The 127,511-nt window shown below is 40.4% G+C and overlaps 6 protein-coding genes across 9 annotated transcripts; 2 read left to right on the top strand and 4 right to left on the bottom strand.

The window, feature by feature from the left end:
• Window positions 1-1,847: 1,847 nt before the first annotated feature.
• tbx16 (T-box transcription factor 16) lies at window positions 1,848-5,577 on the bottom strand. Its single transcript, XM_088423023.1, has 9 exons — window positions 5,428-5,577; window positions 5,179-5,332; window positions 4,990-5,092; window positions 4,324-4,488; window positions 4,105-4,251; window positions 3,947-4,017; window positions 3,564-3,649; window positions 3,006-3,219; window positions 1,848-2,463 (listed from the first exon to the last, which is right to left on the bottom strand). Exons 1-9 carry the CDS (start codon window positions 5,441-5,443, stop codon window positions 2,028-2,030), a joined length of 1,392 nt encoding a protein of 463 aa, XP_088279149.1. The 5' UTR covers window positions 5,444-5,577; the 3' UTR covers window positions 1,848-2,027.
• Window positions 5,578-10,689: 5,112 nt separating this feature from the next.
• Window positions 10,690-46,633, bottom strand: cabin1 (calcineurin binding protein 1). Of its 4 annotated transcripts, none has more exons than XM_088422662.1 (39): window positions 46,479-46,633; window positions 45,935-46,013; window positions 45,661-45,753; window positions 45,478-45,591; window positions 44,491-44,625; window positions 44,209-44,389; window positions 43,991-44,120; window positions 43,751-43,900; window positions 43,187-43,482; window positions 42,917-43,094; window positions 42,500-42,633; window positions 42,198-42,415; window positions 41,958-42,030; window positions 41,265-41,449; window positions 41,045-41,182; window positions 40,747-40,935; window positions 40,425-40,664; window positions 40,170-40,323; window positions 39,974-40,089; window positions 39,692-39,859; window positions 38,764-38,970; window positions 38,478-38,623; window positions 38,014-38,275; window positions 37,692-37,862; window positions 36,094-36,183; window positions 35,795-35,955; window positions 35,611-35,708; window positions 32,516-32,581; window positions 31,787-31,966; window positions 31,213-31,607; window positions 30,368-30,481; window positions 24,779-24,942; window positions 24,580-24,676; window positions 23,829-24,503; window positions 22,085-22,159; window positions 18,360-18,621; window positions 16,993-17,169; window positions 14,488-14,690; window positions 10,690-14,405 (listed from the first exon to the last, which is right to left on the bottom strand). In XM_088422662.1, the coding sequence occupies exons 2-39, from the start codon at window positions 45,935-45,937 to the stop codon at window positions 14,262-14,264; spliced, it is 6,582 nt and encodes a 2,193-aa protein (XP_088278788.1). In that variant the 5' UTR covers window positions 45,938-46,013; window positions 46,479-46,633; the 3' UTR covers window positions 10,690-14,261. The 4 variants fall into 4 exon arrangements, with proteins under 4 accessions (XP_088278788.1, XP_088278769.1, XP_088278798.1 ...); XM_088422643.1 differs by having other exon boundaries at window positions 35,497-35,708; XM_088422672.1 differs by lacking the exon at window positions 32,516-32,581.
• Window positions 46,634-47,839: 1,206 nt separating this feature from the next.
• neflb (neurofilament light chain b) lies at window positions 47,840-50,353 on the top strand. The gene is made up of 4 exons (XM_088421874.1): window positions 47,840-48,939; window positions 49,136-49,260; window positions 49,344-49,720; window positions 49,949-50,353. The coding sequence occupies exons 1-4, from the start codon at window positions 47,875-47,877 to the stop codon at window positions 50,062-50,064; spliced, it is 1,683 nt and encodes a 560-aa protein (XP_088278000.1). The 5' UTR covers window positions 47,840-47,874; the 3' UTR covers window positions 50,065-50,353.
• A 13,891-nt stretch (window positions 50,354-64,244) lies between these two features.
• dock5 (dedicator of cytokinesis 5) lies at window positions 64,245-102,128 on the top strand. Its single transcript, XM_088424293.1, has 51 exons — window positions 64,245-64,411; window positions 68,750-68,833; window positions 69,063-69,103; window positions 71,879-71,934; window positions 72,196-72,292; window positions 72,436-72,584; window positions 72,687-72,822; window positions 72,922-73,079; window positions 76,792-76,873; window positions 78,391-78,520; window positions 82,051-82,123; window positions 83,074-83,216; window positions 83,386-83,511; window positions 83,638-83,762; window positions 84,770-84,868; window positions 85,078-85,150; window positions 85,257-85,360; window positions 85,572-85,752; window positions 85,873-85,970; window positions 86,095-86,184; window positions 86,298-86,398; window positions 86,508-86,642; window positions 86,721-86,832; window positions 87,279-87,349; window positions 88,092-88,198; window positions 88,373-88,509; window positions 90,463-90,558; window positions 90,781-90,879; window positions 91,132-91,302; window positions 91,411-91,511; window positions 92,928-92,986; window positions 93,254-93,408; window positions 93,610-93,695; window positions 94,064-94,220; window positions 94,321-94,361; window positions 94,432-94,522; window positions 94,593-94,712; window positions 95,132-95,221; window positions 96,408-96,512; window positions 96,833-96,974; window positions 97,440-97,521; window positions 97,597-97,681; window positions 97,834-97,920; window positions 98,004-98,180; window positions 98,780-98,863; window positions 98,953-99,090; window positions 99,302-99,474; window positions 99,599-99,743; window positions 99,958-100,117; window positions 100,330-100,448; window positions 100,555-102,128. The coding sequence occupies exons 1-51, from the start codon at window positions 64,369-64,371 to the stop codon at window positions 100,654-100,656; spliced, it is 5,616 nt and encodes a 1,871-aa protein (XP_088280419.1). The 5' UTR covers window positions 64,245-64,368; the 3' UTR covers window positions 100,657-102,128.
• Window positions 102,129-105,808: 3,680 nt separating this feature from the next.
• On the bottom strand, window positions 105,809-106,789 carry tas2r202 (taste receptor, type 2, member 202). The gene has a single exon (XM_088430231.1). It carries the CDS (start codon window positions 106,787-106,789, stop codon window positions 105,809-105,811), a length of 981 nt encoding a protein of 326 aa, XP_088286357.1.
• A 2,343-nt stretch (window positions 106,790-109,132) lies between these two features.
• Window positions 109,133-117,038, bottom strand: vsig8b (V-set and immunoglobulin domain containing 8b). Its single transcript, XM_088412203.1, has 8 exons — window positions 116,943-117,038; window positions 116,521-116,591; window positions 114,408-114,577; window positions 114,101-114,299; window positions 113,804-113,959; window positions 113,595-113,717; window positions 109,775-109,913; window positions 109,133-109,696 (listed from the first exon to the last, which is right to left on the bottom strand). The coding sequence occupies exons 2-8, from the start codon at window positions 116,582-116,584 to the stop codon at window positions 109,456-109,458; spliced, it is 1,092 nt and encodes a 363-aa protein (XP_088268329.1). The 5' UTR covers window positions 116,585-116,591; window positions 116,943-117,038; the 3' UTR covers window positions 109,133-109,455.
• Window positions 117,039-127,511: the final 10,473 nt, after the last annotated feature.

A 127,511-nucleotide genomic window follows, 5' to 3' on the forward strand; every position in this document is an offset into this window, starting at 1 on the left:
GCCCAATGGCTAAAAATCTTACATGAAATCTACTTGAAAATCCGTACAGTTTGAACAGAAATGTAAAAATTAGCCCTGCAAGTTGGCAAGCTAATACCCGTAGGCATCAAAATGAAATCATGTTTTTGTATTGGAAAACGTGGCTGCAGAGTAATCATCTGGATTGATGGCCCAAAGCCTTGGTACGTCAAATTGCATCATGAAGAAAATTTTGCTGCAGTGCAGCCAGAGTCAGACTTAAATCAAATTTAACATTGTACTTTTTAAAAATTACTCATTAATGTTCAATACTTGTCGTTTATTCTCAGGCGAATCTCACGATATTCTTATTTTCCACAATCATGATATGCATAAACTAGCCAGCAGAAAGTTGAATCTCCTTAAGTGTAGTAACAGTTTACTGATCTTTAATAAAAAACAAAAAACAAAACATATTTTACAAAGATAAAATGATGGCACAACAGGGCAAGACTAACCAAGGAGCTGAACATTTTGGTTTCAGCAGTCCCCCCCGCCCACCCCGATTTACAACAGTCATTAGTGGCTCATATCCATCCCGGGTGGAGGCGCAGTCCCCAGCCAGTGTTTTCCAGTTGTGAAAGGGTGGCCTCCAACCCCCCCCATTGTCATGCTTTTCCCAGCCAGTCACATGAAGAACAAGAGTCGTGCTTTGCTTTATGATGCTAGTGGGTAAACCTCAGCAGGTGAGCTGCAGTGGCACTCACACACAGTCTTTAATGCATGCTGGGCCTGTCGAAACTACCGAGAGGGGCTCATTAGAGCTACAATGGAGAAATACAAATAAACATCATTCAAGGATGCGCTGCTTATTAAACATTGCATTGCCGCGGAGATTAGTTTGGAGTTATAAACAAAAATATGGGTTTTTGACATGTCAATTTTGGATATCCTAGCAGCCAAAAGTTTCAAATTGTTATCAAAGTGTATGAAAATAATGGATTCGCAGATGATGTTGAAAGATGAATGCGGCAAAACTTTAAACAGGTTTTTCTCAAAGCAAGAGATTTCGACTTGGCAGCATTCAAGTTGTTGTAACATCATCAATTCATGAGCTACAGTACCTCCATGTTTTGTATATCATTTTAAAAGGAATTAAATGTAGAGTCACATCAATACCTCAATTTTCATTTTCGAGCATATGAGCCTAATTTTGCAGAAATGCATCACATAATAATGATAGTTCAATTGTTTCAAGAGACTAAACAGATTGCTTGTAATATCTGTTCAAAGTGAGGCCAAAAATTGCTTGATTGTCTTTTTTTCTAAAATTGTAGACTTTTGCTTTACGTTGTAAAGACATTATTTGCAAAACCAAAACTTGTCAATCTAAGCTGAATGTTTTATTATTTAAATTGTTCAAAACACCTTTTTGCCCAGATATCAGCTTTCAAAAACAGTATATCTTGGTATTTTTTTTCTTGGTAAGTCAATCTTATGATGTGGGCAATGCTTTACAACATGGAATGACATTAAGAGTTAAGAGTTGTTTTATGTTACATCTTAATGTATTGAATTTGAAGTTGTTGCCAATCTCCTGACATTTAATTTGTGCTTCTAAAATATGCAATTGTCGCTTTGTATTTGTGGGAAATGTAATGACAAAGAAATAGAGTCAACTTTTCAACCTATTTTGTGTCCAAGTAAGATGGAAAGAGACCGCCAATAGGCATTTCAGCGTTTATTTTCAGATCACATCAACACAGGGAGACAAAACCTATTTTTGTGTTTCTTTACAAAAATAATATATTCACTAGAAGATGGAAAGAAATACAAAATAAATAGACACCTCAACAATGAATCAACTCAGATGTATGGCATTGCACACTTTCGTAGGCGTAGCAAGTCTCAGGCCAGCCAGTCTGAGCGGCAGACGGCTGGTTGCTCGATATCACCGTTTAATTGTATTGTCACGACGGGCCTCCACCGACAACCGCGCGTAAACGCGTGCGCGGGAGCAATGCCGCGTCGGCATGGAGAAAGTCACTCAGTCTCCAGTGGAGAAGCGCTCACCAGCAAGAATACGAGAACAGCGGGTACTGGCTCCACTCTGTCACGTTGCCATGGGGATAGCCGTGATGCACGGCTTGCGCGGTGTAATCGGCGGTCAGGTGGTGGGGAGGCGGGTACTGAGCCGGACCCGAGCCACCCCACTGACCCAGGGGCTGCTCGGCGCCGTAGGGGCCGTAGATGTGGGGGCCGAGGACGCCCGGCTTGCTTGCTTGGGGAACTGTCATGTTGAGCATTCCCGGGTAGTCTTGGGAGCTAGGCAGATGCTGGGGGGCGCAAGGGGAGGGGGCCACCTCATGCGCCCGGGGCTTTGACGAGTCGCGGTCCGGGACGGACGCGTCGGGGACGCGCGACTCGAAGCTGCTGCGACCGGAACCGCTGGCGCTGCTGCCGACGCTGGAGGACGGGGAAGGAGACTTTCCGTATTCGTGGATTCTGGCAAAGGAAACAAAGAAAGAAACGCCATCAATACTGTGCTGCCAAAGGATTTTTCCAAATATCTTTACTCCGCCTGAGTAGCTTCATACGATCAAGATTTCGTAGCCCGTCACCGACCAGGAGTTATTATTTTAAACAACTTCTTTATATTTTGTATAGTCAGCCCCCGTCATCACTGGGATCGGGACAGGCCCGGCCAACAAATAGCCGAAATTTCCTAACAATTGACGCCCAGTGAAATTTGTTGGGGGAAAAAATTAATTACACCGAAAACTACTGACCACTACATACATTGTCAGACATTCTCATCAATGGCCTCGTTCATGAGAAATCTTTGACGAAGTAGCTCTACGCTTCAAAAAGATTGGTGACCACTGTTGAGAATAACTGTCGCACTAAAAATTCAACTTTTATACTTAAATACATTTCAGAGTCAGTGATGAAAGGAGGCCTCGGTCTTCCTCTGAACAATTTGTTTCCGTACTTCTGCGGGGTAGAGCGCGAGCATTTCGGCGCCTCGGATCTTTGCGAGCGGTCACCTGTAAGGCTGGTAGGATGCCGGAGCAGGAACCAGCTGCTCTGAGTTGTAAACGTCCCGCGCTTCTGCAGCAGCAGGAGAGCCGTTCCTGGCGCTGTGCTCCCTGTCTGCCGACCAAGGCGAGTAGCGCTCCTCCTTGATCTCGTCCGCCTCCTTCCTCTTTTGCAGCTCTGCTTCGTCTGCCTCGTAGCCCTCAAAAGAGGACCTGCAGAAGTCTGCCACAGCATAATCAGTTCCAATTTCAATAACCATTTGGCTTCAAGTAACTATTTTTACAGAATTGCCAGTTTTGCTTTTTTTGTAGAGAGTGCCAGTTGTTCGTTAAGGCCAATAATAAAACAGAAGAAAACAAGTTCCAGATTCACCAATAGGTCCGGAACTTTTTTAATTTTTTTGTAATGCCTTTAAAAAAAAGTGTGTGCTCTAACATAATGATATATGGAAGACAAAGTATCCAATGAAATGAATGATTTGAAAAGTGTTTGTGGTAAATCACAAAGTGTTTCAATCCTGGTGGACATGGACGATTTAGGCATCTGAAGTTAAGGCGATCCACTACCTGATGGACTGTCCTCCTCCGATTCCCTGTTCATTTCAGAGAGTTTGACTTTCTTGTCGAGGTCACCCAAGTTCTTGTTTGCGCGCCTGCAGAGGAGCACACAGTCCAAAGCAGAATTTTCCGAAAATCAAATCAAAACTCTTGTCATCTTTTTCTTCGTTATATCAGTACACTGTCAATAAAATGAAATCCTATAAAAACTTTGGGTGAAATAAGACATTTTTACAGAACTCGTTGTCCTTTGTCTCGTCTCCCAGTTTGAAGATACAAGGCAGCAAACTGTTTTGGAGCAAACAACTTGCCTGCTTTGTCGTGCCAATGAACCTATTTGCCACAATCGTCAATAATTTTGCAAGTTGTTCCAAGTTGTGTTTTTAGTTCACCTTTTCTTAGTTGTGCCCTCGTCACGAAAACCTTTGGCGAACGGGTTATGGTCGATCTTGAGTTTGGTGATCTGCGGGCGAAGACATCAAAAGTAGATTAGAATCTCCGTCCGCTGTCGCCGTTTCAATAAATGGAAGGGCCTCGGAGGGAATATGACCTTTGTGTTCTGGTAGGCGGTGACGGCTGTGAAGGACGTCTCCGGGAAGGTGAAAGTCTGGAAAACGCTCCAGCGGACGCTGAACAGGTCGTCGGCTTGAACGATGTGGAAGCGCGGGTGGTAGCGATGCATGGAGTGCAAGATAATCTGCAGACGGGCACAAAGCAGCAGGTCAACTTCCTACTTGGGTCAGCAGGAATGCATCAGTTTTGAATTTACGTGTCCGTGTTGGTCGAGAGTGTTATTGGTGAGCTTGAGCTTGAGGAAGGAGATGGACTGCTTCATCCAGTGGCTCCCCGAGGCGGGAGAGTCGGGGTGCAGGTACGTCCTGCAGGGGGGCTGAGGCTCCGCTTTTCCCGCCACCTCCCATTTCTCTTTATTCCACTGTAGGACGGAGACGGAATGTCATTAAAGGCTAATCTGTCATACGGAGCGAGGCGAGCGTCAGAGAGGGAAGTTCATCTGCACTTCCCACAGCGAGAAGAGGAAGGGAGAGGGGAGAGCGGCGACTGGCTGTACCACCCACAGAGATAGGGGGGTAGTACAGTGGGCTCTCGGCAGGGGATAGAAAAACAGGAAGAGATAGCGCTCTTTGATGTTCAATGTTAGCAAAGGGGGGTAGTGGCTGGGGGTGACAAACTTGTCTGGGGAGCCTGAGAGAAATCAACGGGCGAAGCGATACAAATACTGTGAGAAGGATGAATGCCTTGGTTCAGGGGGTCCTTCCCCTTCCTGTTAGATTGAAAGCAGCTTTTCAGCGTGTCGCTTGGATCGATTGATCAAATTTGCAAGTATGGTTATCAATGGGATTAGAACAATGTTTATTAGGGAGAGATGCTCTTGTTAAGAAGCAACACAAGAAGAGAAGATTTGTTTTTTTTTTACCTTATATCTGAAGCCATCCTCCGGCACCATATCAACCAGTAAAATGTACTTGGCACAAGGAATTAGACCGGACAGATTGACTTTGCAGTGTGGAAACATTCTCCTGGAAAAGACATGAGCATGTGGGACTGCAAGAACCAGACAAAAAGCGCTTTTGAGCATTCGCGCTCAGGTTTCGGTGCATCTCACCTGCCCGGTTTTGTGATGATCATCTCTGTTCCGATCTCATGAAAAGTCCTCCAGAGTTCGGGGTCTTCCAGAGTCATGCGGATGTTGCCCTGGAGATAAGCATCTCCTGCAGCCATGGCAGACGGAGGAGGCCCGCTGAAGTTGGCCTTCAAGTCTGTAAGGCCCAGTAAGGAGCATCAGGCTACATTGAAGGGTTTTTTTTTTTTTTAGAACCGATATCCTTATTAATGTGCAAAAATGTCTACTTACCCCTGATGGACTGCATTCTCAAAATCCAATAGCGTAATGCGTATTTAAATAAATCGTCCTGTGCAAAGGGTCGGTAAGGATCCAAGTAAGGAAATCCACTCTTCTTTTTCTCTGCCGTGAAATTGAAATCCTGTCATTCAGTCAAGTTGCATTGGTGATGTGAGCATCCCTCAGTCCTGGGCTTTGGGATGACCGTGACTTTTAAAGAGGCTCCTGCAGTGGGTGGGGTCAGGACGGCCATTCCCAGGCTTTGAAGTGGCACAATGATGAGTCAGTGTCCGTCTGTGATTGGAGGTGGCAGAAATCAAAGAAACTTAACAGAGCCTTGATACCGTCCCCACAGGAAGAGGGTCGGAGGAAATGCATCTTTATTAACTGCTAAGAGACTTTTAAACCAATATGGACATACTTCCCTGCCTGTAGATTGGGGATGGAGGCACAGCGGCACCAAAACCCATGTAAAGGTCATTCGCACACGAAAAAACACACAAAAGAAGTGTGTTTGAAATGTGATAAATGGCTTCTTCACTTAACCCTGCAAAAGGGATAGACATTATGTTAAAATAGGAAGAGGTTGTTCATATCGCACCGTTCCAGAATAAAAAAAGAAGAAAAAGAAACATTATTATTTGACAGAAGCGGGAATAAGTTCGCACACGTGCAAGTCGTAAGTTCCCAAAAAGTCCGATGCTACTGTTACATATCTGTCACATACTTTTTTTTTGGAATGGCCTCCAAAAAGTCACCATATTTGTCAAATAGTTTACTGTCTTTTCAACTAAACCTTTAACTGGCATGAGGCTTAGTTCATGTTTGGTCCTGATGGATAGTTAGGTGTTGAAGTTTTGTGTCTTTTATCTTTGTGTTTTAATCACGATGATGTTGCTGTTCTGTTTATCCAGATGTTATCAAAAACCTTCTCTTAAATCTCAATGCAATAATCTTTGGCTCTCCTAAGTTACTAGGTTCTCTCAGTCAAACCAAAACCTTTCTTTCAAAAACAAAACCTTTTTCTTACAAATCTTCAAATGTTGGCAGGCAAGAGACTTTTTGAGTCACGTAGTCCAAATCAAGCCGAATCTGACAAAAATCAATGCGTTCCATTTGTTTTAGCCAAACGAGGCCCAAGCACTAAAATTGACGAGTCAAGGCATGCGTCTCGAGTTCCCCACCTCTGTCATTGGCCGGATCTCCATAAAAGAAATAACGCTGGGAGGGAAAGTCAGTGTAAAGCCATAATGGCGTGATGATAACACCGTAGCACACTTTCCACGGGTACAGGGAAAACCCTGAGGGCACCCTCATGCCTCCGCGCCTGTGTATTGGGGCTGTCTAGACAAGGCCCACCCTCCGACAGATAATCTCATTAGGCTAGTTTCCCTGCAAGGTGGCTAGTTTCTACCTGTGGTAAGAGCCCATGTACAGGCTGCCAATTAACAACAAGTTAGCAAAGTCAGCCCTGAATGGGGCCTGCTGCAAGAATCCATGCAGGCAAAATCTCGGTGTTTCCTGCTTGTCATACAATGTTAATGGATGCCACACACAAAGAAGATTTGAATTGAAGTGCGTTTTTACGTCCCAGCCGACCTATCTTTCTTGCATAGTCACATCGCTTCCTCTGAACTTTCTCTTTGTTTTCCTGTGCTTCATACATACAGAGCCTTCTCTTAACACCTTTGCACAAGAGCCGTTTCAGTAACTGTATGGAAAGGGATACATGTAATACACTTGAAACGGCTGCGCTTGAGAGGACATCCTGCCACTATGCAATCAGATGTTTCAGAGTGCATAGAAATTCCCTGCGAAAGTATTGATGGCATTGTTTTACACTCCCGCGCTGGGTCGATGAGGAACGAAAAGGAAAATAACACGCAGCTCGTAATGATGCACTTAAAGATGCAGAGAGCTCTGTGAAATCATTTTATGACCAAGTGCTGTTAAATGCCACCCCCAGGCCTGACACCATCTTCTTTGCCGTGGTGGCACAACATTGGCCTTGAAGAAGTACGGTGTGTTTTTATTCTCCTTATGTGAAACCAGTTGTTGCCGGGGAGTTATTAATCACAGGTTGCGTGTGGATCTCCTCACTTAGCATTTAGCACTCAGCACAAGGCTAAGGCATCATCTTCAACCCAGTCAGGGGTCATTGGTCGAGCTCAATGTTTAGGGGTTGAAGGTAAATAGACTTTCACCTTAATTCGTCTACACACCTCTTTACACTGCTTAACGTCTAATAATTGCCGTTTATTTAGTGCTCCTCACACCCGCCTTAAGGCCTGAGGGGGATCACTCTGGAAGGCCAGTTCACTTCTCCCACCCACCCACCCACACACACACGCACACACACGCAGGCTAATTTTCAAATATATGGTAATTTTCATCATAGCAATGAGATGAAATGTCATGCCAGCGGTTCATTAACCAGCAAGCTACAGATTTTAGTGATGTTTAGCAACTTTTCTATACAGAACAAGCCAGCCACTGTCAACAAGATAGCCTGCGTTATACAATTAACCATCTCGTACTGCGGAAATATATTGATAATATGTGCTGTATATGTGTGTTACTATTGATTACTATGTGTTGTAGCTGTTTGGTGTTAATTTTCACTTCTCTGGCGCGTTTATATTACCGGTATTATTATTATTATTATTATTATTATTATTATTATTATTATTATTTTAAAATACCAAAGGGACAAAAACATCCCAGGCCCTCTAACCTAATCTATGTAAGTGGGATTTTTTTTTAAACTAATTTGTAGTATTCTAAGTATTCTAAACTTATAAATAAGAAAGTTTTATCCCCCCCCCAAAAAAAAAGAATCTGTAGTGAAATGTTAAGATGCAAAGGCAATAAATGGCATTATTGATAAATATAATTAAATCAGTGCAATCCAGGTTTTACAGAAAAAAAATAAAAACATTGATTGTGGTGTAACACAGGCCTGACAGATCACATATCGCAGCAGAAAACTTTACCCTTTCATGCAAAAACAATGTTTTTGTCTTGCTTTCCAGTTTTTAGACATGAGTTTTGGGGAAGTGACATGATAGGTGACACACCAAATATAATATAGTACTTGGTGAGCCATAAGCCTTAAGTCACATTTCAAGTCCTCATTTGGACTGAATTATGATGAAACTAGTACAGTTTAAAACTAAATAATTTTTTGTTTGTAATCCTGTAATAGCATAGCATAGTGTATATAAAGTCTCAAATAATGGATGCCTTGTTCTTATGTGTAAATCCATTCTTTAAAAAAAAAAAAAAATGTAATCTGCAGCTGTCTCTCCATCATTGCTTGCCGCATTTTAAGATGATGTAGGCGGCTTTTGTCCTAGTGCTATTCTTTTCATCTGTATATAATAAAATATTGTTTAAAAATCCCAGATCTCATCAGATGATATTAAGGAAAAGAAGATATGTTAAAAAAAAAAACTAAGCCGGAATAGGTGAGGAGTTGGTTAGAGGATTTGATCAGTGATCACGTGTACTGTATATTTTGCGTTTGCTGTGCTGCCAAAGAATGAAAGATTGGGGGAGCCTCTGCTCTCTGAGCAAGCGCCAATTGGCAAAACCGATTCAACGACATAGCGTGGCCTACAGAAGGGACTGACAAGGCCTCGCCTGGTGCAGAAGAGCAAGAAAACCGAACGCAGAGAAAGGAGGACGCCTGAAGAAGGCCCTCAACTACGAGCCAAGTCGAGATGGACATCCAGGGCAGCGACGGCCTTCGGCCGCCGATGTTCCACCTCCCTCGCGGCAGCCTTTCGGCCATTTGCTTTAACTGCATGGATCCCCCGTGCTCCACTGTTAACAGCTGCCAATATACAGCCCGGGCCGAGGATCAGACGGCTCTCTAGCGGCCCAATAAAGAGCCCTCAGAGTGGACTGACGAGAAATCTCACACCTTTGGCTGGCATTAGCGATGCGGCATGCCCTTTTGATGCCTAAGTGGCCACTTTTGAGGGGTTTGTCGAGATGGGAGCTTCGCGCTTGGACGCGGCGCCACCATGGAACCAGAGTCAGCGTGTGGCGCGCCTTTAAATGGAATCATTGCTTAATTTGGCACAATAACTGCGGCCTTAGGTGCAATGTCGCGGTTTATAATGAAGTCAAACCTCCCAAAAGCGAGTGTCTCATATAGCAAGAAGGGGCCGGCCACACTCACATTTGGTCCCCCACATAAGAAAACAAAGCCCCCCGTCTCACTGGGACGAAGGGGCAAATGACAACTTCACAGCACTTCATAAGAAACTGCTGGAAGTTGCTAATGAAGACTAATGACTTCCCTCATGTCGCAGACTTCACACCCGAGTGTACGAGCCCTTTGAGCACCAAAGCGGTGCGCGGGGTGGTCTGTTCAGGAAAAACACCAGCTCGCTTCAAATGCGCTGTGTATTGCTTTCTTTTTTCAGAAAGATGTCGCATCTTAAAGGACGTAAGAGGGGGACAGGATTTGGAGAGGCAACCGTGTTTCGTTATTGCTGCAGAGAAAAGTTTGCTAATTCCAATTGTGATTTTAGAAATGTATAAACCTGTAATAATCAGGGATATTCAATATTGTGATTTCTTACAAAATCGATATCAATAGTCAGCCCTTTTTTGCCAATTCATTGCCACCAGTTTACATTTTCAAATGATCTCATACACAAATATACAATAAACAAATATCATAGGCAATCACAATGCCCCATCACTGATGAGCTATTTTTTGAACAGGTATGTGGTGCTACTTTCACGACTCCTGGTTTAGGCCATTGTATTAATAACATATTTATTCTGATTGTTCATATTGTGACTCGAGCTTGTCCGCATTGGTATTTTACTGAAAAGGAGAAAAAAAAATATCTGCTGTTTAATTTTAAACGGTTAAAAGGTCAGCCATAACGGCAGCGTTTTTTGGAGTGGCCTTATATCGTGAACAACCTATGGCTTTTTTGTGCAAACCTCTTGCCGTCTAACCAGCATCTTGATATGCCACATCTGTGACATAGCAGATGTGCTCAGTGACACAGATTTATGAGCAATATTAACAGCCTAAAATGACTGTCATTTACAGTTACTGTAATACCAACCGGAGAATACCAATTCAACAAATATCCAATTGATTTGAATTCACTTCAGCAGTTTAAATGTGAAACATTCATTTTACTGCATGGATGTACCCAAGTAAGAAAACAGAGCGATTGTGTCTTGTGTTCCGATTACACAATATGACCACTTGTATTTGTATGAAAACAGCTGTGAACTGCTTACTTGAGGCTTTATCTTTTATTGAGCATGCCTTCAAAAAAAAGTTAAAGCTTGATTCATTATTCCAGGATTTAAATAATGCATCCAAGTGTAAACATGTCCCAATGAAGATTTGGCCAAGTACAAGAATTAGGAATTAAGGAAGATCTAAACAGTACCAATTATTTTAATCCTGCGGAATGGAAGATTTGTTTTTACACAAGAAAATTTTGAGATACAAACGAAGTGCTTAGGCATGCGGGAAGATGTCGTTCAGTTGGTTTATGACAGATCATTAGTTGACAAAGATGTCACGTTGGCATGCATTGTGGTGTCCCTGCCGCTCAGCACTGGTCTCTCCAACACTCCCACTGGACTCAAACTCACCACACGTATAAACATTGTTTTATCTGCTGCATTGCTCTATGTAATGTCACATGTGGATTCATTTGAAATAGCAAAACAAAATCTATACTGCAAATATTTTTGGTTCAACATCCACAGTAGACCTAGGCTAGACAGTTCAATTCTTAGCTGTGGTACATTTTTAAAATCCCAGCAGGACAAATAGAAACTTCAAAATATCGTGAACTTCAATGCAACAACAATGTAAAGAAAAAAAAGTTTTTTTTTTTTTAATGTCACACTCATTTACAGTTTTTCATTTACAATTTCATTTGCCTAAAAAACCTCAGTAAATACCATTATTTCTGATAGAAAACAGTTAAAAAAAACAAAACAAAACATTCTCTTGTCTTCCACTGAGTAACGCCAGGGTTATGACAAATTGACCAGTGAAAACACGTGGGAATTTAGACATCACTTCAGCATGCATGTTGTTGAACTCTAGTAAATTTAGTTAGAGATTTGTCTCAACTTTCAGTAAACACACACGCACATGCCTACGCAAGCACGGACGCGCGCGCGCACACACGTACGCACACACACACGCACACCGCAGTGGTGCTGATATTTGGATTTTGATATGTACAAAAGGTCCTCTTTCAACATCATTCACATCAGTGCTGGTGACGGGTGAGAACCTCACAGCTACAGATGCACCCCCGAGAAAGAACCAATAGCCTTGCAGGAACGCGGCGAGTACAAAAGCAACACACTTAGGTGTTCTACTGACCCAAATGTTGAGTGTAAACATTTCCCATGTGCTACAGATTACGGCCTTGTGCGGTGACTTATCCTTTTTGTTGGCCACTGAAATATATTCCAACCAAATATGTGCCAGGTTCCAAGAAAAGGACGATGGTACAGCTTGTTGATGCCTAACTGATGATGCATACACAGGTGACGGGCTGTTGGGCGTGCCGCCATGATATGCATAAATGGCACGGTGCAGACACGCGAGTCGAAAGTTATGCCGAGTCGCACAAACTGGCTAAGAATACCGGAATGCGGTCTCTTCGGTTGCACCAGTAAAGACTAAAGACGCAGTGACGTTTTCTCCAGCACCAAGAGCATCCAGTGACTGGCGAAAGGTTTGATAGTCACGCTAGTTAGTGTGCGGTCTGCTGGCACACGAGTATGGACAGTGGTTTGAGCATTTATTCGATACCGTCGCAATTCAATTTACTTATATTTCCGTCCTCACTTGCGAGACATTCAGTGTACAAGTAGAGTGACTGTTGTGCACTTTAACATTCCTTGTCAAGTACCTGTACTGCGTTACATTACTAGGCTCAACTAGTAGGTATGTGACACAGGCTCATTATAAATGGGAGTTTAGTCTAAAAATTATTCACATAAATACGTTTGAGATTCTCACGTGTATTGAGGTCCGCAAATATTTTTGTGATTGACACGGGATTCATGAAAATATCCACAATTTGACGTTTGTTGATCTTACGTATGCATTTATCACGACTTACCATTTGTAAATGGTCAGCTGTTTGCGGGTTATTAAATGTGCATTCATGGATGAGTGGGCACGCGCATTTATTTTTTAGACAAGCATCACGCTCTGTTGCCAGATAATCATAATCTCAAACACACGCGCAAATCCTCAACTAATCATGTAGTGTTCTTCTTCCGTCCACCAGGAGGCAGTGTTGCTGTCGCCATTGAAGGAGAACATGAGCCGTCGTTTAAATTGGACATTGAGAAACGGAAACAAACTTTTATCTGACCACTAATGCGTGTTTAACAGAAATTGTGGGGGAAATTACGACTCTACTTTGTTTCCCTTAGATTTATGCTGCCTTGGCAAGAACGACGTTCTTCATCTCCACTTATTTTTTCTTCTAAACTGCTTGAAGCGGCACATGGCCAAGGGAATAAGACTGTTTTCCAGGTGAAGGCAGTGGAGATGAAAACAAGTTATAGGAAAATCAATTAGGATTATATTTTGTTTCACTTGTGTTAAAACATTTAAGAAGATCAGATAAAGGCTGGTTTCCCATCCTTCAATTTACAATTTGAAACGAGAAACAGGAGGCAGCTTGTTCGCTTTCAATGGAAAGATAAACACTGCCTCCTCGTGGGAGGAGGAGGAACGGGCCTTCGTGAATGTGAATAGTTGAGGAGTTGTATGTGCGCGCGTTCTGTATGAATATCTTGCCAAACAGTGGTTTGTCTCAAATTAAACGCACAGTCAACAACTCACAAGCAGAACACGCACAAATGGTCATTCGTGATAAATGCTTCCAGTGACAACATTAACCAACCCGTGAAAATTTCACATTAGTTAATGAATTAAAAAATCTGACAATAGCAAATATGTTTCTAAATCTGACAACATATTAGTGTAACTCAAAAACGTAAACATCATAAATGCATTGTGTGAGTAATTCACAACTCCCCTTACTTAACAAGATATCCTTAGCATCAGGTATAATATAGTATGCTTTTTGTTCACACTGGTAGGTATATTTCACTAGTGAGGCAAAGTTGGACTGGTTCAGTGACTCAAAGTGTGGTATTGGTACATCTATTGGTCGACAGGGTCACTCTAGTGTTATTTGAAATAACAAACAAAGTACAATTCCGTTGTATTGAACATTTTAGTACACATTTTCTATAGGTGCAGTGCTAATGTTAGTTAGCTGTCAATATCTGTAAGTTAGTCCCATGTCAACTGGAAATAACCTCTGCTGTTAAATGTGTGATGTAATAACAATATTCGATATTTAGGTGCTTCTTTTTTTTTTCCAAAACCAAAATGGTATGAAACCTTTTTTTACTTTTAAAGACACGGTGTGAGGCACAAGCCACTCACGCCATATATTTGTTTTTGAGTTGCTAACCTTAAACTGAACTGCTAGAGTATGAGTAGTAAGTCCATTGTCTGACTAGTGAGAACAAAGAGCATACTAGTACAATGAGCAAAGCCGCATATCCAATAAATGCTCAAACGGAAGGCCGTTTGAACAATACCGGCTATCCTCGATGAGCCAGCTACTGGTTTGCGACAGATGTCTACGAGTTGAGCCAATAGTGTTGCCAGTGCAGCAAAGTCATTATAATTGCGGGATATGACTTGCTCTGAATTGTCTCCGTAGTGAGGACACCGAGAGTGCGAAGACACAGGGCTAAGGCCTTCAATTTGAAGGCTATAGAAGACTTGCTTTCCGCATAGGAGAGGCTTAGACGTCCATGTAATCGTCCTCCTCGTCCGACTCGCTCTCCAATGACGACTCCTGGCTGGACGTCTCCTGCACCTCCAGGGACGGCTGGCTCAGAGTGTCTTTCTTGACCGTAGCGGCAGATTGCGAAGACAGGATGACGTTCTGCGCGGGCAGCAGACAGCGAGGGTCATCGATGCGCGGCGCTGGATGCGCACCCAATCAAAAGTGCCGTTTGGAATCCTACCTTGAGCCTTTGTTTGGTTTCCTCCGAGATGCTGCCTTTGGGAGAGAGGAGTGTGGGCGTGGGGGGAGTCACTGTAATTTCCGGGGGGAACTTGGTGACAGTGGAGGGGATGAAGAGCTTTGGCATGTTTGGCGGCACGCGAGAGCGTATTCGACTGGGGTCTGGAATCTTTGACAGATCGCTGCTGGCATAGTGCTGCTGGTCTGCAGAGAAACACGCACGTACACAATTTGTCATTGTTATACTTAACGGCCTCCTAGGAACATCTCCCCAGATGGAGCTTTTGGGGCCAAATTGCTTTGAATTTTAGATTGTTCACGCTTTCGTGAAAATAAAAGTGTATAAAATGAGTTAAAACATATATGCAATTTTGGTAGATTTGTCGCTCGCCCCAGAAAAGATGAAAAGAACAAATCCAAATAAGCAAGAAGCAACAAAGCAAGATTCACTTTTTTTTCCCTTGAGTACAACAAACTAGAAGAATGTGGTCAGCTGAATCTGGCCCTCAGCAAAGAGTTTGAGAATCGATTATTTTGAATCGATTATTTAAGTTGCAGAGATGTTAACTCTTTCAGTGCCATGGAGGAGAATCCCCATCATGTAAATTACTTGGGTTGTGTGCCAGTGACGAGAATTCTCGTCAACTACGTTTTTCCCTTGTATGACTGCATAGATGACACTCTTGGCAAGTGAAGCGCTCCCCTTCATATTAAGCCAATTGAGCACTTTAGTGATTAACTATGACCATTTGATGGCCAAGAAATATGTGACCCGCCAAGAACAAGAACATTGTGAGCCGTGCAATTGGGAGGGACAGAGAGAGAAAGGCAAAAATGCAAACTGTCCGGTTTAAATCCGCTCACGAGCTACCGAGCAAAGCATGTCTCACGATTGGCCAAATGATGAAGACAAAGAAATAGAGTTGAGTCTGGGAAATGGATGAAGCCAGACGCGTCATCGACAGCCAGGGCATGGTTTGCGCTGTAGTTTATAAGATTCGACGCCATCAAACGAAGAGTCTGTTGGCAAATTCAGTCACGCCAAGCCGGATTGGTCAGACGAGCGGATTTCGATACGGATCCACTGATAACAGCAGAGATCCATCCCCAGAACCTTCTGGAAATTGCTGAGGGCAGAGCTAACTTCCTCTAAATTTCTCTCAAGCCCATCAAAATGCCCGCTTGCATCCAGCAGATTGTGCCACACATCATCACACAAAAATAAAATACTGGGTTTAACTGGGTAAAACACATATGCATGTACAGATTTTTTTGTAAAAACTAAAACATTTGAAAACATGTGCATTTGTGACCAATACACTACCTCCATTTATGACGTTAATTTGTTCCAGAAGTATTTTTGTAATGTGAATCTTTCATAAGAATATCCGCTTTTTACATGTAAATAGCCTAATCTCTTTTGCTTCTAAACCATATAAAAATGAATATTTATAATTATAAAAATGCATCAAAAACAGGAAGAAATACATATTAAAATTAGTACATCACAATCAAAATATATTAGGTAAAGAATAATACAAAAATGCTCGAATATATCCTATTAACTGTAGCAGTTGACAATATGGATGCGGTTCACTTGTTTACCTTGAGAGGGTGCTGGTATGTTGGTGATGAGTGCAGAGAGAGACACCTTTTAGGGTTGTTTAATTTGTACATTTCTAATCTTACATTAAAGGTGATACAGGAATCATTTACAAGTCCACAGGAGCAATAATAGTTATTTTTTGTATTATTTTTGAGCATATAAGTTTATTGTAGTTCAGGGTCATGCAAAGTGCTTCCTGCATGATGTCATTGCTTGAGTGCCAACGAAGAATGTCAGATGCGACATTTCAAAGAGGTATGTTACATATGTGTTTTGATGTGGTATCTCATATTATTAGGCAACAATGTCGCCTTTTATAGCTTGAATTTTCTAGTTACGAGAAACATTGTATTTCCGCCAAGGCATTTTGTAAGCTGAATTTTTCATAACAAGAGGCGATCATAAGTAGAGCTACCACTGTATGTATATAAATTGTTTATTTTGCCATCAAAAACACAGTTTCATTCTTTTTGATCATGTTTTATAGAAGAGAGGAACTGATGAGGTTTTAAAGACGCCACTAAACCAAAAAAATTGTCAGTGTCAGTTTCTGTTGTGCGGAAAATGCGCATTTTTAAATTACGAAACAACGGAATATGGTAGAATCGTACTTTCTTTTTCTATTCAAAGAATGGAAAACATTCTTTCATATGGTGTCACCCATGTTTACATACACATAGCAGGCATTATTCCTTAAGTCTAGAAAAATGAGTAAAAATGTTCAAAATTGGCCGGCACCCTTTTCGGATAGCGCTTGGCACCGAAAGGGTTAAGAACAGTCAAGAACATGCATCAAGTCCAAAAACCGTATCATTCAAAAGCAGCCTAAGAGGATTAACAACAAAAAAACCCAAAACAAAACAAAAGTATCAAAAGTAAAACACTATCAGACTAACTAACCTGGACACTGCTGCGTAATGACACTGCCGCTGCTACATGTGGCCGCCTCCTCCCGGTACCAGCCAGCTGCCGCTGCCGCCTCCCGTGCTTGGGACACAGTGGCCAGTTTCATCTGTTGACAGAGGTGCGATTCCTGCTGTCGGTACATGAGTCCCTCCGTGGGCTCGTCACGCGCCTCTGGGTCGGGAAGTGAGCGACAACAAACACTTATGATTCACAGCCAAATCAAACAGATCATTTCTGTTTATTTGTAAGAAATCATCAAAAAAAACAAACATGATAAGTTGTCACACCGGCCGCAGCTTTTAATTTAGCATCCATTTTGTTTTTTGTTCAGACATCCTTGACATTAAGTCTGATGATTGTTTGATTAGATGCAACAAACACAGATGGACAGTGCCATTTTTTTTTGGCCATAGCAGCGATGTCAGGATTATGACAATTTTAAAACTCGATTTGACACCTGATGACAGTTTTTAAGAAAAAAAAAATCCCTTGATGGATGAACTGAATGGATATATTTTCAAGCTTCTGCAATACCAGTGTCTAGATGGAGGAAGAAAAAATGTTTGTGGATGTGAATTTATTGTATCCCTGTGCAGGGTTGTCCACCTTTTAATTTGTGCAAAAGTTTTTAACAACTTGCCACAATTTCTTTATGTGACTATAGCCAGGCTGCTTATAAGCTTTCAAAGTGACAAATTTGTCAAAAGTTTGTTTCACCGCCGTTTTTATTTCTCTATTTTCATTTGGTAGCGTGATGGACCAGCACGTTTTCACGATTGCTTCACAGTTCTGAGGCTTGGGGTTTGAATCTCTCCGCCAAAGTATACATTTACTGCAACCATCAATGACACATGACTGGCCACGATTGAATTCAACTCTCATCATGAAAATAGGACGAGCGCACAAGTAACTAATTGACTTATAGGTATCATCTGTATACCCTTAATGAAATATTGAAACCATTGTGTCACAGTCTAAAATGAACAAAAATGACAGACGGACGATGACGGAAAGGGGGTGGAGCTCCGACGAATGTCGGACCAGCAAAAATAATGTAAGTTGCTCATCTCTGGTAATAGAAGAATTATAATTTTAGAAAAATTAGGTATGGAAAGATTTTCCTTTGCTTATTATGAATATGGAAACCAAAATATCTTTCCATACCTAATTTTCCACTTTGCATATTTTTTAATACATGGGAATTATTTGCCTACTATCCATACTTGCTAGGACCCCTGTGTAATCGAGCTACCGAAGACAATGACGTCTTCTGCTGTTCCAGCCAAGCTCCATCCTAGAAGCTCCTACAAATCGACAGGGGACAATTTCACATGATTTTGAGGAAGTGGATCTCAATCTACCTGAATGTTGGAGGAAGGACAAAGCTGCTGCCGCTGCAGGATGGCAAGCCATTCTTCTCTGCGGTTGCTGATCATGGAAGCCCGACGTTTGAGGTCTGGGTAATTTGCTCAGGGGCTCAAACGTGACTTTGGCTTGGCCGTCTTGGTTGGACAATGGGTGGCAGGTAGCGTGGCTGAGAAGAACCGGCGTCGGCAGAGAGCCGGGGAAGAAGAGCTCTCTGTGATCCTTGTATTTCGGCGTGGTGGGGGCGTCGCATAGAGACTGCAGGAGACAGAGCGGTCGTTACCAGCTGCTCTTATTGACATACGTCTTCTGGCCCTAAGTGAGAACCTGATTCGAACCTCTCATGTAAAGAACCCAAATGCCGAAGTTCTAAGTATTTCCAGCGAGACTCGTCACTTCCCCTAAACTACCGAAAGTCTACTAGAAGAGCACTTACGAAACATGAACGTTGCACAAACAACCTGTGACAACAGTGGGCTGGCTCCCACAGCTGCTGCCATGGCAACAGTGGAGCACAGTTAGCAGAAATGAATACTTTCCCTCATCTCTCTCCTTTTAAAATGGTTGCGAAAGAAGGAAAGAGAATGGAAGGACCTGAGGAAGCCCAATTCTTTCTGGGCGACTTCATTTGTTTAGCTTCTGGAACACAATTTTTGGAGACCACTCCACAAACCCTGTCAACATGCATTTTTACAAACGGATTATAAAAGCACAAAATATTTCGCAATGTTGAAGCTCTCGTGCAAATGTCGTTCAAATCTCTACTGGCGTGTAAAGTTGGAGCCAATGGGATCATATTGAAGAAATGAAGGCGCATTGAATGAAGAGCAGCAACCTTTCCGAACGACAGACACCAAATAGGCAGTGTAGTGTCAGGAGCTTCATCTTGCTCCAGCTTTGATGCGTCACTCATCAATTAAACATCATCATAATTGACACCATTCAAATATCTCATATTTTGTATAACCCTCAATTCCAATAAAGTTAAGACATTGTGTAAGCAGTTACAATGGAAACTGGTATAAAATGAGCCCCCCTCGAAAGGCTCAGGTGTTCACAAGCAAGGTTGGCATAAGGTTCAACACGTCGTGAACAGCTGTGTGACTAAATAGTCCAGAATGTTTCTCAATAGACAATTGTAAGGAATGCCAAAATACAATCAAAATATTCAGATAATCTGGAGAAATCAGTCAATGTTAATGGCAGTCAAAAACCAACACTGAATATCTGTGAGCTATATTAAAAAAAGCATTATTCTGTCAAATGATTTTTTTAAAACATGAAAAAAAGCATAAGACTGACCAGTTTGACATGATAAAATCTTGAATTTGTAGTGTACAGATGCTCCGCTACATTTGGAGATAAGAACGGTTGCGTGTAAGTCAGATCTTCTTTCCGCCGCTGATACCAATGCCGGCACCGCTATCGTAAACAAACCTTCTGTTCAGTACGGATTTGCGCCACTGTTTATTGCGTATTTGTATTTGAGCTAATGGGACACCGGTAAATTGGGGGATCCGGATGTCGTAATCACATAATGTGAGGGTGGAGGAGAGGGTTGTGTGGGATCCCGCTCGGGGATACACTGTAAATGTACTCTAGGTCTGGTCCTCCATGTCAAATTTGATTTACAATCTAAGACATACGCTACAGATACTTTCAGTCCAGCATGACTCTCTTCTGCCGTGTTTTACCAGAGTATTCAGACGTTGTTTTATACTTTACACATATTAACAACTTACAAATTCAGTTCATGAACGACCGTCCGGAACATAACTTGTTCACAAGTTTTGAAACGTCTGTATTCAATTGAATATACGCATGTTGGAATGCATTTGCACATCATTGCACTCTGTCCTGACAGGTCCCAAATGAGGCACGCCCCACATGCAGCCAGTCTGTTCTGACAGACCAGGGATGGTTATAGAGTTTTAATCAATTGTTGATCACCTTCAAATTGTGTCAATTGAGGCTTAAGATATTTCCTAGTGGGTGGGGTAGGAAGGCTGGGGTTACTTAAAATGGTTTCACAGTATATACAAATTGGATGAATAGGTAGTTTTAAAATGTTTTACCCTCAACTGTATGCTGTTTAAAGGATACATGTAATGTTTATCAGTGAAAGCAAGTGCTGAAAAGCTATTTATTCAATGGTTATTCATTTTATGGGATTTTAAAAAGTATCCCAATAACTAAATGACTTTCCTAATTGTTGGTACAGTGGGGTTCATTCTTGGCTACCCCTGAACAACGTTCTTTGCAGACCTCAAACCTTGCCGAGATCAAATTGGAGCAGATATGGATGCAGTTCTTACAGAGGAAAAAAGTAATGTTCACCCTCAGTGCTTCACAGGCACCTTGTGTGTACTTGTGTGGGCTTGAAAGAATGCGTGGACGTGTAAAATAAGCAGGCACACAATTTTCACTTTGGGGCCTGGAGCGCAGAGGTGTCTCCTCATATTTACTACTGCACGACGTGAGCAGGCGGTCAAATGATTCCACACAGCCAGCTGTTAGATGAGGCTGCAGAAATTGGAGGCAGCCAGATGCACTCTACTCTTTTTTTTTAGGACGTGATGAAGAAGAATCAAAGGTAAGGAATAGAATAAATAAGGCCCTGATTATAAAGTGGTGGTGATCTTTTTTATGATTATTATAGAATTTAGGAGTGTGCCCTTGAGTAAAGCAATGAGAAACCTTCGTTTTCTTTAATATTTGCACATAAAGCACTCAGGTACCGGTGCTTAATTTCCATATTTGATGATGATGATGTTTGAATAGCGGCAGTGCTCATGTGCAGGCGAGTGACAGGCAAAATGCTGCTGCGATCTATGACATAATGGGAACCAGCGAGTAAGACAGGAGTTCCAATAGGGAACTTCACTGGGTTATATTTAGTGCTGGCATCTACTTGAGTAAGTCTGGGGATTACCAAATTATTAATCAGTTCGGCACCAGTTACCTCATGAGCCGCAAGATGAAATACTCACATGATGAATACTGGGAAATATTGCCGGCAATAAGATACCTCACCATTATAGCAAAAAAGAAAATAGAAGAACATTGGTGTTTACTCTTGGGAAAACTTTTGTCAAGATTTAGAAGTGGGCTTGCAGAAATTTTCATTGATTGATGATGGGGTTTTTTTTTTTTGTTTTTTTTTGACACTGGTGCCTCAAAAGCTGTATTCCACATCCCAATAACACAAACATACCTTCATGGACCTTGGGAAAACATTTTCCAATCATTTCCATTACCTTTGTCATATATATATATATATATATATATATATATATATATATATATAAATCGTTTCTATTTAGATAGATAGATAGAGAGAGAGAGAGAGAGAGAGAGAGAGAGAGAGAGAGAGAGAGAGAGAGAGAGAGAAGGTATATGGTAAATCGTTTCTTGGGGGCGAGGGGTAACAGTGTATTAACTGGAAATTGAGCGTTTTTTCTGTAATATAAATAGCATCAATCTCTTAAGAGCTACAGCTATGGTATTATTTGTTGTTAGAAGTCTGTGTTCCTTCAGGGAGTAAAATACAATAACTGTAGCTCTTTAAAAGTCCAACGTCATTCGTCATAACAGGGTATGATAACTTTTTGGTGTGAATTCAAGTCGGACAGAAACGACCGTGTGACTCTGAATGAATGTTCGCCCTGCGGGACTGCAAAGACAGAGTGAGTAAAGGATGAGGTGGTAGCTGAGGTGGTACCTGTCGTTGGGCAGAAGTAGCCAACTGTATCTGGCAGAATTTTACTGCCTGGTCTAGAGCTACATCCTCATCAACCTGAAGTAAAAAGAGAAACAATAAACATATTAGGACAATGACATTCATTTAGCATCCCTCTTCACAAATCTCTTTTAAGGTACCGTATTTTCCGCACTATAAGGCGCACCGGAATATAAGGCACACCCCCAATTAATGACATATTTCGAAACTTTTTCCATATATAAGGCGCACCGGACTATAAGGCGCACCCTCAGTTACACAAAAGAAAGAGGTAAAGCTTACTTTATCACTTCATTCCCCATCTACCAACCCCAAACTCAATATTGATCCATATATAAGGCGCACCTGATTACGAGGCGCACCATCGGCTTTTTAAATAAAAATTAAGGCATTTAGGTGCGCCTTATAGTGTGGAAAATACGGTACTCTTTGCATTTGTCAAATGGACTAGATGCAAAATCATTGTGGCTTCCCAGCTCAGTGTTCACCTTCCAATGGTGAATTGATCAACAAATCAGTGAAGTTAGGCAGTGTTTCCAGCGGTTGCCATGCGTGTGCCTTTTCTATTATGGCGATAATGTCAGATTTCTTTAACATAAGCTTTTCTTTAGGTTTCTTTAACACTCAAAAGCAGAAGCAGAAAAAGCTTATTTTTAGCTTCTACAGATACATGTTAGTACAACAACGTGACATGGAGAATGAGCGAAGATGGTTTGTCAAAATACAAAATCAAAATTGGCCAGTCTACGGTGTAAAACATGAACTTGTACAACAACTGTTTGTTGCTGCTTGTTAGGGAGTGAGGAAGGGAGGGAGGAGAGAGAAAGACAGAAAGAGAAGAGAAAGATTTTTTTTGCTCAAGTTAGTTGTTTTCATCATAGTCTCTCTCTCTCTCTCTCTCTCTCTCTCTCTCTCTCGCTCTCCCTTCTGGCTATTGGCTTCCCACTCCTTGCTGTGGCAATGATGTAATAACCTTTGTGGGGCTAACATTGATTTGCAGCTCAATAAGCGTGTTTGGACTGTTCTGCAGGCAGAGTATTGTACAGTCAGGCGACTCTAACATTCATTCACGTGATACATCCACAGCAGACGGATTCAGTTGGGATTAGGCAGAATTAAAATTAATTTATTAATTTAAATGATTTTTTTTTTCGTGAATACCCCAGATATTTGGACGCTCCCACTTTCAACCACCAACTGTCTATACAGCTTGTCTTCTTGGGCCGCAGATGAGCAAGAGCCTATCCCAATTGCCTATTGTATGGTCTACAAACAATCAGCCATTCACACTGATAAACTGTCTTGAATTAACTCAACATGTACTTTTTGCGGATGTGGCAGGAAGCTGGGAGCCCTGGAGGAAGCCCGTTTAAGCAATATTTGCAGAGAAAAACCAAATTACAGATATAGGGTAGTCCTCCTCACAAAGTCACAAACCCACTGCCGGCACGAACAACACATCTAGAGTAATTAAATGGAGTAAGTGAGAACAACCTAGCCACATTTTTCATCCAAATCTGTCACATTGTTCAAAAGCTATAAATTGCAAAGTGTTTTACAGGGGACATCTTACTAAAAGAGGGGTTTGTGTGGGCCAATTTAATCTAAGAGGCCATAAAAGCTGACATGACTCCGCAGAATCAGAAAGAATTATAGCATAGGCAACAAACTAGGAATGTGTGCGCAGTGGGAACATGTTCTGTGGCACCTCTGAAGGACACTTTACCTGTTTGATGAGCATGTAGGTCTCTGACATGATCTTTTCAATGCGACCTAGGTCATAGGTCATAACTTTCTGGCCTTGTTGCCACACTCTGTAGGCGTCAAGCAGTAGGGTTTTCCCGGACTCCACATCCTCTAAAAGTTTCCGTTTTCTGTTAGGTCTTCGCTGTAACCCTTGATCAGTGCTGCTAGCTGCCAAGGTGACCTTGCCTGCTGAAGACTGAAGCTGCTGCTGCCTGGAACTAATACTTAGCTCCTCCAGAGAGAGCTCTGACGTCCGGCTGTTGTCAGTCACTTTTTGCTGTGGCTCCATCACACCCAAAGAGATCTGTGCCTCTGTTTCCCTGTCTTGAGTATCTGAAGTTGTTGATGGTCTCTTCCAAGGGCCAGATTCCAAATCCATTGGCTCCTCTGGCCCTGTTCTGTGCCCCTCACTTCGGGCAGATTCCACCTTTCCAGGCTGATTCTCGACTTTGCCACCTTTATCTGCAGATGCTGTGACGGGAAGAATTTGGGTTTGGGAGCCTTCCTTGCATCCTGTGTCAGGAGTAGAAATCCCCTCTGTGAGCACGGGCTTCTTGGGCAGCGCATGTTTGCTGTCCTCTGAACTTGGCCTGCTGGATGCAGCCGTTGTGGTCATCTCCCCCATGGAGGGGGTCGCTGCTTTGGGAAGCTGCACCTGAAAGACAAAAAATAATTAGTCAAGACCACAAAAAAAAAGGAGTGTGGTTTTATAGTAACACAAGCTTTCTCACCCCAGTGAGACTGTTCAGATTGTCCTCCAGGACTTTTACATTGAGGAAAAATGCTCTCTTGGCCAAAACCTGGCGATCAACATCACGTAAATATTTTCTTGATGGATTGAAGAAGAAAAGAAGGATGGGAGTGGTAAGTAGGTATGACAAAAAAATACATGCGTATCAAATCTATACCAAATACAGCGTTGGCACTTACTTTCCCTGGTCAGGGGTTCTCTGCAGCATGAAAGACACTTTCAGCAAGGTGTCGTGATCTTTAAGCTGTGATAGCACCTCCAGCAAGAGGACAATGGATCGGTTCATATGAGATGCAAAACTTCCTGGGCGATCAATCTCATCTACTGGAATACGCCAGATGCCCTGGAGGCGGAAAGCAAATTGAAAACAAGGAGCAGAAAGAGCAATGATTTGTGACTGCGCTACAAATAACAATTGCTTTGAATGCCAAATGAACAAATGGAGTTCACAGGGAGTGTCCTCGCTTCAACTAGTGGCTTTACTAGAAGTAAGAAAACCAATAGGCTTTGCTGGGCTATAGTGTGGAAGAAAACAATTAGTAAGGAGAATATTTGAAAGAAAAGATGCAACAGAGCAGAAAGTAACAGAATTAAGTGTGTGTGAAAAAAACAAAAAAACTTGGCATTCAAATTAGCACTAATGAGGGATGGAAAGCCTGCAGGGGAGATCTTGCAGACTGGCTGGACAAGTAGGAGGTGGGGAGGGAGGTACAGAGAGAGTTTTCTCTGGACACACATGATAGGAAGCCTCATTAGTTCTCAGTTGTGGCCAAGCAGTGCAACACAGTCACAGAATGGCGGCCAACAAACACAGGCCTTTCTCTGCAGAAGGCGAGACGTGTCCCTTGATGGGCCAGAAAAATGGGCCACCATCTAACCACCCTGCTATTTTTTATTTATTTATTTCTACCCCCCAAATCGATGCAAGTGCAGATGGCCGCCTAGGTTATGGTCAGGAAGCGCGCCGCGCAGGATACATATTCTGGCAGCTTAAAATGTGTGAGAGACAAAACAAAGATGAACAACCGAGATGGCTCTACATGCTCTTGGAGCATGAGGGAGCCTGGTGGTCCTTCTAACAGACAGCTCCAGATGGTCAAATGACATTTTCCAAGACTCTAGAGGAAAATGAAGCGTGATCGCATGAGGGGGGAAACTTATCAAATGCTAATACACATCTAAAGACAAACTTACCACCTACCGACAAGCTAGCAAAGCCAACATCAAAAACGCACAATGTATTATTGGATTTGGAACCCTTTAAATGTACGTAGCAGCTGCCAAGTGGGTGTGAATTTTATACCTACAGTAATTTATTCTTCACACATGCTTTCGTATATCACCGAACAATATTACAGAGGGATTGCATCTGGTTTGGCACCAGATGCAATCCCCGTTTCGCCCAGTCTGGACTCATGCAAGGAAATAAGATGGGCATGGTAAGGATTTCCCTGCTCAAATTACAAACACGCAGGGTACGTACGCTAAGGAGACTTTGACCAGCGTTTCTGAAGAACGAGGATCAAACCATCATCAATGCAAATCTGTTTTGCGGAACGCAAAGCCATGGCTTTGCACAGATTAGTCGGTAGCATAACAGCTAAATCAGATTTGTCAGACTAAAATGATTTTAAGCATCTTTTTTTTAGGAGAAGATATAACCAACTTCTTGGCTGTGGTCAATTTATAACACAACAAGACAGGCAGAGAATACAGAGAACATTGTAAGTGTGTAAAATGAACTTTTGAAGTGTGTCAAAAATGAGATTTAAAGGAAGCAGCCTAGTAGCTTCCAAATGTGTGAGTCACATATAACACACATACTTTCAGTAAAATGTGCACATGCTGACACATTTTTTGGATACAGGCCTCAGTGTGAAAATCATGATAGCACAGACTCAAAACATCTGGTAGAACAGGGGAAAAGTTGGGTGGTCATGTGACTAGTAGTAACCAGTGGCAATAGCTGCAGTTTAGCAATCACGACATCAGCATTCTGTCAGCCAGCTATGTGGAACTTGAGGAAGGAACTATATTTTAAACCAAGATGGCTGTTACCTATCACTGCAACAAACAATTGGCAGGTGAGTGGTACCATTCGTCATCTTGAGACTTCCAAATACATTATTTCGACACATTTGCTCTGTATCTGGTTACACTAAACACAGCCGGAAAGTCTCACGAAACACCACAACTAAGACTGTTTTCAAAAATCTGACAGAAAGCAACTCACCATCACCAAAGGAGGCTAATTTTCGTTTTCTAACGCTGGTATTTACTTGGGGGGAAGGATTCTTGCAGGCGGTAGCAGCGAAAGCATCCCTGGCAGCGCCTCCACCCTAATAGAAGCTCTTGCTCAGAGAGTAAGGGGTGGGCTGCATTTGGGAGCAAGGGCAGTGAGAGCTGCAGAAAGAAAAGCGGGAAGCTCAGCTCCGCACGGCAGAACCGGAACAGAGAAAGAAACAGAGAACGGTAGCTGCCTTGGCAAGACGAAAGCCAACGGTGAAAGTCAGGGCCTATGGACGTAGGACACAGCTGACAGACCAGGAGACTTGTTCCTCTCCTGCCATCTGAAAACAAAAACACCCACGCACCCCATCTCCACTCTCCCCTGACCCCAGCCTGCTGGAGCCCCGCCCCCCCCTGTGCTTTCTCTTGCACTGTACACAGTGCACAGCCGGCCCTTGTAGGTCTGTGCCAGCCAATCACATATGAGCAGCGGAAAAGCCCGCCTTTTAATGCACACCCACACAAACATAGGAGTGAGAGAGTAATGAGGAAGCCGAACAAGAGCAACACCGAGAGATGAGTGGAGCAAATAACAGCCAGGGGGAGGGGTAGAGTACGATCACGCTGAAGCCAGAGCAACAGGAAAAGAACATGAGAACATAAACTGGCTGAAAAAGGAATTGGGTGCTCCAACAGCGATGCACAAATGCACACTGCAATGCTTAGCACACCATGAAAGGCAAAGATCCGGTTTCTCTGAACAAACTCCTGATTACCATGTGAAACAAAACATACACAACGGTGTTGCCTGAAGAGGCGAGACTTCAGTGCATACAAAACATTTCCTCAGCCAAGAGCCCTCACCTGCTTCCTTTCAACACTGCCTGTGTCTCTCCAGATGGTCTTCATAAGCATAGTACACATGAAAACCCTTGTTTATCCCATTTCCTGTATGGGCAGAGTGGGAAAAAGTGCTGCAAAAGGTCAAGCTGAACCTAACAAAGCCAAGAGAGGCAGTGGAATCCCTTCTAACAGTGAGGGCTATCCTGCTAAAATGCAAATCAAAACATTGGTTCACTCTCCATTACCGCTCCTTTAAAAAAAAAAAAAAAGTAACACGGTTCTCCAGAGTGAAGCCCCACCTACAAATGCCACACTGCGCAACTCAACACACACGTTTGAGTCATACACCAAACTGAGGCACGTAATTATAAGAATAACTTCTATGTGGACTATTATCATAGCTTTTTTAGTGAAGGCCACCTATCAGGAAAGTTAAAGTGGAGCTGTCATTGATCACAAGCCGCTCTGAAGAGATGCCATCAAATTGACATTTGTGTTTGAAATAGGGGCGGAAAAACATACACTTTATTTGGTGTTTTACAGAGAGTGAATGCTCATGTGGGTGGAGTATGTAAGTTGTTTTTGCGGAGGTGGAGATGGGTATAGACTTGCCACAAATGAATCTAATCAATGTGAGCAAGCAGGGCTGACGTCTGAAGATCACTCCATTGAGACGTTTGGGTGAGGACAAACATATTTCAACAATGCTGTTATGATGAATTAACAACCACACTGACGTTACGATAGAGCCAGTAAAAATGAAGTTATTGGGCTCACGGACCAGTCATGCACTCTATTTCAAAACTCCAGTCTATCTGTCCGGTCCACAAGTGACTCTCATGTTAACAAAGTAAAAGTCCCATGTTTAATCCTTTTATTTTGTGCATAGATTCCACATCCCTCACGACAGAGAGGAAACTCCAAGTAAATGCTTTGAGATAAAGATGAGGTTACTCATACCAATAAAATTCCACAATCGTTTAGGAAAGGTTGTGTCATAATACTGCTTGTTTTGAAATAAACAGGAAAGCTTTGACAGTTGGCATACCAGGATGACAGATTTGCTTTCAAAAGAGCTTCTGTGAGAATCCACTGGGAGCTAGCTCAAAGCAGTCCTCCTGTTTAGCTGTGGCCAATGTCGCCCCTGCAATATGTTACTCGAAAAGGTTTGATATCTACAACACACTGCTATGTCTGGTATAATATAAACTGTTGAAAAATGCAGTACAAACTGCGACGCACACTACTATATCCCAGGATAGTCTAAAATACCAAAGAAGCAGTATAAACTGATGGGTATGAGCCAAAGATTTACGAACTTGCTCAATTGGTTCTGTGAGGCCTAAGGTAAGGGGCAACAAATCAAAACGCAGGTTGCATCTTTTTCAATTCTGTGTGAAAGCTGTAAAAGCAGATAATAAACACAACCTCTCTATGGGAAGCCAGCACCAATCACCTAATGAGAAATTCCATTGATACAGTTGCTGAAGTTTTCAGGCTAGATTTTAGAGCAGCCAAATGAATTCAGTGCTACAGGTGTGAGAAAAGGTAAACCTAATGACATGCCAATACTGTAATCCACTCACAGAAAATGCACAAGCACATCATTAGCAGGAAATTGTGAGGACACACAGCAGTGCTTCACAAGCTCGTCCCTTGAGACTCAGCAAACATCAGTGCTATGTTACACTGAACCGATGGTGCATTAGGCCACACCTGCATAACCTAATTAAACTGAAGAAAATCCCTCTTAGTCTTGATATAACGATAAATAGAACAGTTCTCAGTCCGACAGCATGGTTGACTGAGAGAGAGAGAAAAAAAATCTGGCCAGCAGTTCACCACAGCGCCATCTGGTTGAGCTGGCGGTTCACTGACCCCACTTGGCCGCAATACAGGTGGACAGTAGTGGTGAAATATCAAAATCAATTCCTTGTTTCTAAGTTCTTCTACTGTTGAATAGCCTCTCAGAAATTGTGTACTTTTTGTGACACTTGCTCATGAACATGCAATCAAGTGTACCAAAAAACAACAACACAAAGGCAACTTACAATATACAGTGTGTGTGTGTGTGTATATATATATATATATATATATATATATATATATATATATAAAAGAGTCCTCATAGCTCATAAATACCAGGCTTTTTGTGATATGAAAAATGTGAGGAAGCTAAAAATTTTAAAACTATTTCCACCTCCAGTGAGATAATGTGATTATACTTATGAATGAGATGAGTTTAGAACTAAACATTCACATTCAAATTCATGCTAAATGGCATTCAGGACATTCTTTCACATTCTTTCACATTTTTAAGCATCAACAATTTTAAGCATCAACAATTAACCCCAAATAAAGTCAGGATGTTCCAATAGTCTCTTTCTGATATTTTTTACAAATATTTTTTAAATTATTTGGGCCTTTTCATGTAGGTAAAGAAAGTAACAGAAATATACAAAGCTTGTTTCATGAAGCTTCAGCCAAATGGCTATTATGGTATAAGTTCAACATGAGCATACTATATTTGTTCTGAGAGATTACGACCATCTAGAAAACTGTCATTTTTAAAGCTAAATGTTAAATAATGCGTTCTGCTTGTTGACAATTGGTGTATACAAAAGCTTAAAAAAACATGTTTTGTGATGAAGTGACACAGGAAATTCAACATTAAAGGAACTGTGAACTGAACTTACATTGAACAGGTTTGTCTTGTTTCTTTCACAGAAGAGTCCTTGTGCAGGCATGTGCTTCTGTTGTTGCCATGGGACACTGCTTCCTAGCAACACATCTCGGGCCCACTGTAGGTTCTGAGGTAATAAATAAATTAATACAAAAACGCACATCTACATTTTATATAAAAGACAAACTATTGCCATGCACATAGCATTCCATCGTCACAATACAGTGATGTGACGAATGAAACCTGTACATTCGCTTGCATGTTGCGTAAACATCTAAACGCTAACATCTAAATGCTGCTCATTTGCAGTCAGGACGGCTTACACTATCATTCTCTTTCACAACCCTAAAAGCTGTGATGCACAGTGCTACGATTAGGTAAGGTAAAAGGTATATTTCAAAACACAATACTACTTAAAAGAAAAAAAAAAACAATGTATGCACGACTTAGTAGCTACAAAGCCTCAATTACAATGGATCAGAGAACTGACAGAAAAATGCCTCTACAGAACAGCTAGGCACAGAATCTCTGTGCCAAACTGGCTGAAAAACATGGTTCTCAACCCACGCATAACTCTACCCACAGAGCGTTGGATCTCACAGAGCCTTCTTCAGCAATTCCTGTGCAATGAATGAAATCTAATGCAAACAAGAGAAGGTGAGGAGAAAATGCGGCCGATGTTGTTACTCATAGGATTGTATAGCACTGTAATTGCTAGTAGGCTTCTCTTGACGTATGAGTTGTGATTCAAGGCTTTTGTACGTATACTTATTGTATATGTACACCATAGGACACTGTGCTTGTAGCACATGATGCAGGATGGCATTAGTTGACACGAGTTAACTAGGGTGAACTGACCTGGTGGGTTTTGCTGTTGGTGTAAAAGAAAGCCAGGCGGTAGAGACTCTTATAGTGTTGAGGGAAGCGCCCAAGGCATAGAAAAAGAGAGCGGATGCACATTTCCACCAGCATTCTTCTCTGCTCGGCATGTTCTGTCGGCAGGGCCTTGGGCACCTCGATCACCTCGGCGGGAGGCTCTGGCTTCTTTTTGCCTTCGCTAGCCGGGGTTTGAGAAGCAGGCTGCTGAGAGGAAGCTGATTTCGTAGGAGTGGCTGGTGCAAGCACAAGCGGAAGGCAGAGATCTGTACAAATTTTGGAAATTGGCGCCTCTGGAAGGGTCACCTCCACCATTTCCACAATTTCCTCAACCAGATTTTCCTCTGTCTGGGGAACAGTCTGATCTCCTTGTGACTCTAAAGTGGGAATCAGTAAAGAAATGACAAAATGAATGGAAGGAGAGCGATTCTTTTAAAGAGATGCGTGAACAATTTAGACATAAAAAACATAGGCACATGCATAATACCGTACTGTGACGTTTAGAAATGATGTTTTCACGCTTCTTTCAGGCTACGGCTTCAGAGTCCTGGTATACCTGTGTCCTCGGACGCAAGCTGGCCTTCCTTCACAGGCGTAGTGCTTTCTGATGATGAAGAGCTGACTTTCCCGCAGGCTGGTTTGTGGCTACTATCTTGTGAGCTGGTGGGATCTGTGAAAGCATCCTGGGTGGAGTTGGAGTCAGAGAGCATCACCACCTCGCTGTCTTGACTGCGTTCTGCCAAAACAGGGAGCAACAAGTCATTTCACCAGTTGAATGGCTATGCATCTAAGGAAAATCACGAAAAGGCATTTCTAGTGAAATTTGCCTAAAGGTTGGCTATATATGGCTCTTAATTTCAAGTGTACTACACAGTATATTGTTTCAAGACATTGAAGTCAAAAGTGAGTCACACAGACTTTATAGGTAATCACAATACAAGGAGGTTGTGACACAAAGGAGGGTTAGGTTGGGTGGGCAGGGTTGGATAGTTTAGAAAAAAGACCAAAACTATGTCAGAGTTCCTCTAAATTGTTATTAGCGATCTGGAGAATCATTGGCAGAGAACTGTAAATAACCAAATAAGGAGTGGAGGATGACACACACGGGAATTTTCAAAAGATTCACAGTCATGAGTAAACAGCAAACATCTTATGGCACTGTACGTGAGTAAACTGAAGTTAGAACTGTGCAAATGGGTGCCTCAGTTAAGAATGCACTTTGTTACAGAGCTGTTTTCTGACTGTCGACATAGCCCCGGAGAGAGTTGGGTGGGTTTTGCAGTACCATTCAGGGAAGCCAGCCACATTGAAGACCTGGGCAAGCAGTAATCATGGTCAAACTCTGGTGAGGCTGTTGAAGATATGGGGAGCTGGTTTTACAACAATATCAAGCAGAACTGTACCTCTGAATGCATTTTATACATTGAATTTAAATGCAGGCTCGTTACAAAAAAAGAAATAACATCTTTGACAAATGGGGACATAAAGCCAAATACCATTGTTGAATCCAATTCAGACAATCAATGATTTTGATTTCACCAACATATTCCTATTCTAATACAAAATTGGTTCTGGATTGAACTACATGTGACTTTACCATTTGCCTTCAGATGTGAATCGAGATTGACGATATCTTTGAAATGGCGAATGTGGGATGAGATCCCAACAGGATGTCAACCGGTATTTCAAAATTAAGCTAAGACCACATCATTTAAAAAGCAAATAATTGTGGTAAGACAACAAAATAATATCTGTCGTGACTGACGACTAAATGAGGCCCAACAGCCTTCTCGCCGGAATGTGCATAAAGCAGAAAGATTGGCTAAAACGTGCATAGTGCCACATTTCCATAACTCAGGTTTCAGTTCTTTGCCAATAACAGACCATCCACTGGTTTCTGAGTTTGCTCGTTTGCACTAATTGGATAGAATTTCAGAATATGTCCCATCAGTGAGATGAACACATGAACCACAAAGGACATCTCCAGCATCTCCAAGGAGTCAAGAGTTTTAGTCAAGTTAAGCCCATACCAAAATCGAACAGAACACAACTATGCCAAGCACCGTGAGGACAGTAAGGTCAATTGTGTTAAGGTCCTGAGTTTGCTCAGTAGTCAATACAGTGCCCCTGTTGCAATTACATGCATATAAATGGCAAAGCAGGTGGTAAAAGCAAGCAGGCAAAAGAGGTAGCAGGCAGGTAGGTTGGTAGGAAGGGAAAAAACACCTGGAAAAAGGGGGACGAAACTGGCAACATGGGCAATATGGCTGCATTATGAGCACATTCAAGCTTTATGGGGAACATGAAATGTGTGGAAAGATTTTTTTTTTCTTCAATTGGGCAAATTATCATGCCTATATTCCTATATGCCTATATGTTTTTCTAGTGGACACAATCTTTTAAGACAGATTTTTTTAAGATAACATTTCTTTTAAATACATTGTTTCCTTGCTTAAAATCTTTCAGAAACAAGTAGCATAAAAATATCTGTGCATTGTAATATCTGGATGGCATAGAGTAACACCAGCCTACAACTATTTAAAACAATGTGCATGAATACGATTTTGAAGGATCTTGTAAGCTGCTCAAGTGTGTTGCTTTTCTTACAGAGCTTCTCAAAAGAACAAGAACAATATTATGTTGATTATTTCAACACCCGTAGACGATGTGGACATAAGTATTGCGACACTAAGTTAGAAGCTGAAGGTGCTGGAAAGTTATTCCAGAAGATTTTGGATGCAGAGACCTTTGCCTATTCAACCAGACAATTGTGTTTGTGAGGTAATGTCAAAAGAAGAAAATGAGACCCTACTCAAAATTGCCGGACAAAATAAAAGAAATTAAGGGCCCAACTCCAAATCGTTTGATAAGATTAAAAGCCAACAAACCCCCTATATTGTATGTGCTGGCACCAGTAAAAACTAGAATTCAAAATCAAACAAAATAATTAATGTGAAAAAGCCGTCATTTTGGCCAGAATCATTACCAGATGTACATCGGAAGTGAAGGTGAAATTACAGTAATCCGTTTCCTGTTAATATACAGGGCTTAATTAATTGTGCTATAGCTGACATAATGTTGAGAGCGACGGATTTAATTATTTGATCTTGAAACTTGAAAAACATGCAACAGTCATCGGAGGAAGTGCAGCGAAAAGTAAAAGTGGTGTGCAGAACATCAATTTCTTGATATGAAAGCAATCCAAAAAGGGATCTGCATCAGCTCACAAATTAGCAAGTATGCGAGATGATGACTATGGTTCTGATCATGTTTTATTGTGTATCTTATGTATATGGAATAAAATTGAATATGCAGTATGGTATGGAGAAAAATTTACTGAGCATGTGATTTTCTTAATTAGAAGTAAAGAAAATTAAGTGGGTAGGAAATGGCTGACGTCACATTCTTGTGAATTCACATGAGAGAATGAAAAGGCCTTTAAATGGCTGCCCAATTTGGTGAGTTTGATTGAATGTTTTGAATGCCATATTTTGCATATTTAAGTAAACAGCAGCTGATAAAGACATTAAAACATGTTGGGGTATATTTCCACTTTAGAGGTTTCTGGTTCAGCTGGATGAATGCCCTTTATTCTAAATTCCATCTAACAAATTGGGGGTATACGTAACTTTTTCTTTTTGTTTTTATTTTGAATTTCAGACAGTAGTTGAAATATTTACGAATTTTTATCTCCCTCTAATATGTATTGAATTTAGTATTCTCAGTATATTGTCTGCGTTCATTTTATAGATTTGTCATTAGATTTGCTATGATTATCTGCTTGATTTATCCACTTTTTTTTTTTAAACCATCTGCTAATATATTTTTCTGTTCATCATTTATGGGCTGCTTCAAATGAATTGTCTCTAGGAGCAATAAAGTTGTTTATATCGAAATTATGGTAAAAATAATTTGTAAACTAACCATATTAGGAGAAGCAAACTGACAAACTGGTAAGGAAAGCAAAAAGGACAAAGCTGTGACAAGCCACTCACATGCACGCGCACATTCCGGCCAGTGTGCCCTTACACCCCTCAATCTACGGCGGATTCGGTTATGCAATGCAGTCAAGTTAAAGTAGACCGTAGCCATATTGCCCATTTCACCACATCCCAATTACCCAGTGCAAAGGGTCCATTTTAACTCAACCAAGGCCACACTACATGGTGATTATCAACCTGAGCACGGCTCAGTGGTCATCCTGACCCAGTGCAGAAAGGGCAGAGGACCCAAGGCCAGCGACAGTGCCTAGGACTGGGACTGTACCATCAGCCTGCTGTTCCTCATGCCGCTGCTGCTGCCACTGCTGCCGCCGGAGAGTTTTGCGTTTGGCGTAATCGTGGTCAAACGGCGTGGCCACATAAAGAGGGGATGTCACACCTGGAGTGGCAACTGAAGGAAGGGAAGTGCTGAGGATGTTGCTTATGCCTACTGATGAACTATTAAAGTCTTCATCTGTCACAGAAGTAGGTTTTTCCCTGAAACCAAAGCGGATTCATCGTTATTGCAATGGAAGCTTCTTTTTCATCATTACTTTAGGATGACAATCGTTACGGTTACTTACTTTTCATTCGACCTTGGTATGCTGGGCATACTCTTCTCTTCCCCTACGGCAAAGGGCCCTGTAGCAGCCTCAACCAACAAATTGAACAAGACTTGATGGTCCAGATTGGGATCATTACCCTCTAGTAGCTTTAAGATGGTGGCACTGAGACGGAAATGCAACTGGAAAAAATTAAGTTAGAGAAACTTTAAACGGGAACGCTTTCAAACAACAGAATTGAGTACCTCATGACTCAGCCCTGATGAACTCATCAGTCAACCTAAAATATCAGTATACTACCTAAGAATGATTTGTTATACCTCCAAAGCCTCCATAGCCAGGTCAGGTGGATTGTGATAATGGATTTTACGGGGATATCTGGCAGCTTCTTCATGCAGAAAGTCTGCTGCCTTCAAATTCAAACAGATGACATTCAACAAACCAGTAAAGAGCGATGTGATAATATCCAGTTGAAGCTAGATGTTTACATAAAGTGTGCAAAAGCACAGATTTCCATTTTACTCTGACTGTCTAAAGTCATATCACACTAAACCTCAACTATTTCAGGTCAGTCAACATCGCCAAAAATATTTGATTTTGTTAATTACCAGAATTAAGCAGCAGAGCATTTTGGGTGGGGACATCAAGAAATCGTCCGAAATGTAACACGGACTCCTCGTGGACACATTCCCTAAATATATCCCAAAATGTGGTCGATTAACTTACAGGTTGTCTGTTAACCTATCACGAGCTTCCATAGCCATGACCTCCTAATCAAGCGTCACCATGCTCTTTAAAAAAAAAAATCATAGTTTTGTGTATGCAAACCTTGAAGAAAATAATAAAATAAAATTAAAAGTAAACTCTCTAAGAAACGATCTAATGATTGAGGAATTTAACAAATGTAATTTTAGTCACTCTGACTGACCCGAAACAGGAGAGGTTTAGTGTGATTTGACTTCAGACAAGTGAGACAAAAAAATGAAACGTGTGTTTTTGCATAGTGTATGTAAACGTCTGGCTGAACAGGTGACATGACAAGAAAGGTTCTAGTATGGAAAAGAAAGGTTTTACAGTATATGCCTGTAATAAGAATTCATTTTGCTTACATAACAAAGCAATTCACCCCTCCCCAATCTGTTTCTGACCGCCAAGATATCATGTCTGAAATTTCAAAGTTCACCTGCCTCCAACGATTTCATCATAACAGCAGTGCTATGACTAATTCTGTATGTTTTTTTCTAAGCTTTGGAAAAAACACACACACAAAAGAATATCTCTGAGGGAGGGGAAAAATCATGAAGAAGAAAAAATAACAAAAGAAGAAAGAGAAAAGAGGAAAAAACATAAAAAAATGCATTTTTCACAAAACAAAGAGAGTATGGTAGTGGGAGGAGTCAACAATTAAACCACAACAAATTTGTGTATATTCTTGGGTGCCAAACAGTGGCGAGCATGTGGGAGTCAACTGTATTTAAAGGTTCTTATATATTAAGCAAGAAATGTAAAACTTCACAAGTGAGTTTTCCCAAGATTCATGAGTTTTATTGTCATATGCATAGTGATACTACACAATGAAATTCTGATTCTGTTCAATGCCCGAGCAGACTACATTCCATAATCGGACAAATAAAAAAATAGGCAATAAAAGAGAAAAAGACAGTAATCGAGCAATAAGGGCAGTAAATAATGAAGCACTAATAAATGAATAGACTTACATTCGGAGCGTATTATGGAGTAGATGGTAGTGGAAGAAACTGTATACATATGAGGATGATAGCGCAAAATATCATGTAGTGCAAAATATTATGGATTTAGCAGCTTTCCTGCACTGTGCAGAATTTGTAAGGCGTGTTCATGCGGGAAAGTGACTGGCGATGATGCAGATTAGGAGGAATGTGTTAAGAAAGATGCTAACCTTTTTGTAAAGCTTCAGATATTCCACAGGTGTTTCTTTGCGTTTCTCTGCTATTTTGCCCAACATATAGTGGATGAGCCACTCTTCTTCATCACTATCACCCTCACAACGAGAAGCTCCCTGGAAACACTGTGATGCAGTCTCTAACATGGATTCTCTTCTTTCCTCCATCTTAAAGTAAAGACAGAGCAGAGCTTTAAGATGTAAATTAGCTCGTTACCACAGTTGTCTAAAAGGCCTTCACATGAAGAAGCATAACCAAGTGACATGATGTGACACCTCTGTTGTAAAAGTGACAAGACCTTGTTACCATATGCCTCACCTGTCTTACAACGTCTGGTGGAAGCTCATCACGCCACTGCTTTAGCTGACGCGAAGCAAAGGAATGCAACGCATACGATATGGTTCCATATTCTATCCAGAGCGACAGGTTGGAGCCGTCTATTTCCAGGGCCCGCTTAAAGCAGTTGAGCACTGCCTGTGAGTGTTTCCATATGGGTACATCACTCCTGAGCTCATTGGAGTTGAGTTTCTCCTGAATACGACTGGCCCTAGCTAAAGCCATTCCCGCCCAAGAGTCAAACCTGTCCACAAACAAACACTGAGCATCAGTGCAAGGAAATACAGGGGCGGTGGGGACTGCAACTCTAAAAGTCATCACATTCAACCTGACCAGGAGGGAAAGAAGAGCCACTACAGAAGTCATGAGATTCATTTTCAAACATTTACTAGTAAATCTAATAACATTTACATTGATTAATCATTGTTGGTAGCAAAACCACCTACCTGTTTGGACACACACAGATGTCATGCATGTAAAACTTCATGGCTTTTGACTGTTCTTTGTTCTTGAAGTGATAATCAGCCAGCAAGTAGTAGACCTCATTAATGATGGGAGGGGCTGGAGGACTACCCTCAGGAAGGCTTGGGGTCTTCACAAGCAACAATGTAAACAATTTTCAAAGAGATTAACATCGTTATAGCAATTGAAATACGCCATCATTTGAAACACATGATTTATATTTTTCACCATTTTAAATTCTATAAATTCGGTGCGGGCTCACAAACTGACCTTCTTTGTCATGCCCTCGATGTAGGATGACACATCATCCATGGTGAGGGTAGGAGTTTCACTCGGGGGGGCTATTCCTGCAAACCTCCTCAACAGATTAGCTAAGTCTGCAGATACAGTGCTTGTTTTGTAGCTGTCAAACTCGGGCAGCGACTTTGGTTTAAAATATTGGAACATGAAAAGAGCATCACTCCACAGCAACTCCACCTGCAACATACAGTATTTATTCAAAGACCAAATAAGTGTATTCATGCACAGCTAAAACGGATGGCACCATCTGCTGAACAAGCATAGAAATTACAAAATTACAACAAGGAATCCTGGCCAAAAATATAAATGTGTAGGGCTTGCCTTGAAATAATCAGTTGCTGGGACATGGTGCCTAAAAACTGAAAAACGCCAAACTATAATACCGGTAATTCATCGCATCGTTATATAAACATTTTCAATCAAATAGGGGTATTCAGTGATGGGGAAATGAAGCGTCATTAATCACTTTTTTTTTTTCTTGGTAAAAAGATGCAATGGAAAATTCTCCCTTAACTTTAAACTAAGACCGCATCTATAGAAGTAAAAGAAAACATAGCCTCATTAGCATTTTGTGATATTTTTTCCATCATGAGGGCATCCATATTGGCCACAATCATGGAGCTGACCTTACGAATATGTGATCGTGTTGCTATATTAATTTTATCGGCAATTGAGTGTCTGGCTTTACAATAAAAGCCTACCTAAAAAGTATTGTTGTCCATGTTTTTAATGGTTGGCCTTTTGAAAAATCCCATTCGTCCATAGAAAAGAAATAGGTTTCCAGGTAAACAGTAGGTATGTAACTGAACTGTCCAAGTAACAATTGAGTCTATTGACATTTTGATGACACACCTGTCCACTCATTCGCATATCTAGGCATAGGACTGAAGATTCTGACCTGTGGAGAGGAATGGTCTTCAAGGAAGCGGGCCTTGCTCTTCTTACTAGGATAGGCATATAGGCAGAAAAAGCACTGCTCCAAAGCCATCTCCAATTCCTCTTTGTAGGGATGACATACATTGGTGGCAGCACCGATTGTTGCAAACTCTTTTTCCAAAACTCGAACCTATGGTAAATATCATATTTTTTTAAGCCGATTCAAGGTTATATATTCAAATTAAATTACAGACCACTATACAATGTGATTTCAAGAGTTGGTTATAAGTATGCCTAGGCTTACAAAAAATTTGAGAAGTGAACCATCTGAACAGCAGCACATGGACCGACGTCCAAGATACTCGTGAGCTGTGCTCAGAAGCATAAGAGAGGACGGCAGCATCGGCGAATCGGAGTCATCTAAAAGTAATGTTAACACTGTCATTCACTTCAGCTGAAATGTCACCAGGCACTAGCATAACATCACAAAGTCCACAGACCTTCATCATCCCCTACAGACATATGTTGTTGAAGCAGAGCGTTAAAAGCAGCTTCTTCGTGTTTGATGATGTGATACAAAATAATCCACGGTAGCACGGAGAAGAAGTATGGCTCTTTGGGATCATCAGAAACTGTCATGCTAAGGTCAATCAGCTGAAACCACAAAAGTTAAAAAATATTAACATCCGAGACTCACTACAGCCTCATACCATTAACAATACCATGTAATAATGAGTAGTCAGCGCACTTCGAACCTGAATAAGATTGTTTGCCAGTCGAGCCATACTGGAGAAATGGGTGATGTTGCTAAGGATCGCCGAGTCTTTGGTAAAGCAGACGTTGATGCCCTCCAGCAGCTTCGTAATGGTGCTGACCCATTCTTCTTTAACAGGTGAGCTGCTTGTAGGGGAACTGAGCTGCTGCAGAGCCTCATTCAAAGCCATCTCGCTTGTCTCAAGACATTGCTGGTAGTCTTGGAGCATCAACAGCGAATTCTGTGGAAATATTCCACACAGTCTAACAAGAGGCACCAATCATAACATTTTGGTTGATTCGTGTCTTGCAGCATCATCTGACCTGTAATAGCAGAAGCTGAGCAGGACGTTCTGGTGCCGAGCTAACAAACTCCAGATGTTTACTCCTGCCGCCGTAATTAAGAGTAGGCAGCAACAAGCGCACAACTGACTCAAAGTCTGCAGACTCAAAGAAACGCTGGAGTTCCTCCAATGACTGACAGCGCTCCAGAGATTTCAGTCTTTTGTCAATCTGACCATGGAAACAAACATAAAAATCAAACAAAATTTGAAATGGAGAAAGAAAAAAAAACTTTTCATGATTAAAGAAAAACAGATTGAGGCAACCTAGAGACACTGACCTCCTCAACAGAGATGGCTGCATCTACCCTTAAATTAGGCAGTTTGATAGTATAATATCTCCCTTCAGAGGGCTTGGGTTTGCTCTGCAACAGACCTGTGCAGACATCATAGCTCTCGAGAGCTGATTCCATGTCTCCCTAGAAAGGGACAAACATCCTTGTTATAACTCTTTAAGAGTGAGTTGAAATGATTCTGGACAACAAAACAATGTGTACTTACCTGGAGAGCAAGGAATCGAGCCTTGAGCCAGTAGACACGCACCGTGACATCTAACCACTTGTCGTCAAACAGATCTTTTTGGGAGGAACCTAAAGCTAGGAGCAAAATATCAGACTGGAAATGCTGGCCAGGGAATTCGTCTTCAGCAGTGTTATTGCTGGAACCACTGCTACCTCTAGGAGTCACTATAAGAGAAAGAAAACAATAGGTGAAATGTGCAGTTCCCTGCAACTTTTCCATCATGAAACTGGTAAATTAGAATACCATCTACACACTAAAAACAAACTAAAGTGTTTGCTAGAACAATTGACAAATAAAAACATATCAATATAAAAGTAACACATTTTATAATATTGCATTTTTTTTTTAACAAAAACGTTTTAAAGCTTCATTAACAGGATAGTGTGTAGACTGTTTTTTATTAAGGACAGCAGGAGGTGCGACAGGTGCTCCATTTACCATTGTCCATAGCTTTAACAAACATGGCCACCTCCGGAAAAGTGCCACGCCCCCAATGTAATAATTTAAAAACTAAAACTATGAGTATTTTGAAAACATACTGTTAAGTCTTTAAGAAGGCATTTATTTGCAAGTTTGTTTTTTTAATTTACAATCATTAAATGTATTCCTTTGTAATGAAAAATGGTCTAAATCTTACCCACTGTCCCTTTAAATGGTATTGCAGATACCCACCAGTCTTTCCTTTGTTGTGGAACCATTGCTCCAACTGCAGTTCCATACATGCCAAGCTCATTTCCAACATTTCCTGGACACAAAGAACTGATGTAAAAAGCATTCATGCATGTTTATGGGTCAAAAAATAAATAAAAACTACTGATGACTTGTTAGATTTAACCTCAGTCTATTCCCAACGTAAAATGCGTTGTTTTAATTATTTGTTTTGTTGCAAATATTCCCTGTTTAGTCATTTACCCGAATGTGCTGGTTACTGCAATCTCGAAACAAAGGGTTAGGAAGGCCGCAGCTGTGTTTTCGCCAAGCCTGGTAGACCTCCAGCACCACAGTTGTCATGCCTGGAGGCCACTCCTCCATGAACTTCTGACCCACTGCTTTCAGATAGCACAACATCAGGTCCAGTATTCCTCCATTGGTCATATTTCTGAGAAGGAAGTTGTGAACATCCTGTTGCTCTATTAAAAAAAAAAAAAGAAAAGAAACAATTCATACGAAAGACGATTCCAAGAACATACCGATCAATAACGGACAATACGTACCAGTTTCCATGTAATCAACGGTTTCAAATGAAACGCAGCTGCCAAGCAGAGGTTGGATGTCAGCCTTCCCATCACACTGGCTCTCAAGATTACTCAGACATTCATCCTCATTATCAGGATCAAACTTCCTTAGCCTACAAGAAGAAAAAAAAAAAGATGCATCGGAACCAAATATGCAAATAGTCCACCTATCTAGCTCCTATATGGCGTATAATAACTCAGGTTGCAAGTGTGCTGGAGCCAATTTCAGCTGACTTTGGGCAAGAGGCGGCATACACCCTGGACTGGTGGCCAGCTTTAAAGCAAATATAGACTAACAACCATTCATGTAAAAAATAAATAAATAAAATAAAAATAAGTGAAATTGAAAAGCAGCACCCTCAAAGTGGTATAAATACCAACACAAACTGTGGTTACCTCGACGGAAGGTACTTGAACAGCAATTCCTGAAAATCAATCTTCTCTTCCTTTTTGCATTTTGTGTTCCTAACTCGTGCTGAACGTCTCTTGGCGGTCTCAACGTTATCTTCTATTACACGTTTCCTTTTGGGTGCTTTCTTTGCCTTGTCTGTCAGAGAAATGTCCACAGCTGTAACTGTGGATATGAAGAAACAATGTTATCTAATATAAAATTGTACTTGATTACTCATTTTTAATAAAATGTAAAAATTTGACTTGAAAACTGACCAACTGAAGAAGAGGTTGTGGGGATTTCTACAATGCTAACTTGGGTTTGGATGGCAGGTTGTGATAGCCCTGATGGCTCAGGAAGGACAGTCGGTGGCAGAGATGAGCTGGGGCTGCTGCTCAGCACCATTGTCTGGACTGTGCTGATTGGACTGCTGGGTTCAGGCAGGTTTTGAAGGAAGTTTCGGTCACGGTATACTGACAAGTCAATCCTGCGTCCAAGACTTAGACGTGGCGGCCCACAGGTGGTCTGATATTGATACATTGCAATAAGGCACTCACCGACATGCTTCCACCTGTGATCAGAAGATAGTCCCATCCATCCATGCCAGATCAGTTTATTCAACCATGTGTTAGATGTCAAATATATTACAAAACCTAAGATATGATAAAATACACTACATCGGCAAAGGTTTCTTCTTACATCATCAATTTATCGTTTCACCAGAGTTTGGTACAATCAATCATATAATCAATTGTTGTACACAATAAAAAACCTGTGTCTGTGTGTGTATGTGTGTGTATTGTTTGACAGAATTTCCAAACATTGTCAAGAGTACTCACGAAAGACACCGTATAGGCTTAATCAAGGCAAGATCAGGGGTTGATTCCTTGAAGGAGAGAGCCTGTCTGCGTTTTCGTAAATCTAAAGCCTCTTCCACAATGGATTTGCGTTCCTCTTCATCCACTTCCACATAGTGAACAGACATGTCGCTGCAGACAGGCCACAGCACAAAAAGGTTTGAAAGTGACAAGTGGTAGGGGTGCTGTATACAAAAAAACATAGAAAATGAGTATAGTCACCATTTATTGAACATCTGCATTGTGTCCCTTTTAAGATTGGCCTGTTCCTCAAAGATTTTCTCTTTCAAAACAAGGCCTTTTGTATAACAATGGTCCTTTTCAAGGGCTTTACTGATGAAGTATAAACACCCTGCCAATATTTATGAAGATGATCATTCCTGAAGGCTTGCATTGTAAAACCATAGACTGCAAAGCAATACCGGCAAAGTTTAACATACAAGTATAGTCACAGAGTGTGTAGAGGATAGTGATCAGATTGTCCAAGCAGGGCCAGTGGTCTGGGTTGCACTGCAATCCCTCCTCAAAGGCATGCCGAGCCAATGGAATGCGCAGCAGTCGTACAGCCACTTGTCCAATTTTGTACCACATGTTCACATCAGTGGAATCTAACAGAACGGCCTATAAGAACAATGGAGAAGAGGTTTTTCATATCCTTTTTCCCCTAAGTAGAAAAATTGAAGCTGCACAAAGTAATATGTAGTATTGTTTTATTGTTTGACCTCTAAGTAAAATTCCATCGCAGTCTCCAGGTCATCTCGTGATGCAGCCATACTGGCTAGGTTTTTAAAAGTGGAATACTTCAACATCAGTCCAGGATGTTTCAGACCCAGGCTCTGATCCTCTGAGGGCATGGCCTTTAATGATAGACAATAAATTGGTATTTCACACTAAGGACCTGTCTTTAAAAACAACATAAATTGGGATATCTTTCACTAACCAAAGAATCTACTTTTGCCCACCAGATATTGAAATCTTGTTAATATTGACTCTCACATTTCAGCAATTCAATGTATAAATCATCTTAACTGCTGATCCTCAAAGTAGTCACGGGCGTGCTGGTGCCTATCCCAGCTGTCTTGGGCAGTTGGCGGGGGACACCCTCAAATGTTGCCAGTTGCCAGCCATTTGGAGGGCACACAAAGACCTATCACCATTCAGACTCACAAATACACCCAAGAACCTAGAGAAGTTGCTTGTGTTTTTTGATAAGTGTTTACAGAACACGGAGAATGACCCAAGGCTGGAAACCATCTTGGCCTCAGCAAGCAGACTGGGCTAGACCCTGAATCTGACCTCGGATAGCCAATTCTGTGAGACTGGCAATTTGGCCTCGCCTTCCAGTCTGCATTGCATCAACCCTGGGGAAAGGATCGCCTTGACTATATGATTGTGACAATGTGAACACATAAATTATGGCCTCAGATTGTCGGGTGTCCTACAGCATAAGGAAAGTTCTAAACAACGTATTTTTTAAAGATAATTCAAGTCAAGTCAAGTTTATTGTCAATTTCTTCACATGTGCTTAACATACAAAGGAATCGAAATAGCATTTCTCACTATCCTCAATTCACAACCAGATCAATTTTAAGACATTTTAATGCCAATTAAGGCTTCATGGATTCAATGCCTTTGACAGCTTTTCAAGATCCCGCATGAATGCTGACTGTATAACAAGTGAATTGACCCTGAAATATGCACTACTTTACCTCTTTGAGGAGTGGTGTTTTAAGCAACTCATGATAGGCCTCAGCAGACTCCTCAAACTTGTCATGTTTCTGCAGATCCAAAGCTTTATGATACAGAGCAAAAGCCTCTGCTTCCTACACAGAAAAAAAAAGTATCAGCATGGAAATGTTGCCAGTAGAGAATAAGCAATGTATACACTTTACCTGAGCCTCTTTTGTACGACTTTTTTTACTTCTCAAAGGGTCTTGAGACTCATCTGCAGCTGTTGATGCGGCATTTAACGCTGCAATTCGAATCTATTGAACGAAAGAAAGAAAGAAAGAAAGAAAGAAAGAAAGAAAGAAAGAAAGAAAGAAAGAAAGAAAGAAAGAAAGAAAGAAAGATCAAATTCACAGTTACTTCTGTAACTTCAGGAATGACATGGTTAGCCAACAAAACACGTGAATGGAATGTATCAGTCAAAATAGACCACCTTACCATTTTTATATCAGGACTGATATGATATGGGCAAAAGACCAGGCACCTTTATGAGTTCATCAGCAGCTCCAGATCGGATCTGTTTTGGAGTACAAAATAGAGCAGCGAAGGAGTAAACTTGCAAGGTGACAGGTGAGTATTGAATATACCGGTATGAACGATATTTGCTGGCATAAGTAGCTACTGTGTGTTATGGTCTCTGGGGATTGATTCAATCAAGTAATAATCGCTAATCGTAGTATTTTCCAAGTAGATTAGTTTACCCATACACAGAATGTCTATGAAAGTATAGCATAGTTAGCTTAGCTCTGCAGCGGAACACATCAGATTGAAAAATCATTAGCTGTAAATACATCCGTTAGAGTACCAGTTCTGTACCTTCACGGGCTGATAAACTGCCTAACATAACATGAATGGCGAATGTCTAAAAATGCCTAAAATATTCGTTAGATTGCCAAGCTTAGTAATGTGGGATGTGCATTGGACATGCTACTCTTGCTTCTTTCACCAGAGGAGCCATCGATGAAAAGAGATCGAGGCTTACCACTCATTTCCGTCTCGACTGGATTTGCAGCATTGTTGATATTAAACAAAAGCAATATATTATGCCATATTCTGCAAAAGAGTCAATATTGCCTACTATTTAAGTTTTAAACTTAATCAGCTCATCAGGCTTTGTTGTTCGTGGAAGCGCCACAGCCTGACGTAGACACTCACTAGTAAACTCTTCTCTCGTTGGCCAATACTACAACCGCCCAGCCAATCACATATTTGTAATTAAATAACTTGTTATTCCTACTGTGTTAGATACGATCGTGTATGTTTTTTTTTTAATAGTGAGACATCGTTTTACATTGAGAAATACAGTTTCCCATTTGTTAATGCTTCTTGTTGAAGGTTCAAACCCAACGTTCTATACTGGGCTCAAAACTGCGTGGTAATCAAACATCCACTAGAAGGCAGACATAGACTATAATATTTCAGTGGCGCATGTAGCATTCAAGGAAGGTTTGGTTGGTGAAGTGGCCTAAAACGCCCACATGAACAGAGCATGCATGTTGCCCCTACTTCGCCGACTGGTCAATGGAAAGCCCCTTGGAGAAATATACTGTGAATGACAAAACATAATTTTCAGAATTATATAAATATATTCGTCCGCTTTTATTTAGAATTACATTAATTTAATTGCTCAATTGTGAATGTGTTCCTTTTTATCTTTGCATGAGTTACATACAGTATATGAAATGTGTTGAAGATAAGACATTATTTTATTCATAGAAATAAAGGAAGTTATGAAGGAAGTTTTGCTGGAGGTCAAATTGCGTTGAGGTGAACCAGAACAACAAGCAATTTAGTGGAATCAGCCATCTTTTTTGTCTACATTCACCTTGAACACTTTGCGCTCAGAACTGGGACAGTCTAAGAGGGATAAATCTGATTTATTACTCTCAACAAAACCACTATAAAAGCACAATGCAGTGCACCTTACTTGTGATGAGCAAGAATGTACTTGCAAAATCTTTAAGCTTCAATTGCACCATAACTATATTTGGTTTAATTGAATGAAGACACTTTAAACGTCAGTGTCACTTAAACTTACTTTGACGTAATACATATTGTAATATAAACACAATAAATATAATGTATAGAATTTGCCGGTAGGAGTAACATTTGTTGGGGTGGAATGAGAAAAGTTGCACTCGGTGACCCTGCTTGTTGCAGTGCCCGTGCCACTCAACATATTGAACATCCTCACCCCACCTCTCGCTCTTGGCTGGGACTGGCGCGCTGGCTCCATTATCAATTCCTTTTGTCAGCATGCCTGCAAAAAGCAGCTTACGTCACGGTCATTACAGACTCTATAAAAGCCAGCGTAATGCAGAATCACTGCGCAGTTGACACAGCTACATCTCAGGACTCAGAAGAGATTGTCTTAAATCATGACTTCCACCGGCTTTGACTTTTATTTTCCTTCTACGTACAAGAGGAGAACCGTTGTGCGTAATGCAGGATATGGATCTGGCGGAGGTATAGAATCAAGGGCTGCATACTCGAGCCACTCTGCCCCAACAACCTATGCATCGTCATACCGAAGTTTTCCTAGCCACAGTCGAGCTACCTCCAGCTCTTTCCTGCTTTCTGCGCCAGGGTATGCGGCAGCCACCGAGCTCCGCCTTGACCAAGCAGCACAGGTCACCTCTGAATTCAAACGATTAAGGACCCAGGAGAAGGCTGAGCTACAAGACCTAAATGACCGCTTTGCAAGCTTCATAGATCGGGTCCATGAACTGGAGCAACAAAACAAGTTGCTGGAGACTGAACGGCTGTTGCTCAGGCAACGCCAAACAGAGCCATCCAACCTCCGGGCTCAATATGAGCATGAGATCCGACAGTTAAATGCTGCTGTGGACGAGGCCCGTTATGAGAGACAAGCTGCCCAGCACCACAGGGATGAGATAGAGAGCGTGTTGAAGAACCTGCAAAAACGTTATGAGGATGAGGTGCTTGGCAGGGAGCGGGCAGAGGGCACTCTTATGGATGCCAGAAAGGAGGCAGATGAGGCAGCAATGGAGAGAGCTGAGCTTGAGAAAAGAGTTGAAATTCTGCTGGATGAGCTGGCCTTCCTGAAGCGTCTCTGCGAGAGTGAAATTGCAGAACTCCAGGCCCAAATCCAGTACAGCGCTGAGGTGTCTGTGGAGATGAATGTAGTTAAACCGGATCTATCTGTTGCTTTGCGGGACATTCGAGCCCAATATGAAGCAATGGCACAGCGCAATCGCCAGTCAGCTGAAGAGTGGTTCTGCAATAAGATGAATGTTATGTCGGTAGGCGCTGCTCGCAATACAGAGAGTGTACGTAATGTCAAAGATGAGGCTGGTGAATATCGCAGGCAGCTCAAAAGTAGGACGCTGGAGATTGATGCCTGTAGAGAGATAAACCAAGCGCTGGAAAACCAATTGCAGGAAGTGGAGGAGAAACAGAGCGCTGAGATTTCTGCACTGCAGGTGAGCAACTCAAAGATATTGATGTGTGTCTTCACTGTAGGAGAAAAAACATCTTCAGGATCTTTTCAATGTTTTAAGCTGCTTATAGTCTATAGTCTATCTGCTGCAAAGTGTCCTCCATAAGGTGTTGTTAAGACCTACGAATGATTTTATTTTGAGGCAATTTCTTTGAAAAATCTCTTATTTTTCACCACAGGACGCCATAAATCATCTTGAGGAAGAATTGAGGACAAACAAGAATGAAATGGCTCGCTATCTGAAAGACTATCAAGATCTCTTGAATGTAAAGATGGCATTGGATATTGAAATTGCAGCTTACAGGTTGTACTATTACACACATTTTGTTATAATTAAGAAATAGATGCCATACATTTCCTTGATCTCCATGTTTATTATGATTTCAGAAAGCTGCTGGAAGGAGAAGAGAATCGCTTAGACCGGGTTGGCCACTCTTCTGTTGTCCACTCGCAAGCTATGTTTGCTGGACCTCCTCATGGTAGAACTCTGGTCTCCATGCAGTCACAGCTGCATTCGGCTCCTCCGTACCTTTTGACCCCTCGCTTGTACAGATCAACAATCTCCACTGAGGAGACAATTTCTGTAAGTGAAGCATATCAAACGGAGGCAAGCCCTGCCCAGGAAGAGGCGGAGGAGGAAGAAGAGGAAGAGGAGCAGGAGGAAGAGAAGGAACAGGAGGAAGGAGAGGAGGAGGAAGGGGAGGAGGAGCAGAAAGAAGAGGAAGAGGAGGATGAAATAGATGGCAAGGATGAGGGAAACGAAGGTAAGAATGAAGCAACTGTGTGTGTATATATATATATATATATATATATATATATATATATATATATATATATATATATATATATATATATATATATATATATATATATATATATATGTGTGTGTGTGTGTGTGTGTGTGTGTGTGTGTGTGTGTGTGTGTGTGTGTGTGTGTGTGTATCTAGTGGCTTGTGCGATAAATGACTCATTCCTCTTGTTTCTCCCTAAAGAGGCTGAGGCAGAAGATCATGCAAGGGATGATGAGAAGGAAGGAGCAGATGAATCTGATCACAAAGAAATAGAAGAGGACCTTGACGATGAGAAGGAAGGAAAGAAAAAGATATAGAGGCCAATGAGAAAAATAAAAAAGCGTAGCACTGTTTATGAATGCATAAGTAAATTGTACTGGTGATTGTTTAGACTTGTTGCATGGAAGGTACATTTGAACCATTATCAAAGCTATGAGAATGTCACAAGCATCAAAACTATAATTGTGCTTTGTGTAGATTCATCTGCGACATGTTTATGCATAAATGTCACCAGATTTAATGCTAGTAAGAAGGTCTAGCAAGCTAATATGCCCACAGTGGTTGCCATCCATAATGTGCTAAAATAATAAAGCCTTCAAGCCTTATAAACCCAAAATCTATGCAGTGGTTTTCATTTATAGTTCTACAGAGTGGTTGCATAAAAGAAAAGACCTTTTAAAGAGCATCTACAGGATAAATATGTTTTACGATTTGTTGTCAGTTATATTTGTTAACCAACAAATGCCTGAACCCTCAAGACTAAATTAAAAGGTTACTTTTTTACCACAGCAATAGAATTTCCAATAGACCCAAGCAGGCGAAAGGGTTACAGTTCTCGTGTATCACTGAAGCACTAATTAGAATCACCTCATGGCATATCGATGTCTGACTTACACTATTTCTCAAATGCCCCCCCCCCCTCCCCTTTAGTTATGTACTTTGACAGTTATAACTATTCTTCGAAGTGTAACACACAAGAATGTCATTGTCCTAATACAATTTAGAGTCGATGTGTGATCACTTAAGCCGATGACTGTGTTTGTCTTGTATGCCACACCCTCATCCGGGGCACGTTGAAACCTTTATGACTCAGCCAGTGTGCTGCACCAATGAATCTGGCCAAGTGTCAGCTCTTGCAAGACAACGAGGAAAGGGGAATTTCATTATTTCATTATAGGGAGGGGGACAGAGATAGAGAGGTTGGAATAGAGGAGGAATGGCTAAGAGAGAAGTGCGGAGACATATCTCATTGCATTAAACCTTGACAGAGGACAGACTGTTTTATATCCAGTAAAGAGATGCCAGGTGTTCCTGTGGGCATCAGCAGAGGCTCAGTCCACAGTATATCAGTTAAATGAATAGCATACACACACACATACACACACACACACACACACGCACACACACACACACACACACACACACACACACACACACACACACACACACACAATATCTTCTTATTGGACTCAGGCACTGCCTGAGGAATGGATACATCTAGAGCTCTATTTGTTTAGCTGCAGCACATAGTAACATGTTTAACAGCATAATTTGCCCATACAATCAATATTAAAGCATCGTGTTGAACAAATCTTCTAATTCTCTCCATCCTCCTTGTCCTTGGTTCACTCAAGCCTGAGCAAGAATACATTATTAGACTCTTTCTGTTGTGACAATGCATCTTGAGTCAGTCAAGAAAATGCACTTAGTTTAATGATCAGAAATACTGCTTTCAGTAAGTTTGGCTGCACCCACACTTTTCACTGCTCAAACCAATTGCAATATGGTAATGTTTTCTTATTGATTAAAACACTCGAGCAGACTAATGGTGTTCTTTTGGCTGGACCCAAATACATAAACCATCTAGCTGACATATTGCTGAAACAGGTAAGCTGAACTCTCGGTGCAGATAAATACACTACACCAAGAATATAAGGTCATTATATGCATACTGAAGAAAAGTATGAGCTTTAAGAGGTCCTACTTGATATAGTGAAGGGGAGAAAAACACAATATTTCTATAATTTCCAGCACCTATAAACAACCATACTGCTATTGCTACTGCTCTTGCAGGATGTGTTGGTGTGACATGTGAGTGAGCTGCGGGACACAGATCCCTGTAAAACGTGCATAAAGGTTACATCAATTTCACTACCACATTTCGTCTTCATATATTGAGTTTCATACAGCAGTATATGTACATACATACATACATACATAGACCGTATTTTTCGGACTATAAGTCGCGACTTTTTCCTCATGATTTGAGCCCTGCGGTTTATAGTCCAGTGCTGCTTATTGCCGAGTTTTTCCCATTAGTCAAGCAAATGTGTGTTCAAGGGGTCAGTTAATGGAATAACTATGAAATAGAACTGAAAAGATGTGACTCAATGGGTGTGCTCAAAAAGAGTTTTAAAATATATTATTGAAAATATTTTTTTAAAAATGTCTAAATTGAATAAGATCTGAAATTTGATATACGTATACAGTATTATGATTGCATTTATAAATTTATGATTGTATATATTATTTATTTGCAGTTTGTGCAATGTTCAATAAAATAATCTATCAATTAAAGAATGGGAGACAGAACGCTATCGAAGTATTGATTTTGAGTTTGTACTGCTATTTAACTCTGCAGCATTCTGTTCGTTATATCCATCCATCCATTTTTTTTTATAAATATTTTGGGACTAAATATGAAGGCATGTTCAGTCTGTTAAACTCTTAAAGAGAGGATGTTGCAGATGGTAGACCATTAAAAAAATATACTGTATAAAGAAAATGTAAAAGAGTCATATTACCACCATATACCTCCGGCTTTATAGTCCAGTGTGGGATGTTTTTTTGCTCAATTTTTGATGATGCGGCTTATATACCGGTGCAGCTCATAGTCCGGAAAATACAGTGTCTGTGTGTGCGTGTGTGTGCGTGTGTGTGCGTGTGTGTGTGTGAGTATGTCATGATTTGAGTCCTAGTCCAATGTCGCTTATCTGTCCTTTTTTTTTTTTTTCCTAGGCAAGCAAATGTGTGTATGTATTCGAGGTGTCATTTTATGGAACAGCTATGATATAGAACTGAAAAGATGTTAATCAATGGCTGTGTTTAAAAAGAGTTTAAAAAAAAATGTCTAAATTGAATAAGAGAATGTATAAAATTGCGGGTAATTTGTGATATGTAAATTTTATATATGGTACACAGTATATATGACTTTATTTATGTGTTTATGATTGTATATATGAATTATGTGGAATGTGTTTTTATGTTCACTAAAATGATGTACCAAACAAAGGCAGACAAAAAAAGATGCTATTGAAGTATTGATTTCGGTTTTGAACTGCTATTTAACTAACAGTTTTTTGTTAGTGTTGAAAATATCCATCTATCCATCTATTTTCTATAAATATGTTGGGACTGATCATGCAGGCATGTACAGTCTGTTAAAGAGAGGATGTTGACAGACAATTAAAAAAAATGACTAAAAAAAATTATAAACTTCATATACCATCTTTTTGCATAAAGATCTGATGTTATTACATGCGTCTTATAGTCCAGTGCGGCTTATAAGTGCGACAACTAATTTTAAATTATTATTAAATATTTTAAGTTTTGGCAATATCACATAAGTGTTGATTGCTGTTGTTGTTCCTCCATGAGTGATGTCATCATTGCCAATGAGCCCTTGATAATGAACAAAGAAGTGGAAATTCTCCACAAAACACTGGAATTACACATTAGCCCCATATAGTTGGCAGGTGATTTCTAACGTTACCTTGATAAGCTTTAAATGGAAATCATCTAAATTGCAGTACATTATGTTTGGGAAGACAGAAACCCAATGCGGTGAACTGAAGTTGGAAATACAATATCTGTAAGCTTCAGTCTGAGCAACAGTGGCTCTTATGTTGCCTTGCAGTCTGATGCACCCAATAACGTTTGAATTATTAATCAAGGTGATACAATGCTAAAATCGCATGACTTTTGTATCCCGGAAATACAGGTTAACCAGCAATGACATTGGCAGAAACACAGTAACACTGCATTGTTGAAAATGAAGACAACAACAGCACTGTAATTTGCTCAGCTTTCTTTTCAAAAGATGCTGTTTTAGCAGTTTTTTTTTTCCAAATACTGCCAGGCGTATCTCATCCTACAAGTGACACACTGCTCCAGAGAAAGTCCAGGCAGTGATGTTGACAATGCTGCATGGTTTCACACATGGCCCAGCTTTGTTTCTGCAAGGAAAAGGAAGTCTTTGACAAGCATTCTGTCTCCCTCTATTGAGCTCAAAAAATCTCCTAAATTATTCTCCTGACAAGCCTCTGTGTTGGCCTATTAGACTGAATATTGAGATTGTTTACATTAAAATACAATTACATTATTTAAGATGTTCTACATTGTAACTTCTACATTGAAACTAGGATGATTTCAATTTACAGAACTTTGAGTAATGGTTGTTAAAACACATGGGGCCGCGCATTACTATTTTCCAACATGAAGTGGTGATCATAGATGAATGTTACAATAACAGGTCTCAGGTTCTTGTCACGGTATCTATGTGCATGAAAAATGCATCAACAAAATGCACTGTCCGTGAGATACCTGCCCATGCCGTACCTCGACCTGCCAGTTTCAGCCCCCAAAGTGGTTCCCAAATGGGGTTACAGATAACCCTACGGGTACTTGAAGTAACACCAGGGGATACTCGAGATTTTAAACAAAAAGAACAAACAAATTTGAAAAAATCCTTTAAAAATAAATATTGAGTTAATGAAATGTGTGTTTTTTTTTAAAAAAAAAACCAGATTCTCTCCCATACTAAAATGGTTCGACCCAACTTGTTACGTGCCACCTCTCGTTACTTGTTAATGATTTATTTTTGTGAACAGATCTGTAATATAATCCCAAAAGAGGACACTTTAAGTTTAATATTTTTCTGTGGACAAATATTTATTAATAATGATTTATTTTTCATAACAGGTCAAACATGTTATGTTGATTATTTTTTGTGGACAAATATTTACTAATAATTACGTTAATGATTTATTTTTGTGAAGAGATCTCTACTGGAGTCCCCAAAGATAATGGTTTATGATGAACATTTCTGCGTGGACAAATATCTATTTATAATTATTTCTTTTTGAGAAGAGGTCTGACACTTTATGTTGATTATTTTTCGTGGACAAATATTTACTAATAATTAAGTTGATGATTTATTTATTTGAACAGAGCTCGACTGTAGTCTCGAAGATGACGCTTTATTTAGATATTTTTTTTGGACAAATATTTATTAATAATTAAGTTGTTTCTTTTTGATAACAGGTCTCTTCTATGGTTCCAAAAGAGATCACTTTATGTTGATTATTTTGTTGTGACCAATACAAATGAAGTTTGAACGGTTCTACAGCTTAAAAGATCAAACACTAATGGCATGCTTTAGGTCCTTTTTTTTTAAAACCCAAAATGCTTTGCACTGGTTAAAGGGTACTTGGCTGAAATCATATTTCACAGGGGGTACATCCCTGAAAAAAAGGTTGAGAACCACTGAGCTACCCAATGCACCTTGACATCAGCAAACCACTCACCCACCTGATGCCATCCATAATGTCTGCCATCTGTACTGTGAAAATCATCTGTGAGGAAAAAAACAAAAATCCACTCCCAAGTGCCAGATGACATCGACTGTGAGCTTTTGCCCACTCAAGTCAGTGACAAGGACAAATTGCAGTGACTTTGAGATCTGTAGAGAATGATGAGCATGCAGGTGAGCTTTCCTGAGATGGTTTCTGTGCAGAAAGTCTTCAGGTCGGTAAACTGATTGTTGCATAGGTGGCTGGTCTCACATAATTTTGTAAGAGAAGATGCTGGATGTGCAAGGCCTGAGTCAGTGTGGTTACAATTGGTCTGTGATTTTGTGACTGGCTAAATGCACGGCCAAATTTTCAGAAAAACACTCGGAGATGCTACATGGTTGATAATTAAACATTTGAGTCAGTGACAACAGTTTGGCTGTACATTCCTGCGTTCACCCTTTCGGTTTAACACTTTTCATTAAACTTGTTACATCATTGTGCTGAGTGACAAAATTGTACGGTGGCCTTTACTTGTGACTATAGACACACCTGCCCAATAATCATGCTGTCTAATTACTATCTTGATTTCACACCTGTGAGCGGATAGATTCTCTGCAACAGGGAAGTGCTCATTAATTCCATATTTACATAGATTTGTGAACAGCATTTGAAAGAAATTACAATTTTGTGCATACACAAGGGCTGGATCTTTGAGGTCCGCTCGTGAAAATAGAAACAAAGACAAAACCAATGATATTTGTGTTCATACATTTTTTGTTGTTGTTAATAAGGATTATATCAAATCGGTAGCCCTTCGTATAAATCACTACTTAAGAAATAGTTGTCGAAAATGTTTGCTAACCAAAAAGGTTGGTGGCCCTGGTCGAGTGTACTTGCCAATTTCAGCTGGGATTGGCTCCAGCCCACTAAATACCCAAATGGATGGATATTTACGTAATTTTGGTCATGGTTTTTATTGAAACACTTCATGTGTCTATTGTGGGATTATCTGCATAAAAGCTTTTCTTTCCATTTGTGGCTTGTCCAATATTATTCCTAAGAAAGCCAACATGATCGTTGATGCAACCCATAATATTCATGGAAGTCGGCATCAGCATCTGTATGATACCATGTATTTTTACGGATTGCAGCAAAACGCCACTATGGTTTACTGCCTGCAGTACCACAAATGAGTCAGGTGATGGCAATATTGTATCCCTTTTGCATGTTTTTTTTTCCATAACGTTCAATGAACTCGCATCTTTACATTTTAGATTTAGCGTGAGAAAAGACTAGACGTTTAGAGGTGAAAAGGGGAAGAGAAGTTTTATATAACCTCATAAAATTTCACACTCTACAAGCACTTTCAGATTAGTCAGAAACAGGTCGCAGAAAGTGTTTGCATTGAAGTAGTCCCTGTAAAGAACTACGCAACCAGGTAAAAATGATACCCAAAGAACCGCGGTTCTACATTTACTGTGGGCTACCACGTTCAGTTGATGTAGTCATGTCACTGTTGTGTAAGAATGTTGGCAGCAACAAGAAAATCATTTTCAAACGATTGTTTCCATTTTATGGTATTTAAGAATTGTGAAAGTTGACAGATCAAAAATAGTTTTAGATACAAAACAAAACAACAACATTGTGCAATGTTCTTTTGAGCATAATGGCAAAATTTTGGTGTCATATTTTTTCTACCATGTGCCCACTGGCTCTGACCTCTGAAAAAGGATTATTCAATCACAGAATCCACTCCGACTTGGAAAAAAAAGAGAAAAACACGCGTAGCCTTTCTAATTGTATTGGCTGTATGTTAAGGCAGACGGAGCACTCAATAGATGTTAAAATAAGAGCTCTGATCCGTCAGAGAACAACAAAGCATTGGATGAATAACCATTACCGACCGTACCATTTGGCAGCAAGGAAAAAAAAAAATACACACACGACAGGCAAACAAAAGGCTAAGTGGTCAACCAGCTCTCTGCCAACAGCTGTAAATTACATCAATGAGCACAGAAAAGACTATTGAGTGTGTCTTGTTATGTGCAGGCAGTGGTGAAATGGCATTAAGTAAATGGATTCTAATAAACAAGTTTGACACTAGTGCTTTACCTTTGCCTGCATGCTATTTTCACCAATTACTTGTGCTGCAGTGGGACTGTCTTTGGAGGTATAACAAGTAGCTGTTTTCAGATGACTTCATCTGCTTGTCATGAAGAGGGGTATGGAAAAAAAAAAACCTTTTTATAACCAATTAGAGATTCAAATAACTCTCACCTTTGCTAATTAGTGTGCCACTAAAATTACACCAATGCCATTTGGGAAGCATAAGGGCAACAGTTGGCCCTCAGTGGGGTTTCCGTTAACTTGAAAGTCTTCAACATTATGATTAGCCTTGTGGGCTGATGTGTATAAGGGGTAGTTGTGACACTACACAATGAGGTTTACGGTCCGTGTACAATAGTGTTGAATTGCAAGAAAGCAAACTTGTTCCTCTGTTGATCCATTTATCAATTTTTTACTACTGACGTCTATGATGGCTTTCCGCTATATGTGAACGATCACATGAGCAAACCTGGAAATCAGTTCAGTCTCTCAATAACTGGGAAATACAGTGGGCCCCCGTGTTACGAACTTAATCCCTTCAGCGGTTATGCTCGTAACTCGAATTGCTCGTATGACGGGCAATCCAAACCTATGTTAATTATTGAATGCGTGCAGCGCGTGCAAAAAGGTAAAAACATCACGACTTTATACACGTATTAAAAATTAGTAACATAATCTACTGTACAGTTAAATTAAATAACATAAATATACAAAGGAAAAATGACATTTACCTTTGGGTTGACGTGACTTGAGCTGGTGGTGGGTGGAGGCGGAGGGGAGCAGAGACGAACCCGCAGAATTTTTTTTTTTTTTTTCTTAAACGAGAACCCTTCTTAAATGAGAACATATCACCGGCGATGTCCTTCTCTTTAATCCATAATAGAAGAAGCCTGTCCATTTTGTGGTTGACCGAGGACCGTCCCCTGGCAAGGAAAGTCTTCCCTTAGAAGATTGCCGAGTGGTTACGGCCATACTCACTAGCAAGGTTAACTATGTGTGTGCCTCCTTCGTATTTTTTTTATTATCTCCTGCGTCGTTTTTATTGTCATCATCCTCTTACTCTTCCTTTACCGCCACTTGCAATTTTAGAAGCCATGTCTAACAGATAAAGTTTGCAACGTGTTCACAACACACCGACCAGCTGTGCCATCAAGCTAGATGAAGGCATTCGGCCAATAGCATATCGGCATTTCTGTGATTGACGTGACGCCGGCCAATAGCATATCGGCATCTCCGTGACTGAGACCGTGACTGTGACCTTATAAGACCAATAGCATATCGGCGTTTTCGCGACATGCGAGAATAGTTATTTTTATTGATGCAGCAAAGTGAAAAAAATAGTGCGGACACACTGACCGGCATGTTGGATTGTTCGTAAGGTTTGTGCGTAATAGGGGGACAAAAAACGCCGCGGTCCACGTTCGTAAGATGAAAAATACGTAAAACAGGGAGTTCGTAAACTGGGGGCCCATTGTACTGTAAATGGGTGGATGGCATGACTGTTCCAAGTTGAATTTAGCAAGACAAAAACAACAAAAAAATTAAGCTTTATGACCTAAAAATTGTCGGTTGAAAAATGGAAGGATGCAAGTGCCCATTAAAATTCTTTGACTTCTCAATTTATCAAACACATTCCGTTCAATAAAGGAAGCAATTATTCATTCTTTTTATTTTCTAATTATTATAAAAGAAAAGTGCTACATCACAGCCTTCTGTTATAATTTATATAGTTTATATAGTTTCCTGACTACCAGGAAAATTATATTTTAAATAAAATATTTCTAAATTCCCCAATCTATGTGAAGTCATTGGAACACTGCAAAAGAATGTTTTTAATTTTCATTTTTGTTTTTAAGCTATGATGTGTCTTCAACAGTGGACATCGGAACCCAATACAGGGGAAACGGAACTTCATTGTGAAACAGTTAGTCCAACAAAAATATTAAAAAGTCAACTTGACAAAGTGTTCTACATAAACATAACTGTCCATCATCTCTTTTCTTTTGTTTCACTTTTGTTTCTCTTATGCTTATTTGGTATGATGCTTCAAAAAGTAATTCCCTTTCTTGGAAACACAAATGAAAATCTTGCATCGAAGCACATAACATATGTTCAACTGTTGCAGCCAGATTGGTGACACCTTGATGCATGTGTTTCATCCACCGTCTCTCGAAGTCGCACAGCACCATAGTGTCTCAGAGCTGCATTTGGCTGTAGTTTCCATTTTTGAAGTGGGGAAGTGTAGTCATCTCCGTTGTTGCTTGCTGCACGTCCTGCTTAACTCTTCACCACAGAGCAATTTGAAGTCAAGGAGCTTCTGTGGTTTCTTCAACAGACACTGGCAGCAATGAGTTGGTGATTGCCAAGTCAAAAAAGTGGAAAACTACATGAACTGTTCTGGTGCGAGAGGCCATCCTGTAGAAACTCAACATTCGTTCACCCATGTTGGTGTTGACACTTGGACAAATCTTTTCTCTTTCTTGGACCATCTTCTGCATGTGTCCTGAGGTTCAATCCCAAAGGCAGATGATCCCTTGACCACTGGCTTGTTGTCCAACCATTTTATGACAGCAAGTTCAGGTGTGCTTCATCTCGCCACCATCTCTGATGACCCTCTTTCTTTCTTTTTGAAGAGCTTATTGCCTATGATCTTGCAGTCCTTTGGAACCCTGTTATTCATGAGGGTTCCAGTCGCTGTCAGTCCTTTTGTCAACAGGGTGTCAAGGAGGCTGAATGTTGTAAAGTACCTGTCAAAGAACACGGGGGTGCCATGGGTAACAGACTCTGTCAATTGAAGAACAGCTCTTTCCCCGATGCCCTTTCCTCCTGTAGCTGTGAAAGTTGTCCTGCCTTGGTAGACCACAAAATCCAAAACTAGACCAGTTGTTGCATCCAAGACAAATACCTTCAGTCCAGTTGGGGTTGGTTTGCCCGGAACATACTGGCGCACAGTTGGGGTTGGTTTGCCGGGAACATACTGGCGCACTGGGCATCGACCAGTAAAGGAACCATTTGCACGTCAATGCACAATTTTCCTGTTCTTGGCAGACTTAGACATCCTTGCCTTACTTTGCTCAAGAGGGGCCTGATTTTCCACGAGAGATCACTTGTTTTTTCTTCATCTGAAACATCAAGGTCATTGACCAGCTTGGTGGAGTTTCTCAACTTGTAAAACCATCCATCCATCCATTTTCAAGAGGCGCTTATCGGGGGTCGCAGGTTTGCTGGGAGCCAGGTGCATTCGAACCAGGACCCTTGAACTGTGAGGCGGACGTGCTATTCACTGCGCCACAGTGAATACAACTTATAAAACCGAAATAACGAAATAACTTCAAATGTCCACTACTGAGGACATTTTTTAAACACTTGAATACTAGGCTCAAATACACTTAAAATAACTCATACAACAGTTTGACATGTTCATAAGAGTCTTATAAATGAAATGCCAACAGCATTTCAAGACAAAATGTGTTTGATAAAAAGTATTAAACACTTACTTTTCCTCTTCCCATAAAAAGTGCTTGCACTGAGGGAAGCCATTTTCTTCTACGGTGAAGTCAAGGTAACAAAGCCCCACCCCTACAAATTCGGTATCATTGCAAAGCTCTGAATGTCCTCTATAGAGCACAAATCTTAATGCGATTAGATGTACTGGGTGGGAGATATTTAGGTTTACAAATGTCCTCCTTTAGGTCCTTTAGGTTTACAAATGTCCTCGACAGAGGACAAATTTGAGCTACTGATAGACAGGAGTACACAGTACTGTATATGGTAATAATACAAATAGTGTAGCATTTTTAAATTTTGTTGTGGCCTCAGCTTTGTAGACTACTCGACCTAATCCATCTTTGCACTCAAAAGCTACCAAATCTCACCCCTACAATCAGAACCAAAACAAGAGCACACTTTACTAAGGTACGTTTTTAAAACTGTTACGTGACTGTTACTGTTATATCAACGTTTAAAAGTCGGACCTTGACGCTGAAACAACATTAGCCTCTAAAATGAAATTATATTTATCAACCACATTATTTTTGTCATTTTGAGAATAGTTACTTGTACATTCGCACAACGAGATAACCTATTGTTTAACAATTGTTAAACCAACGTATTAGTTGGCCTTGACATTTTTTATCATTGTTGTGGAGGTTGGAAAGCGGCATCAGAGTGAACAAATTTCCATAGCAGCAGACATTTTATTGAAACAAAAAATCAAATATCAGGACAATATCACACACGTGACAAAAAAACACGTCCCTAGATCAGGGGTGGGCAAACGTTTTGGCTGGGGGGGCCACATTAACTTTCAAAAGTTCACAGTCGGGCTGGGATAGCAACAGAATACAATACATATTGAAAAATAAATGCAGTTGTTAACAGTACATATCAATCGTAGACATAGCCAAAGTATTAATGTAATCACATATACAGTACTTTTGATTGAGAACAAGATTGTTGAGCACCCATTTTAGCCAGTGCATCAAAGTCTTGAGGTAATCCTGTTGTGGCAATTCTTAGAACAGATCTGAGATGTTCATCACTCATAACACTCAAAGCCAATATGTGTCATTCCGCTCTGGAAAATTGTCATTATTTTCAAGTAGCTCCAAAAATCAAATAATCTCCTGTTTGGTCTCCCAGACATGTTGACATACTTTTCCAGCGGACAGTAGAATGATACAGTCACTTTGCGTGATCAGCCTCAGAATAAACTGGTAATGGCGAAGTCCCCTCACTCGATTATAGTTCACAGGTTTTTCAACGTGGTCAACCTGCAGCATGGTTTTACGCAGTGTTTTCACAGTAAATTATGCAGTGTAGGAACATTACCTCTTGAGCAGTCCAACAGTTTTCCTGTCAGATATGGTGATCCAGCTGTGGGAACATTGACAAGCGTACTCCAAGGTAACTTGTGCCTCTGTGTGGCCATTGAAACGCTGTTCAATAAGTCCTCTCCCCATGTTTTTCCATTTCCAAAAAGTCCTCCATTACATATCTCAAAATGAGCAGTGTCCTTTATATGCATCATTGCTTTTTTCCAGTGCCAAAGAATATCATAAAAATTATGCTGTTTTAGCAAGCTAAACAAAGCTTGCTCGTGAAGTGTTGATCATTTAGTACTTCAATACAGCAAGTGACCTGCATGATAAGTTTTTTTTTTTTTTAAATTGTTCTTGCTTTCAGGACATTAAATACTTGAAGTTTCTACCTTCCACTCCATAAGAAACTCCTCTTTGGGGAAAGGTTTGCTGGCTTTTGCTAGTTTAAATGGCAGTGAATAACTTGTCTTCGTCCTGCTTCTTGGATGGTAGTTGCTCAAATGAAGGTGTTTTGCTAAGCCTGCAGTCTCAACTTCACCTTCAGGAACTCCTCCTCTCAACCATAGTTCCATGGGAGAATTATGCATGCCCCATGACACAGGCCCCCCCAGAATTCACCCATAGTCCAAATCCCTAAATTACCTGTACTTGCTACGTGTAACAATCTCAGGGGCAAACATAGAACAGTGCAGACACCAGCGTTTGGCAGTGCCGAAACATCCAAAGGGGGTTCTGACAGGTTTGTTGAGGAGGGTTTTGGAGGAAAGCGCTGATGTGGCTTCGGAGCCAAATCCTCAGGCAAAGAATTGTCCATCTGTGCAGACTTTATTCTGTCAATTGAAGTAGTCTCAGGCCTGCTACCCATGTCCAGGAGCAGAGATTTATTGCTGGAGGACTTTAAACGGCCCATTGTAGGGGGAACGAAGTGGACCCCAGTGGTCGTTAAGGCAAATAAAAATGAACTCCGCCGAACACAGGCTATTAGGGTCCTGTGTCCCGGGTATGCCATGCTGCAAAGTAGGGACAGGTACGAATGAGTCAGAGGCTTGTAAGAGAGAAAACCTCTGTTTGGACACAGACCAGACATCTGTAGCCTCCGGGATGAAATAGACAAATTCAGCAGTCAAGCACTGGAGATCCTCCTTAGGAGCAATCCTGAGGCCCATCATAGCCCAGGGAAATTTGTCGACCCAGTTACTGTCAATCAAACTTGTGCATAAGGCGGCTTTCAATGAGCAGTGGAAATCCTCGCACAACCCATGAGCTTGTTGGTGAAATGCACGACATCAGTGGTCCCCAACCCCCGGTCCGCGGACCGCTACCGGTCCGTGGATCAACCGGTACCGGGCCGCGTGGGCTGCACCCGAAATAATGTTTTGGAGATGATTTAGTTTAATGGTACGCGCTCACCGAACGCGAACGAGGCGAAAAAGCAGAGAGTTTTGTATTGTAGTCAATGGAGTTCGCGTGACTGGGCGCGAATGCACGTCGGCGACGCGATGGACGGAATTTGGTGGGAGCGCCTCACCGGGACCACCTTGGAAAACCTGACAATCTAACTACTTTGGTACGTAAAGGGTTGAAAAAAATGGATTGTGAGCCTCCAATGAGTGCTATGTCAGAAATTTTATATACAGGTAAATACAGTATATATATATATATATATATATATATATATATATATATATATATATATATATATATATATATATATATATATATAATTTTTTTATTTTTTTTTGGAAAATGTTGAAACAGTTGAACACCTGCCGATAATTGAAATACAGATACAATTTTCAAAAGGACTTTATTTGGTATCAAAGTTATTATTACTTAAGTATAATAAATTATGCATGACTGTATACGAATTTTTACATTGATTTGTGAAAAAAAGCACCTCTTAATAAGGTATATTTGTACAACACTTTTTCGAACAAATTTGTCCCCCCCCATTCAGTTAGTTTGCTGCTCACTCTCCCCTCCCTTGCGTCAGGCATGATGGCGGAAATACCATAGTAGACTTCGGGACGAGCAGGAAAAGTGCATTACCCACCCTCGTCTATCCACTGTAAATAGTTATTTATGCAGAGAAATATTTCTTGTCTCCTACCACCACAACGCCATGACGCGCTGGGTTCCCACAAAGAAAGAGAAGTACGGCGTGGGTAAGTTTTCCACAGGAGTGGGCTCGCGTTTGTTGTGCCGTTAGAAAGTTCGTCGAGTGAAAACTTTCAGTAAAGTAAAAGTCACTTGAAAAGTGGGGCGAAGAAGCTTCGATGCCACTGTGTTGTTGTTTATATGTGGTGGATGAAAGCAATTTTCAAATTTCACATGTGAATTTTACTCGGGCTAGTTTCCTGAAGCGCTTTGGAACGATGGAAAATGATTCAGGATTTCAGTTGCATGCCAACCATTTTTGTCTATAATCTCAACGAGCCAACATGTAAGTAACTATGAACATGGAATTTATAGTTCACTGAAAGCTCCTTTAAAGACTCTTACAGGTCAGGGTGACACGAAATGGCAAAGTGGGAGCGACTGTTGTCGTTTACATGTGGCACATGAGGAAAGTTTGCAATTGTTCGCCACTGCGCTTTGGCAACACTTGGACTTTACCTCTCACTGCTAGTTGCTTTCGAAAGGTGTGGCCTTGCTATCTGTGTGTGTGGAGACTGCTCTTTCTACACCCTCAAGGCAAATCTGTGCATCTGTTGTCCGAGTGAAAAATCCTTCTCTGTTAGCATAATTACTTTGTGCTTTGCACAGGGCTGGCACTCTTCTGCAGAAAGTGTGTGTACTGTGCAGCCGCTGTCTTCATCAAAAGAGTCCTTAATCTTGTGCAAATGTGTTATATGCATCTCTGTGGTTTGGAGCCCAAAACCTTGCATATTATATTGGCAATCCTCGGCCCACTTCTCCAAGTGACCACTGTGCTGCTGTTCCAGCACAAAACCTTTCAAGTAACTGTATGTTTAATTATGACATGCGCTGCATACACAAACCACCATATTTTTGATATCATCACCTTGTGTTTTGCGGGCGATGTTGAGGAATTTTCATGTTAATCCTGTTAGATTACATCTGGCGTGACTTCCAAAGGTACTGCTCTTGATTCTGTGTAGTCAATCGCGTTTTCTTGACTTCTGCATCAGAAAAAGGGACATGAATTGCTAAGATCATTCTTAATCCTAAAGCAATCAGACCGTGAACATCTTGTCATGAGTGTGATTAGTCAGATCTTGTCTTGATTTCATGAAACATCATTTCAGAAATGAAAGGAGAGATTTGATACTATCGTAGTATAACTAATGCAGGTTTATGGGAGTTGTGGCCAACGGCGCTTAAAGTAACTTATGAAAATGAACTTACCACAAGATCACAATTTCTACACAGCTGTACAGTCGTGGCTGAAGCCAGAGGGCTGGAAGCCTTATGTTGCCACTGTTACCGACATTTGTTTTTTTTTGTCCCTGAATACACTTATAAGTGCATGTTTTTTTTTTACCAGGGCACATGTATGGAGTAGTGAGACTCTCCACAACAGAAATATTCCAACATTAACAATAAACAAGCTAAAGCTGACTTTTTTGCCCTTTAATTCCTGTCAAGATTCAGAATTAATACACACCGGCAACAAGAGAGACTAAAATTATGTTGCCTCGCTTCAAAAAAAGAAGCAAGTAGCATTCTGCAGTAACTTTCCAAGGCTCAAAATTAATATACTGTATGTATAAATATATATACAGTATAGTTTGCGATGCAGTTTTGACAGTCATTGACTTAAGTAGAGCAACTTTCGCATTTTGCATCTTGCATCTTCATCTTCAGGAGATGAAGCAAAGGATTTAGAAAAAAATGATATATTATTATCACTTTGTTTTGTTTTTTCAATAGTCCTTAAATTCACACCGCGTATGACAGCAAAGTGTGTTTTGTTGCCCAGAAACCAACCTAAAATGTTAAATAAATAATAATAATAAAAATATGATCTACTGCAGTTGTGAGAGAAAACTCATACGCTTTAGGTTTCCATCTCAGTGCTTTACGGACATTGATGGCACTGAGATTGTTGTCCGTAAAGCACCATGGTATGGTCAGGGTGTTGTAATGCCTCATTTAGGGGTAGCCATGCAAGGCATGCACAGTCAAGGGTTCATGAAATAAAATCATTTTTATTACATTGTACACCTTTACATGTAATTATGCAGTTACTCTAAATAACTGGCAAAGAGTCTAAAAATACCGCATGTGTGTAAAAATAGCAGAAAAATCACTGAAATCCAGGGGCTTGTGAAAATAAATATATTTTAGTTCCAAGATGATAAGTAGTTCCATTAGTAGCCTCTCCCTTGCCTGGAGCTTGCTCAGATCTGAATTTTGCCATTAGCATCCGAGCAAGCTGCACTCATCTCTGACTAGGCCCGGGACTCCCAGGCTTGTGCGTGGTTCCTCCTCATTCCATCACACCACAAAGACCGAATGGCGCACATGACCCACCAAGGGTCACCGCTGGCCTCGGACTTGTGCCGGCATGCGTTGAGGCAGGCGGTTCCTCCATGTTGACCTCCGGCGGCGGAGACATGGCGAGCATGCGGCCCATTGCCGCACGCCTGAGTTTTGGCGCAATATGTATGGTGGTGAGTGAACTGGCTCATCTCACCCGTTAGTCCTGCAACTGTGTCATCGGCGCCTCCTCGAGAGCTGTCCGCAAGCCCCCGGCATGCCTTTCAGCGAGCGCAAAGTTTCTTAAACCCTACCAAATGAGTTCACGGCAAGGCCGGACATGAAGCTGGCCTTTGGCCTGCTCGCTCCTTCGGAAGCCCCCACCAGCACCACTGTTGGACCCGTGAGTGGAGGTGCACGCAAGCGAGCTAAGTGGCCGGGTGAGGGGTCCCACCTGGGTTTCCATCTGGGCTTCGGGGTCCCCTTGTTAGGTGGGCATATGCTTGTTCATTTGGGACTCTCAGTGGGCGATTAATTTTCAATTTAGCAATTTAATGTGCTTAGATGAGGCGCAAAGTTCAAAGTTTCTGACGAGTACTCGACACTTGAGTAGCCACCGATACCAATAGTACTTTTGATATACAAAATACATATACAGTAAAAGAAGTAAAGACTAATAAATACATAAATTTCCCGAACACCTGACAACATTTTCTGTTATTCTAATGTGTAATTTCTAGTTTGTGATCGTAAAACTCCTCCAGGAGAGCTGTACCGTCCGTTTTACAGCTCAGCCCATTCTAACAAGAAAAAGGCATATGAAAAACCCCTACTGCCAAATTAGCTCAAGGGGCATCATTCCCACCTAGTGTCATAGTGGCAGACAAACAAGTCGTCTAGCCCGATATCAAGTTGCACCCAGCGCATCAAAGCTAGAACTTCGCATAAACATCAAGACACTGAACCATTGTATTCATGCTCATACTTTGCACATGTAAAAGTACATTAGTTGTCAATCTGGGTCTGAATTCATTCAATTTGCATGAATGCATTCTTCTAGGAGATGAGATTAGAGGGGTGCAGTTCCTACCACAGCTTGGCGTTATCCCCAAAGATTATACTGATTGTACAATGGCCTTGGTCAGAAGTACAGCATAAGGAATTTTACTTGAAGTGTCATACTGACATTATTAGTACTGCTGTGTTTGTAACCACATGCTGGTTTCAGGATTTATTTTACTTTTTGATGTGAGGAGGTGGGATTTGACAGCAAAGGTTTCAGTCATGCATATCCTAATAGATAATACTTTGACGCTTTATAAGAGCCCGTGAGCTGTGGATACAAACACTCTTAGACTTATTTGCCTCAAAGATCTGCCTGTGAAAAAACTTTGAAACTCTCACTTGGAGAAAAAAAAAATAGAATCATTCACTGTTTTTCCAAGTTTTGTTCTTCAGACCAAAGTAAAGTGTGATTACTTAAGCAAGTCAACGTGTGCTTTGAAATGTAGCCTCCAGCACATGCAAGTTGGGACAGATCACTGCTCATAGTTCTACGTGCTTGACAGACTGCATGCTCTTGCAGCTCCCTTATGTCATGACAAATATCTAGCTATAGTTTTTTTCTTTAAAATCCGCCTATACGTGTATTTGCCTGCACGTGCATTCTCACTTGCTGTTGCCCATGCATCTGCAATGGTGGTAGTTTTAAAAAGCACAGACAAGGTCACCTTCATGATAGTGGGAGTAATTACAGGAAGGTTTAGGGTTCATCCGTAAGTCTGCTCAGACAAACTGAACCTACAGTGTGTAAATACTGACCAAGAGAAATAATGAGGCCATAAAGACACAGTCTTTTGAGCATCAGCTCAAGCTAGCTGCTACCTACCTTCTCTGTATTTTAACAAGACTGTTAACTTAAGGCTTGATTCCATTTGCGAAATGGCTCCAGTATCACAGCTTACTGTTTGAGGAAAGAGGGACTAAAAACCAGAACAGCACGCGCTCACACTTTTACAAAGGGAATTTTAATTTGATCACTTTTTTTTTTGTCTTTTTAGCAATCTATAACTATGATCCTCATGGTGAACTGGAGCTATGTTTACAAGTTGGGGACACAGTGCACATACTGGAAAAACTGGAAGGTAAGTGAACCTGAACATACAACAGGCCACTACACATTTGTCTTTTCCGCCCCTGGCAAGCTGCTGCAGGAAATAAGAGAATTTAAGCTAACTGTCTATAAATCTGTTGTGTAATAATGAAAATGTGTGTGCAGTCCTCCACATTGTCCTCCTGAATCTCAGACCTTCATTACTCCCACAGTATCTCCCCTCTTTGTAACATGGTTCTTTATTAATTAAATCTCCTCAGGCTGGTATCGAGGATACACACTACGAGAGAAATCACATAAGGTATGGGTATCATTAGCACATCGTTTTTCTGATCTTAATTAGGCCCATAAAATGACTCATTGTTTCTATCATTGTCAAATATTCTCCAAGATCTCGTTCTGAAAGGACAAGTACTGTATGTTTATTATTAAATGTTTGGTAATTGTCTAGTTTCCAGGCCACAAAGAGATCCATTGGGAACACAAAAATGTTAACTCGAGTAAAGTTTCATCTTAGTAATATGATCTATGGGTCCCTCGCGTTACTTCAAAATCAGCCATTAAAATGGGAAAAAAAAGTATGCAGTTTTCTACATTTCATGGTCAAACGTTAAAAAAAAACAAAACAAAAAAACAAACAAAAAAAACAGATCCATTGGGGCCTGCTCAGAATGATCAATTTGTGGTAGTAAAGGGATTTTAAGTTTACAAGAGCTTGACTGGTAGCAGATTTGTGATTTGATACACAATTTGAAATGTCCCAAGAAAACTTAATAGTAAACATTTTTATACTAATTATGTTACACATATGTATGTTATCCGATTTATCTGATAACAATTTTACATTGTATGGAGACTTTGTATAGTTTTTACACAGACAATAGTTTAAATGTTTGAATTGGTATAATGTGCTTCTTGTCCAAATACCTATTTTCTGTGTCCATTTTGCTGCTGAAACCCATATTCTTCCATTGTACCACTAATAAAGGTTATCTTACCTTAGCTTACTCTAGTGCTTCACAAATAATTTTTTTGCAAAGTCCCCCTAGGAAAGAGAAAAAAAAAATGCCCCCCCCCCACACACACACGCACACACACACACACACACACACACACACACACACACACACACACTTGCCACGGTAACTGTAAATAGGTAAATAATTATCTTTTTCTTTTTAAATGTATAATAATAACGAAAATCGTATCCTTTTCACCATTAACAAAAAATGATATTAATAAACTTTCAAACAAATCTTAACTTTTAAGTTTGGATGTCAACTTTTAAGCCTGTTCCAGGGGTGTTCTGCTCCACTATTTATGAAGGACAGCTTAATCTAATACATATATTCTTGGGAGTACTGTACCTGCGTATGATTTCTTAATTTCTCCACTTAAATTTGAAATGAAATGCATTTTCAACATGGGTTTATGTTTCCTAAAATATACTTAAATAATAATGCTGACAATAATTATCACCTTTGGGCCATATTGCCATATGAATGAAATCAAGGCACAAACTGACAGTTGGAGAGAATGTGTGAAAGGTTTGCCGTTTCAGTAAAAAAAAAAAAAAAAAAAAAAAAAATCTTTTTTTTTTAATCAATACCATAAGTATAGTTGATATGCATTATACATTAATTTAATTTAAGTTTTCCAATCTGGATAAAAAAGGTCAATAATAATGGGAGCATTGGTAAATGAATTTTGAATTCCCCGTCAAATCTATTTTGTGAGTGAATCCAGGCTTCTCGAAGGTGCCATTATGAATTAATCTTTTTTTTTTTGAGGAGGGGGCTTTCTGGTTGAAAAGTGTTACTGTCTATCAGTGTATTTTTGCGGCTTCCTCATTTTTTTGTGAATAATTATTAGCAACTTATGACATTTCAAAACAAAGAGGGATGTTTTATTATAGTAGAAATGACTTAGGTTCCAAAAATGTCACCCACTTTGATACTGCATTGCACAAATAAAGCACCTCTTTTCCCACATTTGGACCTTAACACAAAGCCTTACACTTGTGAAACATTCCCTCTATTGATGGTGCTTTAACAGCTTCTGTACTATATCACATATCTTGTTACAACTCTACAACCTACACTCCCCACTCCATCAAACACAAATCCTGAGTACTTTGCCCTAGGATGTCATTAATGCACAGGTGCTTTGTAAAAAGTGAATGTTCAAGATGTGTCAAAGATTGGCAAGGAAGCATCTAATGCACCCATCTCTAACAAGTAGTTAGTAATTATGATGTTCAGACAAAATGCTATGATGATTGTATCTTTATTTCCTCTACTGTTGGTATTGGGTGGCCAGAGATAAAATGGAGGTCTCCTCACTCTTCAAATATGATCTTAGCCCAGTCTGTTGTCTATCACTGATGACAGCGCGGACCTGTGAAAAGATAATAAGTCGTGCCTGTCAATCAAGTCAGAATTCTACTCTGCGATTCTCAGCCACCAGATGTTGTCATTGTGGATGCAATTAATCTGTTAATACGACACCCCTTAGCTGCAACGTGTGGAGTAAATTATGAAAATTAAAAAAAACATTTTTAATCGTGTTCAGCAAAAAAACCCAAAACAAAAGCTAAACAAAAATCATGCCGGAGAAGTACTTGAAATTTGCAGGAATTAATTTGAATGTGTAGCCATTAACAGTTTGGGAATTGGCAAAAGAATCTCATTGAAATCCTATATAACAATTTATATATTGACCAGACAGTGCAAACCATTTGATCCAAATGTACAATTAAGGTAGTAATGTGAATTGTTGTAATTATAAAAGGTGCTCAACACATGCAGATTACCATACATCAGTTATTATATACCGGGGACCCACACTTCTCATTTGAGCATTAGTACTTTGGTGTCCTCACCATTTTTAGGTTCACCTAGTTGGCGACGAGATAATGAAATGAGCAAGTCAAACATTAGTGACCAACGTCATCATATTTTTAAATTGCACAAGGTAGAGAACAGCGAAAGCGAGTAGTGCCATTGACCCTTGTTTGAATGAAATATATATTTTTCCCATTAGTTTTAGATGATTAAAATAATGATTCTTTCCGCAGGGAATTTTTCCATCTTCATATATCCACTTAAAGGAGGCTTCAGTTGAGGGAATAGGGTAAGAGCACGCATCAGTAAACATGTCATTTTGTAATGATACACTTTGCTTTTGGCTTACCGCACTGCGTGTAACATACAAGTGCATTTATAATTATCTTAACTGTAGGTTCAGAATTTCTTTATTTGGGCGTGAAAGGAAACCATTCATCTATTTATCATGTACACAGATACTCTTGTGCCTGCTGAAATTATACGATATGCTCTGTGAGCAATGAGACACTTTTCCAATATCCTATTATTCTGCTTTTGTGGCTGTTAGCCAGCAGGAAATAATTATTCCAGCAGATTTACCACTGGTGCAGGAGCTCGGGGCTACTCTGAGGGAATGGGCGCAGATATGGCACAAGCTCTTTGTGGTAGGTACACTGCACATTGTCGCTTTCTGCACACATTTGCGCCCAAGTAGAGTAAATACTTCAATACCCTTTTTTGTAGTAGAAGAGCATTTTGTTGCCTTGAAAAATGCAATGCTTCAAGTTTATAAATTTTGGTGCGACAGGCCAACAAAGCCTCCCTGTTCCGGAGTGTTCAGCAGATGGCCTACAGTCTTATAGAATATCGATCACAGATAGTGTCAGGAACACTACCCAAAGATGACCTTGTAGAACTCAAAAAGAAAGTCACTGCCAAGATCGACTATGGAAACCGGTAGGAATCTTGTTGATTTACTGTCCTACAATAATTTGGTCTCTGACACCATCGTAAAGGTCTGCGACAATTTGTTAACCCATGTGATACTTTGCTGCTCAGGATTCTGGGCTTGGATCTGGTTGTGCGAGATGAAGCAGGAAACACACTGGATCCTGACTTTACTAGCACTGTCAGTCTGTTCCGTGCCCATGAGACCGCGTCCCGTAGTGTTGACGACAGGATACAAGAGGAGAAGGCATGCCCATTTGATGTTGATGATGATGTTGATTTCTCAATATCCGTAGAATGATTGCGTTTTTGCTCATTTATATGAGTTTTTGTTTTTCTCTTGCAGACACGGTTACAAAATCTGGAAATGAGGCGCCAGGCTCTTTTCAGTTCTGTTCACACCTACAGTCTCCTCATGAACCTGAAAAACTTTGTATGCAACATTGGCGAAGATGCTGAGCTGCTCATGTCTCTTTATGACCCAGATCAGTCAGAATTTATCAGGTTCGCTCCTCACTTCTCTCTGAACGATCGTGTGCAATGCCAAGGTTATTTTTGATGTAATGTCGATTGATGACAAACGGTAGAAAGTGATTCTTTTTAATGGTCTAAAATGTGTCAAAAAGTGACATGCTGGAGAGTAACTTAAAATTCAAAAGTTGAGCGGTGTATAAAATGCAAATATTGTACAAATAACTTATAGTTAATAATTAAAAACTCAAAACTGCTGTGTCAGGCAAATATTTCATTTCCATAGCGCACTAAAGGACCTCTTTTTAAAGCTACATTGAAGGCAGCCAGTTACAGCAAAAAAGTGCCCATAGAAATTCGGTTTCACATGACCGACTTTACTAAAGGTGATGCTGTTGGGATGCTGATTCTGATCTTTACGTTTGAAAACCAATGCAGCTGTAAAATTGACCAAAATCTCCACTAAACAAAATTCCTAAAATTATTGATTGCATTTCCACTCATGCAGATGGCACTGCATTAAGATGGCAAATTACGCACTGATTTGTTTGTGAATACATGGATGTTCAGCATGAAAGAGATATTTTGCCACTCACGGTTGAACCAATTACTTAACTGGTCAACACACTGAATATAAAACTGCACTCTAGTGATTATATCTTGGAATCGCCTTTTTTGCCGCAGGTTTTTTGGCATTAAAGGCGCCACTCTTTTCTTTAAAGTTCACTGGACCCCCGTGTTACAGCGTCCCTTGCTTACATTTATTTCATGTTACAATGTGGAGTACTGAGTTTTTTCATCCCCTCTTTATGGTATTTTCCCAGTTTTGCGACGTGTCGTGCCCCTAGGGGGGTTGGCTGTATTTGTGTTGTTTTGTTTCTATCTGCAGGCTTTTTTAGGTAATTGCACTTATTTTCAGTTGCAGTCACACTTGCCTTCCTGCAACGTGCCACTACAATGCTGGTCTGCTATTGGTTGGCGTCTCCTCACAGAGATGCTACTCTGCTATTGGTCGGTTTCACTTGTTTCAAAATGTCGGAATAATGAAGCTTTGTTCTATCGTGAGTGGTTACAAAACCGTATTTATAGTGCATTTTACTGCTTAATTAAAACTTGAAGGGTTTAATAATTGGTCCCAAGATTGCTAGTGGTGTTAAAGAGAGAATAAGAAGATGATGTATATGGAAACGATGCTGGAGATAATCAAGAAATACGAAGCTAGCCTAGCCTAGGCTACCCTTACTAGGGAATATGGGCATAACAAGCGCCACTCAAAGGTAAATAAAGCCTTCTAAATTTCTTTATTTATGATGTTTTCTGATTTTATACATGAATATTATATATACGTAGCACTTACTATGCTATTTTGGTACCAATTTTTAATATATGTACAATTTTTTATGTTTTTACCAGGGGTTCTAAATGCATTAGCTATTTAACATACGTTTGGATTGCCCGCCTTACGGTGAATTCGCCTTACGAGCCCATCCGCGGAACGGATTAATCTTGTAACCAGGGGGCCCACTGTAGTTTTATAGAGTTTGTGGGATAATAATGCCATTTTGAAGCTAATTTAGTCGGCACGCAAGAATTCCAGTTTCTCGCAACCGTTTTATTTAGAAATAAGCTTTGCTCTGAATGGATTGAATTTGTTAGGGAAAACAGCTTTCCTCTGATTGTTAGGTCCCAGTATATCAAGGTCCTGTGGCCAAGTCTCTTTGTTGCCTTTGGCACAATTAAATTTCAGTAAGCCGTTGGTGGAATTGTGGCCAACCATGGTGTACTCAGAGGCGGCAGAGGCAGAGCAACAAACCAGACAATGCATTATTAACGTGTGACAGCTTACTTCGAAAAAACCTTTTTCCATATACAGTAATCTGTTCAAACACAGCACTGTCTTGGTTCCAGATTACTTTATTAAAATGAAATGAAGTAGTTTATTCTTTAACTGCTCTGAGCTTGGCATCTATGCAATCTTTTAGTTTTCGCACTTGACGCAGGCACCTCAACCATTTTTGTCCCGATTTGAGTGGGTAAGTAGCAATTGCAAAGTGGGCAGGTACTTCAATGAGTGTTGAAGCTGTCATGCCGCCACCTAAATCTGTTCTGCTCATTTTACATTACTTGTGCCTTTTATCACCAGCCAAACTTAGAACGTTTCATGGTCTCAATTTAGCCTAAGTTCATACATAAAACTGTGGATTATTACTATTTTTTTATGTATATAATGGCATTGTATGGGACCTTTAACAACGCAGAGTAGAGGCTCTTCAGAAAGTGAGCAGTGGTGCCTCAAGTTTTTGGAAATACAATATTTTAATGTAAATGACACTTGTAGCAGGGTCACATCGAATATGCATGCCTATACCCAAATATTTTATGACAAAAGTACAAGTGTTATGCATAGCCATCTGAAAAGGTACCCGCTAACACTAGTTGACGAGCCACCAGCATCTTTACAGCAGACATCAATTAGCGCATTCACTAAATGCCCTACTATATGGGTTAAGATGAGAGCAACTTCATCTTTATTGTACGAATGCCTGGTGAATGCCCAAAAATATCCACCCAACTGTTTCACTCAAGTCTGTCCTGAAGACACACACCAATACTCTTCGCCTCTTTTCTTTTGACTCCCCATCCCGATTCACACATCCATCACACTCAGACATGTACACTGCCTTATAGACAGTCATATTTAAAGAACAATAAAAAACTGTACCAAACACGGTAGAACAGAATGTAACATGGTCAGTAGGAGGATCGCTACATTATATCATTGTAATGCCACCCCCCACACGCCTTTTTTTCCCAATTATACTGTAGTGCTGCAGTGTCTAGTGATCCTGTGGTTACGTGACCACATGTGGAGTGATTTTACAATAATCTACTGCAAGGCTGTTAAGGTGTCTCGAATGGGATTTGATGTGTGTGTGTGTTTGTGGTTGGGGGTGGACGGTGTGTACATACATCTAAAGTGGATAAAGTGAGCTTGTGTTTCGTGGCTTAAGGCAGTTGCACAGATTGCCAGTTGACAATTTAGAAAGTGCAAACGACATGAGCCAACCAGACCATCACCACCTGCATCAATTACCAAAAAAACTGAAGTGACTGAACCACTACTGACTGACTGAACCCCTACACTCTATGCTGTTACTGTCATGCCAAAACAGAAATCTTGTTTCCTGTTTATTCAGGCAACTCACAAAAATGTCATGTGCAATTAAAAAAAACAAAATACACAGACACACACACACACATACACACATATATATATATATATATATATATATATATATATATATATATATATATATATATATATATATATATAAAATCTTGTTTCCTGTTTATTTAGGCAACACACAAATACAATGTCATGTGGAATTAAAAAAAACACACAAATACACACACACACACACACACACACACATATATATATATATATATATATATATATATATATATATATATATATATATATATATATATATATATATATATTTACACACACTCTGTATTATAGAGGTATAGTTTTGCATTTTTTTGTATTGTCTTTGTGTTACAGTTCACACAAATAGCATTTATTTTCTTATTTTCAAACGAAAAATCAGTGCCATAATACGTCCATGTCCATAATCTCAAAATGAGGAAATTTTTGCAGAAATTTGCATGACATAATTACTTTTTGTTTCATAATTGAGAATTGAAAATTCTGAAGTGGTCCTTGTTCAAATATATGCAGTGAGAACTTCTTGGTGCGATGGGACAGTATGGGGATGCCTAAAGAAATTGAGAAACTCAACAACCTGCCAGCACTCTTCACGGTAACCAAATCCCAAACGTCTTTCTTTTTTTTCCCAGGTTCAGATTAAAATGATACAAAACTGCCTGAAATCTGTGACAATTTGCTGACTTGCTGCTTGTTCCCAGAAAGATTAATTGAGCTTTTATTCCCAACACATCCTCATGCAAAGAATTCATACGTTTAACCTTTTTTCAGTATTTTGATCATTTTGGGGTCACATTTTCCACATTATTTTAACCTAAAGGGATGGCACACCCCTGGTAGTGTGATAACTACCGGAATTGCTTAAATATAACACACCTTTTTTTTCCCTAAAATGAAGGCCAAAGTATGGGTGTGTTCTATAAACGGTAATGGTAAAGATTATTTATTTATTTATTTATTTTTGACACTCCTCGAGGAAGATTGATTTGTCAGCCACATAAGCCGAGTTAGCAGCCAGTGCCTGTTGCAGCTAACAGCAGCTGTGTTAACTGTGTTTCTTATGGCATTATTTTCAATAAAAGAAGCAAGCAGGCTGAACTAACGTCAAAGTCCACCCTTCTTCACTCATAGGAATATAACTAAAACGAAGAGGATCATGTAAAGGTTATGATGTCTCCAGCTGATTCAATTAAGAGGGCAAGGTATGGAGCTGTGTGCACTGGTTAGAGAACATGGAAAGGTATTCTATTTGACTTGTTTATTAATTGTGGTCTTTTGGCATATACACATAATATATTTGGTGGAAAAATAATCGTGCACAATTTTGGGTATTTATGGCAAAACGAACTGAAGCTGTCTCACGGGGAAAAAGAAAAAACAACAGCTTCAAGCGCATTCAACGTTACACTGGCGAGGCGAACACTGACCGCTCACAATGTGGGTAATCTGAAACACACTTAACCCGCAACAAATATAGAACTTCAACTATGAATCCAAGAAAATATGAAGAATTCACAAAGATAATTCACATTGTCGCCAAACTGTTAATATTGCCTATACGGTGACATAGAAAATAACAGAATTTAACTCTATAAATAAGGGTGCGTCCTATATACGGGGCTGTCTTATATATAGGGAGTTACGTAAGTGGTTATGTCATTTTAAACTTTGTCAGGTTGTCATCATCTGGATGAAATTTCAGCTCCCTAGTAGCTTCTTTTTACGCTTTCTCTTTAATGTGAAATGCTTTTGATGTAAAGATCAAGTGATTGAACAAAATAACGCACAAGGGTTTATATCGTTGTCTACCTGCTTTAGCTGTTGTCGTTGTTGTGAATGCCATTAAAACACAATATTGCAATAACAGTCATTTTTGTCTGACATCCTACAGAAAAGAACATCTGAGGCATATGCTTTTCAAACCAAATTGTGACTCACTGAGCCTACTAACTTATCCAAGAGAAGAATACATGCAGATGGAAATGATCAGTTGTTGTTGGTTTCAACATCTAATTATCTAATTATATGCACCTACGTTTTCTGAGTTACAGACTGCTCTTTCAAAGTAAGCCTTCCCAAGATAACTAATATTGGTTGCCTTTTTGCACTCAGGAGCTGAGCAGAAGTGACCTGATGAGGCAGCGTCTCTTCCTGGTGTGTCAAATCATCAGAGTAGGAAGTATGGAGCTCAAAGAGGGGAAGAAACAAACAGGTGGACTAAGGAGACCATTTGGTGTGGCTGGTGAGACTTTTTTTTCACATCATACAGTCTAGATCTGTCTATCTGATCCATTCAAAACCCATTCAACATTGAAAATGTCATTTCTCTGTCCTGCAGTACCTCTTGAATTGCACTGAGGGAAATGAGGGATTTATGTGCTGAATTAAATGACCTAGACCTTTTGACCTAGAAAATGCAGAATGGCATCTGGAAATGAGTTGGGCAACCCATCTTTTTGTGTTTGGCCTTAAAATGTGCCTATTTGTTGAGAATTCTTAACAGCGAAAGGAGTGAAACCACAGTGAAATAAAGTGTTTTAACTCGAGTCACTTTTTCACACCTTAAGAAAAGACCTGGTTTTCATGCACAGTTCTGAAGCATCACCATTTTATAAGATGGAAATCAGGAACACTCAGTATGCTGGAATATTTTGTCCGAGTGTTATGTCAAATTTGAGAAGAAAAAATAATCTAATAATTGTGTTTTTCATAATACTGTTTAGAAAAACAGATTCAGCTTCAGGACTAAAACCTCCTGCAAATATGAAAAGAAAAACACTCTGCCTGATAGTTAAAAAAGGGTTAATGACTGTCTAGGACAAAGACTTTAAGTGAATTATTTGTAATAATTTTATGTATATGGAAGTCAAACTGGTGGAGCTGTGTGTGGAGAAAAACTGACAGAGGCCAAATTGACTTAAATAGGACTTCTCTTTGTTGTACATTTGTTTACTACAGGATTTCCAGCGTGTATTATGAGCTGCATTTTACCCCAAACCAGACTTAGAAAGACTGGCGAAAAACAGTGAAAAAAACATGTATTTTCCTTGCAGGAGAAGTTTCCTTGAAAAAGATACATTTGAAAAATACAAAATTGAAAACATTTAGTCTGTGAGTAGCAGTTGCCATGATGGGTGGGTCCCCTGGTCAGAGAAAACTCTACTTAAAGGCGCAATATAATAAATTCAAAAGCTAATGTATAGCATCTGTGATTTGTAGCCGAATATCAAGAAGTTCACCTAGTATTGGCGTCAGAGCACCTCTAACTGTGGCAGGGGACATTGAGTTAGTACGGTTGCGTAGGGTGAGTCGCTTTAGTTTCTTCAAATAACTAATTCACTAATCGATCTCTTGTACGAAACAATGCCAGACACACACCCTTTGGTAAATGTAATATGGGGACTTGTAATGAAATCGAGGCACGCTTGCATAGTTACTGACTTGCTGCATCCCAGCCTCAAAATTTTTGTGGAAAATGTATTCATGTTCCTGTCACTCGTTTACTAACAATTCCACCCAGCATGTAGACTGATGAGAAGGGACAATATAGCCATTCTTTTCCTCCTCTGAGGAATCTGACCACAACTTCGAAAAATTGGAGAGCAAAAAGCAAGTGGCCAACACGAGAACTGTGACTGTTTGGTCCTAACATTGACAGGAGTAATATCCACATGTTTTTTTTCCCCTCTTTTTCTTTTTCCTCTCCTCGTTCTTATCATTGTTCTTTTTCTTCTTTTTTTTAATTTATTTTTTCTCCGTTTTATTATTAATTTTATTTTAAATTTAAGATACTGCTAGTGAATAGCACTTTTATAAAGTCACAATGACATCTTTGACGTTGAGGCAAAAATTGTATGTTAAAGGTGAAGTAAATGGCTTAAGATGGGTAGGTAGAACAGGAAACCTTTGAGAGAAGTTCTTAAAGAGACACTGTGTAAGATTTAGACTGTTTTTCAGCAGGAGGTGCTGCATTTACCATTGTAGCTATAACAAACATGGCAGCCTTCGGAGAAGTGCCATCCCTCCATGTAGTGTAGTTTAATGAAAACTAGACCTACGGTTATAGTTAAAACATACTGTTGGTCATTAAGAACACATTTATTTGCAAGTTTTTGAACTTTATATTTACAAATATACAGTATTTCCTTTTTAATGAAAAACAGTCTAAATCTTGCACAATGTCCCTTTAAGATGTCTCAAGTTGGTTTGACACTCTACTTTGATCTACTCACCACATGCACAAGAATGTCAAATCCTATGAATGTAAGAGATTCCACTGTATTTAAGCTATTATTGTGTAACTATATGCAAATTATGGGGTTGTTGGAAAAATCTACAGACCACAAAATCTTATCCAGTACAGAGCATGCCGTTGAATGTGGCTTCACTCAATTACAGTTGCTCCTTGTTCGTTCTTGACAAGACAGTTTAATCATGATTTTGAAATAAATTTTCAAACATTCGAATGGACATACTCGGTGCACTTCTTGGCTATACTTCCACCTTGTCAATGCTCTGCATGATAGCAATACACACTGCCAGCACTTCAAAATAAACCTTGCCATACCAAATAATAATTTACATGAGAACGGATGCCTTGATAGACTTTTATTGCGAAGTTGTTCCCAGGAATGCGTGTTGTATTGGTGTTGTTCTCAAATTACGCTCAATTGCCTTGGTGCTTAAAAAAAACAACTCAGTTTTGCTGACATTGTATTGTACGCTGCCCGTTGCCGGTGTTTAGTGCAGCGTCAAGCATAAATTAGGTGCTAGCTTGCAGCACTCGAGGGCCCGGTATAGGCTGGATTACTTTTCGACAACAGTGTAATAGATGTACATGACTGCATTCTTTGACGTTGAGAGTCTGTCACAGTTGCCCTTTCTTTTGATCACATTTTAGCAAAGCTGGCTGACTCAAATGGGCTGTTTCTGCTGTCAACATTGCGTCTGGTTCGGAAGCCACTTTGTCCCATTGACCAACATTTATAAGGAGACATTTCTTGAAAATCTTACTATGTTCCTGGGGACTAAAGGTGTTTGTAAAGTACAAATTTTCTTTAAAATGTTGATTATGAAAAAATATAAAATTTAGTTTAAATACAAGATCCGCTGATTACTCTCATATTACCTGTTTAAGACATCAACGTTTTCCAGCTGAAGAAAAGGACGGTAAAATATCGGCAGATAAGAAAATGCCAGTTTGTAAACTGTATTTTGTTAAACTATTTGGTAAAAGCAAAGATCTCTGCACCAGCTGCTATTGCAGCAGCAAATTAAAAAACGAGCCGCTAGCAAAAACGTTTTCTACTGCTTATGTTCACATCCGTATTTTCGAGCTAAATTTTCTTGCTTTCTGTTCAATAAAAAGAAAACATTTTGCAAACTGGAACATTTACTTCAGGCTTTAAGTTAAATTACACATTTTGCAAAAGTCTCGTGTTGTTTACTCACTCATGATGCATTTTGTCTTGAGGGATTTGTGTTTCGTCCCATCCCCAACTGCGGTTTATATTTTCATCAGAATATAAAATTACATTGTACTGATATCCTTTTTTTTGTCTATATCGCACACGCCTAAATAAATGCGGAAAAAAAACACAAGTAATTGATTGAACGCTGGTAGCGTCTATTGTATAGTGAAAGTCTTTCCAGGCGCTCTTATTTTTTTTGTTGTGATTTTTTTTTTTTTTTTTTAATTGTACACGAGAAATACTTTGCGTCCAGCAATGTTAGCTACTCGGGGCAGTCTTTAATGCTTTGACGTCATTGCAGTGATGGACATAACAGACATCGCACATGGACAAACAGACGATGAGGACAAACAACATTTCATCCCTTTTCAGCAGTGAGTCTTTTGATGTCACACTTTTTCTAACTTTGATGGGTTCAATTTTGTATTATAATGTCAGCTGGATAGGGACAATGGAAATGATCTAGAGTAGCTTTTATCTTGATCTGATCACAATGTTTGTTTGATCAAAGAACAAACAGAAAAGTGTCTTCTCACACAAATGCCTGTTTTCAAAACACCTGGACTTTATTTATCCCACACTGCAGCTTTTAACATTCAGGTATGATGGTGTTATAAAATAGTCACTTTTCAGGAGACCCCCTCAAATGGCGTATTTGTTCAAGCATTAACATTGCGTTTATCAGAGAGCGTGCCATTTTTAACGCTTTGGATATGTTTATCATTTATAAATAACATCCAACCGAGTGGAGTGAAACAGCATAGCAAGTGATGTCACGGGCAGTCAAATCTGATCTGTGTGTTAGCTGTTCAGACAGCCATCCTGTCAAGATCCGAGAAAACTACCTTGCGAATGTGGTCACAATCCTTCCAGTAAAAATCAGATTTCATGTGTTTTGTGTCTACAAAAGATTGTTCAGACTACAAAAGAGCCACCTGGTTTCAATCTGCACGGGCCAAAAAAACAAATGTCTGTCATTATCGGAACAAGGCCTTTCAATGTCTTTTAAAATGATTTTCATTAAATATGTATTTTTGATATCACTATTTCAAAAATATTTTAGGTTGAAAACGCTAACTGCTGTCAGTGTTCCTTGGTGCAACTTTGATATTTGCCCCTAAAGAGTCAACTGTATGTTTGAAACTTTTTAAATGTTGCAACTTTTAATTAATAATTAATGATACCTGCATATGTGAAGCATGTCATGATAACACAAACTCCTGGAAGCTTTGTATTCCTTCTGCTTCATTTGTTTGTCAGCTAAAAGACGTGTGGTCGCAGTTCTCGTTTTTTACCTTTTTCTCAAATTTGCAAACGTTTTCAGGATTGCGATGGAGACCTACATCCGTCAGAGGCAGCTCATCATGTCTCCCCTCATCCCATCCCGAGTCATAGGAGAGAATGAGCCACTCACTGCTGTTTTCAACAAAGTCATTGCCACGAGGGAGGTCAATCACAAAGGCCAGGGTAAAATGAAGTGCTCACATTGGTCCTATCCCCTGTGATTTTAAAAATCGTTCTAACGGGGCCTTTTTATTTATTTATTTTTTTGAGGGACATAAACCATGTGTGCGGGTCTACAGTGTGTAAGCTACAGTGTCTACCTTATTGAATTTCTTTTCATGTTTGCTGGTAGGGTTGTTTGTGACCCTCAAGCTGCTCCCAGGGGATCTCGCACAGGTCAGGAAGGACTACCCACACTTTGTGGACCGCAGCACAGCGATCGTCAGAAAAATGGGCTTTCCAGAAATCATCCTCCCTGGTGACTTAAGTCTTTGTTTGCTCTACATATGCTTGGGTCATGTTCATTCTAATGGCCTACCGAACCGCAAGTAGGGTACATAAATTGTTGGCACATTTCCCTGATCATTTATTCTCCTTTCTTCAGGTAACGTGAGGAATGATATTTATGTAACCTTGCTGCAGGGAGAGTTTGACCGTGGTAAAAAGAAGACACCCAAGAATGTGGAGGTCATACTGAGTGTGCATGATGACGAAGGCAATGCCATGGAGGTAATGCTGGCCATTGAAGTGACCCTGATGTCTATCCATAGGCTTTTCCCAATATGAAGTGCTGCTCCCAATTAAAAGCTCACACCTGCCCGTTGAAATAATTTAAATATATACTGTATGTGTGTGTGTGTGTGTTTGTGTTGTTATTTATGTGTGTGTGTGTGTATATATATATATATATATATATATATATATATATATATATATATATATATATATATATATATATATATATATATATATATATTTGTCGGTGTCGCCTCACGGAGATGGTGGTCTGCTATTGGTCGGCCTCACTTGTTTCAAAATGGTGGGACGGTGTTAATTAGCTAATGAGTGCAAAACCCCAGGTAAAAACATAAAAATTGTATATACATATTGGTACATAAAATTGGTATCAAAATAGTACAGTAAGTGCTACTTATATGTAATATACATGCATACAGTTAAATAACATCATAAATTAAAAAAATATATAATCTAATATATACACACACACACACACACACACACACACACACACACACACCTTTGAGTGACGTATGTTATGGCCATATTTCCTAGTAAGGGTAGTCCAGGCTTAGCTAGCTTAGCTTTCTCCGTATTTCTTGATTATCTCCACCTTCGTTTCTTCTTACTTCTCTCGTGAACATCATTAGCAATTTTGTGTCTCATGGATAACCAATTAAAGACATTGGACGACTTTTAAACAGTTAATTTGTGTAATTAATATAATGTACATTGTACATTGTCTTTTGTTAATTAACATAATTGAGCAATAAGCAGTGTTAGTTATGTTACAATGTTGTACTGTATAGGTAGACTGGCCACGGACAGAAAGACGGTGGATCCTAAATTGTAGCACAAACCACAGTACATTATGTAATATACATTCATCAGATTTCATTAGAAATTTAAAGTTAAATCTATATGTAAAGTTGATTCTGTATGTACTTGTTAAGTCTTTATTCCTGTCGCAATTACAAATTCCACTTTACCTTTTATAGAAGGCAATCTTTCCTGGGGCTGGTTACGATGGCATCACAGAGTACAAGTCTGTCATATACTACCAGGTGAAGCAACCCTGTTGGAATGAAACAGTCAAGGTAAGCATGTGCCATTAACCCCCATGCATCAACGAACATAACATTCCATGTCTCAATTTAATATGTGAAATGGATTTGGTACAGCTCAGTACAATAAAATAATCTTAAACGAGAGATACTGAGCCACAAGGTACTGACAATGTAAACTGTATACACAATCAGGTATTTGGCAGCTGTAATTCCTCTTGATTTTTGTCTCCTGTCCCAAGGTGACAATTCCCATTGAAGATGTGTGCCGCTGTCACTTGAGGGTGATGTTTCGACACAGATCCTCCCAGGACTGTGAGTCACTATGACTTTCTCTGACTTAGTTGTATGACAAACACCCACGTGTAATCCCTCCACCATGGTAAATAGAGCTCATCTTCTGCTCTTCTCTATCCCTCAGCTAGGGACAAATCAGAAAAACCCTTTGGTATGGCTTTTGTCCGCTTAATGAGAGGAGATGGAACAACGCTCAGGGATGGAAGGCATGAGCTTATCGTCTATAAGGTAGTCTCCAAGAACTGTGCAAAAAAAAAAAAAAATCATTCTAACATTAACCCAGCTGCTTTTAAGATGTAATGATGTGTGCACAATTGACTGTATAGATCGATTTCAGTAGTTATGAAACACTCATTAATAAGAATGAATGTAAATGTCCATTGATTTTTTTTTTTTTTTTTTGCCTCAAGATTCATTCCCTATTGTATGAATTTTCTAGGTTGATGTGAAAAAGGCAGATGATGCAAAGGTTTATCTGACCTTGCCAGGGACCTGGGCTGAAGTGGAAGAGAAAGAGAAACAAACAGGGAAGCAGTTCCACCATTCAGGAGTGATACCTGTCACTAAGGACAGCTTTCAGATTTCCACACTTACTTGCTCCACTAAACTCACTCAGAACGGTATATTGCACTTCTTTAAATCTCTCTGGCTAATAATCAAAAAGGCTGTGTTGAAATGTCACATTCCTCACTTTTAGTTGATGATCCAATTAATGATTAAATGTGTTCTCAAATCTTAAGTTGATCTACTCGGCCTGTTAAACTGGAGGTCTAACCCAGATGATCTTGACCAAATCCTGCAGAGGTTGATGGAAGTTGAAGGCGGGGAGATAGTTAAAGTAGGTGCTCATCGCGACTAGTGCCGCATTAAATATTTATTACGGTGCTATATATTACAGTGTAGACATTTTTAAGAGAATTTTTAATGAGACAATTATTATAAGCTTGACTTTTTTTGGACAGTTTCTCCAGGATACACTTGATGCCCTGTTCAACATCATGATGGAGACTTCAGAAAAGGACACCTATGACACACTCGTGTTCAATGCCTTGGTTAGTTCTTCATGTGCATTTGTTGCCTGTTACCTCTTGGCAATTGCATCACACAAAAAATGTTTATTATCTTCGATTCCCAAAATAAATCTCTCTTTTTTTCTTTCCTCTAGGTCTTTATTATCACACTGATTGGTGACATCAAATTCCAGCATTTTAACCCAGTCCTTGAAACCTATATTAACAAGCACTTCAGTGCCACTTTGGCTTATATGTGAGTCCCTCCTGTCTTAAATTGCCTGCAACATGTAACCCTTGATTTGTGTGATCAACCTAAGTGTAATTATCATAAGACCCCCAGCCAAATCTATTTGCATTTTCAGGAAGCTTACCAGGGTTCTCAACTATTATGTGGGCCACGCGGAGGACCCTGCCCTCACCGAGAAGCTTTATACGGCACTCAAGGCACTCAAATATTTGTTCAGGTTTATTGTGCAGTCTCGGATCCTCTACCTAAGGTATCCAAGACGCGCTCATACTCCCACTCAGACTTTTTTCTTGAATGACGAGCTTGTTAATGTGATCCAACGTTGTAGGTTCTATGGAAACAGTGAAGATGGGGATGCTTTCCTCAACTCGATTCGCTCTCTATTCCTGTCTTTTAACACCCTCATGGATCGACCACTTGATGAGGGAGTGAAAATAAAGGTTTGAGCTGTTCTGTTATATTTGCTGTTGGGTTTTGTGGACTACTGCTAAAGGTTTGACGTGAACTTAGCAGTCCTTTATGACTAAGGGTTTCCGAGTTTTACAGTGGTTTTGCGACACTTTAAAATTTGAATTGCAATTGCACTTGGTCACAAGTTATAGCCAGTCAAAATGCACAAAACCTTTCACATTGGCGAAAAGTCCATTTGCTTTTTTTGCGATGGTCAGGTCACGGTCGAATTCAGATTTCCGATGTGTATTCGGATCTCTCCACTCCGTTCCTCCACTTTGTGTGGCAGGCCTTATCAATACATTAGCAAATCATACAACTGCAAATTTTTTGTTGGCTACCCCCTACTATTGTCAGCCAGGTAAAGAAATGGTCTGCTAAGTTCATATCAAATATAACTCGCTTCACCTTGACACCTTACACGTTGTGTTTTCAGGGGGCAATATTGAAATACCTTCCCAGCATCATTAATGACATCCAGTCTGTGTTTGATCCTGTGGAGTTAAGGTAATTCTCAAGAGGCAATCTACACAGCTTGGAATACTTCTTTTCTCATTATTCGGGTGTACATAGAGACATTTATTCTTATTAGAATGAATCTGAATGACCAATCGGAATGAAAATGCTTCGTATAAACACCTCAATCAGAATGAAATGGCTGTATCTGAATAGAATTTCATTCGGAATCAAAGTGGTATATTATTTTTGCCAATTCGAACGAGTGTTATGTTTATAGCTCAATCGGAATAACCAAGCTGCATCTGGTTTGCATCTGGTTGGAGCTCCAACGCTGTGGAAGTTACTGTGTTGATGTTAGTGTGTCTTGTGGAAACTCATTGAAATGAAGGCATGTTACTGCAACTCTTCTTTGATGGGACGTTTTTCCTAATAATTGTTCCTTGTTTTTATCAAGATGTTGTTTTAACCGATGTTAAAGCAATCACAATTAGTGTGCTTGATGGATAAAGCAACACCATCTTCACAAATCACGTGAATAATCTCGTCATGCTGATCTGAATAAGGGAACTAACATGGAACGAACATGGAAACGGTGGAACGGTTCGAGTCACGTGTAAAAAGTACTAATGACAAAAAAAAGGTTTCCATCACAACCTGGCTTCATGTGAATCATTTTTAGCTTTTTCTCTCAATCCTGCTGCTCTAAGGTCAACAACACATCATTTGAACTGTACTGTATGTGTCTGAGACAATTACAGCATAGGAAGTAAAGTGCACTCTCATTTTACAGCATTCTGCTTGCAAAGTTTATTGAAAGCATTCCTGACTCTCAGCTTGTGCGTCAGAAGCTGGGTTGCATGTGCAAAATGGTGGAGAGTGACCTTTTCATACAGCCAGGTAGGTTTTTTTTTTTTTTTTTTAGCCCAAAGCCACTAAATGAAATTTCACACAAGACGCAATGAAACCACAACCCACTGCCTCACACTCATGTAAAACTTTGTCACAGCCCCACGGGGACTTGAAATGTTACATGTCATACACTGACTACAATTCTCCGGCTTGTTGCCACAGATTGTCGAGATGTTCTTCTGCCGCTTGTCAATGACCAGCTGAGTGGACAGCTGGACGATCACTCCAGTAAACCCGACTACGAGGCCTGTGTCCAACTACTTAGCACTGTGTTGGACATCCTGGATCGCAAGGACGTGGTAAATAGTCTCACTAACAACCAATCAAAAGGGCTGGCATCTTGTCAAAATAAGATTACAGTCACATATCCAGGTTTTACAGATAAACAGATAGAAGACACAAGGAAAGACGAGCCTTAATTGCCAAATGCTGCAGATTTGGTGCATAACGCAGTGGCTACTGTATGTTGTCAAACACTTAAGTCCATATGAATAGGAGACAAGCATTTCCACTAATGTGCTTGTGCATTTGAAAAATCCCCTTCTGTCGAAGGAATACTGAAACAAACACATTTACGCACAAACTAAATGTATTTACTTTTGTTTCTACTAGTCTTTTGCTCATTTCCATGACCTCTGCACTTGATGGGGCATAGGGCTTCCGTTGCAGTGAGATGCGTGGCTGTGGCTGGGACCTTGGCAGTCTCACCACTGGCTGAAATTTGCTCAAGGGACGTGGAATGTCACGATCAGGCAGGGGTAGAGGCTGAACTGAATTTATTTCTGCCTCGGAGTGCTCCCACTGTGGACTTCCTCTTTCAGCTTGGGAGGGCTTAAACTTTGTTTTAATGTTCATGTGAGCAATGCCAGTCAGTCCTGGAATGGTGTGATTAAGACGAAAACCTATCTGAAACCTATACACAGGGAGTGTGCCATGTTTCTGTTGTTGATGTGGATGATGGTGGATGGTGCCTTTCATGGTGGTAATCTTCAAACCCGTTGGTGTAAGGGGTGCAGTCAGGAGTTCTTTTGGGCCTTGTTGGCGAGTGGGACTACAGAGGCAGCGGATGGGTGGAAGGCCAGGCCTATGTGGCATCATTCACTGTCTTGCTCCTGTACACTTTGACAGGGTCCCAATTGTCGGCAAAATCAAACCCACTAATAGCTCTTGGTTAGTAGACGACCACTCCACCACGGAGCCATGCTGCCAAAAATGCCTCATCTAGGTCCTGAAAGTAACAATTGCCCGGATTACCCTCCAGAAATTTTCCGTATTGGTTGAAGCACATTTGGCTAAAGCCAAAAGGTTTTTTTTTTTTTTTTTTTTTTGTCTTTCTGGAGTTGGATTCCTCTTCTCTGATCATGGCAACAAACATGTGCTTCTTAGGTTGAGTGACAAAAGTTACGTTTTCTCCAGCAGGCTCAAGTTACCACCACAGGGCCTCACATACTGGATGCTACTTGGTGTATGGTGCTGATGGGCACAACTAATCCTCTAAGTGAGAAGTTTCTAGAAGACTATAAGAACAAATGCCTGTAATGATGAGTCAGCTTTACAACGTACAAATTTACAAGAAAAGAATCCTATTAAGGGATCAAAGAAAACTTATTACATTACTATTACTATTTTTTGAACAAACCTTTTTTTATTTAATGATTTTACATTAATTCTCAGATGTTACTTTAGTAAACATCTCTTACAACCTTTGTAGAAATTGCAATTCAAAAGTGCAAATGTTATTCATTCTAGAAAATTTTACAGATTGCCAAATTTTTAATCTTTTAATTGCTTGACATCACAAACAAACAAATAAATAAAACACATTTTTTTCTTTTAACCCATCATTGTGTATTGTACTTGGGTTGACATTACCATTCCAAGCAAACTTCTTTGATGGACTGTCATTTCTGGCAAATCTTGTCACATGCATCTTATTTTTATTTATTTATTTTTTTTACAATTTATGGGGGCATGATAATTACTAGTTTTGGGTCAGTGCAAACAAATGCCTTGCATTTTATAGTGACCATCCCCTTCTGACTAGCCAGTTTCCCTCACTGGGAGGGCGTTTCTTTTGTCATCTGTCAGATTTTTTTTTTTCCCTGCACATTTTGATATGGTGTAGGTTGAACCATTTTGCTGTTCCGTAATTCCAGTTAATATACTTATTCAAATATCGTGAAGCCGCCGCGGTAAATGAATACACTTCTAATAGTATATTTACATGTGAACATGTGATTACATTTGTGCAGGGTCCTACCAGGGGACACGTTCAGCTGGTAATGGAGCGCCTTCTTCGCAGGGTTAATCGCACTGTCATAGGCATGGACAGATCGTGCCCCCTCATTGTAAGTGTGATATTGCTGCTGGAATATGTCCTGGGGAAGTGCGGACATTAGTAACACTACATTAAATGCTTTCTTTATAAAGAAGGACAAATAAACTGTTGGTAACACTTGTTAACATTTGCCTGAATAAAACAAATGACTAGTGCTCTAAATGTTTATTTGTGTGGACTGGGGAATTACTGTCATTTGATGTAACATAAGAAATAATCTTCTCTGTGACAGGGCCACTATTTATCCTGCATGACTGCTATCCTGAAGCAGATGGATGACATGCATTATGCCCACTACATAGGCACCTTCAAGACAAGGCAGGATATTATCGTAAGTGTTCTGATGTTAACCATGTGTTGGATGCTGCACGCCTCACCCATTAAGAACCTAGCAATAATTAACATTAAACCACCCAGGTTTCTTTCTACTCTATTGTAAGCCTATGCAATTGATGGCAATGACATGCTGTCAGGGGGCCTCTCGTGGTCCTAACATGATGAGTGCCTGACATGAAGCAGCGCTGTTGTTTTGATCTAACCTATCTTCAACTGGCGCTTACCATGAAGCTACTCCTTTCATCAGGATTTCCTAATGGAGACATTCATCATGTTCAAAGATCTCATGGGGAAGGTCTACCCTGCTGACTGGATGATTATGAACCTGGTGCAGATGCAAGTCTTCCTGAGGGCTATAAATCAGTATTCTGATGTCCTCAACATGTATTTTCTGGACCAAGCGCATTTTGAATTACAGGTTGGTTTTGTTCTTTTAGTTTCACTAAAAAAAAAAAAAAAAAAAAAAAACACACATTTTGTATCACCTTATATGGTTTAATATTTCAAACCTATGAATCCTTCACAGCTGTGGAATAGCTACTTTCACCTGACGGTGGCATTCCTCACCCACAAGACACTGCAACTTGAGTCCTTCTCTCAAGAGAAACGCAACAAGATACTAAACAAGTAAGATTTTGACATTCATCCAAATTATGAATGCGTCCCACATAAATCATTAGATTTGGTCTTGCTGACAAAGTTTATTACACAAAACGGCCACAATTATAGTCTGAGCGTTTTTCGCATGCTTAAATATGCACTCGAAAACCATAGTAACCGTGAGCCAATTTCTTTATTTTCACCAAAAATAATTTGGTTTGACATCAGCAAGACTATTGACCAACCGTGTAGCTTTTGCTCCCATGGACAAAGCTGTTTGTATGTTCCCTTGTATATCACTGGGGTTACACTCCCTGAAATACCCACAGTTAACAGAATTCTGCAAAGTGGAGATTATTATTTATTCGATGCTTTTGTTTTTGAGTTTTATCTTCCCCTTCTGGGAGCTTTGACAGGGGATGCTGTTGTGTACCTTACACTGAAAAGATGTTTCTGTACGAGGTCTCCACATGACCTCTTTACATCTGTGAAGCCCTTTGAGACTTTGATGATTTAGGGCTATACAAATAAAATTTGATTGATTGATTCCATTTTTGTTAGTTTCTTTCATTGAAAAATTACATACATAAATTTTTTTTATACATGTAAAATTGATAGTTTTTTGCCTGGTCTGAAAGAAAATTTGCCACAGAAATGGTGACTTAAACCTGCAATAGGAAAAGTTATGGTCATAAATGGAAATCTGCAATAGAGTTGAAGCCACATTAACCGAATGTAGCAAGGGAACACTGTACTGCTAAATGAATACAAATCCTCAAGTAACTTGACTCTGACAGGACTGAAATTGATAAAATGTGTGTTAGAAGACAGACTAAGATATTTAAATAAATATGGCATCTTACTATTCATCTCAGTCTCTTTCAAGTTTGTCTGATCAAGTCCATTTGCAAACATAAAAGGTGGTGCTTATTTACAAATATAGCTTCCTAGTTATCCATGAGATGTAGCAGTGCATACTTTGATATAAAAGCTGCTTGACGTTGATATATTGTGTCATTATTCTTTTGATGTCACACCCATGTTTTCTGTTTACATCCACCCATCCATCCATCAATTTTATCCTCACTAGGGTTTTAACCCATCTTTAAACTTGAGGTCCAAGCAGTGTATGGTGACAGGTGACTCAGCTGTCTTCATACCAAAGCAGCAATTTGTTTGATTTGTTCAAATACTTTTAGAGTGGAGTTTATTCATCCTTTTTAAGAATTACAAATGGGACAGAAATGGGACTTTTTTTTTATTTATTTATTTATTTAATTTTGACATTTATGACTGATTTTGTCGGCAACTTGATCAATGTGTGATTGATAACCACTGGGTCCAACTTTAATTTAGAATTTTTACTTACTCCATGTGTTGCTATGCTCGGAACTAGATTTTGTGAAAAATATAGGTGATAACCTGTGGTAACATATGTTACAGATATGGTGATATGAGGAAGACAATTGGCTTTAAGATCAGAGATATGTGGTACAACCTTGGTGAGTAATTACAACCATTAAATATTGACTCCATCCATTCATCCATTTTCTATAGTTCTGTATTTTCATCAAAATGTTTATTTGGTGCCTGCCAGTAACAGGAAGAATAACAAGACAATGTTGTTAATATTGTACTGGTTCACTATACTGTCTTGTTGGCGCCATTATTAAATGGTACTATGTATGTTGGGAGATGAAGATGCAGCTTATTGGCTTCTCAAATCACACTTGTATTCTTCTGAGTGATAATCTGGTGTTGTCCCTCAGGCCCCCATAAAATGAAGTTCATCCCATCCATGGTTGGACCTATTTTGGAGGTCACTCTGGTGCCTGAGCCAGAGCTGAGGAAGGCAACAATTCCCATCTTCTTTGATATGATGCAGTGTGAGCACAATTTCAGCCCCGGGCACAAGTTTGAAATGGTACATTCTCCAATCTTATGTAGTATGTGTTTTCTTCAAATGCTATCAAAGTGTTTAGATACATGATGTGATGTATTTGACTGTTCATGCTTTTAGCTTCATTTTTTGGTGCATTTTTTTTTCTTCGCTTCAGAAAATACAAAAAGTGAAAATGTGCATGCTACCAGTGTAAGAATTTTTTCAAATATTTTTGCTTTCCAGTTTGAAAATGAACTGATAACCAAACTGGATCAGGAGGTGGAAGGAGGTCGAGGAGATGAGCAGTACAAAGTCCTGCTGGAGAAAACGTAATTTTTGTCACTTAACCTAATAAGCAAATATTTCTTTGCTAGCAGATTTTCTTGTCAATCGGATCACATATTTTTGTTTCTCTAAATTTTTGAAGGAGGCCATAGATAAAGGCATCCATCCATCCATTCATTTTCTATAGCCACTTATCTTCACAAGGGTCAGGAGAATAGACAAACTAAAATTGTCCTTAGGTTTGATTGGTTGTGTGAATGGTTCTATGGCTCTGTGTACCCTGCAATTGGCTGGCAAATGCAAGAATAAAGACAAAGAGCTTTGCAGTACAAATAATGTGCAAATATTTCAAATAGTGGGTTCCGTACGACTTCTTACAGACTGCCAAGTGAAAGAGTTTATGGATCCACAGGTTACTGGAGCATTGCAGGCGCCATAGATACCTGTCACAGTCAGGTGAAGAGCTAGCGCTTCTGTTGAGCAGCCTGCTGGAGAATCTCCTGGCATACCGCACAATCACGCACGACGAAAGTCCTGAGCATCGCATGAGCTGCACTGTCAATGTGCTAGTATGGCCCACTCTTGTGTTCACAAAAAGGCTGACACATTTGTGCTTGCCCTTATAGCATGCACTTATTTGACATGGCATTATTTTGCTTTCTCCTTCAGAATTTCTACAAGGAAAAAAAGAGGGAAGACATTTATATCCGGTAAGTCAGGTAGCACTAATGTCATCAGAGATGTTGATTAAGCGCTCTTTTTTATCTTTCTTATAACTAGGTACTTGTATAAATTGCGGGATTTACACTTGGACTGTGAAAATTACACAGAAGCCTCCTACACTCTGCTGTTACATGCTGAATTACTTGAGGTCTGTCATACTTGAATTTTAATTTTGACTTTTTAAGATGTTGCTCTCACTTAAACATCTGTTGTACCAGTGGTCTGACAAAACCTGTGCACCTCATCTGATTCCTCGAGACGGGAAACACATATGGACGCAACAGGAGCTGAAAGAAAGACTCTTCCAAGAGATTATTTGTTATTTGGACAAAGGCAAGGTGAGCACTGCTTGCTCTGAGGTTGTGTGTATGTATGTTGAATTGAATTGAATTGAATTGTTGAATAGACTGCCTATATTGTCATCGTGTAGTTTGTATACAATGAAATTGGAAATGAAGCAAGTTGGTCAATGATAAAGATATGAAAAATTTATTTACATACAATCTGGCATATATGCACAGTGAAAATGTAAATCCGTGTAAAAACTTAACATTTTAGTTACAAAATCAAATATACATTGTATTATTACTAAGATTCATTCACATAATGTTATATATATATATATATATATATATATATATATATATATATTTAAATTAATCTTTTCTTTAAATCATTCAGCCTTTTTACACTCTGTTGCTTATCAACGGTTAGTCTTTGAAGCCATTTGGTATCTAAGGGATGTATGTCTTCTCAGATGTGGGAGAAGGCTATTGAACTCGGTAAGGAGCTGGCCAAGATGCACGAGAGTCACATGTTCGACTTTATGGAGCTCAGCCAGCTGCTGGTAAGAAGCTCCATGTGCATTACATTTCTGCCAAATGCTATCACCGCTACAGATATCAAACCCAAAATTAGAAAATCTAAATGTATCGTAGAATTATATAAGTGTGTGTTCGCGCATCTGCGTGCATGTGTGTGGATGCATGTGTGCGTGTTTTCATGCATGCATGCGTGCATGTTTTAAATTTCCCTTAAATCTGTAAATGTGTAATGAATAATAGTGGAAATGTGTGTCAAGCTGCTAGAGGCTGAGTGCAATTAGTTTAAAAAGAGAGAAGGATATGAAGCATGAATGTATGTGTGTCAACGTTGTGGTAAGAGCAACAGCAGTCCCTTGAGGTAGGAGTGACCCAACTTTTGAGTTTTTCAAGACACAAGGAATAGATTTATTTTTAATTCTTTGACATAAGCTTAAGTGTGAGTTTGGCAACTCAAGAAAAGCAACTCGACAGTAGAGTATTATTTACCAAACATGATCCTTTGAAAAAACACCCCTCTCTGATATCATCTTATGCCTGATTTTATTTATTTTTATTTTTCATTACATTAATCTCTCATTTTTTGCGGTTAATGGGGACCGAAAACCCCCCAAGAAAAGTGCAATGACTCCTCCGCCACCTCCCAGGAATTTTCCTACATGAGAATGTGGGTACCAGTATTTATACTTCACATAATTAAGACAAACATTACTGCAATACACACATTTACCGAAATCTTAAATTATTAAACCTTATACAGTAACTATACTGCTATCCCTACTCGTTTCTTTGCCTCAGTTGTACTGTAGTCTGGGAACGTGGGGGGCACTCAGACGTGGCATTTAAGTGAAGCCTGAAGCTGACAAAACATGATAACATGCAGAGTTTACACTTGAAATTCCACTTTATTACAAAAGAAATCTTGGTAGGAGATTTACGACACTCTGTTGCTTCTTCTGTCACATTTCACTCACATTCCTTTCATGAGGAAAACTGCAAATTTGTTGATCAGCTCACAACAAATCCTACAAGACACGCGATTGGCTTGGACGCCAATCACGCGTGTTGTAGGATTGCCCATGAGTTGATTAACAGATTGGCTGTGCAGTAAGTCGAGAGCAGCATACGTCATTTCCTCAGCCTCCAACTGATGATCACATACAAGCGTGGCTGCGAGAGAGCGTTTGTCAACATTTTTGCAATGTTTTGCAGAAGAAACAAGCAGAGTTCTATGAAAAAATAATGCACGCCATGCGGCCACAGCCAGAGTACTTTGCTGTTGGATATTATGGCCTTGGATTCCCTTCTTTCCTCAGGGTAAGAAAAGACTGCTTATTTCAATGACTGAACATAAAACACATTTTAAAAGCTGTGCTATCCAACAATGCTCTTAAGCTATCCCCTTTTTGATCTTTCTACTGCCATGTCACAATGACCTAAATCTATACCTTTGTTGGTATGGTTTTCCATGGTATAAATTACAGTTTTGAATTATTTTTAATGGCCTTTGGTTGACTGGAAAAACACCTATTCCACATTGAGTAACCACATTATTTTGCTGCTATTGAATGGATGAAACCAGAAAACAGTTTAAATGAGTTATGTTTCCTAATCCATATTTTTGCATCTTGTTTCAGAACAAGATGTTCATCTACAGAGGTAAAGAGTATGAGTGGCTAGAGGACTTCAGTTTGAAGCTGCTCTCTCAGTTTCCAAATGCTGTTCGCATGACCAGCACAGCACCACCTGAAGACAACATCAGCAACTCTCCTGGACAATGTATCCTTGAACTTGAGAAAATTGTTGAGGTCACACGTTGAGATTGTCTGCCTACACTAAATCTTTGGGAGCCCGTGCTTAGGAAATCAGGACGTTGCTGGAGAAACAGTTCTAAACTAAAAAAAAAAAACCAACCACTTCAATTTTTTTTTTTTTTTACTTTGCGCATGAACACTTTTTTTTTCATTTATTTATTATATATGGAACATGGGTGATATTCTTCTGTGTACAGCTGCACATTTTTGTGATGTTCTCCTGTCTCCTCAAATGTGTCATTTCCACACTTTTATGTCAGATATTCACTCTGTGTGTCCCTACCTTTAAAAGTAGGGTGTTCAAAACGCAGACAGTAAACTATCTTTTGATAAAGACGTATGCTTTTTGAAAGCAGCAACAGTGTTAATTCACTCTATTTTGACTGTCCTTCCTCAGTACTGCTCATCTTTATCCTTAATCAAACTTCAGACATCCAGTGTTTTACTGTCAAGCCGGTGCTCATTGTACCACAGCAGTTTAAAGACAAGGGTGTTCCAGAGCAGATATTAAAGTAATTAAGATTCCTTGTAACCGTCCTGGAATTCAAAGGTCTTGTCACCAAATCGCCAACTCTCTATTCTTGCAGTTATTACCGAACCAATGAAGTGGACCAATTCCAGTATTCTAGGCCCTTCAGAAAAGGTGAAAAGGATCCAGACAACGAGTTTGCGGTAAGTATGCACTCAAGTTCTTATTAAATTGTTATTGTATAAATATTCTTGACAAATCAAACTAATTTTTGAAAGCGCAAGCCCATAAATTCTTTGAAATCGATGACCAAAGCTGTTTGCACATAAGCCACTATTTATATGCTCTCCTACAGACAATGTGGATTGAGAGAACCACATATATTACCGCCTATCGTTTTCCTGGGATTTTGAAATGGTTTGAAGTCAAATCTGTCTCTGTGGTAAGAAACAGTTTCATCAAAAAGCTAATTTTTAGCATTCCTCGAAGTTCAACAAATATCCAAAACTCTCTCATGATGTGCAGGAAGAGATCAGTCCTTTGGAGAACGCCATAGAGACCATGGAGATGGCCAATGAAAAGCTGAGTAACCTGGTGCAGCAACAAGCCTGCGATCGCTCGCTGTCCATCAACCCACTGTCCATGATGCTCAGCGGTATCGTTGATCCTGCCGTCATGGGTGGCTTCTCCAACTATGAGAAGGTGTGCTCCTCTTTTCTTCCAGGACACTGCTCACTGCATGCTCTTTGAGTTTACGTAGCTGCGTCTGTGATCAAGGTTTGTACATCTTGCACAGTTGCTGAAAACGACTGCTTGATAAATGTCTTTGCTGCTAGTTTAAGGTGAGAGATTATACAAATGACACATAATAAAAGGCCACACACACTGCCCAAAGCCAGCTGGGATAGTCGCCAGCTAGCCTGCAACCCTTGTGAAGATAAGCGGCTCTAGAAAATAGATGGATGGGTGAAAATTAAACCTTTGAGTGATAAATATGCAAAATACAGAATTCAGGAACGAGGCAACTAATTTTTTACAACACTATATATTTGAGTTTAACTGCACTGTGTTGTCTGAACACCTGCTCTGTAAATAAACATCAAAAGTATGCTTATTTCCTCACTTCAATAAAAAAAAAAAAAAAAAAAGCACTGAGTTTTAGGTAGCCTCAAGTCTGCTTTGTTCACAAGGGAACTACTGTATTTGTCATGATGTTGAAACATACTGTATCTACTGTGGCTTGCGGCAACATATGAAGTGTGCCTGTGTTAAGATGCTTTAACATTGTTCATTCTCTGTAGGCCTTTTTTACTGACACCTATATCCACGAACACCCAGAAGACCGTGAGCGTATTGAAGTCCTTAAACACCTGATTGCGCTGCAGGTAAATCCTTGTCGCAGCTTTGTCACTGAAACAGGTCTTCCAGGGCAACATGTCGCGCAAGTCTTTCACTGGCCGTCTTTTCCCTACAGATCCCCGTCTTGGCAGATGGCATTCGCATCCATGGGGAGAAGACCACAGAGCAGCTGAAGCCCTTACACAACCGTCTGGTTACTTGCTTCCAGGATCTTCGTGAAAAAGTGGAGAAGCATTACGGCGTCATAACTTTGGTGCGTTGCTGGCTGCAAACTCAAATTTGAAGGGTAGAAAGGCCAACTTGACCCTTCGGCCTTCTTTCCTTCCTATCACTCTGCCCGCAATCAAAGTACAGTCGTTGTAGTCCAGGCTGATCAATTTCAGCCAGTGGTTTTGCCTCGTTGCTCTTTTCCCAGTCTACGTTCCTCACCCCTCATGATGCTTAATTCTATTTGCGTGTCCCAGCCCTGCTCTCTCGCTGAGAGAAAGAAGAGTCGCGTGGGCTCGGTGGTGATGCCCTACATCCTATCCTCCACGCTGCGTCGCATGTCCACCGTCTCAACCCTCTCCAGTGCCTCTTCGGCCCTCTCCAGCGGATCTGCGTCCTCCGACGGACACTCCGGCATTTCCTCCCAGGAGTCAGTCCCTGCACTCCCTCGTTGACACTTTTTTATCTCGCTTAGCCGGCGCCTTTGTTCTAGCCTAATTTTGCCTTACCATGGCTCGCGCATCTTTTTCTCTGCCCCCTTTATTCACAACCAGTTCCTTGTTGTCCCGCCCCAGCGATCGAAGGACCTCAGTGTTGTCCCGCTCTGAGGAGGACAACAGGATCGGCAGAAAGAACAGAAAGGAGTGGAGTGTGAGCAAATCTCAGGTCCTGCTGGAAAGAAGGTCAGATGCAGATGAGGTGAGTACTCATGTTGAATGAACTTGTCATTCCTTCTTAGTTATATCGATTTTTCCAATTCAAATATTTTTTTCCATATTCATAATTGTATTTAGACTACGCAGATCTGATTTTTTACTCTGTGAAATCTTGTTTCAATTGTTATGATGATTATTACAGAAAATTCTGTTTACGGTAATGAAATACTCATCTTCGTTTGACTCGTTGATCCCAGAATCCTACGGAGCGGCAGCAGAGGCCCAAGAGTTTACAGCTGGGTGACAGGCGACTGGCGCTCTCCTTATTTCAGGGAGTCTCGTCCCAGCACAGCCTGTCCAACCCTCTCAGTCCGCTACCTGCATCTCCTCACACCCCTCGCACACCACGGAGCTCAAGTAGGGAAAAACAAAACTTCACTCTGATGTGCACACACACGCTCGCGCACACACACACTACTGCCTGTCATCGTTTCGTTTTCTCAGTCATGACGCATCTCGCCACCTTGTGTAAGCACATTCTGCTCTAAAGCCCAAATGGGGCCTCACACATATGCATGTTCACAGATGCACATCATCCGAATAGAGATCGTTTCTCTCTTGCGTGTTAGGTTTTTCATCACTGCTCAGTGACAATGATGCCAACGCCATTGACACCCCAGGGACTCCTCCACCAATGCCTCCAAAGAAGCACCCGCATGAGAGTGACATGGCTGCGTTCTCTTCAGAGGTGCATCTGCTCAAAGCAAATGCCATCCCACCCACCAATGCATATTTAATGGATTATAAACGCTAAAATATGCAGACATATAACACCACTCTCTCCTTCCTTGCAGTTCGTTCCTCCGCTGCCAATGAAAATTGATAGCAAGCCTCCGCCGCCTCCCCCCAAAACCCGGAAGTCCATGTTCCCTTCATATGAGCACAGCCCCCAGTAGGGCCACAAAGGCCATAAAGCTTCTTTTTTGCATGCGGTGCTGCGATAACCTACAGCTTCCTTTGTGAGACGGCGGAAGGCCACAACAGATGCTGGATCATCTATGTCATAAATTTACAGCACTTTTGTGTCTTTGAGATGTTTGAGTCATTTTTGATGCCAAGACGCCAGTTTTAGATGCCTTTGTCCACAACCCTCATGGAAAGATAGTGGAATACTGGTTTGGGTTAACACCAATATTTGTGAGATTCTCGGGTTTTATGATTTTATATTATTTTTTTTCTCAATCGCAGAGAAAAAGCTTGATGCTGCTTAAACGCAATCCATGTTTTAAAAAGTAAAGTTGTAATACATAATGTTAATCGTGAGCAGGGAAAACAATGTAAATGTAAACTGTGTGTTGTAGATTGTACGTCCAATTGCGGTGTGGGTGTTTGAGTTAAACCTTTATGTTTCAGAGACACTGGATGGCATTATTGAATGTAATGCATATTTGTTTTTTTATGTGGAATATAATTGTTTGTATCCAAGCAGCATCATGTTGGTGCTTTTCACTCAAAGGAATAGTTTGACATTTCCTCAAAAAAAGTTCTTTCCTGAAAACACCACCATTGCTCAGTATGTTTTTATGGAGCTAAAACTCAGTCTCGCTGGGGCCACTTAGTGTAGCTTAGCATTTGAATGAAAAGAATGAATGCCTCTTAATACCATGTAAATATCAATCTAACTTCTGATGTCATTTGACTTTGTTCATGCTGGATAGAAAACATAAGCCGAGCCATTGCAGGGGTAGCCAAGTCTTTTGAAGTTTCCCTTCAACCAACACAACTGATTTGAATGATTAGCTCATAGGTGTCAATTTCCAGTCCTTGAGGGCCGGTATCCTTTTTTTTTTTTTTTTTTTTTTGCTCACTCGAGCACACCTAATTCAAATGATGAGGATGATTTTCAAGCTCCTGCCTAGCTTGCTGATAAACTAATCATTTGAATAGTGACTTGGTTACATTCATCTAAGTGGCTCCCAGCTGCACTCCTTCCATATATAAAATACCAAACTATTCCTTTGAAGAATCTTAGACACTGAAAGGTACAAACAGGTTTCTTTTGAAGTTAGGATTTATGTTCATGTCTACATGAAACTCATTTTTATTTCTGAAATTAAGTTATTGTAGTTTGTTGATTTTCAACATTTCTATTTTATTTTACATCCAGTTGTACAGCAAACTTTTTTTTAGCAGACTGCATTATCATATATTTCATCATGCCGCCTAATAGTGTGTTCCAAAACAACGCTATAGAAACAACAAATGTCGCCAGTGTTTTAATTGCAATGTGTTCCTTTGAAAATGATTTTAAACCGATTATAAAACTCCTACTGCACATAAAGATAAAAACAACAACAAACATTTCATGTCATGTTTTCTAAGCATGTGGCCAATGCATAGAATTAAAAACGTTGTGCAAACTTCTAAACGCGCCTCCTGACTCTGCCGCTGTTGCCATACCAACCAGAGATCTTTATTGCTCTTCAAGGTTATAGCATCTAAGATGCTGCGCTGAGGCTGTCAGGCCGATGTCTTTCAAATACAATTAGTGTCGATGATGGAAAATGCTGCCGGTTAAGCTAACACTAATCTACGAGCGGCTCCCGGGGAGGACGTCTGCAGGGAGGAGTTTATGGGGCGTTTATTGGGAGTTGTTTGATGGTTCTTCTCTTTATAAATCTGGATTGCTAATGGCCTATTCCTTCATGTCAGAGGGTGCCACAGGATATCATTCTTCCCTCCAGTTCCCTTGACAAACAACTATTTGAGGTTATGTTCACCCATGTAGACAGAGATGTTTCCCTGGTTTGCCAAAGCCTGATGAGCCTGGAGCGTTGCCCTGGAGTCTACCTCCGATATTCGATAGTAATACATGAGTTACTTTATGCTGTAGGCAATGTTAGGATATAAGTTTAAGCCTAAGGGCAGAATGGATCATGGGGTTAATTGGCTGGCTAGAAGGTCACCGTTTGTGGAAATGTGTCTGAAAAAGACAGTGTTTACTTTTACTTTTTGGGGAATCCCTTGGGTGGAAAATGTACAAGCAGTAGTTTGTTTGCTATGTCAATCTTGAACATTCATTCAATAACCTTTTAAATATTTTGTGGTGTAGCATGTACGGGATCGAAAACTCATTCTTTTAAACACAAACTCGCAGTGAAAATTAAATTCATTCAGTGCAGTTACGTCAATTATAAGGCACTGACCAGCAATCGTAATAAAAAATGGTGTCTAATTCAGTAGCGATACGGCGACAGTTGTTCGATTTCGATTGCCGCCGTCACAGAGGTATACATTTACAATATGTTGTCTTGGCTGTTGCTTGCAATAACGTAGAACCTTTCTTGCTTTGAAATACGTTTAAGTTACTCGTTCAATGGCCAAACAGGAATTTCACATAAAAGACACATTAACTCCTCTGCAAGCATCTTCATTTTTAAATAAATTGTGTGTTATTCCTGTTGAGGCTCAGCTCTACTCTGACAGATAAAGATGGTAAATGATGACGGCTCCGGCCTTGGTATTATTGAAGCGCTCTCATCTAAAGAAAATACGGCATTCCTGAGTTTGTCCATTGGCTTGCTGGAGGCGTCCTGGGCGTTGGGGATTATCTCATCTTTGAACCTCACTGGGTGGTGCCACAGGGTGCAAACCACTCAAGTATAGCAAATGTGTTTTATTTCCAAGTTGCTGAGGGTGGATTTGCTAGGCATGAGCACACTTTTCAGGAAAAAGCTAAGGTCCATCATATACTCACTCATGATCCAACAATGGCGCATTTCCATCTGCTTTCACTTCAAATATATATACATTGCACGCATACACACCTTGCTGCAGAGGTTTATGCTGAGGCGGCTATCTGCTGACCTCAAGAAGAACTCTTGAACTTTCTTTGATTTAAACAACTAAAATAAAAAAGTATTCTGGCTGTGTGAAGCTCATGTTTTATTAATATCCTCTGTGCCCTCAATGTCACATATATTTTTCAACATTTTTGGAAGGGACTTACACCGTCCGGTGTACTGTGCTTGTGCCTCACAGACAGTTATATGTTCCAATGAAATATTTACATTCACAGGTTCTGTGTGATGAGCATGTGATCTGAATAGTGAGCACTTAATTTGGTGGCTGTGATGGGTCCGCGGCAGATCTACTCCCTGCGGATTGTATTTGTCAAGTTTCAAGCAAAACGTGAGGTGACACATACACAAGCGCATACACGGAGCAAAAAAATTATGCAAGGACACATCATTTCTTAAGCTTCATCACATATTCACTGTTTGGACTATTGTAATTGAACTCATGTTTTATGAAACAAGTTTTGGAGCAGACAAATACACAGTGAGTGCTAATTGGATCGAACAGTCCAGCTATCCATCTTCAATACTGTCCCAGCTGACATTAGGCTAAGGTTTACTTGTACAAACGCAACCTAACGATCAAATACAAGCGTGTTCGCCACTCGGACCTTTCTGTACGTTCACAACAATATACATGTTGTGAAATGAGTACCTCTGACCATTTTAATCAAATCTATCATTTATCATTATGTACATGATATGATGGTTGGCTGCTTGACAAAATCAGACACGTTACAAAAGGTGAGACATTTCGGCCTGTTCTCTGCTCCTTGATTAATGGTGGTGAAATTCAATTAATTTTTGACACCTGTAATACAGAAAACTGTTTTTCATACATTCAAGAAGCAAAAGAGTTATTGACCAGGTTAACATTTTCTGGGCTCTCCTAAAAATTGGACAAAACATTAAAGGCCTGCAGAAAACAAACCTTGAAGGACCAATTTCACCCTGCCCAGCACCTGTTTGAACTGGTGCCCACAAGGACAGGTTTCAGATCAATCAAGACACGCGTCAGAAGATTCAGAGATATCTCACACAACTGCCAGCAGAGTATCCAAACTCCACACAGAGGCCATCAGCCAAGCTTGAAAATTGACTCCTTTGAAAAAAAGAAAAAGTTTTAAGCATTTCGTAAACAATTTAAATGGCTTTAAATTCCATTCTCTTTGCTTATATTGCACTGACTACATTATTAGCGTTCATCAAAATGGACTTTACACACACACACACACACACACACACACACACACACACACACACACACACACACACACACATACACATATATATATATATATATATATATATATATATATATATATATATATATATATATATATATATATATATATATATACATATATACATATATATCCGTCTGAGTACTTTGAGAAAACTGTCACCATTGTGCATTGTAATACTGTATACATTACTTGGGTCTCCCATTGGTGTGGGTGTGTCTTGTTCACAACAATAGAACATTGTGTATCAGTCACAATTGGATTATAATAGTTTTGCTATCTTTATTGGGCCAAGACACTTAAAACTCTCACTACACACCAACTGTCTCTCTCTACATATATACAGTATGTATGTATATGTTCTATATATAATGTGTATGCATTTAAACTATGTATAATACTTATACATATAGGTATGTGTATACTGTATATACACTATATATACATATATATGTATACAGTATATACATACATTATATAGTATATGCTATTGTGCATAGCAGTATATGTACTACTATTACTGTTACTACTACTATCACAATTACTACTACTACTATGAATAATAATAATGTTAATGTAGTACTATCACATGTATGATATTAAAATTTTGAGTGAGTTGACTTGTGGAAAAAAAAAAAAAAGAGTGTTTACACTTTATGTTGGTTTGTCCCAATTTGGTGCCATCTTTGTACTGCCATTCATAAACAAAAACAAAAAAAATCCCTTTTCAGTGAAAAAAACCCCCCATAACATTATGCTTCTATTTGATTATTTTAAACCCTTTGTTGTTGAGTTATGATAATTAATGTTTTATACATGTATTTGAAAATACAAATATATCAAGAACAGATGCGTCCATTGAAAAAAAAATGATGAATGAAACATCTGGTTAGAAAGTGCCTGGTTCTATGTTGCCCCCAGTAGCACTGATGAAGAATGGTGACGCCTTCTCAGCCTTTAAATTGGCCATCCCCGGCATAAATATTTGGTTCCAATGAAATGGCCCTTCAGTTCTTGATCCTTGCAGGGGTGCTGCCAGCTTGATCTTTCTGCTCAGGCACCTTCAGACATGTCAGTCCTGGGTATGCATCCACGCATATGTTAAATTCATGGATCAGAGCTTTCCAAAGGGTCTTTTTACCATAGATCAGCACCATGGCAGAAACGGTGGTATAGATGGATGTGAAGAAGAACGTCAACGTTATGGCGTTCTCGTGATGCACGGCTATCTGATAGTTCACATACAGGTCGACCACCAGGAAGACGAGGAAAACGGCCACCAGGGAAAGAGCCATTTGGATCACCCTCATCTGACTGCCCAGCTTGGGGACGTGAGCACCGTTGGTGCTGGCCTTCATGTGTCGAAGATGCACAGCAAGGTGCACGGAAATGGAGATGCAGCATTTTATCATGAACAACCCCGGCAGCACATCTGATAGAATCAGGTAGAGGGCCTCGTAAATCTTTCCCGCTTTTGTGTCGGGCATTAAGACCCCACAGTCTTTGTCAACCGAGGTGACATTGGCGGGATGGAAGACCACCAGCATGGGAATGCAGGTCCCCAGGCCACTCAGAGGGATGAGAAACACAGCGAGCGTCACGTGCTTGATGATGGTGGCCTGGATGTGTGTGTAGCACTGGTTGGGCGTGCTCACCAGCTTGGTGCTGTAGTAGAATGTCAGGAAGCTGCTGTCCCACATGATGGTGAACTTGAGACTGAAGGTGATGACCAACATGACGGTGTAGGGCATCTGGGCGATGCGACACTTGTTGTCCACTTCGTCCATGCTCATCCAGAAATAGCAGACGAGCTGGTGGGAGATGTTTGCCAAGGACAAAGCCACGATGATGCTCTCGCTGGGGCTCCACTTCTTCTTTTGCTTGGAGATGGACACGCTGACCAAGAAGATGTAGAGGTTAAAGAATACCGTGGTGACGGCTGACATGCCCGTCAAGAGCCACATGGACATTTTGTTTGTCTCAAGCATGATGAGAAGCTCTCTCGCCAAACAGGTCCTCGGCGTCAGGCTTGAAGTACAAACCCAGACATCTATTGGGCTGTAGCAGCAGTCTGCCTCCTTGTTTAGTCCAAATCACCTGTTGTAGTTCAAAAGTGGCCCTTCTTTTGATTTTGTTTTATCGCTTGCAATCCTACTTTCATTTCCTTCACAGACCCTCCCAACACCTTTGTCTGTCTGAGGAATCACATCTTTGCTTTCCTCGATCCAATCCTCACCTGCAGGACGCGTCGGCAAGGTGACGACTGGGATTTATACGTCCGAGCAATACGTATGATTTGCCTCGGCCGTGACCACAGGAACCGATGAGGGAATATTTGCATTCACGCGGCATGCGCAGGATATGTGCTTAGTGTAATTGATCCGGTGACTTTGCTGTAGTCTGATCGGCGTGCCATGACAGCTCATGCGAGCGTATTACCGTGGCGGGCCACGCATTTACAAACACCGGACCGCACACCCATGCACTTATTTGCATGATACCAAATGCATATAACCTTTCTATCACCTTGAGGGGTAGGTTAAGTTAATGCGGTTTTAACTGAGTGGTTGGAAGTTGATATCAAAGGCTGCAGCCAGCTCTGTCATCACCTAATGCCATCTTTACATGCACAGAGAAGTCAAACAATAAATCATCAAGTTTCAAATTTAATTTTTTTTTCTCATGAAAACCACTGAGAGGAAGGTGAATTCCTGACAAGCAAAGTTCCCGGTAATTATTTTTTATTTTTAAATCAAGAAGGGGAAGCACTGAGTTTTTTTCCAGTTAAAGTTTTTCCACCACGGAGTGAAATTAAAAGAAAATGAGCTTTCAGATTGAAGCTGCCAGACAAATATTTGCAAGCCATCATCATCTTCATTTCAACACTTCTTGCTGGGTTCATTACTGTAGGTCGGACAAGCTTGTGTGTGCAAATTCAAGCCCTGAAACCTTTCCAACATGCGCACCTTTTACCATTTAAATTGGGCAAACAGAAAGAGGAACATTTAAAATGCATAACTAATCCAGAAAGCGACAGTCTTCAAGGGGACTTAACAACAACAATAATAAAACTAAGTTGAAATGTTGTACAAAGTGAATCCTTTTACCTGTTTTGAATGTTGAATGATTCCAAAAGAACTTAAATGTGATTTGCTGAAAGTGCTGAAAACAATGACTATGATTAATTGAATGCTTTTGTTGTAACATGTTGAAAAACAGCGAGCAAAAATGTTGATCATTGTTTTTCAAAGTAAAAGCAAACGTTTCGTCACAAAAATCTGCCCGCGTTCTCGGATGGAGATCAGAAAACATGTCACGAGCTGAAACTGCAAATCAAAAAAGGTATCAAACAATTAACTGATTATCAAACAGCATTATCGATGATATAATAATTTATTACAAGTCAATCAATTGTTGCATCTTTAATAATAATGACTTTCACTGTACATCGTGATGGTAGTATGACCACCGTATGAAAAATCCAATAGAAAAAAAGTAATGAAAAACTTGACAGCTTGAAGTACTGTATATCATTGTGTGAAAAGCACAGAAAAACATAGTATATTGAGAATATGCAGGTAAAGCATGTACTCAATTGTAAAATAACGTATGGTACACCCATGGAATATTAGTACTAGTTTTAGTGCATTATTATACTGGCTCCATGTTGAGATATTCAGTGAATTAAAGGATTCCTCCTCCAACCCAGCTGCCTAGAAAGTGTCCCAGGGCAGAATTTGTCACTGAAGGTCCTCATGTGCCCTCCATCCTGCAGCTATTATTAATTCAACATACACAGAAAAGAAATGCCATCAGGCTTAAGAAGGCGTTTTGAAGAGAGGATGATCCGTAGGCAAGTGGGGGTTAGTGCACCTTCCTACCATTAGACTAAAAAGTAGTCAACTGATTGCTTGGCAAGAAACAAACATTTACAAGGCGATGGAGCGATAGGCCGTAATGTAAATGAAATTTTCCAAAAGGCAAATACAAGGCCAGAGGAAAGTTAGTGTCTGGCCTTGTTTATGCACATAGTCAGAATTTTAGATGGTAATTTGTTTACTGCTGAATGACTTGTGCATGCTAATGCATCGCTCCAGACTCTCCCAAATTGCTTGTTTTATATGGGCCAGTCTCAGGACATAAAGTGTCATCTCCAGTGGTTCATTATACCTGATTTGGATTTTTGACTGATTAGGTCACAGTCAGTACATTATTCCTCCCTCTAGCCTTTTAGGGCATTTTTTTAAAAACATTTTTAAAATTGTGCTCACCTATCAAACAAAATGGAATGAACTACCTTTATAAACTATTGAAAAGGAAGCACTCAGACATCTTGCAAAGTGTTATTTACAATTTCCATAAATCAATGCTATATTGAGTCAATATTGATATATTCAACACACTGGCAGAAATATTCAACAAAACAGTACATCATGAAGAACATCCAGTCCAATAAATGAGGTTGGATTCTGTATAGAATATATCTGCATAACATCATAATACCTCTATGCTTATCTTGTTGCATGGCACCATTTGGCATAGTCATTCACACTTAAAAATACAATCATATTTTGCACGCAGAGTAAAAAAAAAAAAAAAAAAAAAAGTCTTTTTGATGCGTTTCCTTCCAGAAGTCCATTTCGTATATATGTAGTCACACGGGATAACCGTAGCGATGGTCATATTTGAGTGGCGGAAGGGGTTTCCTCACTGAAGGGCTCTGCCTTGAGGCCTTGTCGCCATTGCTGCGGTGGCTGGCATTCGACTCATTGACACTGGGCAGGCGGTTTCCCACCGAGCTGTACGACACCCCTTGGTGGGTGCGGTAGCCGAGGACCGAGCGATAGCTGGAGTTCCTGCTGGAGGGACGACTCTCGGGGGCACGGGTGTCTTCCCTGAAGAAACACACCCAGGTCGCACTCAGAGAATATAAACGAACGCTCTTAGTCTTAGTATGCTCCCAAATGCAATACCTGATTTCATTGGCAACTTCCTTCTCGTAGCGTAATTTGAGGCAGCAGCAGACAGAGAGCCAGATGCCGAGCAAGAGGAGGAGGAGGAGGAGCAGAGCACCGATCACAGCCCCCACTATCACGCCCACTTTATTGGTGGCTGGAAGACAGGATGCCATTTTAGTCCAAACGCTTGAGTTTCATCAGACGTGCAACGATTGGCCGCAGCGTGACGACCACTGTGCACATTCTAATGAGATCCAACACGAGAGTTGACTTTACAAAGATAATTATACGTCGTATTGATTGACACCCTGAGTGATATTAAATCAACAATATTTAAAAGGGGTTTTAATGTGGAAAATTGACTTTTTTAATTGCTTGTTTACAAATAGTCGGACTCTCGTGATCCATCGTGAAACCCAACTTGGAGAACCCCGCCCCCCTACACACACACACACACACACACACACACACACACCCACACACACACACACACTCACAATCTCTCCCTCACGATTGGCATACCGACCTTCTACTTCCTCTATTTTTCCGGTTTTATTTACGACTGGCATACAAACCAGAAACTCACTCAGCTGCACACAAGACACAAACTGACATCCAAAACGCAATTTGCATTAAGTTGGCAAATGTTTTTCTTCTTCGCTTTCCATAGCTAAAAGAAACATGAGTGCCCCCATCCGAGCGGCGCGCCACATGTAATCCAAAGAGCAATTACTCAGTGGTGAACCGTCAGGGCCAGCAAGGCCTTCGCTGCTATCCTAAACAAACCTCATATTATCATAACATAATAAACTATAATAATTATAATAACTATATTAAAAGTAAATTTCATTTTACATTTATTTTTACTAAATTTGTATATTTTTATATATAAAATTATCCTCCATATTCTGTTCTTTTCGTGTCATTTGATATCCATTTGGTTACACTCCTTGCAGTGCTGTATTTTTATGTTAGTTTTTAGCCAATTAGAATTCAGCTAACTTGTGTCGCTATGCTTTGTGAAATCTGCCTTCGCCAGAAGCCACGGCCTTCGCATCAACACGACACGGGCTTGGGGCGTGGGTTTTTTAATAATTGATCAGTCAAGTATTGGGTCTATAGAAAATTAAACCCAAGACACCATTCCTTCACATCAGTTGCAGCTTGACCTTTAACATCATGCCTTGGATTCAAAAGCCTAGGTCCGACGGACCTCGCAGAAAACTGCTTGGGAAGGACCCTTTCCAGCAGAGCTCCTCTTTCTTGTCAATCAGAACAGTTTGCAAAGCTCTGTCTCAACATAGCCTCCATGGTCAAATCAGTGGCTCCAAACACACACGAAACAAAAGGCAATGCCAAAAAAGTGTAGCATTTGACAAGGCCTACAGCCTGCTCAACGGATGGCTGCATTAAAAAATGGCAAAGGGTGAATTTGTCAAAAAACTTTTCATATAAATTACATCGCAACAAACTAATGGAGCCTGCAGGGATTGGAGATTCCCCCTAAAAGAAACTGTTCAACTTGGTGGCGTAAAAGTCATGGTCTAGGGTTATATCCAATATGGGGGTATGAGGGAGATTTACAGGGTAGAGAGCAATATAAATTGAACAAAATATCTAGAAGTATTAATCATTTTTTGTATGCCACAATAAAAGGGAATCAAATTTTGCAGAAGGAGGGCACTCTGTCCATCGCATACTTAATCTCAGCATCAAAATTTGTCTAGTTAAAGAGAAGCTCAAGGTGCTCCAGGATTGGCTAGCCAAGGTACCAGACATGACTGTCATTGAACATGTCTGCCTAGGATGAAAGAGGAAGTATGAAAGATGAAACCAAATGTTCTTGATGAACAAGACTGTTTTCTTTGTGATTCCTTGTGACTTCAACTATGAATTGTGTCAATCATTCCGCTACTGAATTAAGTAAGTCCTTCAAGCTCGTGGAAATCCTACTTGATATTAAATATGGTTCTCACAGCACCACTACTTCATCTCAATGATTTAAAACAACATATTTTTGTATTTGAAGTAACTTATGCGCGCTCTGTTGGCAGCAAAACTTTTGTTTAGCTCAAAGTCTGTGTTCAATAAATGATCTATACTAAAGGAAATGTATTTTCGTACACAAAAAATAATTTGGGCTGCACAGTGACAGACTTGTTAGCACTCTCAGTTGCTGTGAGGAGTTTGCATGTTCCCCCCGTGGCTGCTTGAGTTCTCTTCCGGCACTCCGGCTTCCTCCCACACACTAGAAACATGTATGGCAGGTGTATTGGATAAACTAAATTGTCCCTAGGTGTGGTTGGGTGCGTGAATGATTGTACATAGATGTGTGCCCTGCAATTGGCTGGCAACCAGTTTAGGGTGTCCCCCGCTTGCTGCCAAGTCAGTGACTGTAGTGAGGATAAGCGGCTATTGAAATTGGATGCATAGATGGATAAAAGAAATTATGGTAGGGTTTCAGACCTCATACAAGCCAATTCTAAAACCACGAGATTAAGGTTAGGTTGGGTTATGTTTCTACTAAATGGATAACTGACAAGACTTTTGTCATGGACAATTAGTCAGTTATCATTATGCAAGCAGCACCTAACTAAAAAGCAATGTTTACAACTGTGAAGAGATTTTTGCGTCATTGTGCATTGTCATTGTGATATGAGCTCTAACATAGAACCATCGATCGCAGTTTGCAATCAACTGCGTCGGCAGTTGGTGACAATTGCTCACTCTTATTGGCTGTTAGCTAGCAATTAAATGCATGCAAATGGAGCATGAGATTGTCCAAAAAAATAGGAGTAAATTGACTGACATTACACCTTCCTACTTCAGTTACTCAAACCTCTTTATACTACCTACTCATGAGCAACTGAGGATTCATTGTCTTGCTGAAGGACACTTTGACATGGTCACAACAGTCTGCGGTTTGGACCCACTGCCTCTCGGTTACGAGACAACCACTCTACCTCTGAGCCGTGCCAACCTGAGGATCTGGCCCCGGCAAAGACAATTGCATTGTCTGTTGAATAAAGCTCTCCAAATGCTTTTTACTTAGACTTGGCCTGCTTGACTGAGCGCGATGAGCATTGTTCTTGATATGTGTGAATTTGATTTAAAAAAAAACCTGACTGTGCATGCATGCATGCACAACCACAGCTCATTCAGGTGCCATGTTATTCTCGCGACTTCTGGCTACTACCCTGTCGAGGAGCAAAGCGATCTTCCGTCCTACTTATTTACAAAGTAATTGCTTCCGCAAGAGGTTTTTTCCACCCACCACATGATCCGCTTGGCTGGGTAAAAATCCATGCGCACATCCCGTACGGGTCACGTCAAAGCCAAAGAGTGAGCAGAGCTGCATTGAGTTTGAGTCGGATGCACAGATGAGCATTTGCTAATAGCGTTAGCTTGCAACCGGTGGCACAACTGATTGAGCTGCCGGCGGAGGTGGGGGTATTTGTGTTTGGCGACGACGTGATCGACACTCCGTAATTGGCATCGGCAGTATACAGGAGTTGCTCAGTTGCGAGAAACAAGGGCCTCTCAAATCTCTTGAGTTTAGCAAGACAAGAATTAGTGTGTGTACAGTACACTACGCCGTAGTTATTTACTCTTGACAAAAGCAGGCCACAGATGCTATGAAGACACTTGAGAGCTTTTCTTAAGCTGCCAAAAACAAACAAACAAATTCATTTGTCTCCTTGGTTGTGGTTTGCAAGGGTGGGGATTGTAATGCTGCTTGTAATATTTGCACTTTCAAGTATCTACACGAGTGAATGTAAGATGTTTTTCCGAGGTTCAGAAAGTCAAATTAGGGCTGATGTTCTCCTTTACTTACGGTTGTGTGCCTGCAGTGCATATTTACACTGAGCTTTGCCAACAGGGTTTTTGGCCTCACACACGTAACTTCCAGCGTAGCTGTCTGAATGGTTCTTGATCAAATACTCCCCACTCTGCGTGTCTGAATAAGAGACATCCCGGAGGAACATGTAATTAAGCCAGCATGCTTTCTGGGTACTGAATTTCTACTCCTTGAAAATGCCATACTTAGCGGGACGGCCACGGGTGGTTTTGCACCGCCGTTTTCTCTTGTCCACGTGTACGTGAGAGGAGACGATCCCTGGTAAGATTCGCATCGGAGGGTGACGGGACTGCCTTTCTCCTCCTTGCCGTCAACCCAACATTTTGGCACAGACGGGGGAACTGGTGAAAAATAAATAAGTAAAAGAAATCGCGTGTCATTGGGAGCTGAAAGACCAAGCGTCACGACAACATCGGAAGGACATTCCAGTGACGACCGAGTCAATGAACTGGTAAAACCAGTTGAGGAGAAATCTTCCTCACCCATTACAACAAGAGTTACTTTGCGCATGTCGACGCCTGGCGACTTTTTGACTTTGCATTGGTAGGTGGCCGTGTCTGAGAGCTTCAAACCCGAAAGCGAGATGGACGCGTCCCCCTGCTTGGGGTCTCCTGTGAAGCTGATCCTGCCAGAGAGGCCTTGGTCGTAGTTGTGAATACGGCCTTCTGTGTATTCCAAGATCTGGCAAACAAATAGTGAGTAATGATGAAAGAGCGAAGCCGGTTTTACTACAAACACAGCTCAAAGCCAAAATAGGACGTTGGACGTTATCCAAGACAGTACGCCTACCAGTTTGTCTTTCTTCGTCATGTCTGGGCTGACGTTGGACCACTCAATGTCCAGCTCCCCAGTGTCTTGGATTCCTGGGGTGTAGGTACACCCGAGCAGGACCTTTTCACCCAGGGCCTTCTGGATGGTCTGCGGGCCCGTGGATGTGACCCGCATGGCCTCTGTCACATCTGTGCGTTCACACGTTGAAAAGAACAAAAGAATCATTGTAGACCTGGCAGGTGTCCAACATCTTCACACTTTCCAAACCAGGGGTTTGAAGCCCGGTTTAACGCATCTCAATTACGACTTCCCTCAGTGTCTTTTTATGACTCTGAAAATCATAAAAATGTACTATCACCTCGTTATATTACTCTTATTAACACTACACGTCCCAAAGTTTTCTGGCGGGTCTTCATGTGCCAAGCAACATAATATGCATAGCTTGTATTTCAATACAATATGAAATATTTGTTATAGAATAATAAATATTTGTAAGCATGTACTGCATGGTAAGATTTTAACAAATCACAATGTTGTACAAAGTCCAAAATATTAAACTTATTCATTAAAATCATGGGAAAATACTTTTCAGAAGGATTGGAATATTACAAATTATTTGGATTATTAATTAAGACAGTGAATACAGGGTTTCCTTTCCCATTTTGGAAAGTGATTCAGCATCGTATCCAGATTTACCATGCACAGAAAAGTTTTCATGATTTACATTTTCTATCTACAGCTATGACTTTTTAACTTTGACAATACCTACTTCAATCAGGTTTTCTGAGATATTCTGTTTTTACAGACTTTCGTGAAATGCACCTGTATGTGTCCATTTTAACGTGAAAGTACAGACAATCGGTCAAAACGATATACGTAGATGCATGTGTACTGTTACCATACCAGGACACTATTCACAAAGAAATATAAAAGATCCCCAAGTGACAGTATTTTTGTTATTATCAGGGATATTCGTACACATAATACGAAATTCAATCCTCATTCTCCAATTTGTAGAAGCCAAATCCAACAGTAGTGTAAAGCAAGACAGAAGAAAATCTCTTTAAAATGCATGACCGTTTCCGCTTAATGGCATTCAAGCTCAGGGCCTGCGCTCCTAAAAAGAGAGGAGCGCTGCTCGGAAATTAATTGGCCTCCATCTTGAAAAGAAAGCGTCGAAAGGCTTTTTGGAGGGTATAAGTTTACACGATAACCGATGCCGTCTCAGCGCACACATTCTTTGCAATGTCCGGCATTCGTAACGATCACGAGCGAATTTGCTTAAAAACACGGTCTGTGCTGATCTCGCAAAGCCTGCAGCCACAGCCTGCATCTCAAGCCAACATTTTATGGAGGCAGACACGACGGCACTAAGCACATCTAAACTTGTAATGTTCTCATTCATCTTTGCAGCATTTTACCATTTAGATGTTTCGACCTTGGCTAAATTTCTTAATGGAGAATGCTGATAAATCCAGTCCGCCCCACCGTTGACACCCCTCGCTGTTAAATCTCCTCTCAAACACTCTGCGGGCACCTTAATGCTGTCGCCACAAACAAAGTACACTGAGTCATTCATTAGAGCTTGAAAGTTACAAATGTGACAAAGGCATTCTGGGAAAACTTCAGATTAGTCAGTCAAAGGCGTACAGCCGGAGAAGCACCTCTCCCCGCTTTGGGCAGAATGCCGTCGTCTCGACATGATGTGTTGGGCCAGCGCGGAGGCAGCTAAATTTGTCACACAATGCAATTACTTAGGATTCATACACAGCGGGATTGGCCAGGCAACGGGCACGCTGCGCTAATTCATTCGGAACTGAATGAGGTGATGCAAAAAGGAGACTTCGGGGTTGTTACGCTCACACTCCTGTTTTTGTGTGCTCGCTTAATTGTTATTAAAGAGCAGCAAATGGGGTCTGGGTGTTACGCGGCATGATACTGTAGCTACACGCTTCATCGCACATCTGCAATGCAGCCGAAGCTGCCTTGACTTTCAGACCATCCAGTGCGTGAATTACCGACCTGTTGTGCTTCTAACCGTATCCTGCAGGGCCTAATCAGACCGTCATTGTTTCAAAGCTACTTTGCTGTATAAATAGAATATGAGTTCAAGGAGAAAATCATCACTCACCTTGCTTCAGATGAACTGTTACCAGAAAAAACACGGTCGCTTTCAGAAACAACGCGGGCTTCATCGTCAACCTGAGCAGAACACCAAAAGGGGATATTGTTTTGATAGGTATCGTTGAGGTACATTTCAATGCCTGGCGTGTCACTCATTTCATGTTTCTCTAAAAGCTTCTTCTGACATCAAAGACACATGTAACATTCTTCTTGTGTTTTAAGAATTCTCATTACAAGCAGCCCCCTGCCACAATTTCCCTTGTTGTTCTACACCTTGAAGCCAAAATAAACCTGAACAGCAATGCTAATCAAACAGAAGTAAGACAAACTGCCTCTTCGGTAAACAGACACTTTATCGTGGGTTGTATTTTGCAAAAGATGCAGGAAAGTTATACTGTATTGAAAAAAAATGGATGAGCAGGAACATACCTTTAGGAAAGAAAGCAGTCCAAAATGAATGTTGTTTTGTGGAAGGCCTGTCAGTTGTTCACTTCTGGTGCAGTGTGCTGATTTAGCTGTCAGGTGAAACCCAGCTGAAGAAACTATGAACACACCTTCTCTGTCCATAGGGCAGCTCGTGGCCACTCCCACTCTAATATCCAAGAAAGGTTTATATTTTGGGGAGGTAGGATACAGCAACGGCTTAATTATTCAAGCTAATCAAAACTATAAATCAGAAAGCAGCGTATGAAATGAGTTTAATTTGTCTTGTGTCGATGTTTCTTGTCTATAAACGTATTCTGAGCAGGGGGTGAAGGCAGAGATGAGTAATTGCTTGCCACGACGTTGTGCGCACACAACTATGTTGCTGCACAAGTTCTCGCCCTGATTCACGTGTGTGCTCTGATTTTAACAGCTTCGTTTACAGCCGAGTGCTGCATGTCTTTTATGGGAAGCGGAACATCAAAATGATTTCTCTACTCAATATTCTTCCGGATTTCAGACCGCGTGCAGTTCAGCATTGGGATATTTGAAACAAGTTGTAAATTCTTCAAGGAGACGGTAAACAATTTAAAGTTACATTTCCCAACACACCCTCTTGACACACCTTGAGATGGATACGCACTGTTGTCAGTGCGCACAGGAGATGTTTGTGTGTGTGTGCGGGCCTCAGTGCCAAGGAGACACAATCGCACATGCCAGAATATCTGCAGCGCTCAGGCGGCAAATGAAGCCTTTCCTTTATAATCACGGAACTCACTTGTATTCTTGTTTGACTTATCATCAAGTCTCCAATTCTTATCATCCGTGAATGATTTACAGGAGCTTCAATGATTCGGTGCTGCGCTTTACATAATCAGCTTCATCCCCCACGCTCAGACTCACTGTGGCCGATGATGCCAAAATTAAAAGACTAAGTTGAACTTATCGATCACATGAGAGGGCGGGCGATATGCGGGGACGTGAGCAGCGAGCGTGGCGCTAGTCATTAAGTCAGCGGAGTGCCGGCTTAATGTGATTCTGGCAATAATGTTCATTAAGGAGATGAACAAATTAGTAACGCTCGGTGGGAAGCCCCATCGGTGCATCAGGAATCGCAGCCACTTCTCTTGTCTTGCCACCTGATCATCATGGAGAGTTCACAGGTGGAGGGGGGGCGCATCTATAAATCTGTCTATTTATGTGTCCGGGCGGGAGTGATTTTGCAAATGTCAAGAGGGGTGTAATGTCGTGCTGGATGACTGCTTCATCAGCAGGCGGTTAATTATCTTGGTAGATGTTGTCGACCTGGCAACTGCATGAATAGACGGACGGTCCGACAGGACCGTGGTGGAGCCAAACATACTATATTGGGACATTGCACTAGGTGACCGTTACGACCCATTATGGACAGGAAGGATTTTTGATGCTGAATCTGACAAGGCCGTCAACCTTTGTTTCGAATCCAACTGACACGTTCAAATGGCTTTACTGCCAATCATGCTCATTTTGGCACATTTTATCGCACCCAAAATATCCATTTGAAAAGGAAAGATGTTGGCAAGAGGCAGGAAATGACAGTATAATGTATACTTACTTTGCACCCCCTCTTCAAAGTCAATAATGTTCAGTTTGTGCATATGCAATATACGGTACGTCGTGCATATAAATAGATAAGGGCAGCGGGGAGCACACGGTTCGTCAGCGTGTTTGCCTGGCAGATCTGAGCTTGGGGTGTAAATCCCAGCCTTGGCCTTCCTGTATGCCATTGACATGTTCTCTTTCTGCATGTGAGGTGCATTGAAAATGTAAAATGTAAAATGTGAATGTAAATGTGTGTGAACATTGTCAGTCGGTAACCGCGACAGGATGGGAACGGGCCCAGGGTATTGTGTGTCTCTCGCCCAAAGAAAAAGGCCTTGTTTATGAAGAGGTACGTCTTGTGCTTGTGTCAAGGCATCCTCAAGCCTTGGCAAGACTTCAGTGGCTTATTAAATATATTGAAGAAATGGGTTTAAATTAAAGAAAGGCCTGCTTAAATAATAATGTATTTGAATAGTAATGTGTTATTCTCTACAGTTGTTAGAGAGGGCTGTAGGGCCTTCTGCAATCAAAAAATGGTAGCGCGTACAAAGCATAAAAATGTCTGATCAATTATGTTCTTTTACTTGTTTGAGATTTCCGATGCTTCAAAGACCAACAGGTGCATAAAGAGACAGTAACCACAGTCCCATTAAGAAATATATACATTTATGGCTTGCGCAGGTTCTTAGCGTGAAGATTCCATCATTTCCAGCATGATACTAGATTCACCTAGACCCTGTTATAAACCAGAAACAACCACAATCTACACAAAGTTTGTGGGCCCTGTATAAGAGAATGAGACAAAAAAATACAAGTATATATTTGTGTGTATTTTGGGTCTGTTCAGGAAAGCTCATCGCATTTCAGGGATGAAGAATGACATCGACTACAAGTACAAGCACAGATTTCTTGATGTTGCTTGCTTTATTCAGTTAGCTAAGGCAGGCAGTATGTTTTGATTGATTCTTTCAATAATTGTCAGACTCTATATCTGCCCTTTCAATGACAGGGTATAGGCAGCCTTCTGCCCTTAGTTAGTTGGGTTAGGCCAGAGGTCTGCAACCTGTGGCTCTCATCCTTATGTTGCGGCTTTCCATGGTTTGGGAAAATAAATAATGCCTGGTTCGGATCGACTATGTGGACGACGTAACTAGCGACACATTTGAATTGCTGTCATTGACAGTTCCGTGATTGGGTGATAGGGTCACATCCATAGAACGTGTTTGGTGTGACAAGAGACGAAACATGACGCGAGACTGCCAATCAGTTTTAGGAAAGTAAAACAGGAAACGGAAATATATCGAGGCCTTCCAGATTTAAATCAAACATTTACAGACTAAGATATAACTGAACATTAAAAGCTAAAGCGCTTGGAGAATTCTTCACGAAATAAATCTCCTTTATGGCCCTGCGTGCGAACAAAGATGAACTCAAACTGTGGGTAACTGGTAATTCTTTTCTTGTAACCAAGAAGGTAACAACCTTTGTTAACACAAAAACTACGAAGAGGTTAATGATGGCCGGAGAATGGAAACTGGAAATATAGAACGGCCTTAAAAGCATTAAAAGCAGTTTTTCCAAAATAAGAAAACACAGATACAATACAAACTGGAGCGCTTGGAGAATTCCTTCCACTGAATAAATCCAATCTTAATGCCTTTGTTTGTGAACACAGATGAATTCCAACATTGGTTCGGTTTGCTTGCTTCTTTTAATGGAAATAATGGGGTAGAACATTGGTTAACAAAAACTATTGTATGCAGCTCCTCTAGCTGCTAACACCCAAACACATTCTGTCCGCCTCCCATATTTATATATATATATATATATATATATATATATATATATATATATATATATATATAAATTCATATATATATATATATATATATATATATATATATATATATATATATATATATATATATATATATATATATATATATGAATTTACATCATTCATTTCAGATGTAACAAACTGTTTGCGGCTCCCAATGTTGTCTTATCTGTGGAAACCAGGTCAAAATGGTTCTTTAAATGTTAAAGGTTAAATATTAAACAGGATGGGTGGTATCAAAATGGATGGACGTAACTGAAAAACTGATCAAAATATATAGTATGTATCCATAAATATATTTGAAAAGCCATTGTAATTAAACACTTTCTAATAGTGTGTGATGATCTTGTATCATGATATTGATTCCCTATTAGTATTTCTCATGTGGATGCCAGTGGAACAGGTACGTTGACAGAAAGAGTGACAAGAGACATCCAGCGTGTATTCATGAGTTGCTTAAAGAGCTGCAATGATCACTCAATAAATATCCATTAGTAATTTTCCACCATTGTGACAAATGGCTAAACATTCCTGAACGTACCCCAGAAAGCAGACATGGTTTGGACAATGGTTGGACAATGGTTTTAGCAATCAGACAAAGCTTCATTTTGAAGTGGGGGATTTGCAATTTAAAAAAAAAAAAAAATGGTGGGTGGGGGTGGGTCAGTATATTTGAATGTAGCATATGAGTAAAAAAAAATCTGATCTTCCTGGGAACTTGATAAATCTTCGAATTTGGCTCCAGGAGCATTTCTGAATCTGTAGCGGACTGTCCACACCCATAATATTATCCAAGACGATCGTTCCATTTAGGACGTCCATGTTTGAGAACCACGATCATATACTTCAGTGAGTTACTTCACTTCCAATCGGGGAAGGTATTAGTGAAGTCAGTTAAAATCTCACATCGCACATCACCTCGCCAGTTTGTTGCTTTGTCAAACCAGTATGATGACTCCCACGCTATACCACAGTCTATTTATTTTAAGGCATACTGCTAAAATCCATCCACATACGGTGCCAGAGAATTTCTAATCAAGAGGCATGTTCAAGGATTCTTTCTATCTGCTGTGCGATGTTGTTGTTATCATCAGCGGGAAAATGCAACACCCACACTAGCTAAGATGAATAGTGTGAAGGGTGAACAGAATTATTATTACAATTGAATAGGCAGCAGGGACACCGGCGGTTTCAGTGTTCACCCTTGTGCAAATCTCTCTCCTCACATGGGCAACAGTAGACTTTTACAAGCTCCAAGCTTAAACAATAACAATAAAAAGGATTGAAGCATCTGTTGCATCTTCAGAAAAATCCAAATGAAAAGATTGGAGCCACTAATAAATTTAGAAAAGGGAAAATTAGGTGGCGTGCGCATTCTGTATTTACGGCTGCATCCCTCTCCTTGTTCTCTAGCCACACACCCACACTTATCCCCACTTGTACACACAGCCTCCAGCAATGTGAGCATATATCATAGACCCCTATAATCCAATAAGTTGTGCTTCTTGTGCTGAAACCAAGTCAAGTTTGGCACACGGCGCGAGTCCGTGGAGACTACAGATCTCAAGCCTCGCTTGCAGGAGGGGGATTTAAACTGCGATTGGATGGAATCATTTGATGATGATGTTTACGGTAAAAATCTGAGGACTATTCCCATCCGGGGCTGGAGAGGGACTCGTTTTCAGCGCTGGAGTTCAACTCAGACTGGCCCACTTTAGTCCACAATGTTTTTATGAAGATATTCGGTTTTAGTCTCATGAGTGTATCACTCCAAAATAGCATACCATTCATGATGATGTGTTTGAGCAAAACATTTACAATAGAATTATTTAAAGATCACGAGCTGTGATTTCTTAGCATCTCTGCAAGCATCAATGATAAAAAAGGGGAAAAGAACAAAAAGCCACCAATAAGCAAGCATACATAACATTGGATAATGCAATACATTTTATACTTAACAAAGCAGATTCAACAGCGCAGTTCAGCCTGCTAAGTAATGAAAAAAAAGTAAAAAAAAGTAAAAAAGAAACTCTTTGATATTTAGTTAACTTGGTATCACCACGTTGCATCAAGTACCAGAAGCATTGTATTATAATGTAAATTGTCCATTCTTCTTTTAAAATAAAAAAGGCTAGCTCATTCAATATATGCTATATATATATATATATATTGTGGCGAGGCGAAGAAACCACACGTTGCTGTGCTAGTGGAGATCTTTACTCTTCGCATGCCATCACAAAACTGATACAACAAAGTCCAAAACAGCAAAGACAAAGCCAACAGGTTCAAAGCATCAAAGGATCATAGAGACATGCCTACTGGGTGAGAGACATGGTCCTAGTGTCCGCCACACAGCTCCCCCCCGAACACCCAGAAAGGCATAACGGAAAACCCCACAGGGTATTCACCAGTCTGGCACCCTGAGACTCAGTCCGGTCCTGGGCGGTGTATGTGACACCAGGGCCCCAGGTGCGACGGGAGTAAGGGTGAGACGCTCAGCGTGAAAACCATGAGGTAGCGTTGGCAAAGGGATGTTCTGAAGTTCCGCAGGAGCCGGAGTGGCAGTGCTGACCCGCATGCTGGCAGGCACAGTGGCCTCCGAGGGACGGCCGGTCACGGCTGCGTCCCAGACTGTGCCTGGGCATGAACCTGCTGCGGCACCAACACCAACTGACCCGCTCCGATGTATACTCGGACCATACCTGCGGGCATGGTGAATCGGAGGGGCGGCTGAATGATGGTGGCTGGAGGCCTACTGCTGAGGCCGGACGGACATCGGTAGTAGATGAGGCCGCCCGGCTGGAAGATCCCGGTCGACGGCCAGGGACTCCGAAGTTGGACTGCACAGCCGTTCTCACCAGCGCCCGTACCAGCCTGTTGCTGGCTGGCTCGATCCCTGGTGCGCCAAGGGACTGGGCGACGGGTGAGAGGACCCTCGTCGGGGTGTTGGCTGGCTGACGTGGTACCAGCTTGCTGCATTACCTGACGTATAGTAGGCTGGTGGAGGAATGTCACGATGTGGGACGTCTGCGGTGATTCCTCGCTGAAACATTCTGACGTCCGGGGTCACCCATGTGGCGAGACTACATCTCCAACAGCCTGACGAAACTTTCTAACGTCTGGGATAATAATATGGCAAGATGACCCATCCGGGGTCACCCATTCTAACGTCTGGGGTCACCAATGTGGCGAGGCGAAGAAACCACACGTTGCTGTGCTAGTGGAGATCTTTACTCTTCGCATGCCATCACAAAACTGATACAACAAAGTCCAAAACAGCAAAGACAAAGCCAACAGGTTCAAAGCATCAAAGGATCATAGAGACATGCCTACTGGGTGAGAGACATGGTCCTATGTGTCCGCCACAATATATATATATATATATATATATATATATATATATATATATATATATATATATATATATATATATATATATATATATATATATATATATATATATTACTCTGTATGCCTCAAACCCTAACCATTATCAAGATACAAATAGTGATATAAGAATATATTGAAAAAAAACTCTGGCACCTACAACGTTAAGAATGTAATACCTAATTTGTCCTTGTTGTTATGTGTTTTGTTGGAAGTCCTCTATAAATAATGTTGAGTTGAGTTTCTAGGTACAGTACATGTCCTGGCTTATCTGTGCAAATTGAATGTGAGAACAATCTAATTGCTATACCGGCAATCCAATTAAAGGAAACACTCAGTAAAAGGGCACTGGTGGGTTTGTGGGGGGTCTAAGGTGCTGGGGCTGGTTAGAATCAAACAAGCCACTGCTTGTAGAGTACATCTTGCCTTACCCTAACGACCAAAAGTGAAGCTAGGTGATTGCGACTAGGCCAGCAGCTCGTTGCATAAAAAAACAAAAAAAACAAAGGAAAACTAGTGTTTGTTTTTACCGCTGTTAATCGTGCCCATTCACAAACAATGTTGCCTAACATTTAAGTGTCGGAGGTTATCCGAACGTATTGTGGGTGTGGTACTATGTGAATTAGTAAGACATCTCAGAACTTAATATCATTCCAAAAAGATCCCTTACAAAATGTTTTGGAACAGCGCACAAAAAACCTGTTGTTCATTTCCCACTTGATGGGTGGACAAGCACTTCAGAGATGCAAAAATCTCTATACTAGCAATTAAAATCTATTGCCCATTCAATGGCACCTCGCCAGGCAACGCCAACGGACGCACACACATACACACATGCTCACACAGACATGTCCACGTGATAGTTAGACGGGCAACTGTCGAAAAATAGGATTTTATTTTGACACGTACATTCCTAATAAAAAAAAAAAGGCCAGTGGGAGGTCCACTGTCTGTTCATGATCTTTCAGCGTCAGTTCTCCACAGGTTCCTATTTTGCTTGGCAGCTTGAACAGGAAAGAAAAATAGATTTACCTAATAAGATGTCAAAAAGAGAGAAATGAGACAGCAATACGTGATGTTTTCCATTTATGATTTTTACTGGCCTGTGAAGTTGAAAAGCCTTGTTCCATTCCATTGAAGACACCCTATTATTAATTCATCCAGCCATATTCTGTACCGCTTATTGTCACAAAGCAACGTCAGCTGACTGAGGTCAGCTGACTTCGAGGGGGTGCTGTGCAGGTGGGGAATTGGGGGTTGTCTGTGAGTAGGGATGACATGTTCTCGCTTTTACTGATACCAATACTGCATCCTCAAGGATCAGATACCAGGCCCTTATGATCCAATAATTTCTTATTGTTTTGGTTGCTCTAAAACTTGCTAACACATTTTAAATCAAATATTCTGCTCTCCTCAAGCAGTGTTTTCAAACTAGTGAACATTGCAGGGGTACATGCAAATATTTAATATTTTATTGCCAAATACAAGTAACTGTAGCGCAGCCAATTTTAGTGCTTCAAAAAAATGATCCAATGTTTTCAAATTCTCCTGCATTGTACTGACATACTAGCCTTCGTTGTGTGGTGCAGTGAATGAGTGTATCTAAACATGTTCGAGATGTACTACTGTGCCTCCAGTCTCCTTCCAAACACAGGCAAGGCATGACGTGTGCCAGGTTGTTAAGATGTCTGCCTGCAAGCATATTGGGAGCTTTCTCAGTCACGATTTACATGTATTGTATGATTGTAATATGTGTTTGTGTATTTATTTGGAATTTGCACACATAGTTTTGTATTTTATTTTGGTTGACATACTGAAATTTTGTGCTGTGTTGATTACAGACCATTTGGTTTTTGTTCTGTATGAATATTTGTTGGGCGGCATTGGTTAGCATGTCTGCCTTACAGTTCAGGGGTCCCGGATTCAATCAGCTTGCCCTGACCTTCCTGTGTTGATGGTGCAAGCCCACGTTCCATGCCTAGTGATGACATGTTCTGCTGAAGTCACGCTCTGCAGAAATGAGTGGTGGGTGAGGTTCGGGCAAGGGAGCATGGCGGGAGGGGTGAACAGCTCCTTAGAGCCTCCACACAACAACCTGACAGTTGGCCGTCGTGGCCCTGTCGACCTGACATCGGCCTGGTGCATTGGCAGGTGGGTTCGGAAAAATGGCTGCAGAACACACCGTTAGGTCAACTACTATGCACCTTCTGTACATTGAAGTAATAATCTCTCTCTCTGTCTCTCTCTCTCTCTAAATAAATATATATATATATATATATATATATATATATATATATATATATATATATATATATATATATATAAAATAAGAATAATTATATATATATATATATATATATATATATATAATAATAATAATTTTATATATATATATATATATATATATATATATATATATATATATATATATATATATATATGTAGCAAAACTTTATTTTTTATTTCCTTCACAGCAGAGTGCAAGAGCACAGCTCACTATTCTAACTCGAACTTACTTTCCTGACTTTATTTTTACAAAGTCTGATCCACATTAAAAGAATTATTCTTCACCTTCTATGAGTGATTTCAAAAAACACATATGTTCCTTCATCAAAAAATAAGTCTCATGGAGATGTATTCAAATATGCTAAACAAAGACTTGTCCAATCATATTGCGTTCCCTCCAGGACGTGAACATTTCCATTTGGATTTAATGCATTATGCATAACTCCGTCCATTAATGTGTGTTGTTTTTGAAGTACTGTTATCATGGACATGGTTTGAAAAATCCGTTGCAAAGCATCATTTCACACAAGACAGGAAAGGAACAGGAACAGGACAGAGGCTGTCAAGCAAGTGCTGCTATATGCCAAAATGGCTGCACAAACATTATTAGGATTTAACTCCAATTTAGGCATGTCTATGATTGGAAATGTCCGGTTAGATTGGAGCCATCATAGTTCACTGAATTTCTTTCCATGACGCTGACTGATGGTGGCGATCATGTCGGGATAGAATTTCTATTTCATTGCTCATAAGACACTTTCTATTTTAAGTCCAAGCAAAGATAATTGTGTCAGAAAAGTCGGTCTCTTTGTATTACAAATATCTGTATTAGTCAAGTTGGAGCAATTGTTGCATTTAGAATATACTGCACCTGGATGTACAAATGTAGAAGTACTGAAAAGAATTAATGACAACAATGCAACAATGCAACAATGGTGAATGAGGTAATCATGATTTCACATGCATGCAAAATGATGACATTGCTACAGGAACAAATGCTGCAATTACGATACAAAGTTTAGAAAATCATAGCTAATGGCTCTATTTTCATGACTAGAGCAAATCGCGTGCAAGGGGCGGTATTTTCTTAGATTGGCACGGTTTAAAAATGGGCGTTTTCCACCCTAGAGGGTGTGAACACAGCTGACTTGATTCATCTCCAATAGAAACAGCTCCTCCTACAGCTAAACGCTGGGTTTCAGAGACATGCTGACAGTTTTTGACATGGCGGAAGCCAAAATAGATTTGCAGGACGTCGAAGCGCACGAATAACATTTGTAAGGAAGTACAAGCAGACCGCCAAGTGCAGATGATATAAAATTGGCGGAGGAGATCTGTGAAATGGCCACCTGCAGACCACCTTCCACCCTAATTGCGCACCCTCTACAGCCGTGCTGGGCCCAGTGGGATAATTTAGAGCGTGTATATCTAACTGATGGCACGCGGGCCGGATCTGGCCCTCGAGCAGATTTAATCCGACCTGC

The sequence above is a fragment of the Hippichthys cyanospilos genome, chromosome 1 (assembly GCF_059441005.1).
Source record: "Hippichthys cyanospilos isolate Australia breed blue-spotted pipefish chromosome 1, RoL_Hcya_1.0, whole genome shotgun sequence".
Lineage (NCBI taxonomy): Eukaryota > Metazoa > Chordata > Actinopteri > Syngnathiformes > Syngnathidae > Hippichthys > Hippichthys cyanospilos.

Coding starts and splice junctions, on each gene's coding strand:
- cabin1 (XM_088422643.1), bottom strand. Junction 38,276..38,477: donor ATCTGTGTGTGTCCAAACAG/GTAGGTGGTTTT, acceptor GTTTGTGGACAG/GTTTGACTCTTGGGCGGGAA. Junction 24,677..24,778: donor AGAACCCCTGACCAGGGAAA/GTAAGTGCCAAC, acceptor CAATCCATCAAG/AAAATATTTACGTGATGTTG.
- tbx16 (XM_088423023.1), bottom strand. Junction 4,018..4,104: donor CCGCCTACCAGAACACAAAG/GTCATATTCCCT, acceptor CTTCGCCCGCAG/ATCACCAAACTCAAGATCGA. Junction 3,650..3,946: donor GAGGGCACAACTAAGAAAAG/GTGAACTAAAAA, acceptor GCTCCTCTGCAG/GCGCGCAAACAAGAACTTGG.
- vsig8b (XM_088412203.1), bottom strand. CDS start 116,584: ATGAAGCCCGCGTTGTTTCTGAAAGCGACCGTGTTTTTTCTGGTAACA. Junction 114,578..116,520: donor AACAGTTCATCTGAAGCAAG/GTGAGTGATGAT, acceptor GTGAACGCACAG/ATGTGACAGAGGCCATGCGG. Junction 113,718..113,803: donor ACCCGTGGCCGTCCCGCTAA/GTATGGCATTTT, acceptor TCTCTTATTCAG/ACACGCAGAGTGGGGAGTAT.
- neflb (XM_088421874.1), top strand. CDS start 47,875: ATGACTTCCACCGGCTTTGACTTTTATTTTCCTTCTACGTACAAGAGG. Junction 48,940..49,135: donor CTGAGATTTCTGCACTGCAG/GTGAGCAACTCA, acceptor TTTTCACCACAG/GACGCCATAAATCATCTTGA. Junction 49,261..49,343: donor ATTGAAATTGCAGCTTACAG/GTTGTACTATTA, acceptor TTATGATTTCAG/AAAGCTGCTGGAAGGAGAAG.
- tas2r202 (XM_088430231.1), bottom strand. CDS start 106,789: ATGCTTGAGACAAACAAAATGTCCATGTGGCTCTTGACGGGCATGTCA.
- dock5 (XM_088424293.1), top strand. CDS start 64,369: ATGACGCGCTGGGTTCCCACAAAGAAAGAGAAGTACGGCGTGG. Junction 93,409..93,609: donor CCGGGCACAAGTTTGAAATG/GTACATTCTCCA, acceptor TTTGCTTTCCAG/TTTGAAAATGAACTGATAAC. Junction 99,475..99,598: donor TCCGGCATTTCCTCCCAGGA/GTCAGTCCCTGC, acceptor ATTCACAACCAG/TTCCTTGTTGTCCCGCCCCA.